Here is a 126310-nt window from a genome sequence, read left to right as displayed (position 1 = left end):
ACCTGGGGGGTTACCTAGCCTGTAGCAGGAGGTAAATAATGTTACTGTTGTAAGTATTTCCCCCGATATGACGTTTCTCCCGAGGTGACAGACTCCAAGCTGAAGGAGCAGTGATGAAATGATTAGATTTTTATCTTTCCTCAGTTTGAAGCCATTAATGAGGCTTATGATGTATTGTTCTGCCCAGGTTATCACAGGTCTAGCGAATTTCCCTCAGGCCTCTTAATGCAGACTGAATCAATGCTCCTTCACTTGGCTACTTCTTCAGGATTTCCCTTTTCACAGAGCAGTTGCCTGAGACTGGTTCAGTCTATTATGAAAAGGGTGACAGAATGGCTCTTTTCTCCCCATAATGATCTGAGTAGTTTCTTTATGAAATACTATAGAGGCAATAAGACAAGGATGTGAATTCTAACCCACTTCAAGGAAAGACTAGAAGGAAACTCTCTTCACACAGGTGGCATTTGGTCTCCCCAGTGTTTAAACATTTGCCTGGGTACTAATTTACGAGGAGCACCAAATATCACTGGAATAATTGGTAACAGGTCAGGACCAGTTAACGCGGGTTTTCACATGCCATTCATTAGGTTACCAGCCTAAGGAATGCAGATTGGTCCTACTTCCATTCAGCACAGTGAATAAGTCTGTTATTTGGAATTTGAAAATTGTGACAGGAAACCACCTTGAAGGAAGGGAGAATCTTGATAACTGAAAGACGTTTATTTTTTCAAATACATTCTGACTTTATTCAACATGTTATATGCAATGGTGCAAATCGATTATTCCTCTTCTGATAAAGTTACCACAACCTGAGGTAGCTGAGAAACCATCCTTTCCCTACTATAATCCCATTTGCCTCAGGTTCCTAAGGTTGCAAGCTCGCCTCGCCAGCTGACAACCACATTCCCCTGGACGTTGTGATTTGAAAGACATTTTTTTTTTTTTTTAAAGATTTTTTTGATGTGGACCATTTTTTAAAAGTCTTTATTGAATTTGTTACAGTATTGCTTCTGTTTTATGTTTTGGTTTTTTGGCCACGAGGCGTGTGGGATCTTAGCTCCCCGACCAGGGATCGAACCCGTACCCCCTGCATTGGAAGCACCCCCTGCATTGGAAGGCGAAGTCTTAACCACTGGACTGCCAGGGCAATCCCCTTGAAAGACATCTATGTCGATGGGTACAAACTAAAACATCTCCCTTGATGTGATGGGTATTTAATACTCTCAAAGTTGGGATTTAGTAAAGGGTGATTTGTGTAAGCTTGGAATATGTGGTTAGGACAATGCTAAACAGCCCAGTCAGAGAGAGAGAGCGAGAGAGAGACTGGAGGGTGTAGGGCCTGAGATCTGGGAAGGGCCAGAAGAGTAGGATGCTCTGAGGGGGAAAAAGAGAGGGGAGACCCAGCAGCTGAGAGGCCTGCTCATGAGGCCTGGGAAAAGAGACTGTCTACTGGGAGTGTTTGACAGAAATGCTATGAGGACCCCTACCTCCACCTGTCTCTCTGCTCAATCATCTTTAAGCTCTACCTTACTCTTGTGAGAGTTTTGCTTTTGGAGAAGGAAATAGACAGCTGACATAAAGGTTCATGATTTTTACTAATAGAAAACCAGTTTCCCCCATCTCTACCAAGTACATATTGAATGAATATTCAAAGCATGTTTAAAGGGGTGACAAATTGTTACCTGCCCAGGGCACCTGCATGTCTGGTCTGGTCCTGGTGCCGGGCACTGCATGGGGTTTTCTCAGTGCATCTCATTTGAGATGGAGTCACTGAGATTCAGTGAGGGCCACTGAATCCTCAAGATCTTACCTTAGGTGGGGGGCGGGGCTGCATTTTATAAAGGCAGGGCAAGGAGAAACTGAATAAAAGGGGAGGAAATAGGAAACCAGGCGAACTTCTATTTGATTTCTTCTCATCTCAGCGGCAGAGGGAGGCAGAGAGTAAAAAACGATGTGCCTGAGCCCTAAATGAATAAACAACAGGCCTGTGTAAAAAGGCACACAAAATTTAAGGTATTTGTTATAAGAAATAATTTGCAAAGCTTCTCAGCAGCACACAGGCAGTTCTATAGAGTCATTGGTATTTAGGAGGCAAGACTTAGAACTCTTGTCTAGAGCATGATGAGACAACACAGGGTGAAGAGAGACTCGTATTTTCCAAGTCGAAAAAATGACTGCATTTTTCGCATGTTGAAAAATGACTTTTTTCTGATCCTTCGTTGGCATATTAGATACATATTCCTCTGTAAATATGGGGCTGAGTTCAAGGTCTGGCTTTGTGCTTTTGGATAAACTGCTTTCCTCTGGACCTCGGAGATGAGAGGGACAGAGTAAACAAGCTAGGACCCTGGATTTCAGAGAATCCAGACTCATGTCAGAAACCCAAACATGAGCTGCAACTCCAGGGCATCAAACGGTGGCCTCAACGGCACCGACACAGCCTCTGTCTGCACAGCCAGGCCCCCTTCACAGCATGTTTGAAAAGTGATTTTGGAAAGTGGAGGCGAGTGCTGAACAACGTGGGCCACCCATGCTCATGGGGGCAGGTGACTGCCCCGTGGCCTGTCAGCACAGGACCCAGTGCCCAAAGCACCTTGCAGTGACGCCTTAGGTCAGGCACTGGCTTCGTTCCCTCAACATCTTCCCATTCCTGAGGCATTTAGGGTGAGGGAAAGCCTTGCCTGAAGTATGCATTTCCTGGGAAAAATAGGACCATCTGGTTTCCTTCATCATCTGGTTCAGTCTATAACGAGTTCTGTCCTCCAGCAGAGAAAAAGTTCTTACTATCTGCTTTCTAATGTGTTCCTGAAACTGTGTAGGTGGTTGAGAGAGAGAGTCTTCTATCCAAAAGTTCAAACTATTAAGTGCCTAGTTTACTTGATAATTCGTGTGTTTTCTCCCTTTACTAAACCTTCACAACATCTCTTGTCTTGTAGTTTTGTACCTTTTATTTACCTGGTCCACTATTCAATGCTAGCGCGAAACCAACAGTAGATGGAGAAACAGGAGCCAAGAAGAGAGGGAGAGAGATGGGTTGGTTGGTGAACATCAGTCCCCAAGGATGAACACTATTGGACAGATGGACTTATTAGGAGTGACAGATTCCACACCGTCAACACTCCCCCCCAGTGTATTCTAGGATCAATTCAACAGTTTTCAGGGACTTGATAATTTGTGGCCATTGTAGCATACTTTGAAAACTCATACTACTGTTATGAGATTCATATGTAAATCTAAAATCCATCATTTGGTGAACAATATAACAGTACAACTGCACAGGAAACCCTGGGAAGAGGAGGGAATCACTTCTGGAACTTGGGCACTGATACGTGTATACAGGTACAATTAGTCCAGTCAACTTCTCCCAATACTGAATCTGTTTTTATTTGCCATTTATTATAAAAATTGAATCTCTATTTTACACAAAAGTTATTTTAAAAACAGTAAAGTTTACCAAAACCTACTGAATCTCAGGCAGAGGGATTTACCACCAAAATGCAGATTTACATGGTAAACCTGAGGGCCATAATCATTCAACTCAAGACAATCTCACATTTTCTAGTAATCCATTATCAGAAGTGAAAACCAATTATGTACATGTTTCAGAATATGTGACAAAGACAAAAAAACAAATGCTAGCCTTCACTGTGAAGCTAACCAAAGAAAATGTCTCTACTCAGGATTGGCCCATTATTTTGCTGAGAGTGAAACATTTGAAGAGTTTTTAAAATATTTAAGCATAAATATTTAGGTTTATATACAACACATATATACACAAACACATCCATTCTAATTCTATGCCCCTTTGTATTTTTTAAATTGCACCATCTCTGTTAGAGATAATATATAACATGCAGCAGGCATTCCTAATTGTTTTCCTCAGCAGTAGTGTACTATACAAGTCAAATGCAAAATTTAAATATGAATTAATTTCAACCAGAAGCCAGCTCAACTCAGTACTTTGGTTCATATGTTCTATGTTAATGCTTTAGGGTTGATGAAATTGTTCATATAAAAAAAAAAAGTTGGAGAGAATGTAATCCATTACCAAAGGTACTTAGTAGATAGTTCCCAGTGGATGTAGAAGTGATGGACCAGAAACAGGAAGAAACCAATTAAATAGGACTGCAGTTTTTTCACCGCTTCAGCTTTCATATCCAGCGGAAGATAAGAAATAATTATATCCAGGGCATTTTGCAACAGTTACTAGTTTAGGCCATTTCATGTATATAATGTCTTCATAATTCAAACCAGGATGCAAAATAACTCCTCCCCCCTCCCACCAGCCTTCCTCTTGTTTCCAGAAAGAAATAAACACAGAGTCTGATGCAATATATGGTTCCTGAAAACAAAGTGGATTTACAGTTATGTTCTCATGCTGTTGGTACAGATGAGGGATCATTGGATCAGCTCTAAACACTGCAGGGATGGGTCAAGTAGAACTACTCAATTAGGCATAATTATAGGCTCTGGCTTCCCCCCAAATAAATACATGCTCAAGTATTATCGCAAGTTCTCTAGCACACATATATTTTGTTACTATATAAATTTAAGGAGATGGGTGAGTGGAGAGGGAAAACAAAATACCTTATGTGGATGGGACAATGCTAAGAGAAAGTGACGATGGAAAGAGCATTTGATTGAAAATACAAGGAAATAAAGCTATAAATCCACAGAATAATTGTTTGATTATTTTAATGGTTTCTGAACCCATCAATATTATGCAATACTTTAGTTCAACATACAAAATTTGAATCATGAGACACCTGAAGAACAGAAACAAATATTTTCACTATCAAACAATAATGTTACACAGATAACTCACTGCAGCTCACCGCAGCACACACAGTGGAGCTATGCCACAACAATGAGACCTTGAGGATCTCTATTTACCCTGTTTAACACAAACATTTGCTAAGTGACAGTGAAACATGGTGATATCAGAGGAAAAATGAAGACTGAGGATGAAGAATGAAAACACCGTATCTATGTGCCACACAGATATACCCTGATGTATGTTAGTGAAGGAACACTACACCTTACAAGGAATGCTCAAAACCACTTAGGTCGCTGACCAAGTTTGAGCATTTAGTTTTCTTTTAACATTACAACTAAGAGAATAGAATACTCCATGATTACAAGTAAGGAATAAAAAATAATTAATATCCTAGCGTTAACCTACAACCTCTTACAACTTTGGAAAAATATTAAACATATCCAAAACTAATAAATTACATTTTGTATACATGGGGCGTGTGTGTGTGCAAGCTCATCATTGTGTATCTGTGTGTGTGAAGGTAAATAAAATGAACCAATGCTAGCATAAGCCTTCAACTTTGTTCTGAATAACATCCATATTTACTTTTTGGAAAATGCACTACACATTCTTGGAAATCAAGCATCAACTAAAGTCTTAAAATTATAATTGAATAAACTTCATTTTCTTCATTTAAAATCCTCTTCCAAATTGAAGATCTGCTCCAACATTGCAGTAAAGGTGGCATCAAACACCATAGTTTTGTGTGTTAAGTGGTGGTTTCAGAGTTCATGGCATCAGTGCTACGTCATTTCAAAAGTTACCTAAACACTGGAGTGTAGGATTGAAATAAAAAAGTAAACCTAAAAACTATGGCATCAAGAACAACAGAGTTTGCATTAGTAACCAAACCCTAGTGTTTGGAAAGAAGCTTACAAAACTCATTTATTGATCCTGATAGAAATTTAGAAGGGTGATAAGGAAGGTTTGGCTAGTGACTTCTGCAGGTGAACAGAACTGGTGACTAGCCGGGAGGAGTTGTAGTTTGTCAGGGGAATAGTAGCAAATCTGAAATTTGTTTTAACAGCTCTTCCTTATAGAAGGGGGTAAGATTTTTCATACACATTATGGCTAATTATATGGCCCAAAACATTTAAACGTATTTCCATGTATCATATTCATGTTCCAAACATAAGATAATCCTATCCAACACCGGAATCGGTACACATGACAATTCTATTGTGCAACAGAGATGTGAAACATTAAAATGACAACGAACTCAACATTGAAAAGATTGAAAACAACAAAAAACCCTAGATATAGTCAGAATCCGTTTTCTGAAATCCTACAAGAAAGTTTCATCAGTTATGCCTGGCTCCCTGAGAACTTGAATGTTCTGACTAAAGGCAAGTTTTGGTAAGAATTGCATTTTTACACTGTTCTTTCTCATTCAGAATAAACAATAATGTTTTAGGCAGCTTTTGGTGTTTTATATTTTTTACAGCTATTACTCAAATTTCATCTGATGTGAACAATTCTTTTCTCTGAATGTTAGTCCAGGGGTGTGTGGCAGGTGAGGGAAGCTACATTTTGCCATAACTTAGACTCACTTTCATCTTTCTGGAAGGGACAAAGCAAGAAAAAACATACCATACAACACAATTCCATGTTTACAGTACTCTTTACCCATAGTGTTTTCCAGTTTTGTCTAGGTGCAGTTAATAGATTACTTCATAGTTACATCCAAAATGAGACGGCATCACAATGCCTAGACCCATTAGAGAAAAACACATTGAAAATGTACATTTCCCCAAAATGAGTCAGTCGATTTTATTCATTTTATAATATGCATGATAATAAAAAGCCAAACACAAAGCTCTTTATAAAAAAGAGCAAAATGTATTCCAGAAAAGTTAGGCAAAGGCATGAGATGGATTTGTTAACCAGACCTATTTCTTTGTGAGCTTTGAGAACTCATTTTAAGCACTGAATTTTAAGCTGAGTGTTTTACATTATAATCCTATCTAGAGATCATGCAGATGGAGAAGAAAGTATTTTGCTTAACTCTTACTTAATTTCCGCAGAACGCTTTAAAATCAGTTTTAAAGATCCAAATCTGCACCTCTCCCCTCCATCACAGTTTTTGAAGTAATTAAGAATTGTACCCGTACAATAGCACAGCACTAGGGAAGAGAGAGGTAGATGATGTGGCCATCCTCTTACAAGGAAACCCCCCAAATATTTTAGGGCATGAAACACAAGGCTTTCGTTATCCAAAAGTAATTAGTTGCAGAGTACAAAAACATTTTGGAACAGAATGTGCACAATTATGAGAATCATAAGCAGCCAAAACCAAGTATATTAATAGTAAATTCTTAAAGAAAAGGATGTGTTCTCTGTACCTTACAAAAATTATTCTCACAGATTTTGAATCCAAGATTATACAATAAAAAATATTTGTATGTTTTACATTTAATATAAAAATCATTAGCAAATAAAAAAGGCTTTGATGATATACAAGAAAAAATTTGAGCATACATTAATTTTTAGGATGCCCCGAGGGTGACATGTCCTAAGAACTCTGCTCCTGTTCTATGCAAAGGCCAAAGGCAGGCACTTTCTCAGGGTTCATCATTGTTGTCAAGAGAAAATCAGATGGAGGAAGACTCAAAACAAGCTGGGACAGGAAGTAAAAATTAAGCCAGAAGGAATTCTGCCTAGCACAATGTACCCTGCCTAAAAATATTTAAGACCATAAATCAAAGACAGTGCTCAGTGTACATCAAGGGAATTTATGTTGATGAGTTTATGGTCTAGGTGATAAATATCAAAACAGGAAGTCAGTTAAAACAAGTATGCAAATAAGTAATACCTAATCTTCAAAAAGATACAAACTGCAATCTAGAGATTCAATAATTTCATGTCCCCATTCCACCCTCCAAGCGTACTTCTTTTATTTCCATAAGTTAAAGATCAATTATTCACAAAACTTTAGTTCAGTGTTAATACTTTTTACCTGTTTAATTTAGGGATAGACACTGAGTTGCTTTAATAAGACATTTGGTTATAGTTAGTCATAATTATCCATTGTTCATCTTTATAACTTAGGAAAACTGAGTTCTCAGATAAAGCCCTGGAGTGTACTTTTAAAAATTATTTTCCTCTTTAGGTCAACATTTATCTAAGCATGTCTGCAAACGTTCTGTTACAGGGGGAGGAAGAGTATTGAGCAAATTCTCCTCGACAATCAGACAGCTCCGTTTGAGGGACTGACATCCTTCCAGCTCAGGAGGAAGTGTTTCCAGGTAATTACCAATGAGCTCCAGGTGAGTAAGGTTCGCCAGCTCACCCACGTGAGGGGACAAGCTCATCAGGCTATTTTTCCCCAAAAGTAAACACTGCAGCTTTTTGCACTGAAACAGCCCATCTGGTAGCATCTCAATCTGGAAAGGGAAAAAAAGAAGCCAGTAAAACTGGTTTTTGATGGCCTACCATAATACATCTATTTATTTATACCCCTACCTTTTCCCCAGAACATTTTACAGAGGTACATATAACAATGATGATACACTTGAAGTAGATGGGAAAGATAAAGGAGAAATATGGACATCCTGACATGGAGTCAGGATTGAGGCGACCATGAACTTCTATAAACCCCTGGCTGTATATGGCTGGGCAACAGATTTGGCTCTGAACATTCAAACAAGCAACTCTCAATTCTCAAAGGAAACCTTATCGGTTACATACTCATTGTCCCGGAGATAAAAAACAAACCAGTGACTGAGGAGAAGCCTAATTACTCTTGAGTCCTAGTCAGAAATCAGGGATCTCAAGAGTCCTCATAACAAGTTTACTGTGTGGGATAATGAGCTATAACCTCAAAAACATCCCGAGAACCCACACAAGGCTATTTTTTAGGGTTTCACAGTAGAGACTGAAAACTTTATTCTGTTAAAAAAAAAAAAAGCTGACAGGAGTAGAGACAAGAAGATATGACAATCTATACAATCTATACAGGATATGACAATCTATAGATATAGATATACAATCTACAGATATACAATAGATATAGATACACAATCTATAGATATACAATCTATGCAAGATATGACAATCTATACATGCACATTTCATTCCCCTCTACATACACACTCACGAGTATTTACTCTTCTTCCTGCTCTCTGAGAGTTTCAATTAAGTCATACGACACAGAGAAATCATTTAAAATATGATAAATAGCCTGCAATTAGGTCAACTCCTACAGCTGCTCAACTGAACTGCTCCCCTATTTGGTGGGAAGGTTGCATTTGAGTTTCTAAGGGAGCCACAGTGTGTATATGAAATAGGGTTTATTGGGGAAAGACACCCAGAGAAGGGCTGAGCACACTCAATGTCCTCAGCTCTCATCCTGCCACTGATGGGCAAGTGCGCTCCAGGAAGAGCTGGATTGCATGCACCCCATCCTGTAACATTCCCCATATTTATATAGGCCTGGACCAGGCATCTTTGCAACTATGAAACAATGTAGGCTCCTTTGTTCCGGAAGTGGCTTTGTTAGAAACAGGGATGAAAGAGGCGCTCCAGATTTCAATCTGCTCCTCTGATGGGCTAGTGTAGCCCCACTGAGCCAGTTCTCTGCTGGAACTTCCGGGGCCTTCCACAACTGTCTCTTCAAAAGGATAAACATTCCCTATACAGCATAAAAAAATTGGTCAAATTGCATTCAAAAATGCTCACTATGTTGGAAATTGCCTTCTCCATCACCCACATATACACTCAGTACTGGCTATCCTTGAAAATAAATCTAATGATCACTGTTGCTAAGTCAGCCATGCATTATAGCTCATCATTCTACACCAAAATACTAGGTATAAGCAAAGGAAAATATCTACCCTTTTATTTCATTCCTTCTTAAGAATGCAGATGCAAAACCATAGATATGTCAATTTCAGTATAGAGATACGACAGAGAGATGAGAGACAGAAGAAATGTAACCTCCTTCTGATTAGAGATTATCTGCAGCTCAAAAGTAGTGTCAGTGACGTACAAGTGGAGGGAATGATCAGTCCTGTGCAATGTGCTCAGGGTTGAGAGTGCCTGCTGGTGCAAAAGGAGTGACTTAGGCAAAGAGGCTGGGAAGAGGGAAGACTTGGCTCACCTGTATTCAGTGAATGCCTGCTGGGAGTCTCGTTTTGTGCCAGGTTCCCAGCTAGGCGTTGGGGATAAAGGGCTGAGCAAGACAGATGGGTCTTTAAGATCCACGCAGGGTCTCTCAACCTTGGCACTGTTGACATTTGGGGTGGGATAATTCTTTTTGTGGGGCTGTCCTGTGCATTGTGGAATGTTTAGCAGCATCTCTGGCCTCTACCCACTACATGCCAGTGCCACTCCCCTCTCTAGCTGTGACGACTAAAGATGTCTCTAGACTAATGTCTTCCGCAGGGTAAAGTTGCTCCCATTTGAGAAGCACTGGTCTAACGGGGGAGAGAAGTATGAAACAATTATAGAAATCATTAGTCTACAATGGCTGTTAGGAAGAAGGGTGCCTTAACCAGGGCTGCAACAAGGAATCCCAATCTCCCTTCCTCATTCAGCTTCCAGGCCCCAGCAGGTGCCTTGCTTGATTGCACTGATTTCCTATTGAGTGGAGACCCTAAAGCCGTTGTCCTCATTCTCCTTCTGTCTGGCTGTCAACACTACCATGTCTCACCCATCTTCTTTCATCTCTCTGAATTTGTGATTTTAGCTTCTTCTCAGCCCCCAGAGTACAGGCGAGGGATTTCCCCAGGCAATGAGAGTGAGCCTCTGGGGTCGGCCCCTCAGTTGTGTCGTAAAAGTGAGTTAAGGACCGTGGTTAACGGCACACTTCCGGAGCGGTAAGTATCCGTCTCAGGGGCTTTCTCCCAGCATCGTCACCCAGCTCAAGCACAGGGCCTTAACTCACGTACTGGAATTCAATTTTGCTAAAGGAGGCTGGGCAGCTGTGTTAGAGACTCAAGACTTTCTTTCAAGTCGGCAGTTTTATCTTGAAAAATCGACTTACAAATTTTGCCTGAGCCAATAAATTTTTAAAAAATGTTTAGATAGCATTTATTTATACTGAATTCATTTAGCATGCTCTTTCTTAAACCATATAATACATGAGCCAGAAAGGAAAAAATTTCCCCAGTGGACCACTGATTTCTTCTCAAAAAATCAAAAGAAATGTTTACAGACTATCAGATGATAAACTATATAAACAGAATGGTTTTATAGAATAAACTGTATTACATATATTTAATAAACTATGAAATAAACTGAAAAAAAAACCTCACTATGGTTACATTATCACTCTATATCCTAGAATTTTCTGGCAACCAAATACTTTCAACAAAATGTACTGAAGCCCCCAGAACATCCAAGGAAGGATGGTTCTCATCCTATATTCATGGCTGACATTGATAATTAAATATTCCACTGTTTCTCAGAGGCTGGGACCTCATTTCAGAATTCTTTTCGGTGTCAGATTTCCTATTTTTCTGGCCATTGACACATGCTATCTCGGAACATGTCAACCTGAATCTATAAAATCCAATCATTTCAAGAAGCAAAGCTGAATATTTCCATATCTAAGTGGTAATACCAAAACCAACAAGGAGCATTGCCACATAAATGATCTGCAGAAGGAATTTCTACATTATTCACCTTCTGGGCTAAAAGTCTTTGAGTTGCATTAAATGCAGAAATGGAGAAACTGGAAGACCTAGGTGTAAACTGGAGTGGTTTTTAAGATTTGAGGGAGGTTATTAAATCCTCCCCCTTTCCTGTGCTTCTCTGTCACATTCAACACCATCATCATCCCATTACACTTCGGCACTGGATAGAGGTGGACGCTGCCTCTTGCTCTCCCATCATCTACACACACCGCTGCTTCCCGTGGAACATCATTTGGACTGATGCATCTGAGCTGTAGGAGAAAGAGCACTAGAGCAGGAGCCGGAACATGGGTTCCATCCCAGATCCATCACTGGGAAGCGTCGGACCTCAGGCAAATTGCTCTGAGCTTCAGTTTCAGTATCAGTAAAGTGAAGGCAGTGGACTAGAACAGAGATTGGCAAAGTTCTTCTCTAAAGGAGCGGAACAGTAAATATTTTAGGTTTTGCAGGGCAAGTGGCAAAACTGAAAATATTATGTAGGTACTTATAATAACAAGAGAGAAAAAATTTCATACATTTAAGTGATGTAATTAAAAATACAATAACACAATTCAGTACAATTTCTTCGTAATACAGGCCCACTAAGGAGAACGATGCAACTTATTCATGGACACTGAAATTTGAATTTCATATAATTTTCATATGTGATGAAATATTATTATTATTCTTTTGATTTTTTCCCCCAACCACTTAAAAATGTAAAAGCCATTCTTAGGTCAGGCTGTGGGAGGATCTGGCTCCCAGGCTGTAGTTTGCTGACCTCAGGACCAATGACCCAGAGTGTTCCTTTCAGATATAAGAGTCTCCTAATCTATATTCCTACTTCTAAATCATAATGATTAAACCTTTCCACAGGGTTTTGTTTCTTGATTGTCCTCTCCCAACCCTTGTGTATGCTACAACCAGAGCCTCCTTTGAAGGTACTGATTCAGGCTAACTAGCACCTTCAGGCTCAAGCCTCACCTCAGCTACTATCCAATGACTCAAACTTGAACTAGACTGGTAGAATTCAAGGCACTCTCCACCCTGACCCACCTTCTAAAGGCTCTCATCTCTTATTACATCTGCCGATGCCTGTTGCAATCCTCTGGGCATGACCTCTATCCTTTCACATTTCCCCAGTCAATGTTCTCAGGAACACTCTTCCCAAGAATTACCATGGAAAAGAACGCCTTGCTCAACTATGTGTGGCAAACGTTGCACACCATATCTCCCTCTTGGAGAAGCACAATGCATGTTCATATGTTAAAGTCTCTGAGGAATCCTGCAGCAAAAATATGCTAAAAAATGTTTAATTTTTTTGGTGATAAAACTTATTACTATTCAGTGGAGTAAACTCTGGAGTGCCCTCTCAGTGAATGTCTGTCATTTGGGGGGGCTGCCCCACATCTTCTATGTCCTGAGAATTCCCTACCTTATCTTGGTGGGACTCTTGGTGGGAAGCAGAGCCCACTTCAAACTAGAGGAACTGAAAACACAAGATCCTTGTGTTCCCAGATAACTTACAGCTCGAGTGTGAGCATTCTGAAGCTCTATCAGGTGCTCAGATGTGGGCCTTGTGTCACAAAGAAGCAGAAACCATGAAGAACCGATTTTGTGGGAGGGCAAGGGCCACAGTAGCAGCAGCAGCATTTTCGGGGTAGCATTGGTGCCCAGTGCTGGTATGGTCAGTGTCAAGGTATCTTCTTCATTTTACTTTTCTACTATGATTTTGGCTGCATTTCTTTTGCTATCTAACTTTGTGCTTGATTGTTTTCCAAGCTTCATTCTTCAGCCTTTTCAGTGATAATATGAGATACATGACAGCCTTTCAATAAATGTCTTTTCTGCTTAACCCCAGAGTTAGTATTTGTTGCCTCCATCTATAAGCCTGACACACTGCCCAAGTCTTTAAAAAAGAAGAGTCTTATATATACACTACCAAATGTAAAATAGATAGCTAGTGGGAAGCAGCCGCATAGCACAGAGAGATCAGCTCCATGCTTTGTGTCCACCTAGACAGGTGGGATAGGGAGGGTGGGAGGGAGACGCAAGAGGGAGGAGATATGGGGATATATGTATATGTATAGCTGATTCACTTCGTTATAAAGCAGAAACTAACACACCATTGTAAAGCAATTATACTCCAATAAAGATGTTTAAAAAAAAAAAAAGAAGTCTTTAAAAACTGTTCTTTCAGGAATCTTTACCAACCTCCATTCCAAATGGAGGAATCAACTCACGTTTCTGAGTATATGCACATCTAAGTATTTATGCAGCAGGTCTGATGTTTTATTTTCTAATTTTTATAAATATTTTGGTCTACTTCATAGACTCATGAGAACCTTAAGGTTTCAAGAAGGAACCTTGAAATTAGTTAAATCCCTATATGAAACATGAATCCTTAATTCCCTTTAACAATATTCCTACCAAGTGGTTAACAATTTATATCTGGACAGTTTTATTAATAAGAAAATCACTTCTCCCTTCTCAAATGTTCATTCAGTCTTTGGACAGCTTTCTGAGGAAAGATGAGAAATCTTCTCCTGCTTGTCCGAGCTCTAACACTTGCAGCTACTCCCAGTAAGCCTTCTTTCCTATGTAATGTCTTCCAAATATTCAAAGACCAATATTGTGGACTATTCTCTCTCCCTTCCCTCCCCAATACTTCCTATAATTAGGATACACTATCCCATCAGAGGGGAACTTTTCATCTCTCTGGTCACTGTCTTCTGAGTTCCAGTTTCTCCACATCCTTAGCAGGTAAGTCTCTTCATAGTTCTGATGAAAGTGGTCCTTACCCATTCAAAGGTGTCACGGTCATCATTATGGTCCGGAGGATGCTCCACAACTGCTGGCTATCACAATTCTGAGACAACACAGCCAAAGACACCATTGTACTTTGGCCATAAACTATCTTCAGCATAAGATTTTTCATATGCTACCAAGTACCCTTCAAGACAAAATATGTCTGATACTAATACCTAGTCTCCCTTTTAGACACAATCAAGAAGTCAGTAAACTTGGTGTCAAAGGTACCAATGATCTTAAAGTTAACACTGAACTACAGAAAGCTGTTAACCTGCTTATACATTTAGATAATTCATGGCCCGCTGACAATTTAATCAGCCACGACTTTCAAAAATGTATGGAGTGGTCAGGAGGAGCTTCAAGATGGCGGAAGAGTAAGACATGGAGATCACCTTCCTCCCCACGAATACATCGTAAATACATCTACATGTGGAACAACTCCTACAGAACACCTACTGAATGCTGGCAGAAGACCTCAGTCCGCCCAAAAGGCAAGAAACTCCCCACGTACCTGGGTAGGGCAAAAGAAAAAAGGAAAAACAGAGACAAAAGAATAGGGACGGGACCCGCACCAGTGGGAGGGAGCTATGAAGGAGGAAAGGTTTCCACACACTAGGAAGCCCCTTCGCGGGCGGAGACTGCGGGTGGCAGAGGGGGGAGCTTCAGAGCCATGGAGGAGAGCGCAGCCACAGGGATGCGGAGGGCGGAGAGATTCCCGCATGGAGGATCAGTGCTGAGCAGCACTCACCAGCCCGAGAGGCTTGTCTGCTCACCCGCCGGGGTGGGCGGGGGCTGGGAGCTGAGGCTCGGGCTTCGGTCGGATCCCAGGGAGAGGACTGGGTTGGCTGCGTGAACAGAGCCTGAAGGGGGCTAGTGCGCCACAGCTAGCCAGGATGGAGTCCAGGAAAAGGTCTGGACCTGCCGAAGAGGCAAGAGACTTTTTCTTGCCTCTTTGTTTCCTGGTGCGCGAGGAGAGGGGATTAAGAGTGCCGGTTAAAGGAGCTCCAGAGACGGGCACAAGCCACGGCTATCAGCGCAGACCCCAGAGATGGGCATGGGATGCTAAGGCTGCTGCTGCCACCACCAAGAAGCCTGTGTGCAAGCACAGGTCACTCTCCACACCTCCCCTCCCGGGAGCCTGTGCAGCCCGCCACTGCCAGGGTCCCGTGATCCAGGGACAACTTCCCCGGGGGAACACACAGTGCGCCTCAGGCTGCTGCAACATCATGCCGGCCTCTGCCGCAGGCTCGCCCCGCATCCGTACCCCTCCCTCCCCCCGGCCTGAGTGAGCCAGAGCCCCCAAATCAGCTGCTCCTTTAACCCCGTTCTGTCTGAGTGAAGAACAGACGTCCTCAGACGACCTACACGCAGAGGCAGGGCCAAATCCAAAGCTGAACCCCGGGAGCTGTACAAACAAAGAAGAGAAAGGGAAATCTCTCCCAGCAGCCTCAGGAGCAGTGGACTAAATCTCCACAATCAACTTGATGTACCCTGCATCTGTGGAATACCTGATTAGACAAAAAATCATCCCAAATTGAGGAGGTAGACTTTGGGAGCAATATATATATATTTTTTCCCTTTTTCTCTTTTTGTGAGTGTGTATGTATATGCTTCTGTGTGTGATTTTGTCTGTATAGCTTTGCTTTTACCATTTGTCCTAGGGTTCTGTCTGTCTGCTTTTTTTGGTTTTTTTGTTTTTTTAGTATAGTTTTTAGCGCTTGTTATCATTGGTGGATTTGTTTTTTGGTTTGGTTGCTCTCGTCTTTCTTTCTTTCTTTCTTTCTTTTTTTGATTACTTAAAAATTTTTTTATTAATAATTATTTTTTATTTTAATAACATTTTATTTTAGTTTATTTTTTTTATTTATTTTGTTTTATTTTATTATTTTTTTTCTGTTTTTTTATTTTTTATTTTATTTTATTTATTTTATCTTATTTTATCTTATTTTATCTTATTTTATCTTCTTTCTTTCCTTCTTTTTTTTCTCCCTTTTACTCTGAGCCGTGTGGATGACAGGCTCTTGGTGGTCCAGCCAGGCGTCAGGGCTGTGCCACTGAGGTGGGAGAGCCAAGTTCAGGACATTGGTGCACAAGAGACCTCCCAGCTCCATGTAATATCAAACAGCGAAAATCTCCCAGAGATCTTCATCTCAACGCTAAGACCCAGCTCCACTCAACGACCAGCAAGTTCCAGTGCTGGACACCTTATGCCAAACAACTAGCAAGACAGGAACACAACCCCACCCATTAGCAGAGAGGCTGCCTAAAATCATAATAAGGTCACAGACACCCCAAAACACACCACTGGATGCGGACCTCCCCACCAGAAAAACAAGATCCAGCCTCATCCACTAGAACACAGGCACTAACCCCCTCCACTAGGAAGCCTACACAACCCACTGAACCAACCTTAGTCACTGGGGGCAGACAGCAAAAACAACGGGAACTATGAACCTGCAGCCTGCGAAAAGGAGACCCCAAACACAGTAAGTTAAGCAAAATGAGAAGACAGAGAAATACACAGCAGATAAAGGAGCAAAAAAACCCACCAGACTTAACAAATGAAGAGGAAATAGGTAGTCTACCTGAAAAAGAATTCAGAATAATGATAGTAAAGATGATCCAAAATCTTGGAAATAGAATGGAGAAAATACAAGAAATGTTTAACAAGGACCTAGAAGAACTAAAGAGCCAACAAACAATGATGCACAACACAATAAATAAAATTAAAAATTCTCTAGAAGGGATCAATAGCAGAATAACTGAGGCAGAAAAACAGGTAAGTGACCTGGAAGATAAAATAGTGGAAATAACTACTGCAGAGCAGAATAAAGAAAGAAGAATGAAAAGAATTGAGGACAGTCTCAGAGACCTCTGGGACAATATTAAACACACCAACATTCGAATTATATGGGTCCCAGAAGAAGAAGAGAAAAAGAAAGGGACTGAGAAAATATTTGAAGAGATTATAGTTGAAAACTTCCCTAATATGCGAAAGGAAATAGTTAATCAAGTCCAGGAAACACAGAGAGTCCCATACAGGATAAATCCAAGGAGAAACACGCCAAGACACATACTAATCAAATTATCAAAAACTAAATACAAAGAAAAAATATTAAAAGCAGCAAGAGAAAAACAACAAATAACATACAAGGGAATCGCCATAAGGTTAACAGCTGATCTTTCAGCAGAAACTCTGCAAGCCAGAAGGGAGTGGCAGGACATATTTAAAGTGATGAAGGGGAAAAACCTACAACCGAGATTACTCTACCCAGCAAGGATCTCATTCAGATTTGATGGAGAAATTAAAACCTTTACAGACCAGCAAAAGGTAAGAGAATTCAGCACCACCAAACCAGCTTTACAACAAATGCTAAAGGAACTTCTCTAGGCAGGAAACACAAGAGAAGGAAAAGACCTACAATAACAAACCCAAAACAATTAAGAAAATGGTAATAGGAACATACATATCGATAATTACCTTAAATGTAAATGGATTCAACGCTCCAACCAAAAGACAGACTGGCTGAATGGATACAAAAACAAGACCCGTATATATGCTGTCTACAAGAGACACGCTTCAGACCTAGAGACACATACAGACTGAAAGTGAGGGGATGGAAAAAGATATTCCATGCACATGGAAATCAAAAGAAAGCTGGAGTAGCAATTCTCATATCAGACAAAATAGACTTTAAAACAAAGACTATTACAAGAGAAAAAAAAGGACACTACATAATGATCAAGGGATCAATCCAAGAAGATATAACAATTGTAAATATTTATGCACCCAACATAGGCGCACCTCAATACATAAGGCAAATACTAACAGCCATAAAAGGGGAGATCGACAGTAACACAATCAGAGTAGGGGATCTTAACAGCCCACTTTCAACAATGGACAGATCATCCAAAATGAAAATAAATAAGGAAACACAAGCTTTAAATGATACATTAAACAAGAGGGACTTAATTGATATTTATAGGACATTCCATCCAAAACAACAGAATACACTTTCTTCTCAAGTGCTCATGGAACATTCTCCAGGATAGATCATATCTTGGGTCACAAATCAAGCCTTGGTAAAGTTAAGAAAATTGAAATTGTATCAAGTATCTTTTCTGACCACAATGCTATGAGACAAGATATGAATTACAGGAAAAAATCTGTAAAAAATACAAACACATGGAGGATAAACAATACACTACTTAATAACCAAGAGATCACTGAAGAGTTCAAAGAGGAAATCAAAAAATACCTAGAAACAAATGAAAATGAAAACACGATGACCCAAAACTTATGGGATGCAGCAAAAGCAGTTCTAACAGGGAAGTTTATAGCAATACAATCCTACCTTAAAAAACAAAAAAAATCTCAAATAAACAAAGTAACCTTACACCTAAAGCAATTAGAGAAAGAAGAAAAAAATAACCCTGAAGTTAGCAGAAGGAAATAAATCATAAAGATAAGATCAGAAATAAATGAAAAAGAAATGAAGGAATCTATAGCAAAGATAAATAAAACTAAAAGCTGGTCCTTTGAGAAGATAAACAAAATTGATAAACCATTAGCCAGACTCATCAAGAAAAAAAGGGAGAAGCCTCAAATCAATAGAATTAGAAATGAAAAAGGAGAAGTAACAACTGACACTGCAGAAATACAAAGGATCATGAGAGATTACTACAAGCAACTATATGCCAATAAAATGGAAACCTGGAAGAAGTGGACAAATCCTTAGAAATGCACAACCTTCCGAGACTGAACCAGGAAGAAATAGAAAAAATGAACAGACCAATTACAAGCACTGAAATTGAAACTGTGATTAAAAATCTTCCAACAAACAAAAGCCCAGGACCAGATGGCTTCACAGGCGAATTCTATCAAACATTTAGAGAAGAGCTAACATGTTTCCTTCTCAAACTCTTGCAAAATATAGCAGAGGGAGGAACACTCCCAAACTCATTCTACGAGGCCACCATCACCCTGATACCAAAACCAGACAAAGATGTCACAAAGAAAAAAAACTACAGGCCAATATCACAGATGAACATAGATGCAAAAATCCCCAACAAAATACTAGCAAAAAGAATCCAACAGCACATTAAAAGGATCATACACCATGATCAAGTGGGGTTTATCCCAGGAATGCAAGGATTCTTCAATATATGCAAATCAATCAATGTGATACACCATATTAACAAAGTGAAGGAGAAAAACCATATGATCATCTCAATAGATGCAGAGAAAGCTTTCGACAAAATTCAATACCCATTTGTGATAAAAAGCCTCCAGAAAGTAGACACAGAGGGAACTTACCTCAACATAATAAAGGCCATATATGACAAAGCCACAGCCAACATCGTCCTCAATGGTGAAAAACTGAAACCATTTCCACTAAGATCAGGAACAAGACAAGGTTGCCCACTCTCAGCACTATTATTCAACGTAGTTTTAGAAGTTTTAGCCACAGCAATCAGAGAAGAAAAAGAAATAAAAGGAATCCAAATCAGAAAAGAAGAAGTAAAGCTGTCACTGTTTGCAGATGACATGATACTATACATAGAGAATCCTAAAGATGCTACCAGAAAACTACTAGAGCTAATCAACGAATTTGGTAAAGTAGCAGGATACAAAATTAATGCACAGAAATCTCTTGCATTCCTATACATTAATGATGAAGAATCTGAAAGAGAAATTAAGGAAACACTCCCATTTACCACTGCAACAAAAAGAATAAAATACCTAGGAATAAACCTACCTAAGGAGACAAACTACCTGTATACAGAAAACTATAAGACACTGATGAAAGAAATTAAAGACGACACAAACAGATGGAGAGATATACCATGTTCTTGGATTGGAAGAATCAACATTGTGAAAATGACTATACTACCCAAAGCAATCTACAGATTCCATGCAATCCCTAGCAAACTACCAATGGCATTTTCCATAGAACTAGAACAAAAAATTTCAAAATTCGTATGGAAACACAAAAAATCCCGAATAGCCTAAGCAATCTTGAGAAAGAAAAACCGAGCTGGAGGAATCAGGCTCCTGGACTTCAGACTATACTAGAAAGCTACAGTAATCAAGAGAGTATGGTACTGGCACAAAAACAGAAATATAGATCAATGGAACAGGATAGAAAGCCCAGAGATTAACCCACGCACATAAGGTCACCTTATTTTTGATAAAGGAGGCAAGAATATGCAGTGGGGAAAAGACAGCCTCTTCAATAAGTGGTGCTGGGAAAACTGGACAGCTACATGTAAAAGAATGAAATTAGAACACTCCCTAACACCATACACAAAAATAAACTCAAACTGGATTAAAGACCTAAATGTAAGGCCAGACACTATCAAACTCTTAGAGGAAAACAGGCAGAACACTCTATGACATACATCACAGCGAGATCCTTTTTGACTCACCTCTTAGAGAAATGGAAATAAAAACAAAAATAAACAAATGTGACCTAATGAAACTTAAAAGTTTGCACAGCAAAGGAAACCATAACCAAGACGAAAAGACAACCCTCAGAATGGGAGAAAATATTTGCAAATGAAGCAACTGACAAAGGATTAACCTCCAAAATTTACAAGCAGCTCATGCAACTCAATATCAAAAAAACAAACAACCCAATCCAAAAATGGGCAGAAGACCTTAATAGACATTTCTCCAAAGAAGATATACAGATTGCCAAAAAACACATGAAAGGATGCTCAACATCACTAATCATTAGAGAAACGCAAATCAAAACTACGAGGTATCACCTCACACCAGTCAGAATGGCTATCATCAAAAAATCTACAAACAATAAATGCTGGACAGGGTGTGGAGAAAAGGGAACCCTCTTGCACTGTTGGTGGGAATGTAAACTGATACAGCCACTATGGAGAACAGTATGGAGATGCCTTAGAAAACTAAAAATAGAACTACCATATGACCCAGCAATCCCACTACTGGGCATATATCCTGAGAAAACCATAATTCAAGAAGAGTCATGTACCAGAATGTTCATTGCAGCTCTATTTACAATAGCCAGGATATGGAAGCAACCTAAGTGTCCATCGACAGATGAACGGATAAAGAAGATGTGGCACATATATACAATGGAATATCACTGAGCCATAAAAAGAAACGAAATAGAGTTATTTGTAGTGAGGTGGATGGACCTAGAGTCTGTCATACACAGTGAAGTGAGTCAGAAAGAGAAAAACAAATACCGTATGCTAACACAAATATATGGAGTCTAAAAAAAAAAAAGGTTCTGAAGAACCTAGGGGCAAGACAGGAATAAAGACGCAGACATAGAGAATGGACTTGAGGACACGGGGAGGGGGAAGGGTAAGCTGGGACAAAGTGAGAGAGTGGCATGGACATATATACACTACCAAATGTAAAATAGATAGCTAGTGGGAAGCAGCCGCATAGCACAGGGAGATCAGCTGGGTGCTTTGTGTCCACCTAGAAGGGTGGGATAGGGAGGGTGGGAGGGAGGGAGATGCAAGAAGGAGGAGATATGGGGATATATGTATATGTATAACTGATTCACTTTGTTATAAAGCAGAAACTAACACACCATTGTAAAGCAATTATACTCAAAAAAAAAAAAAAAAATGGCTTGTTCCCTCATGGAGTAACCCTAAGCAGCAGAACTGAAGAGTATTGGGGTATTATCTTCCTACATATATTCAGAGATTGCTTAATAAAAGCGTGTTAATCTGTTCACACTGGAAGAAAAGAAAAATTTATGGAGTGATTTAACTGTACAACAACTTGGTGAAACCAATGCCTTTCAAAAGAATTATTTATATTTTTTATTATAGGTTTAACAACAGAAAAAGTGTAACCAAAATACTAGTATTAATCAACTGCATAATTAAACGACACTAATGATAAATCTCTAGACCTGTAGTTTTCAAAGTATGGTCACCAGACCAGCAGCACCAGCTTCACCTGAGATTTTTAGAACTGCAAACTGCAGACCTACTTACTGAATCAGAACCCTGGACTGGGGCTCAGCAATCTGTGTTTTAACAGGCCCTTCAGGTAATTGTGATGTAAACTGCTAATCTAGATCAATCTTAAAGGAGTTTTAAAACCTCATAATCCTTTACGACATGAAGATGTTTTGTTTACTGTATAATGGGTTCTATCCTTTTACATATGAATATAGTCATAGAATTCTAAAAGTCAGTATGAATTTTGCCTCATTCCCCAACTCTCTGGTATTTTTCCAACAGTCCATGGTTTCTGAAAATACTGTCTGGTGATTAATATGTTTACTAGCCAACACCATGCTTGTAGCTATATTTAACATGAAATATGAATTATAAAAAGTCCAGGAGATAGTACCTTTTTGGGTAGAGCAGAAGAAAATAGTTCCCATTTTTAACTAGAGGACGATCACTTTCATCTTTTGGCAGACCTGATTTCTGACAGGTTTTTTTTTCTTCTTCGCATATGGATGTTACCATCATTCTCTTGCCCTTTCAGCCAGCCTGAATTTTTGTCTTTTTCCTCGTCCTTCACATTTTAACCTAGGAAACTACTCATTTATTTTGTTTTTTCTTGTTTCAGCAAAGTTAAGTTTTCCTTAACTTGGCTTTACTGTTGCAAATTATGGTTCATTTTTAAAGCACAGATGCTGGAAAAAGCTTCTAAGGAGGCCTAGTGTTGCATTATAGAACCAGGCCTTTCATTTTGAATTGTCTTTCTAGACATGCATGGAGATTTCAAGTCGTTCTTACTGTATCACAAAAAAAGACTTATGAATAATTCATGATCACAGTATTTTTAACAAAAAGTTCTCCTATGACAGATTTGGAAGCTGAAAAGTTTTATGAAACTTTCTAAATACTTAAGACTTTTCCAAAATGAAAGCAAGCACTGCCATACTAAGTATTAGTTTCAAAACACTTCAATTGTAATGTTTATGTAAAAAACAGAGAAAGAGGATAAAGAGGACACTTGTTGAGTACCTACTATGTGCCATGAACTGTGCCAAATGCTTATATATTTTTTCATAAAATCTCATGACAACTTGTAAATTAGATGAAAAAACCGATGCTCAGTGTTTGATAATTTCTCCACGGTCACATGTCTAGAAGTGGTAGTCACAGGCCGAGCTCAGGAGGCTTAGTATGACTTAAAGTCCATTATCTTTAACTACATCACACACTGCAAACAGCAGATGCTCAAATGACTGGCCGAAATAAAGGGCAGAATGGATTTACTTACGTTGTTGTTGGTCACAGCAAGTACTGCAAATTACTCAGATACTGGATTTCTTCTGGAATGAAGGTCAGGTGGTTACAGCTTAGATCCAAATAATGTAGTTGGTGCATAGGAAAAGCTGCAGGGGCAGATTCTCAATGTTATTATGGTCCAAAGAGAGCTGCTCTAGATTAGATAATGCCCCAATCTGGGCCGGAATATAAGCGATGTTATTGTGCCACAACTTTAAGCAGGAAAGATTCTGGAGATGCTGAAAGCTAATGATCTCTTCCACAGTTTTAAGGTTATTTTCCTTTGAGGTTTAACTCATGCAAATTGGTTCAGACTGAAAATGGAGTGCGGAATGCGTTCCAGGTCGCAGCTGATCAGCTCCAGGCTTTTCAGATTGACCATCTTTTTCAAGTTGTTCAATACAACCAGCTTGCTCCCCTCATTATCGAGGGACAACTTCTGCAGCGAAGGCAGGAGGTCTGTAATGACTTGTGGGATCCGGGAGATGCTGCTCTTCAAGTAGAGGGTCCTCAGGTTTTTCAAGTCCTGAAAGCCCTCCAACTGCATGGTACTCACCTGCTCAGGTAGAACACAGCCTGACAGGTAAAGTTCCTTGAGATTCTTCAGATGAAATACCCAGCGTGGAATTTTCCCCATTTCAGTAAATTTCAGGCGGAGGATTTTTAAATTCTCCTCTAGAAAGGCCAGGGCAGGATGGTCGACCACCAGGGACGAATGGTACACGTGGAGCTCCTTGAGGTTGACCAGCTGCGAGATTGCAGACGGCAGCTTGACCTCAGGGATCAGCTCCAGGCTTAGCACTTCAATTTCTGTCAGCTCAAAGACATTGTCTGGAAGACCGTTTAGCATGAAAAGATGCAGTTCTATCTTGTCCTGGGAATTTTTCACAAGCTTACTTTTCAGTTTCTCGACCGTCCATTCGTTGTTGAGGTTGATCTGTTTCAGTTTGTTCTCACTGACCTCCGACAGGAATATGGAGAAGCGTTTGGAGTAAAGGGGATCATACTGATCCGCCAGATGGAGAATGAAGGCGAAGTCATTCTTGACATCCGGGATGTCGCTGTAGTTGCTTTTTTCTCTCAGCGCCTCAAAAGAATATTGCTTCAGAGAATTCCGCAGCATCCACCACAAGCTGTAGGAGGAGGTAAGACCATAGAGTATAACCAAGATGACATAAAATGAAGCCAGGACCTTAAATATTTCTGCCAAGGAGTAGACGCACTGGTAGCGCTTATATCCAGTGAAAGCCTGCACATCCACTGAACAGTCAATTTCAAGAGTAATGTAGGTTAAAAAATACGGAACGTAAGTTATGATGAGGACAAACAAAATGACTTTGACTATTATCTGCTTCAGATACACTCTATAAATGATATCCTTCTGTTCCACGTGCATGCGGAACCTCTTCACTTTTTCAAAGATGGCTTTGGCCTGTTCGCCCTCCTTCTTGTCCAGGACGCTAGAAGTTGGGCTTTCTATGCCAGCTGACTCTAAGCCAGGCTGCGGGTAGGGCAATGACTGCTTGTTGCAATCAACATCAGCTGAGCACCCTGAGGGAGAAAGCAAAACCTTGGACTTGGAGAGCGTCAGGGGCCTCACTGACTGCTCAGCTACCGTCTCTGACAGGGCACGGGTGGTCCACGGAGAATCGAAGCACTTGTGAAGGATGGCCACAAAATGCTCGAGCCTGGAACTGGTACTGGGGTAGTTCAGCCAAAAGTTGCTGCAGGCTGCAAAGATGAGCGTGTGCAAGAGCACCAGGTAGGGAAAGAACTTTGCGAACCAGTGGAGCTGCTTCTCATAACACACGGCGTCGATGTAGGAGTACTGCTGTCGGTGGAGGTCGTTCTGGATTCTGAGGGGGGGCGGAAGTGGCGTCCCGGGATTGGAGGACGTGTTCACGCTGGCTTTCAGGACGTCCCAAGGCACGGCGCAGTGATTGTCGAATTCCACCTTACACGGAAGACAGCACAGAACCCTGCTCTGTGTGAGCTGGAGGGCTCCAGCCAGCACGGCCACCAGCAGCATGATCAGGGTGATGTAATACCAAAAGACGTCCCACCACGGTTTTAGGATGTGATAAGACGACTGGGCGTCTGCTAAACATTTTAGCTCTGTTAGTGTAATCATGACTTTCCCTTGTAGGAGGACAGAAACTGGAAGAGGAAAATAAAAGAAAAACCACTGAAGCAAGTACCCCAAATAAGCTTAAACTCTTAGGCTTGTACATAACCAAGTAGGATTTAGCTCAGGGGCAAAACCTGGGAAGCAGGGCTGATGATCAAAAGGTATCAAAGTTTCCTGGTTTCATTCGAAACCTTAGGCTATGCCAGCTGAGCACTGTGAAGTCCCTTAGATGAGAGACCACTTGGTGACAGCCAGATTGGATCTGTAAAGGTATTTATTTGGTGCAGGACGTGAAGCAACTATCTAGTTTCCTCCTGCATCTTCATTTCATGCTAAGCTACTAAAAACCAGAAGCCGAATTTTCTTCAATCAACATTAGGAAAACTTGTTCTATGCTACTAATTTCTAACGGCCACATTTTGTTACCTTCCAAATGGTCTGAATAAGCTCTCTTTCACATTCCACTCCCAAGTCTGGAGCATCGGTTACAGCCTAAGAGTTGTGTTTCAACCATGACAAGGAACTTCCTTGAGCAAGCACTGCTTTATAAATTATCCCTTAGGATTAGAGGGATGTACCAATTCTATGTTCAGAACAAACTGTGATTTAATACATTATCCCCTTCCCCCCAAGCTCTTGCTTTGTAACTTACGTTCACATCCACTTAGAATATTTAAAAGCTGGCACAAAACGGTAATGGCTTAAAAAATGGATGGGGAAGAAAGCCCCAGTTACAACACTGTGGAAGGGACTCTCTCTCATGTTTATGTTTTGATGGCAAAGGTACTAATAGTATAAATGATTAAGGGGCCCATGCTATTACTGATTTTTGCCTTCAGAAAAACAAAGGTGGATTTTGCATTTTCATATTTAAAGTATTCAGACAATGCTCTTTACAGAAATGATTTATGTAGTATTCAGCCTTACCTAAATCGTTTAAAAAATTGTTAACTAGTAAAATCCAGACCACCTATAAGATGGCACAGAGTAAGACAGATAAAAGGAAATATTTGGATTTATAACAATTCTGGTTAAAAAAAATCACAGTAGCATGGTCATCTTTGCTGGTGGTTCAGGCTGCAACCTTCATCCATGGACTTTCTTGCACTTTTTTGAGTCTTAAGTCTTATCATCTTTCCTGGTCTGAGTTTCTCTCTCTAGATAGCCCTAGTACTGGTAGCACCCCCAAGAAAAACTGTTTTGCTCTCATTAGTCTTTCCTTCAAGGGACTGGGTATCCTGCCTTGAACCCCTAGAATCCCATTACAGAGGCTCTGATACCTATGAATAAGTGTCTTTCTTTTGCTGGTCAGCCCTAACATATTCCTGACCATTCTGACCCTGAACCCTATACCTTCATGCTTCTCCCCCTTGCTAGGGCATCCCAGGATCCTTGATTTAACTACTAGCCTGGAGCACCACTTTCCACCTGCATCCTATAGTATGATGATGGCCATCATCATACTATATGGATTCAACTTCCTCTTAGGACCTATGGCTTGATTAAATAATTTTCCGGGCTTCCTTCCCTTACTCTAGTTTAGTGGGTCTATTTCTAACTCTCAACTCCTCCCCTTCTGCTTCACTCCACTGCAGTTAATCATAACTGGTGTCAAGACAAGACAAAAACCAAAAACAAGAGGATTATATGCGACAGATAGAAAGTCTGGGCTAGACCCAAAATACCATCAACATGACGGAGGAAAGGAGGGCAGAAAAACATTGCTGGATGAACATGTGAAAAATACCTAAGGATTTTAGTTGACATGAATGCATGCATTAAGCTAACTGTGTCATAGCTATTACGCAAAATATAGCTATATGCTATCTTTACGCCAAATATAGCCATAATATGACTATAATCTGTGGCCATATTAAATCATGAACCCAGATAAAGGGGCAACAGTCCTTCTGTGTCTGCCTGGTAAGATCACACCTGGAACCCAACATTCAGTCACAGGTTAAAGACTAATCGGGCAACAAAATAATCAGGAGCTACTTGTCTACGAACCATTTCCTATGGAGGAACACAGGTAATTGATGATATTCAGCTGAGATAAAAGATGACTAGGGGAACCTGAGAATTTATCTTTACATTTTTGCAGGACTACCTCTTGGATTAAAGAATAAGTGGATTTGTTCCAGAGGCAGAACTAGGTGGGTGCACATTTTAGAAAGTGACATTGTGATTTAATTTGTAGTGGAACATCCATAGAAATAGTTCTGTGAAATAGTTCAGGCCCTTCTCCTGCCAGGGCTGAGCTGAATAAGATGACCATCCGTCAAGGATGTTGCAAAGGAATTTCTTGTAATGGATAAAGAAAGTGAATGAGATCATCTCTAAGGGCTCTGCCAGCTCAAATTCTATGGCTTTATTTGTCCCCTCAAAGATGTTGGGAGTTATATTCATTTCAGATACACAACTGAAATTGTAGAAGAATGTAAACACAAACAGCTCTAACAATAAGGGTATTTGACAGACAGCAAATATTTATTCAACAAAGAGCACAGGTCAACATTGGCCAAAACAATATACTTTAAATATTTATACTTACTATAATGAAAAAAAATGAATCCAATAAGTTGACTGTGCTTCAGTCAGGAGGCCTACACCTTTTGAAATTTCTTAGACACACCATCTCTGTGATTGTCTTCATTCTGTGAGAAAGTATAGATATCTTGAAATAGCTGTGGTCATCCAAACAAACAAAATTGGAGATACTGTCGTTAGAGACCCTCTCCATCATAAGACATTACATGGCAAGTGGATTTTCATAGACCAGTTGACTTTTCACACTGGGAGACATTCTGGCAAAGCTATTTATATAAGACCCCATCCACATACCAGATTGCGCTCAGCCTCTGAACTTCCTTAGCTTACAGAGAAGTTTCTACAGAAATTTAGATGTTAACATATTTTAAAATGCTGTATCTACAACACTTAGCTTTTTCCAAGCAGTCTCCATATGCTAATTTCACTCATTCAATCCTCATACACAGTTGGTCTTATTTGCATTTATCAGATGGCCTGTCAAACCATATAATTTCTGTACTTTATCATACATCTAACCAAATGAGACTCAGTGCTCTTAAAATTTAGCCTACTGATTCATTAAATATAGTTACAAGTTAATAACTTTTTAAGACACAGCTCAGAAATATGACTGAAATTCTCTGAAATTATGACATTATTAAATGTAGCTACCCTTTATATTAAAACCTATTGGTTTTTGTTCCTTACCTTATAGGTTAATAAAGTCATTTTAGCATCTACTTCAATCATTTGCAATAGCTTAAATTACATATATACTGATTAGTTTGAAATGTGAGAACATTCTAAAACACACAAAATTTTTAGTTGGGTGTGAAAATTGCATTTTTTAGTGCCTATGTATCCTCTGAAAACTTGTTGAGAAGGTTTATATATTTGCCTGGAAGATACAATCCTTTTCTGGTTTATAAAGTACTCAAAATCCAGCTCAGAGTACTGACCCCAAATTGTATTTACGGTATTTTTAGCAATACTCTTGTAACCTTGTCATTTTCAAAGATCAAAGAGTTAGCATGTCTGAAATTTACTTTGGATTTACCAATCCATGTGTAAAGCCTTCTTTATAATTACTACTGAAGATCAAATTATTTTGCAGGCCAGAAAGCACAGTTAGTGTGTGACAATTCAGCTGTGTATTAATTCATACTTAGCACCACTGGAATATGAGTTTCTTATTCACAATTCATTTTTAAAAGACTGACAACATATGATACACAACTGCATTTATGTGTAGTTAAGCACAATAAAGACATTTGATCTGTGAAACATTTTACATATTCTTCCACTGCATTGCATCTGTAATGTGCCAGGAAAGAATTTATTGCATAACTCCAGAATGCTACCCAGCCATCATGATACTTCCTGCACAATACAGTTTCCTTTAGATATTGCAGATATATTTTCTACTTTAAACACAAAAAGAAAGAAGAGTCACAAACCTCCAACTACAGTAGTATTTTAAAATAATCAGAATGAGAAACTACTATAACTAACCTGTTAGTGAACCACAACTGACTACAAGTTCGCCATATTTATTCTTTCTTATTTTTATTTTATTTATTTTATTATTATTACTTTTTATTTGGCTGCATTGGGTCTTTGTTGCTGCGTGTGGGCTTTCCTCTGGTTGCGGCGAGCAGGGCCTACTCTTCATTGCAGTGCGTGGGCTCCTCATTGCGGGGGCTTCTCCTGTTGTGGACCATGGGCTCTAGGCATGCAGGCTTCAGTAGCTGTGGCACGTGGGCTCAATAGTTGTGGCTCGCGGGCTCTAGAGCACTGGCTCAGTAGTTGTGGCGCATGGGCTTAGTTGCTCCATGGCATGTGGGATCTTCCTGGACCAGGGCTCGAACCCGTGGTCCCCTGCATTGGCAGGTGGATTCTTAACCACTGCACCACCAGGGAAGCCCTGCCATATTTATTCTAACTGAGAATTATTTGTAAAGAATTTTTCCTGTTCATCTTTTTAAGAACTATAAACTTTTCCTCTAATCATCTAATTCAGATTTCCTTTGATGAGTTCCTTGTCAATAAGAGAATAAAAATCTGTTATTAATAATCTAATATCTGTTTTCCTACTTTCAAAATACTTTCATTTACATTAATTTGTTTCATACCTACAACAAACCATTAAGATAAATATTATTCTTCACATTTTAAAAAAATATTTACTTATTTATTTATTTATTTTTGGCTGTGTTGGGTCTTCGTTTCTGTGCGAGGGCTTTCTCTAGTTGTGGCAAGCGGGGGCCACTCTTCATTGCGGTGTGCGGGCCTCTCACTACTGCAGCCTGTCTTGTTGTGGAGCACAGGCTCCAGACGCGCAGGCTCAGTAGTTGTGGCTCACGGGCCTAGTTGCTCTGCGGCATGTGAGATCTTCCCAGACCAGGGCTCCAACCCGTGTCCCCTGCATTAGCAGGCAGATTCTCAACCACTGCGTCACCAGGGAAGCCCCTTCACATTTTAGAAACATGGAAAATAAGGCAGGCCCAAAGGAGTTATCTTGTCCAAGGTGACGAAACTGGCAAGAAAGAGCAACAACTAGAACCCAGGTCCTCAGGCTAAAATCTCAGGCCTTGTCCACACCAGACCACACTGTCCAGACCATTCAATCCAATTAAGCCAGTCTGAGTTCTTTCAAAAGCTAAGAAAAAGTTGAATATTTAACTCCCTCCCCTAACTGCAATGGACTGAATGTTTGTGTCCCTGAAAAATACATATTTTGAAATCCTAATCCCTCAATGTGATAGTATGAGGAGGTGGGGCCTTGGGAGGTGATTAGGTCATGAGGGTGGAGGCCTCATGAATGAGATTAGTGACCTTATAAAGGGGACCCCAGAGAGCTCTCCTGCCCCTTCCACTATGTGAGGAAACAGCAAGAACGTGGCCATCTATGAACTAGGAAGTGAGTTCTCATCAGACACTGAATGTGCTGGTGCCATGATCTTAGACTTCCCAGCCTCCAGAAACTGTGAGAAATAAATGTTTGTTGTTAAAGTCATCCACATCCAGTCTGTGGTAGTTTGCTATAGCAGCCTGAAGGGACTAAGACATCAACTTACCCCAACATCTGCATTATAACTGGGTTCCATTTTAATCTTTGAAAGATAAGGATACAAAGGATATAGCTTTCCGCAATGTCTCCATTTACATACTATATAATCTGCTTTCTCAGCTAGACTTTTTCTACAGAACATTTTCCACTGAACAATTTAAGATTTTATATAAATATATAGCATCTGGATTTAATGATGTATGAAAAGTCTCAAGCATTCCTATATGTTAAATGATGTTAATTTTTCTAATTGAAGTGCTTAACTGGAGAGTTAGAGCATAGCTGTCCTTTGTCATTACAACATTTAATACTGTTTGTGTGTCCAGGAAATTTTTTCCAGACCATATTTTTGCAAACAATGAGGATCCAATCCAAATCAGATCTCTATTTCTAATATACAAATGCACTAAATCAGTTCAAAGAAACAAAGTTAAAAGTAAAGGATTTTATGGTCCTAATCCCATTCCTTTAGCTTTTAAACATTGTTAAAAAATCATAAAAGCTTTTCAAAGCAGATGAATTCATCTGACAATCTCACCCCAAAGTCTCTAAGACTGGAACAACAACACTCAAGTTAGCCAGTCTTTACTTCCCACTAGTCCTTGTTTTACTTTGAAAGCATTTCCAAAACAACCAGTGAAAAAATAAACAAATGATGATCAGATGGTATTTAGAGTCATTGTATGATGAGAACTGGATGCTACTTCAAAGCTCTCTGTCTCTGGCCCCAGGCAGGGACACAGCCAAACAATACAGAATGGGGTTTCTCTATACTACTCTCACTGAAAATTGATTTTAAAATCGCCTTACATCCTTTCAAAATGCTTAGTCCTACTTCTCATCAAGATGTTTCCTGGGTCTGGGCTTCCCTGGTGGTGTAGTGGTTAAGAATCCACCTGCCAATGCAGAGGACACAGGTTCGAGCCCTGGTCCGGGAAGATCCCACATGCCGCAGAGCAACTAAGCCAGTGTACCACAACTACTGAGCCTGTGCTCTAGAGCCCACAAGCCACAACTACTGAGCCCGCCTGCCACAACTACTGAAGCCCGTGTGTCTAGAGCCCGTGCTCTGCAACAAGAGAAGCCACTGCAATGAGAAGCCCGCGCACCACAACAAAGAGTAGCCCCCGCTCGCCGCAACTAGAGAAAGCCGGCATGCAGCAACGAAGACCTAACGCAGCCAAAAATAAAAATATAAAAATGAATAAATTTATTAAAAAAAAAGATGTTTCTTGGGTCTAACATATATCTAACTGCAATTTTATTTTGTCTTTTTTTTTGTTGTTTAATATCTTTACTGGAGTATAATTGCTTTACAATGGTGTCTTAGTTTCTGCTTTATAACAAAGTGAATCAGCTATACATATACATATATCTCCATATCTCCTCCCTCTTGCGGCTCCTTCCCTCCCACCCTCCCCATCCCACCCCTCTAGGTGGTCACAAAGCACCGAGCTCTTTGAGTTCTCTCTCTGAGAAACGATGCATTAGTATCCAGGATTAATTTGCTCCTTTGCTTTATACTATTATAAATAACCCCCTGAACCACTCACTCTTCAGAAAACTGATGACAATTACTTAGCATTTCTCAAGCACTTAAATGATCACTGGCCAGACACTAGCTTTGAGATCTAGAAGGGAACTAGGATTCATCTAGTAAAGTGTTTCTCTAACCTCAACGTTCATCAATCACTGGAGAGCTTATGAAATCACAATGTGATAGGTCCCACCCTTGGAGTTTCTGATTCATTAGGTCTGCATTAGGCCTCAAGAATGTGTATTTCTAACAAATTCCTAGTTAATGTTGATGTTGCTGGTGCAGAGACCACTTCTTGAGAATCACAAATCTAAGACAGTGGTTCTCAACTTCGGCTTCACATTAGAATCCCCTGGGGCACTTTTATAAGAAACTTAAACCCAGGGCCACTCTTAAAGAACACTTTAGTTGGTCTAGGTGAGGTCAGCAATTTTTTTTTTTTCCAAATCTCCCAGGAGGAGAAAGCTCACAAGATAGATTGGCAATGAAATATCTGGGGAAAGTGCCGACCTTTTAAGTCTTCCTGAAGTTTCAGATGTCTAGAGTGCTCCTCCTCCCCACAAACTACAAAGTAACAGCTACCATCAACTAGAGGAACCTTCAGAGACTCAGGTGTACGGTAGGGGAACACTGAGTCACTGAGCTAGAGAGATTTGCAGGATGGATTTGAGGAGAAGGATTAGAAACAAGGGGGTGGCTGAAAGGCTATTTCAATCACGTGGGCCAGAAATAATACGGAGAACTTTTGTAATATATTTGAAAAGAAAGCAGTGAATGAAATAGTCACTGTAAATGAAAATTCAATGCCACTTAGCAACATCAAATGTCCTAAGAGAGGTCCATGGAGAAACAGGGTCAAAAGGATTCCGATTCTGATCCTATGGTATTATAGGATCTTCCACAGTTTATAGCACATGGTGTACAGTAAGTATTTGCACAATAAATAACTGAACGTACAAAAATGCAGAAGGCAGAAGAATATTTCGTTCACATGTTAGGCAGGGTGTATCTAAGATGATTAAGCCTTTCCACAGAGAGGCTAGAACTTGGAAGCATATAGATGGGAAGGATTTTGGCTAACTATTCTGCATATTCCAAACCTCAACAGCTTAAAAATAGTTTTATTTCTTGTGATTCTGTGGGTGGTTCTTTTATTTCCTGGTGTTGGCTGGCACAAAGATGGCTGGAAGGTCCAAAATGTCCTCATTCATCAGGTTGGTAGTTGGTGCTGACTGCTGGCTGGTACTTTGTGTGAGACTTCTTGTGGCTGTTCGAGTGTCCTCACATAGCTTGGTGGTTGGGTTCTAAAATAGTGCATTTCAAGCAAAGAGGCAAAACCTGCAGTTCTTTCATGGGATAGCTCTCAAAGCTACACGGTGTCATGTCCACTATATTCTATTGGTCAAAGGAGTCAGGTACCAGCCCAGATTCAAGGAGGCAAATGCCTCCTCTCAGTGGGAAAAGAGGCAAAGAATGTGCAGCCGTGTTTAATCCACTGCAGTCTACTCTCTGCCCACAAATGATTTACATTCCTCTCACATGAAAGCCTCACCCTCTGCCAAGCCCCCCAAACGTTTCATTCTGCTATGGCATCAAGTTCAGGCTTGAAGTCTAGGATCTTGTCATCTAAATCATATCCAGGATGCTATGGGACAACACCCTTAAGATTCTTAGAAGCCCTTCTATCTAGCTGAGAAGAGGCACTGCCTTAAATCTTTTTGAAGTCTTAATACAGGGTCCTATACCTGTTGCCTGGCTTTTATTTGTACCTTAAGACCAAATTTTACTGCACTAGTGCTGCTCTGGATCTGATCTTTCAACCTGAGGCCGTTTCTTACTTCGAAAGAAACAGTTTTATTCACGACCCCAGAAAATTCTGGATTGGAAATATGTCCTCTAAAGTCTACTTAAAATCTGAACCGTTTCTTCTATAATTAATCTCTCTCTTACAATACTTTGGTCATAAGTGGTTTTAAAAAGTCAATTGGTACTTCCAAAATTCTGCTGGGAAATCTAAGCTAGATCCACAAATCGGTTAGGTTCATTTTCTATCTTCCATGTTACTGTAAGTGTCAATCTTAATTTTTTTGTCAATACATAACAAGGGTACCATTTTATATCCTCCAATAGCAATTTCCTCACTGCTCTTCGAGCCACCATTAAGAATCTTCTGGGACTTCCCTGGTGGCGCAGTGGTCAAGAATCTGCATGCCAATGCAGGGGACACAGGTTTGAGCCCTGGTCCGGGAAGATCTCACATGCCATGGAGCAACTAAGCCTGTGAGCCACAAGTACTGAGCCCGCACGCCTAGAGCCGGTGCTCCACAACAGGAGAAGCCACTGCAATGAGAAGCCCACACACAGCAATGCAACTAGAGAAAGCCCGCGCACAGCAACGAAGACCCAACGCAGCCAAAAATAAATAAATAAATAAATTTATTTTTTAAAAAAAGAATCTTCTTTTTAAAAAACTTATTTATTTATTTATTTATGGCTGTGTTGGGTCTTCGTTGCTGCGTGCGGGCTTTCTCTAGTTGCAGTGAGCGGGGCCTACTCTTCGTTGCAGTGCACAGGCTTCTCTTTGCGGTGGCTTCTCTTGTTTTGGAGCACAGGCTCTAGGCACGCGGGCTTCAGTAGTTGTGGCACGCGGGCTCAGTAGTTGTGGCTCGCGGGCTCTAGAGTGCAGGCTCAGTAGTTGTGGTGCATGGGCTTAGTTGCTCCACGGCATGTGGGATCTTCCCGGACCAGGGCTCGAACCCGTGTTCCCTGCATTGGCAGGTGGATTCTTAACCATTGCGTCACCAGGGAAGTCCAATAATCTTCTTACTTCCCCTTCAGGTTCACTGCTACCTGGTCTCAAAGCCAATGCCAGATGTTTTCTTGTGGCAACACCTCACTTCTAGGCACCAATTTTTGTTTTGGTTCTTTATTGCTATGTAACAAGCCATCCCGAAACGTAGCAGCTGAAATAACCATTCATCATTTCTGATGAATCTGTGGGATGATGAGGCAGTTCTGTTTCATGTGGTGTTGGCTGAAGGTCCAAAATGCCTCAGTCACAGGGCTGGCATTTTGGCTGGCTGCTGGCCTGGAGCTCAGCTTCAGCTAATGACCAGGGGCTTTGTCACTCCTCCACACATGGCTGTTTAGGCTGCCTCAGAGCAAGGTGACTAAGTTCTAAGTAGGAACATTACAAGCACACAAAAGCAGAAGCTACAAATCTCCTTAAGGTCTAGCCTTAGAAATTACTCCACACCATTTCTTCCTTTTGATGGGGCAAAAAGGAAACAGATCCAGCCCAGATTCAAAAGGAAGGGAAATAGACTCCATCTCTTGATGGGGAAAATCACAAAGTATTTGCAGCCATCTTTAATCCACTATAGGAAGTCAAGAGCATTTAAGTAGTAGATAGTGCCACAGAAATGAATTAATTCTTTGAAAGAATTTAGTGAGTGAAGAATAGAATCTCTCTCCCCTTTATAACATATCAGATGAGGAAGGACTATCAGACAAGGAAGAGTAAAGGGGGATAGAATAGCAGGGTCAGTGAGGTAAAAAAGCAGCACAGTGTTTCTGGAGCACAGAAATCAAAGGGTCTGACATCATAGTCAAAACAGAGAAACCAAAGGAGAATAGTGATGTGTAACTATCATTCTGCAGCTTCTTACACAAAGCTGTAGAGTGGAAATGGATCTGTGAAACAATCAGATAATATGCTAAATATTAGAAAAATTACCCGTTATCATCTAAAGTCCCAGGAGAAAGTTACTGAATACGACAATTAAGAGCACGTGAACAACTCTAGAAATCCTAATTAAATCGGAGTTGTTGAACTTTAAGGAACATTGTTTCACTATTCCTTGTTTCTGATGGTTATGAAATACATCGTGCATTTAATTTAGATGGTAATTGTGTTTTTAGGAAAAGACCTCTCAATTCTTTGATGCTTTAAGTAAGCTACCAGATTATCTAGACTACATTTAAAATGAAGAGAAGCTGCAGTCCTATTACTGTAATATTAACACTAGAGCATAAGCCACCAGTGGCTACATAATTCCGAGAATCTGTAAACAGACAGCAACTTCAAACCCTTCTCCGCCATCTTCATTGTTCATAAAACTGTTCTCCTGACCCCCTCCCATCACCCCAGAGTCAGCAAGCCATAAAGTCGAGCCAAACCCAGTCCCTGTGCAGTCCCTGGGGAATCACACACGCTCTCCTTTCAAATGACTGGCCGATAGCAGTGATCATCAGTCCATTTGCTTCTACAGTAATTCTTCCATAGGTGACCTACCTTTCACAGCAGCAGAATCACATGGACTGTTTAACCCAAGAAGAAACCACAGAGATCAGAGTCTAACTCTTCACACATAAGGAAACTAAATTTCAAAGATGTTCAAGCAGCTTCTCTAGGGTCACAGGGTAGTAGAACATGGGCTTAAGGCCACCTTGCCTAATTTGAAAAGAACTGGGAGGTTGAGAGCATTGCTTCTGGTCACCTAGCCTAAGTAATAATAGGGCTTATTAATAAAATAAAACAGGGGTTTGGAACATGAAGTTGCAAAACTAGTCCAGAACATTTCTGTGTTATAATTTTTTAAAACTATAAATCAAAATGAGATTTTTTTTTTTTTTTTTTAGCTCTGGGACACACAAACCAGTGTATTCTAGAAATACTTAAACATATGATTAAGCCACTAGTCTTAACCCTTTCTCTAAAGTTAACATTTATATACATTCAATTATGGAGGTTAGGACTACAAAGGCATACCAAGGAAATATGAGGCCTTGTTTCTGCTTTCATGGGATTTACAATCCTATTGTGGAGAGAAGACATGCATAGTTGAGAGTTAGCAGCACCATCTTATACTGTCATTTCAGTGCCAAAATGAGTGGGATGATGGCCAAAAGTAAGCACTGCATTCGGTTCTACACAAACAAAATATCCAAAGAGAATGGGTGAAACGCTACTGAGAATGGTAAAGCAGTACTTGTCAAACAAAGGTCAGGATTTAGTCTGTTCATGCAACAAATATTTAGAATGTCTACTATGTGCCAGGCAGAGTTCTAAGTGTTAGGGAAATATAGATGTGCAAGACAGACAAGATCCCTGCTCTCAGGGACCTTACTGTGTAGTAAGGAAAGAGAGAAAACCAAATACACACACATGATAAAATCAGAAATGTTATGAAGAATACATAGCTACTTTAGACTGGGGAGTGAGGAAAGGCCTCTTTAGAAGGACTACCATTAGAACAGGGATCTAAATGGAGCCTACCAGATGATGATACTGGGTAAGATCATTCCAGGGAGAAGGAGCAAGAAGCTTAGGATGTGTGCAGATCAGAAAGGAGGACACCTGGCTGGAATGTCAGAAGCCTGGGGAAAGTAGAGTAACAGAGGGCCTGCAGTCAAGATAAAGAGTTAGGATAGTAAGTAGTATAGGAGTGGTGGAAAAGCCACTGAAGAGTCATAAGGAGAGAAGTAGCTGATCTATTACTAGCTTTTAAGAATTCACAGTCAACTCAATGAATCAGCAGGGAAATGCGGATATACTCGAGAAGTCCAAGTATCTACCTTCATCTGTAAAAAGAAAGGTGTTCAGAATACAGCAGGGGATAGATCCACTGTCCTCACCACTGCTTTACCTGGACTCTATGTTCAGAGCTGGGTGACACAGCTTTAAGACATATGTCATATCCACACCACTGGAGAGCCATGCAATTTAATACAGTGTACAAATTAATCATTCATCATGTCAAAGTCAAAAGCTCTGCCACAGAGCTAATTTAAGATTAAACTTCCACAACTGTAAAAGATGAATGATGTTTGCAGGAAGCAACAGGATATAGAACTTGTTTATTTCTGACTTACCTACTCTAGGAAAGCATGACCATGTTTTCATTACGGAAACATGGCAAACCAATTCTATACATTAAAAATGCTACCCTAGGGACTTCCCTGGTGGCGCAGTGGTTAAGAATCCGCCTGCCAATGCAGAGGACACGGGTTCGAGCCCTGGTCTGGGAAGATCCCACATGCCACAGAGCAACTAAGCCCGTGCACCACAACTACTGAGCCTGCATGCCACAACTACTGAAGCCCACGAGCCTAGAGCCCATGCTCCACAACAAGGGATGCCACTGCAATGAGAAGCGCGCACCGCAACGAAGAGTAGCCCCCGCCCGCCGCAACTAGAGAAAGCCCATGCGCAGCAACGAAGACCCAATGCAGCCAAATTAATTAATTAATTAATTAATTTTAAAAAATGCTACCTTAAACAAAAATCAGAAAAATATAGACATGGAGTCATGGAATCTAAGTCTCTCATAGACATTTATTATATTCCTTAGATCTTTAATGTTAAAAAAATGACAAATATCAAACACATACACGTATCCTTTCCTACCTACAAAGCCAACAAAGGATAGGAAGATGACATTTTACCAAAATGTATACAGATTTAATTTTCTGTTTAATTGGTTTAAAAACATCAAACGGACTTTACTCAAAACATCTGTAAGAATAGTAATCTCTTTTTACACACTAAGTATTCAGTACTTATTTGCCCCAAGCTACCAGTGTAATAGTAATTATCTTTACCATGTGTTCACAATTCAGAATATTAATCTTACCCTATGAATGCCTGGTCAACCGGAAACTCTGCAATTAGTTTCTATTTGAAAAATTCCTAAAGAGAAATCATAAACATATTGTTATATTTTATGCATCATAGGACTTTTTATCCACTTTAAAGACAATTTTATCCACTTTAAAGACAATTTATCCACTTACGTGGTTCTAAAGTTTCAAACAGCTATAATAACTTTATGAAACATATAAAAGATAACTTTTTTAAAAAGCCACTGCTGTTAAAGAGATCACTTTCTGACCTCTTACAAAAGGTGTCAAATAAAACCCAGGGAGAGAAACAAAATCACTGTCACAAGCTACACATTTAATCCCATCAGCATGGCAATTTACAAGGCATAAAATATGAACTTTAAATTTTTAATGAAGAATGAGGTAAGCATTATGAGGCACCACTCATTTTATAAATAAAAGATAGAAAAACTCATTGAAAATATCTATGCTTCTTACAGAAAATAGGAAAACATGGGGAAAAACAACTTAATGTTTAGGATTGTTTTCCCCTTCCAGTTTTGTTTTTGTTTTTGCTGGCCTGCTAGTTTTACACAACTATGCCATTATAAAATTCAGTGTTATGATATTGAGATCTCTTTTTGCCTCATCATTTCTCAGAGGCTTTCTCGATGTTGTTGTAGTTTCTCGAAACGTCATTTTTGAAGCATAATAGTTCATACATGGCTATGTCATAGGTTACAAAATCATTTCCCTACTGAATCTTGTTTTCCCTTTTTATTACTAATAATGCTGTAAACATCTCTAACTCTGTTCATATGATTTCCTTTGCATAGACCTCCAAAAGTAAGAGTAATAGATCAAAGAGCATGAACATTTTAAGGCTTCTGATATATAACATCCAATTACTTCCCAAGAAGATTATACTAATTTTCTTTCCTGTAAACAATATGAGTAGTACCCTCACCAGATGCGGGAATCATCATTAAAAAGAAAAGTCTTCGCTAATTCCACACATGAAAAGGATCTTGTTGCTTTATTGTGCATTACTTTGAATTGGGTTGAATGCTTCCCAACATGTTTTAACGATGAGTTTCATTCCTCTTTTCTGTTTCACATTTACCTAAACCAGAGTAATATTTTGCGGAGAAGATATAAATGCAGAACTTAATGAAAGCTCTCTCACAATGACAACTTGTCATCTCAGAGTGCAGCCATTGCTGTCAAGTAAAAAAACAAAATGTAGCTCAGTTTCTTTATCCAGCCTAAAATCAAATCACTCAAACTAATTTTAGAAACAACAGCAAACATTATCACCTTTCTTCCTCCCCAGCAGCGAACCAAAGTATAAGTTGCAAGAATGAAATGTGAAAGTACTAAATGGCGACGCTTCTAAGAATAGAAATAAACAGTCCATATTAGGCAAGATCAAAACAGGACTTGGACTGTCACAGTAATTGTGACAGACCCAGCTGCCGAGGAAGCATCAGTGGGCTCCCCAGCTAGCTATGCTGGATGGGGGTTATAAAACCGGCTTTACCTACCCTCTGAAAAACATTTACTCTCCCCAGAGGCAAGACACAAGATGTGTATTTTCACTGAAAAAATCAATTCCAAGATAACCTAAAAAAATGTATCCTGGAAGATTTGGAGATGACAAGCCTAACACTGAGAGCTCCCTTTCTCAAATAAGAGCTCCTTTCAGAAGGTTCCCAGTGAGGGACACAGAAGGGAACGCTCCCAAGTGACTGTGGATTAAGGAACAATAGGGGGTAATCAGCTTTCTGATAGAAAAACAAAACGCCCCAAGGCTTTTACTTTGAAAACTGAGAAGTCTGGGTGCTCTTATTTCCTTCTGGTCAGTGGAGACAGCGGAGATTGACAAAACAAACTCCTTTGTAGTAAAAGCAAAGGCCTACTATAAAATCTTAGAATCTGAGAAAGGCTTTCCATTTGGGAGAATTTGTCTTTCAGTGATAGATTCCTTTTAAGATTTAGCAAGAAGTCAAGAATCTTTGCAGGTCAATATGGCAAGAATCCCTGCAATGTCACACTTATTCAGCCTGCCTTGTGCAATTCCATAAGATTAAGGCTTTAGGTTGCGTAAAATTAAAGTATCCTATTTTCATCAATTTGAAAGGTTCAGACTCTGAATACCAGGTTTACTGAAGAGAAGGACATTTCACTTCACCATCGGTCCCACCCTAGGATCACTCCATGAATCACCGCCATGAGCCACACTGACCTCCACAGGCTGCGTTCACTGCTCTTCCCTCTGCTTTCCTGGAATACTTTATCAATAGTTCTCTCACACTGTTTCATGACATGTAATAAGCTACTGCCTCAAGTTCCTTGAGGACTGGGGCAGAATCTCATTTACCTATATTCTCAGGATCTATCCCAGCATCTCTTTCCGAGGCTAGGTTAAGCGCCTCGATATTACGGCAGCTTCCCTGTACCAATTCATCAATGGGGTGTTGAAACATCTTTGGAAAGTTAGCTAAATTAAACTAAAATAGTATCTACCAGACTTTTCTCAGGGATTGTTCAGAATGTGGTTGGAAGGAAAGACAAAGAGTCTGCTACTTCTGGTCAGTTGAGATCCTGGCAACTGGCAGAAGTGGGAACTACAGGGGCTCTTTGGCTACCCTCTTCTCTCTCATACAGCTCCTGGCTTCTCTTAAAAATGTGAACAAATATTTAACGAATAGCAGTCTGAAGTGACATCAAATCATTAGCCTGCCCAGAGTAACAAGTTAATAGCCCACCTAGGGTGCTCCCATGTCCCAGTTCTGCCCCTGCGCTCATCATAAGTATTGAGTAAGCAATTATTGAGTGAACCAATAATACCAGATCAGGTTTCCCCACCCAGTTAGGAACCAAGGGTATGGAGGAGCAGGCCTGGCTCTCTGAAAGATCTGTGCACACATCTGGGGTACAGACACGGTGGGCCTGGAAGGGTGATAAACAAAGCAGTGGGGACAGAGCCTCAGGCGTTTCCATCTGCTCCTGACAGGCACAGAGATTCAGAGGCAGACGCTAAGCCTTAACCCTTCAGAAAGAAAGGAGAAAATTTCAAATTTGCCAGCTTACTCACCAAACATGACATCTGACAAATCTGAATGCAGAAGTGCTGTCAAATTCAGCCTGACTGGCTACATTATAATGACAGTGAGTCAATTTGAATCAGTGATGGATCAATGGATAAATGCCACAGCAGTCTTAAATGACCTTAATATCACATCAAATTATAATTTCAAAATTCTTCTTTTGTACAAATTAACAGTATAATGCAACAGGAATAATGCTGGGACCAGCGGAAGCATCAAGATACCACCCAACAAGGATACCGTGTGCCATGCTGTTCTGTGCCCATTTCTTGTCCAGTCTACCTTCCCCCAACACCACAGGCTCTGGGAAGGTAAGGACTTTCCTTGTCACCCAGGGCCTGCCACATATTAGATGCTCCCTAAGTATCGTAGTTCCACAACCCTGTGTGCTATTATCAAGCTAACAATATTTCAGGTACAGGGATGGTTTCAGTCTCATAAAAGCAGTAACTTCTGATAGTGAATCACTATAAGGAATGCTATATCTGCTCGACCATATTGTTAACCCAACAACAAAAATCAAATTGCCATGCATTGCAAATCAGACTAGTGTTTACGTCAAGCTAACTTCTAACCACAAAACACAAAAGTTTAATGTTCACCAAGTACTGAATGACCGTTAAACACAAAAGATGTTTAAAATAAACACTGCTACTCACTCAACCCCCTCCCCCGCACCCCCAACAAGTACTTGTTCCATACCTGGTGCTTCTTTGGCATCGAGCGAATGGTGAGTGTTCTACCGTTTCTATTAAACTGCATCACAAATAGCTGGTCAGATGCCTCCCTGCCTCTCACTATGAGCTCTTAGAAGAGTTCAGTGTGCAAGACAGGAGCTAACACACAAGAGATTCTCAGTAATTGTCTGTTGAATGGAGAAAGGTGGTGGGAGGTGGAAAGAGGAAAGCTACCATTTACTGGGCACTTAGTGAGGTACGTATTATGACCTCAACTCTAACGGTGGGAAAGGTGAAGATGGGAGGAACTGAGAAGCTTGCTCAGGCTCAAGCTCACAAAGGAGAAGAATTCACACCAGCTCTAAGAGCCATCTGCTACACCACCTCTCCAATAAGCTATGTTAAAAGGAGTTTTACATAGAATGTGACATCACTTAAAAAAACACCGACAATCTATCTTTTAGAGAAACTGAAAGACACAATCTAAAAATCAGATCTATATAGTTTTCCTGTTCATTACTCAGTATTCCATCTAGTGAAACAGAATCAACAACTGCTCCCTCCATCCTGCTTGCCTCTATTAAGTAATTAAGATCAACATGAACAGGAGTGCATCCTACTGGCACAACCTCTTACGGAGAAACATTCACCCACCCCTGTAACGACAAGAGGAATAACCCAAGTTTAATCTGTATTTAAATGATCTTTTACATGGGTTTTCTTCCTGGCCTTCCTATTAAAATGTGGTTAAACTAAATTTATGCCATATCACTTAAATACGACCTTCTTTCTGAATGACTTAATAAAGAAGTATCGCATGTCTTCAATCTGTTAGTTACTTTGTTAGGCTTAGTGCTTACCTGACACTTTTAGGAGGAAGGGAGTATAGCAGAATGGTTAAGATCAAGTTCTGACTGTGTCATTTACCACCTGCTTGATCTTAGATAAACTAAGTATCAATTTTCTCATCTGTAAAAGAGAGATAATAATGGAGTTGTTGTAAGAATTAAATGAGATAGCTATAAACCTAATGTTTAGCATAGCAGGAGGTACAAAGTAAATGCTCAAAAATGACAATTTATTAACTGAGTAGTAGGTTTATTTAAAGTGAATTCTTTAAAGGTTGGCTTTAAATTACCCTGTAAAGAGAAACAAGACTGGATATTAGGGGGTTTGGTTTTCCACCCAAGCCAGAGATTTCCATGCCACGTTTTGCAATGTGTCACATGACTCCAGTTACTAGAAAGTGTTGTGCAATATAAATATAAATGTAATTTACCTCTATTATTTAATATATGACACATAGGGAAGACCAAGTATCGTGAAGCCAAAACAATACAAGGTGATGCAACATTTGTAAAAAGTTAACCTGTGCAAGTACCCTCTACTTTTTGATGCAATGCCTGTCTTCCCAATCAAGATTCATGCTGCAGACAAGTCAGATATAGCCAGAATCACCCAAGGCCATGTTATAAAATCTATAATCACAGATGCACAACAATGTGAATGTGCTTCATGCCACAGAACTGTATACTTTAAAATGGTTAAAATCGTAAATTTTATATTACATATATTTTACCACAAAAAAAAATCTATCATGTAAAACAGGAAGACTGTTCTGCTTTAAAATGAACACAAATGGATTACACAAAATAAATATACAGCGGGCCCCCATGTACTAGAAAACATACCAACACATAAAAATATTATTTTACTGTGTCAAATTTGCTTTGTCCATAATTCATAGGTTATTATAATAAATACTAAATATTTCATTATCAATTTTTTGTTACCTTTAATTGGAAGGATTTGGGTGGGGGAGATATGATCTCACTAATTTGCCTAGAAAAGGTGTGGGTCTCTTTTATACTAGATAAACAGCCATATACGAAGCTAACACATTCAAATATCTTCTAGTGACTAGCTAGGCAAACACACACATGAGATCTTTTTTTTCTCCTAAAATAACCACTGAAGCACCCACATGTTTACAACAATCATTAATAACTTGAGATGAATTTGCAAAGTATTTGATCCTCTTGTTAATCTTCTTTTATTTAGAGGTCAGTTCAGCAGAAAGCATCTAGGACAGCCTTATAGGGTGCGAGTCGGGGTGAGGGAGAGGTTGGTGGTAAGGCAGAGAGATTGTGTGTGTGTGTGTGCAAGTGGTTAGAGAAGAGCCATCATAATCCTTTACCTTAGTGATAGCAGACATACTTATCAGGCACTTACACTAGTCAATCAATCAATCCCTGAGGCTTTCATAATAACGTGTATTTTTGTAGGACTGCCTTGTTACTTCCTTGGTCTCTGGATTATGTGTGGTAGAAATGTCCATTCAAGGCACGAGTGAATAAAGGTAGTGATCCATATCAAATGAGAGCCAATTTAATAAGAGCAATAGCTGCTCTGCCTCTCTATAGGGCTATACTGAAGAAGGATGAGGGGACTGTAGTAATGAAACGGGATGTTTAAATGAAGGAGAGTAACCATCACCATGGCACACAGAGGAAGACTATGAGGCATCACACCCTAACAGAAAGAACCCCTGACTGGGTGTCAGGAGACCCAATTTCTACTCTCTGCTTTACATTTAACTGACAGTATAGTGTTGGGCAAGTCATCTCACATCATCTGACCTGACTTCCCCCTCACTTGTCATGTTCGAGAGAGAGACGAATGATAGCTGGACCCTCCGCCTCCTGCATTCCACTATCCTGCGAGTTGATTAATTGCCGCTGGAGCTAAGGGAGACCTAATCTGAAGAGACTCCTACGGAGTGGTGAGAATCAAGCAGGGCTTCGAAAGAAGAAGGTGACAGCACCAGGGAAAGCATTAACTCAAAGATGCCTGCTGCATGTTTCCTTAGAAAGAGAGCACGCTGAATGATCTGCGACTGGAAACCAATAAACCGGGCTGGCCAAAAAGAGAGAAAAAGTGGGTCACAGCAAGAAAAGAAGGTCATCAGGTCGAGCATATGAGGAAAGCATTGATTTTAATTGAAGGGAAAAAGGTAAGAGGGAACCGTGGAAGGGTCCTAATACTACCATCTCTCAGGCAGCGGGGTTCGCCAGGATTCAGTCACTGACCAGTAGCTTCTCTGCTCATGCACGTGCTCTCCTGGGATGACATCCTCTATTCTTAAGAATTATCCAGGGCTTCGCTGGTGGCACAGTGGTTAAGAATCTGCCTGCCAGTGCAGGGGACATGGGTTCGAGCCCTGGTCCGGGAAGATCCCACATGCCGCGGAGCAACTAAGTCCGTGCGCCACAACTACTGAGCCTGAGCTCTAGAGCTCACGAGCCACAACTACTGAAGCCCTCACACCTAGAGCCCGTGCTCTGCAACAAGAGAAGCACTGCAATGAGAAGCCTGTGCACCCCAACGAAGAGCAGGCCCCGCTCCCTGCAACTAGAGTGAGCCCATGCGCGGCAGTGAAGACCCAATGCAGTCAAAAATAAATAAATTAAATAAATTTAAAAAAAAAGAAAAAATAAGATAAAGGAATTATCCACCACCTCCCTGTAGATGATCCCCCAAAATTATATGACAAGCTCAGCTCCCTAGTCCTAAACTGCAGAATCATCTCCCCCGCTATCTTCCCAGCTATACACTGAGATGTGTAGAAAACTTAAACTCAGCATGTCCCAAACTGAACCTGCCATTTCTTCTCACACCCACACCAAATCTGCTCTTCCTGAGTGCCTGAATATTGGAAGCAACATTAACACTGATAGCTGAATGATGCTGAAGGTTGACAGCAACATCAAGAGCTCAGGCACCTAACCCCAAACCTTCTTTTCCTCTATTCTCTGAAATCAATTGGTTCTTTTCTTAAACTACTCCCTTCTTCTGCGTCCCTGCTACCACTGCCTTGGGTGGAGCCTGCCTCATCTTTGGGGAAGACGGCTGAAATATTCTCCTCTCTTCCCTTCCTTAGTCCCATTTCCATGTTGCAGCCAGGGAGCTCTTTCTAAAACACATCACCTCCTGATTTGGTTATTTGTTATTATAAGGACAATGTCTCAGGGAGGTGGTGGGGGGCCGCAGCTGGCACTGGCACACGATGGAAACGAGTACTACCCAGCTTCTCTTGTGGTTTTATTAGCTCTTGCTATTTCCTTCCCAGGAATGCTAGTGTCTGACCGCAAAAGGCTGGGCAGACTGGACATATTCTGTGATCACCACTCACTTGAGGACAGCTGGAGTAGGAAGAATCACACGGCCACATGGCTCACCCTGGACACGCACACAACCTCACAAGTTGGATATGGCTGCCTTTAACTTCAGCTCATGCTGCCCGTGTCATGGATTCTGATACAGTTTGGACTACCGCTGTGAGGGGAAGGAATTTTTAAAGCCTCTGGCTCTGTTTTTATCTACATGTTACTGGTGTCTATGCTCCCAGATATCAGGCATTTTTACAGAAGTTTTATTCTACTTCCTGGTCAGCAGCAGTCATCGGTAGGGCAGTCAATTCTGGAAGCACAGAGTGATGATTACTCCTCCTGCTTAGATGTTTCTCTGTGAATGTTCTGGAGCTGCTTTAGGTAACTGCAAACTGCCCACTTTTTATTCATCTTCATATCTTTTGTTCCCCTAACCCTCCACTCCCCCCATAAGTGAGGGTAAGAGGTAGGGGCTGGTTTTCTCTGCTCCCGGTGTGGAAAACATGCCCTGGAACGATTCCAGGCCTGTCTCCACCGCCATCTGCATGGGCTAAAGCAAACCACTCGCCCAGTCCAGGCCGCCATGTCCTTGGCTTCAAAACGTGGCCAATCATACTGGCCCTGAGCTGACAGTAGTGGTAAAAGAAATACTGTGGAAGCATTCTGAAATCATTAAAGGTGCACATAAATGTAAAGGGGAACTCATTAGAGAAAACCATTTTTTTTTTTTTTTTGTCAGTAAAGTAATTTTAGAAGGGGATGCTTTTGACCTTGGAGCATTATCCTAAACTGAAACAAAACAACCCATGAAGTGAGCCTTATTGACACCATCTTGGTTCCAAGGAAACAAAACGGCAAGTGTTACAAGGTCACTGACACCCCCTCACACTTAAGTCCTACTACAAAGTCAAAAAGAATTTTTTAGAAAGGCACAGGGGTCCAGGTAGCAATATGTGACCAAAACACAAAACTGGCAGTAGTCTCTTCGCTGTGAGAAGACAATAACCTGAGCAGAAAGTTCTTCTCCAAATCCACCTTGCAATAATGGACTGAAAATGGACCATTCACACTATCAACTAGGGATTTAAAAAAGCAAGAAAAAAACAACACCTGCAACCTCTGGCTCACAGTGCCAATGAACTGCAGCCATACCTGTCTGCCCAACCCAGAGAGGACTTTTAAAACATTACGGTCAGCCAAGACTGCTTACCTCTTCCAGCTCCTATTTTCGCTGGAAGAAGGTGTGGGAGGTAAAGGATTGAGCAAGAGCATTAAGAGAGAAATAGGTCAGTTTCAAAAAAACCAGCTCTTATGTCATCTATGTTTCAGGTAAAAAGTCCACTTTCACCTTGGTGTTAAATCAGTGCTTCATGTTTGCAACTTGGTTAATGGCTGCTGGTGGTCAAAAACACTGGTTTTCATTTGCTCCTCTGCTGGAGCAGAAAAATGTCTGGTCTCCATTTAGGGTAAACATAGTGAGTTGTCTCTTTTTCTGACATTACCTTCTCTGACACCACCTGGGTGTCCTGCGATGCAATCCTATCCTGATACTTAAGTTAGTGCAAGATTCCACAGGTCTAAGTGCTCAGTCCCACAAGACTGCCCCCACTTTAGATGCCGGTCTCAAGTCCCAGGTACTCAGATTACCCACACTTTTGTCCAGCTTAATTACAAATTCAGGGGCTCCCACAACCCCCTCCTCAAGGTTGACAATTCACTAGAACGACTCACAGAACTCAGGAAAACACTTTAGGTTTACAGGTTTATTGTAAAGGATACAACTCTGCAACAGTCAAATGGAAGAGATGCATAGGGAAAGGTATTTGGTGGTGTGTGTGGAGCTCTCATGCGCCATCTGAGTACGCCACCCTCCCAGAACCTCGATATGGTCACTAACCCGGAAGCTCCCAGACTCTGTCGTTTAGGGGTGTTTCTGGAAGTTTCATTACATAGGCATCATTGATTAAATCACCGGACATTGGAGACTGAAAATCTCTAGTCCTTCCCCTGTCCTCAGAGGTCAGGGGGTAGACTGAAAGTTCCAACCCTCTAGTCACCTGGCTGGTCCCTCTGGCAACCAGCCCTCATCCTGAAGCTCCCTAGGGGCCCACCCAGAGTCACCCCATTAGCATAAAGCCAGGTAAGGCTGAAAGGGGCTCACCATGAGTAATAAAAGATGCTCCTGTCAGGAAATTCCAAGGATTTTAGGAGCTCTGTGCCAGAAGCTGAGGGCAAAGACCAAATATAAATGTATTTCTTATTATACCACTCATAGCCTCCCACTGCATGAGAATAGTCTTACAGGAGGGCTAATTCTTATTCAAACTAGTTGCAATTTGAAACAGTGCCAAGCAGTCCACTTAGAAGGCCAAGCTCACCTGCAAGGGCCAAACAGAGCAGGCAGTCATTTAAGCCACCGGACATCCTGAGTTAATGACTTAGAGAAGTTATGTCTTAAGGGACCCCTTCTCTGACCAGGCCCTTCACAATGTGTTCTTTTAGTTCTCTATTCCTTGTTTTCACAGCACTTAGCACACACCTTCGTGTAATTGTTCAATTGAGGTTTACTTCTCTCCCACTAAAGTATAAGCTCTAGGAGGTCTGGTCTACATGTCTCATGCTCGTCATTGTATCCCCAGGGCTTAGTAGGCAGAAGCTGCTAGTAAATATTAAATGAACATTAAAAGAATTAAAATTAGAACCCCCTCCCCCCCTTGCTTGGAGCAAAGACCAGAACAACTTCCTATAATCACCACAGTATCTTATCTTCAAATCACCTAATTCCACATGACAGGCAAAGGTCCCTGAATCCTTTAGGAGATAAAGTCTCTATTCCAGCCCTATCAAAAAGAGAAAAGAGATTTAGCTTAGCCATGGCCTTAAGAATAATTTGAGGCAGCTCTGGGGATACTGAAGTGATAAGAGTAAGGTCAGGCTTCTAAAAGAACCCACAAAGAACTAACAGGAATCAGGTAGATTGTCCACATTCCAAAGAAGGTGAGTGGTAGGGTTTCTGCATATTGGGTTGGCCTTGGGCTTTAGAATTCAGAGGACTCTGCAGCTTCACTTGGTGTGAGCAAAGAAGAGAAGCCATGTTCTCTCTGGAACTGTGATGGCTTCCCAGGAAAAAAAAGCCACATTCCCAGTCTGGAAGTTTAACACAAGACTTCTAAACGAGGGTGGGGCGTTGTCCGGCTCAGTGACAAATCCAGCTGCACAGCACGCATCATCTCCTGTCAGTGACCTAGGTTTCTCCTTTGTGCACAGCAAATGAATCTACCGTTATTTCTTAGCAACAAACTTGAAGGTAGAAGGATTGCAGCAAGAAAGCTAATGGTGTCTTTTCTTCCTGTCTCCATTTTTTTCCCCCTAACCCATACACAAGAAATAACATTTTTCTATTTACATTTGACAACATCGTGTGTTTCCATTGTGGGAAGTCTTATTCACTGAAGGAAGGCAACAACTTAGTCACTGTTAGTTGAACAGAGATAGAAATGAAGAGGGCCCTATGTGCCACCAACTGTGTCATGGTCAGAGATGGGGTACCAAGAGAGTATAGGATTGTCACATCTTGCGTCCACTAAGTGTCCTCAACAATCATGACCTAGCTTCTGCTGGGTGCAAAGCATCATCTTCCCAGATTCTGAAGGGGACAGAAAGGTGTCAAACTTAAACATGAACTTCAAAAAGACCTTATGCTGGGCCTCCCTGGTGGCGCAGTGGTTGAGGGTCTGCCTGCCAATGCGGGGGACACGGGTTCGAGCCCTGGTCTGGGAGGATCCCACATGCCGTGGAGCGACTGGGCCCGTGAGCCACAATTGCTGAGCCTGCACGCCTGGAGCCTGTGCTCCGCAACAAGAGAGGCCGCGATAGTGAGAGGCCCGTGCACCGCGATGAAGAGTGGCCCCCACTTGCCACAACTAGAGAAAGCCCTCGTACAGAAACGAAGACCCAACACAGCCGTAAATAAATAAATAAACAAACTATTAAAAAAAAAAAAAAAAAAGACCTTATGCTTTGGTAAATAAAGCATGAATACAAGAAAGGTCAAACAAATGGATTACACAGTTATGTTTTAAGGCAATATATGCCAAAGAAATTATAGTCATTGCACAGGTGTTATGAGTTGGACCAAGAAAAGTGCATAGGATTTATATAAATGGGAGGTGAAGGGATGAGTGGTAGAAGGGAGGATTAGTATTTTATGTGAAGGAATGAGGAACAAACAAACAATAAAGGAACAAATAGGAGGAAGCCAAGGTGAATTTAAGGAGTTAGTGAAGAGACATGTGTGGATTGAGTGGAAGTTTTGAGACAGTAATAATGGAGATAAGAGTGGAAAGTAGATTTGGGTCAAATAAAGTCTAGAATGTCAGGCTAAGAATTTTTCAAGACACAGCTCAGCCCTTAGCACATAACAGGCACCTGAGAAATAACTGTTTTCAGATAAAAATATCACTTGTAGAATTAATAGTCATATATTTTTATGAGAGCAGAAAGGAATTTAGATTTGATCATACAAGCAGTAGGGAATCACTGATGGTATCTGAGCAGAGGAATGATGGAAAAAAATACATTTAAGGACATATTAGTGTATATTAGGGAAATTAATTTGAAAGCATCAGGAAGAATTCATTGGAAGGGATCTGAGAATGAGAGCAGGAAGCCTAATTCTGTATTAGGGTATATATCAGATCACCTTGTAAAATAAAACATAAAGGACTTCATAATTAAAATATCAAGTAGAAAAGTAGTTATGCTTAAAAAAATTACGCTTTCAGATTAGCCAGTAAAATGATGCAACTGGACAAAACAATTAGATTTTGAGGGAGCAGACTTTTCCTAAAAGTCTTAATTGATGTTTTCAAAAGAGAAATGGATTTGATTAGGTTTTCTACACTAGATGGTACTTGAATACTTTGGTGGAAATTAGATGCATTGGGATAAAAATATCAGTTTTAGAATTAGTAGCCAAATATTTCATGCAATGTTATAACACATAAGAACAGTCATTTAAAACACACACACACACACACACAGTGGTGCCTGATACACTAGTGGCCATGTTAGATACACCCCGAGCAAGCCATCAGTCCAAGAGTATACTAGGCCTTTCTTTTGGAAAAATCATTAGGCATTATGTCACTCATCATGCAATCAAACCTCTGTTTAAAATCAAGTTACAATTACTCTAATTATGGGCCTACATTTCACTTGATTCACAGCTGGTGCCTAATCAAACAGTTCTGTAGGCTTCAACACAAGGTAACTTAATTAAATTCAGTGGCAAAACGTTTTTTTTTTTTTCCCCCTAAGCAACTGACTTACCAATTTAGGCAACAGAAATCTTATTTCTATAAAAATTACTACATGAACTAAATCTAAATCAAACCAAAATGCATCCATTAAAAAACAATATTCATGTCTCATAAATACTTTATTTAAATATTTCCCAGCAACAGCCTTGTGAGGACAAACCAGGAAGTGAAACCAAATATGATCACATTGTGAAAGCAGAGTAAAATGAAAGAGTACATTTGGAATTAGCTGAAGCACTATTAAGATTTCATTTAAAAACTCATTCCTTTGGAAACATCAATTTAATGAAAGCAGTAATAAGAGAAATTGCAAAAGCAGAAGTCTTCATTTTGTTGTCTGGCAATGTCCCTCAATGCAAATGCCTTTTCCTGTGGCCAGGCTGGCTCATCTGAAATGCTAGGTTTACCCGCCCACCTGGTGAACCGAGAACAGGGTTAAGCTATCATTTTCCTGCTACTAAGTCAGCCCTGCAACAAAACAATCACAGTCTTTCATGACTTACTTTGGAGAAATGTACTACCTTTTGCTTCTAAGGTAACAAGCAAATCCCATTTCTCCTAACTGTTTTGCTGGGATTACTGTCATTCCCTGTATTTTACTCTAAATTTATAAACTCCTTTAAAACAGGAACCATATTTTACTGTTGGATTAGTTTGTTTTTTAACTGAGTATGAAGACTCAGTGACCCAGACATAGCAAGAGTTATAAATATCTAACGATAATTCTTATTGTTCAAGGATAGTGTCATCAAACAAGACTTGTCACAGCTCATATTTTCCTTCTAATCAGAATCATAAATCCCTGCACTCCACCACCATATCCCTCATTCCTAGAAGGTTGCCTGTGGAAGAGGCAGCTAGAAGATACCTGTGCAAAAACAGAATGAATTCTCACTATTATTTTTTATTCTTATTTTTGATTTTAAGCAGGATTTGAGTAAGCTTAATATGAGAAATAATGCAATGTTTGTACGGGTATTTCTTAGCAATCTAAATAAGGTAGTTCCTAAACTACTTATGACTTCAGCAAGTAATCAGGTACCCCCTGTCAGACACTGCACCAACACAATGCAAATGCGAATATCAGTGATACTCTGCAGACAAAGCAGACACACTGCTGCTACACACGAGAATGAAATTTAAAGGGAAAAAAAACTATGTAAGTAGTGACATCCATTGGCATGTATATGTGCCTGTATAAACATGTGTGCATAATAGTATACATAATCATGTGGGTAGTGAATTCGATAAACATTTGCGAGCCTACTCTATGCAAGAAGTGTATTACTCCTAAGAAGATGAGGTAATTCTATTGCCATCGTGTAAATAGACTGAAGAGACTGCCTCAGAGTCTAATGAGTTCGTCTATGAACCCATAAAGTAAGTCAGTATGGAGGCAGGCCAGTTGCCTAGGCAGTCTCCTTCTCTCTGGTCACCTCATTTTCTCCCGGTTACTCTCTCACTCCCTGTACTTTCACTCTAGTGCCTGATACTTTATGCTTGTAATTACTGGATTCTCTTGACACGGGAGAATGTGTTGAATATTTGCTGTGGTGTGGGCTAAATAGGACAAGAAGGAATGACAGTCACTAAATGAGAATTCATTTTACTTCTGCATTTCACCTCATATCTACCCTTAAAATACTCAAAGTTAGGGAGATGGGAAACATACACAAAATGAATAGGGAACAGGAATACACATAATCAAGGATTAAACAGTATAGTTGAGACAACAATGAGATACATCTGCATAATGCTTTAAAGTTTATGCAGCATTTTTTCCCATAAGTCATTTAAATCACTCACTTGACTTTATGATAAGGATACCAGCTCAGAGAGAAAAAAATAAGCTGCCTAAATCAGATGTCTGGTGAACAAGAGCTTGATCCCATAACTGACACCAAATACCGTGTTGTTCTCACCATCAGAAGCTGCCTCTCAAAAAGGCCAACAATTATAGTTCAGGGAATGGAGAAAGCAGCACGGGTGACGTGCATCTGAGCCTTTCAGGATATGCAGGAGCTAGATCAGGAAGAAGACCTCCAGCTGGGGAAGGGCAAGACCAGGGAGTCTTGAGTGGGGAAGAGCAATGAGGCAGCAGGTCCCACTGGGGAGGGAATCTTCATAGCCAGAGATGACTTCACAAATAAGTGAGGCACTAAGGACAGTTAGGACTTAAGATTCCAGAATGAAGAGTATGGCTTGACTTGACTCACAAAAGAGAACCATTATAGATTCTAAAACAGAATGCAAGCAGTGTTTTAGGAAAAGTAACCTACTGGGGCAAGGGAGATACACTGGGGCAGGAGAAGGGAGGGGAGGCAGAATGGAGGCAAGGGTACCAGGTAGGATCCTACTGCAGTAATTCAATAACTGAGTAGTCAGGACCTGAACAGGGGAGTGTCAGTGAAAATGACAGGAGTGAATTTAAGTAGCAGTAACAGAAAAAATCGGACAAGTATTGGCTGATGGGAGAGATGAGGAAAGGAAATAGGAATAAAGTTGGGTGAAAGGCTTGATCATAAAGTGTGAGTTAATATTCCAACATTCATTGGAAGATCAATGAGCAATCTGGTGAATTTGCTCTTTCACTATGAATCAAGGATAATTTACTAACATAATTAAGGTTTTATACCTTTATTAGGGATTTGGTGTAGCTAAGTTTTGACCAAGTACTGCTCTTGGGAGTGAACCCTGTGGAAAAGTTGAAGAAGGTGAGGTAAAAAGGCCATTTAGGTTCAGATCATAAAGAGACTTGGGTACCATGCTACGGAACCCATAAAGGTTTTTATACAAGGAAGTGAAATGATCTGGTCAGTGTCAAATTTCAAATTTAGAAATTTAGTATTTGCTGCTTTGGTAGCAGCATGGAGGGTTCATTAGAAGGGGGAATGTACGATATAGGTTAAGAGACCAGATCAATAGTCCAAGGGATAAAAATAAGAAAGAAGGCTTGAACTAAGATGTGACTAAGCGTGAGGAGAAGGGGGGGATAAAAGCAAATACTTTTAAGCACTTTTAAGTACCAATCATTCTTTAGTACTTTCAAGCAGGTACTCTGCTAAATAGTTTATGGGCATGGATTCTAGAGTTACTCAGGTATTGATCAGGACTGGTGGTAGACTAGATATTAAGGAAAGCCAAGACTCAAGGACAAGAGACCACCCTGGTTTTGGCCACAGGGTCAATGGTGAAAACTGGTCAGTGGAGAAGGCTGATGAATGTGGTTTTTAAAACACTGAGTTTGCAGTACCTGTGGGTCATTTAGGTGGTGAGGTCTAGTAGGCAGTTGGAAATAAACTGGAGCCCTGGGGAGAGGAGAACATATGTGTTTGTTAAGACTGTTTGCTTTTGCTGCTGACCTTGGCCAATGTTGGATTTAAAGGCTTGCACTTGGTAATTTGGAATAGAGAAGTAAATGTAGACTGAGTCCATCTCCTGCATAAAGGAGTTCACTTAATACTTGCCTTTGTGAATATTTCTATTTAAAGATGAGACAATTTGATTTTTTTATGAAGGCAATCAAGTTGACTGAAACATAATGTCTGTATGTTATAAAAACACACACACACACACACACACACACACACACACACACATACACATCTCTTTGTGTGGCTTCTACTTGTCTGCCCAACTGGAGGCAAACAGGACGGGAAGATTTTAAATAACTTCCAGGCTCCCTGTTGTAGGTGCTCACTACCATCCTGATCATGAATGGCCAACTCTCTAACAAAATGTGTAAGGGCGTATTTTTCATTGTACTTCAGTGTAAAAAAGCTGCTCTCCCACGCTACTTAAACTTCATTTTGTGCTTTAAACCTACTGGTTGGTTGTAGAAACAGTGAATGTATTTAGCTCATCAACAGAGTTAACAGAAACAGGAAGGAATTTCAGATGTGGTATGTTTTGTATTTTTATAAATATTAATCTTTCCTTTGCTAGCTTTGATAGAACTGGGAAATGTATCCTTGGGGAATCCAATTCTGAAGAATACTTCCTGTTTTGTTCTTCTCTATGTAATTTATCTCTGTTTAATGTACTATGTAATTATTTTGTCTATTTTCTGTGTCTACCCACGAGGCAGTAAGCTCTAAGAGCACAGACCTTTTATCTGTAAGGTTCAATGATGTATCCCCAGCTTTTAACTCAGATAGTAGGAGCTCAATAAATAATTGCTGAGTGAATAAATCACAGTCCTGTGATTACTGTACTTCAAGAACTTGACATGTGTTTTTCCTTAGCAATCATGACTCAATCTCCATGTCCCAACTTCATCTTGAACCATGCTTTCTATTTACATACTCCAAAGAAATTCTTTTAGGACCTATATCATGGTGGGATCCTGCAGGGCATTGAAGGTTATTGGTACACAGAAATGAACATGGGGAAAACTGTAGCCAAGTGTCAAAACCTCCCAGGTTCTCCAGGTGATTCCTCTGCGTGGTTCTGTCTTATAATGAAGAGTTATGATTCTTCAACCCTCCTACTCTGACTTCTGGTTTCCGGATCTCAATTCCTGTTTTCAGCATCTGCTTCAAGCTAGACTTCCTTTTGGTATTCTGACCCCAGGTTACCTGAGTTTGACATCTGTTATTTTCATTGCTTGACATTTTGATTTTGTGTGTGTGTCGGGGGGGCGGGGGTTAAACCTAGAGAATGGTCTAAGCCTGTATTTCTTACACAGCCTAGAAACTCACATAACTTAAAATTATAAGATATTATAGACTACTTTCCCCTCAAGGTTCTTATTGCCCTTCCTTGTCCCCCTTATAAACCTAATAATTTCCGCACCACTCTGTCTGATGGGCTAATCACCGTGACCACTTGCATTCCTTATTCTACATAAATTTTTTTTCTGGTCAACTACATTTGGTAAGTAGGAATTATTATACAATCAAAGACACAAAGAAAACTACTACCATTCTCCAGATGTATATTACGAATGAAATTTAAAAGGACCTCAAACTTAGAAAAAAAGAGACGTATTCTAAGCTACAAATTTATGCTACAAATTATCCATTTGATGTCTAGATATATACTAGAAAAAATACTGTGCTTCTGCACTCTTTGTGAGATGCAGTCAGTACACAACCTAGGCTATGTGTTTTAAGTCATTGGATTGGGTCTAATTTAATTCATAGGCCAACAATTCCAAACACATCAATTTTACCAGCAAGGCAATGTTTAGAAAGGCTCTCTTCATCAGCAGAGAAGACAATTCACTTGACAGCACTCCTTTCTTGAGAAATGACTCAAATCAGTTAGACTGAAAATAAATCTAGAGGGCACACAGCTGTCATACAGCCCAAAGTAGTCCTCTGAGCAATAACTTGATTCATTTTTCCCTATCTGTACAACTGGTTCTGCAAACAGGATTGCAATCCAACAATGCATTTTTGCCCCACTGCGAAGAGAGAGCTTTTCAGTGCCCTAGGGAAGGCTGTGTTGGATTCCTTTATACTTACAGGTATGGTAAACTGCACATAGTGATTCCTTGATTTTATTTAATGAGAAACAGACATTTAAGCTCAATGATCTATGTCAACCAGTTACAAATAAGGTCTCTAAAATTAGAGAATAATATTTTATCAATGTTAGCATCAAAGTTTGAGGGACAGACAGGTACCAGACTGTCTCCTGGGTATAGGCAACTTATTTATTTATATTGTAACATTCCTTAATTATTAACTTTTTCTCATGGAAAATTTAAAACATACACAAAAGTAGAGAGAGTAGTAGTATAATGAAGCCCATGTGCCCATCACTCTGATACAACAATCATGATACCCACTTCAACTGGATTATTTGAAACAAATTCTAGATATTATATTTTATCTGGCTTATTTCAGTATGCACCTCCAAAAGGTAGAGTTTAAAAAATATAACCACAATATCATAATCATACCCAATAGCGTGCTGGTAGGTATTTTACAAGCAGTTCTCTGGCCAGGGGGGCGGGGAGGGAGGAGGGGGAAGGCCCTGATTTGTAGTCTTTGCCAATTTCCATGGGTTTGATAAGAAATGCGCAGCACACATTCAGCACCTCGACTATGCGGAGACATTAGATATAAATAACCTTAAGAGCACAGATAACAGCAAATTATAGAAAAATTAATAGGAAGTGATAAATTTGGGGTGTTACTTTTATTTTAATACTTCAAGTTTGTATAATTTTTTAATGGTTGTGTTTAACAACTGGCTTGCAAAATTCCTGAAAACGTAACAATCGTCTCTCGTCAACTCTAGCATACCACTGAATCACATCCAAATAATTAATAATTCCTTAATATTACCAACTATCCAAATTTCTCTCCTATTTTCCCTCAGCAATAGAGAAACATTTTAAGCAGGAAGGAAGAGGGAACTTTGCTTCAGAAAGCTACACCAAAGAGTTAGGCTTTCTAAACGGTTGGATGCTTCTGTGTGTAACTGTCTGCTGTTAAAGGCTGTTTCCAGGAGGTCAAATTAGGTGCCGTCATGCACATGTGCCTCTATATTACTGGGCAATCAGCAGTGTTTTTACTTAGCTTTTACTGCCCATTCTCAGGCACACGAGAGAGAGAGTTTAAAAAGGAGTAGAGAAGGAACTTGGCAGATGGGAAAATAAGTCCTTTCCAGATAAACAACCAAAAAATGATGGAGTGTTCTACAAGAAAGATTCCTAAGATGTGACACCTTCTGTCACACCACCATTGAAACTCAGTTTGTAAAAGCCCTCTTTAAATGTGCCTTCCAGAACTGAATACGGCATGTCAGGTGTGGTGGCGTCTAAGAAACCCCCTAAGTGGGTCTGCTGTCATCCTTGACGAGGATGCCAGGCTGAACTGTGACCCCACCTTCAGCTCATAGTCAAGTCAAACTTAAGTCTAGTAAATGAACCAGTGTCTACCAGCGCTCACCCAGACTCCAGAGTGTACATTCATGAACTCCCTCCCACCACCAAATCTGTTTCCAAACTATCTTTCCAACATCATTTCCCACTGTGCCTTTGAACAAACCCTTTATTCCAGATAGGCCAGCCTACCCACTGTCCAAAAATAATACATACTATTTTTATATTTTAAACTTTTTATTATGAAAAATCCCTAATATAAAAGTATAAATAACAGTATAAGGAAGCCCCATGTACCCTTCACTCAGCTTCAACAATTATCAACTCATATCACACCCGTGCCCAGGATTATTTTGAAGCAAATCCTGGACATATCATTTCACAATTATTTCGGTACTGCATACATTCTGTCCTGTACGTCTCTGCTCAGATATTTCCCTTCCACCCCCCTCACCTTTCCAAATTCTATCTCATCCTGCCAGGCTCAGCTTGGGTCTCACTTCCTACACTGTTTCCACTGAACTTGTCACTTAGTTATATGTCTCCTTGGGCATCTCTCTTATTGGTGTCCTGTTGTTCTGTACCTCCGAAGCTGTATACTCACAATGTCATTAGCCTGGAAAGCAGGAAACTGCTCTCACTACACAGACACTGCAATGATAATGCTTAGTAGGAAGAGTACTAAAGAATAACAACCTGGTTTTAGAAAGTTTATTAAAATTTGGTACACCAATTTCACACAGCATATTGACTCAATTGCTTATATGGCAAACATCTCATGGCATAGAACAGGGTGTGCCCACAAAGTATGACAGGCCAGAAAGAACACTAGACATGAAGCTAAAAGAACTAGTTCTTCTCCTAGTCCTTCTGTTTGTGCGTTATTTTTGGGTATATTGAGTGACTTCTCAAACTTCACCTATAAAATAGGAATTAACGGTAGCCATTCTCTCTCTCTCTCTCTCACTGGAGTGTCGGAGTCAAATGCGATTATGTATGTAAAGATGGCCTTGTAATTATAAAGCACGTTGTTGATACACATCATTACCTGTAAATGCAGAAACGGCTGGCCATCTGATTTGATAATAAGAAAAACTATTGCTTTGGATCCTGAATATATGAGAATAAATTTAAGCTCTCAACAGGGAAAATGGGAATGTGAAAGATAGTATAGAGATCAGATGGGATTTAGAACCAACAAAATTAACCCTAGAGGAATTCAAGAGCATACCTAGATTCTAGTTCAAAAACCACTGCCTTATAATTAAAACAGACCAATTAAAGGTCCCCTAAAAAGAGACTGCAAAGGAAGCAAGATATACTGTCAGCTATTTAAGAAAAATTCCTGTTACATTACTTAAATGAAAAGGCAAAATTCAACATCTGATGCCCTCCTTCAAATAAAACTGCAGAATTATCCCCAAAAATGGCTATAATTCTGAATTTATTTTCTCCTAGGACATTTTCAAAGTCTTTGACTTCTCAACTTTTCCCTTTGCTTTGTCAAAGAACAATCATTACTATCACTCTGTAAACATTTATCATGTTACACTAAACACTACTTAAATTACAATAGAATTGAGGTCTCTCCTTCCTCCAGCAGAAAAGAGGATAGATGGCTTTATCAAAAAAAATGCTGTTCTGCAACTGACACTGCAAGCTGTCATTGGAGTCCTATGAGAGACAGGTTCAGCCTATTTAAACCATCCATTAGAATATTAATATTATACGTTTTCTTGCAAGTAAATGAAAATTAAAAGGGGTGAGGAAAAGGCTTAAATTTTTTAAAACTCTGGATAATCTAGGCCAATGTAGAAAAAAGGGTTTTTCAACTTTGGACATTAACAGAATTTAGCAATAGTTGGTAAAAACAACAGCTGCTAAGCCTGGTAAACCCCCATGAGATTATTAGGTCAAAAATCACAGAAATACACAGAGAACATTTCAAAACTCCCAGCACACTGACAACAAAGCACCAAAATGAAATCTCATTAGGAAAGGAAATGTTTTTAGAAGGAACGTTTTTTTTAATAAGACTGCTGCACCATGTGTAACATCTCTGAGAACTTCACTAGAGAGGAAAAACACAGAATCAAGAGTGAACTACAGAATAGTTTCCTTCCTCTGTTCCCTTTCCCCTCTCATCATTCTCCAATGCACACACCAGGCAACTCTCTGCATCCTTACAACTCATTCTCCATTCACACATACACTGATACAGAGATTGAAAAAAAAATCATCATTTTTCAAAAATGAGATCATATTGTTAGAATAAACTTTCTCTCCTCTAGATCACTTTAAGATAAGGAAACGACGAGTCACTGATTCAGTCACCTTCATGCAGAACAGGAAAAGAAACAAAGGAGCTCCAAGGCTTCTCACAGATAAAAATGAGAATTTTATGCTATCTAGATTTATGTGGCTTTTGAGTATTGTTACACATGCTGATCAATTATCATGAAAGACTTTTCAAAGTTAAAGTCTACATATCTCAAAATATGCATTAAAAATGTGAAGGACCATACTTTTTTTTACTTGTTCATTTGCTGAATAATTCAAGGTTGAATTTCAGAGAATGTGAAGATTGAACAAATTTCAGGCTATAACAAAAACTTAGAGGCTTTTCCAATCTGGTCCTGGGACAGCTATAATTTCTTCTAATTTGTAGTGTTTCTGTACAATCAATAACTATATAAAAGCCTAATTTTCCAGCACTAAGTAATTTGACTCTAAAAATAACCAGGAAAAAGTCCATTTAAGCCTAGTTAACTGAAACAACAAATTATAAATCATCAAAAGACAAATCAAGTGGAACCTACCCTAATAGTTCTTCCTAGGTAGATAAGACAAAACAAGCCCAGTGTTTTGTGAGGCCCATATAAGTAGCTGATGTGAGGCTGAAGCAGTCAAGTTCGCTCAGTATATTGTAACACTCAGTTGCAGAAGCTAATGCTCACTCACCACAAGATAACCACATGTAAATACTCTACTAAACCCTTTACATCAATTAACTTATTTATGCTCCCAACAACTCCATGAGGTTATCTCCACTTTACAGATGAGGCAACTGAGACAGAGTTATGGGATTTATCTATGCCTGCACAACCAGTAAACTCATAAGACTAGCAAGAATGTGAATAATCTTCAAAGAGATCTTTGAGGGGAATAAAAAGTAGCTCAGCTCAATAAAATGAATAGCACACTAAACATACATTCATTCATTCATTCACCCCTTCCTTCAGTCATGAGTGTAGTAGGAGAAGTCAGCAAAACGACTAAGGAGAGTGAACTCTTATCCTGACTAACATCTACCTTATTTGGGAGCTAAGCTACACAGTCTCTCAGAACATCAGCTTAATCGTAAAAATAGAAATAGTTCTACCTGGCCTTTCTCCCTTCACGTAGATGATAACATCAAATGCAATGGATACTCCTTTCGCCCAGGAGGCATCAGAAAACAATTGCCCATGAAGGGGGAAACTCCTGGCAAATACAAGCCCTGCTCCCCCCATAAAACCTACCCAACGTGCCCACAGTTTTCAAGCCTTCTGGGAAACAAGGAACTGTCCTGTGTGGAGTGATTACCTGCTTTCCACAGACTTCTCCTGTGCAAAAAGAGTCATTATTCTTCCCACAGAACACACACCACTTCTCCCAAGTCTTCTCTCTTTTCTAGTAAGACACTCATGTTTAGAAGCTGTCTTATTTTTTTTTCTAAAATTAATCTTCACACATCTTTCTTTTTTTTTTTTAATTAATTAATTTATTTATTTATTATTTTTGGCTGTGTTGGGTCTTCGTTTCTGTGCGAGCGCTCTCTCTAGTTGCGGCGAGCGGGAGCCACTCTTCATCGCCGTGCGCGGGCCTCTCACTGTCGCGGCCTCTCCCGTTGCGGAGCACAGGCTCCAGACGCGCAGGCTCAGTAGCTGTGGCTCACGGGCCTAGTTGCTCCGCGGCATGTGGGATCTTCCCAGACCAGGGCTCGAACCCGTGTCCCCTGCACTGGCAGGAAGATTCTCAACCACTGCGCCACCAGGGAAGCCCTAGAAGCTGTCTTAATCCATTCGGGCTGCTATCACAAACTCCCATAGAATGGGTTGCTTAATCTACAACATTTATTTCTCACAGTTCTAGAGGCTGAGAGGTGCCAAGAAGATTCAGTGTCTGGTGAGAGCTCACTTGCTGGTTCACAGAAGGACCTCTTCTCGTGTCCACACATGGTTGGAAGGGCAAGGGAGCTCTCGGAGTCTGTTTCATAAGGGCACTAATCCTATTCTTGAAGGCTCTACCCCCATGACTTAACTACCTCCCAAAGACACCCCCCCCCAATACCGTCACCTTAAGGGTTAGGTTTTAACATATGAATTTTGCGGGGGACATACTCAGCCTATAGCAAAGCTATGATTTTTAAAGTTGTGCTAATATAAGTCCATTCACTGGTAACCTGAAATTTGAGGATTTGGGGGACTCCATAAATAATCAGAAGGAACTTAGTCCCTTCCTTCTACAAAAAACTGAAAAGTTAGAAATTATAGTAAAACTAGTAAAACTTCAGTAAGCATAGTTGGACTTACGTAATTACCATGGGATGCTTGTGATGAAAGAAAATGAGAATATGTACTCCTATGACCTCTTCCTCAAGTTTTTTTCATATGAGCCTCCTCTGCTCCATCCCCACTGCCCTACTGGGTCTCCCAACATGATCTCTCACATTGCCAACACATCCTCCACATGACGGCCAGCATCACTTCCCAAAACAAATCTGATGTTACCTTCTGCTTCAAAACCTTCCTTGTGGCTCCTGGGCTCCTCCTGATGAAGCTGAGTGCTGCTTATGGGGTTAAAAGTGTATCTCTTAAGGCCACCCCAGGCAGAGGCTGAGCCAGAATCAGCACTGGGAGTTCCAACTCCCACTCTAGTCTCCAGTGCTCTCATTCTTCCATTCATGACACAAAGGGGAATAGCTGACTTTGGCAGGGAGGGCTACACTGGGTATATACTTAAAAAACTCAAAGTGTGAGATTGATTCCAAGCATATTTTCACATCAGTGTAAGAGACATTACAGCAGATAAAACTGGCAAAGTACTATTTCATCAGGCAAAAAGAAAGGAGCCACATGGCCAAAGAAACAAGAATTTAGAGCCAAAAAGAACTTCAGGCCCTCATGCCACAATGCAACAGACACATAGAATGTTCACCTTCTTTAGCTCCAAAAATTTGATTCACATCCCATGACTTTACATACTGAAACATTGTGCTAAAAACTATTTTCCCTCTACATAAAACACAAACATAAAACGTAAGTGATGCAAAAGTGTTTTATAAGTGATTATAAAACATAATATTCAATTTAAAAATAAGTGTCTAGAAATTGGAATTGGTTTATTAGAATATTTTATTTAATCTTTGGGTATTTCATTATGGGTGTCTAAGAACCTGATACTTGAAGATGTAACATATGAAAGAATGAACACACATGTGGGAAGGTTAAAAACTACCTGTGGCCACCTTCTCCCAGATCTTATGGAAAACACTAATTTCCATAACATAGAGAGAATATTTCATTGTAATTCTAAAACAAGCACAAAATAAGTGCACATTGGTTTAACCACTTATTTTTTAAAATTCAATGGATGGGAGCAAATACTGCAAGCTATCAGTAATCAAGACAGATTTTTAGTTAATTTTTTTAAAAAGTCTAATACTGACTAAATACTTTGAAGGGAGGAAAACCTAAGCTGGCAAATCTCCTCTACTGAAAGGTTAAGTTGAACAATACTAACTCAAGCAATAGGATTAACAACTGGTAAACCGTAAAACCAGCCCAAGATTCCTCCCATGTAATACGCTTCAGTATATTTGTCTTTTGCAGTGGGGTGACTCTGTGGCATGAATTTCTGTACTACATCCCCTCCACAGGCTCCTAATGCTCTTTGCTCACCTTCATGATTATGGGTAAAGAAGGGTCTGGTGAAGTGTAGAACAATGGGAAAAGTAGGGCCTGAATCAGCTCATAACCCCAGTGCCCCCTCCCAGTTGGGTTGGTCCAGTTCTATCACCAATAAAGAACCACCCATGCCTGAAAAAACCTAGATCCCTTTTTAGCATTGTGAACCATGTTGGAGATGCTTATTATATCTGCTTTGTTCTCTATTTCTACAGTGCCCATCACCATAGCAACAAGGCACACAGATGGAAAAGTAGGCTAGAAATACCTAGAAATGGGGGTGGGGATGGGGAATATGGAAGAAAGGGCCTTTCACTGGTTAAGAGAGAAAAGGCTAGAATTCTTCTATCAACACAACACTACGGGGCACTTCTAATGGAAAAAGTAGGTTTTCTTTGCAACAACAGAAAGCAGCCTAAAAATTCAATAAATATCAGTGCTTGTAGGAGGTAGAGTGGCTAACTTTTGGAGGCTTTAAAGCCAGGTATATTTTATTAAAAAATCTTGTGTGAACGTAAAATAGATAGCTAGTGGGAAGCAACCGCATAGCACAGGGAGATCACCTGGGTGCTTTGTGACCACCTAGAGGGGTGGGATAGAGAAGGTGGGAGGGAGGGAGATGCAAGAGAGAAGAGATATGGGAACATATGTATATGTATAACTGATTCACTTTGTTATAAAGCAGAAACTAACACACCATTGTAAAGCAATTATACTCCAATAAAGATGTTAAAAAAAAAAAAAGAAAATCTTGCGAGCAAATCAAAACCTTTACACAGCAACCAATTTTGGAAATTACACATTAGTTCCACAGTGTGGATGATTACTACTTAAAATTTTTGGTTATTTTGTTGTACTAAAAGTTGAGACATCTGTTAAGGAAGTGTGGCTGGGAAGATAAGTTGATACAATGAATATTTTCCTGAAAGTGACAAGTTTATCTTCCAAGTTTTTGTATAAAATGTCCCCAGAGGAAATCACTGGGTGGAGTGGTGAGCGTGACTGTTGTTTCACCCTAGGGAGTCCCTGTCCCCTGTCAAAACTGGGACAAGCCCTTTCCCACCTCCAGCCCCTCTGCTGTCTGTAAGAACATCTTCACACTCCAAGGTCTCCATTTTGGTTTTTGTTTGTTTTTTCCTTTTCTACTGCCAGCCTGAGTCCTCCTTGTTCATAATTTTCTAGGACATTTGGAATGCTTGGGATATTATTTATATTGTTACTGGTCAGGAAGTAGAACAAGGAGCCACACTGGCCACATAAGCTACTTGGGAAGTTTTTCTACGTAAATAAAAATGGTGTAGATATTAAAAAAACAAGAGATGCTTTATGGACCAAATTGAGAAAGCTTAACACTAGCAACTTAGAGAGTTTAGCAGAAAAAGCAATGGACAACTTTATGGGAATCTTAGGTCCTTGACTCAGCCGCTAACTAGCTGTGACACTGGATGATTTTTACTTTGCCTTTTTCAACCTTAGTGTCTTATCAGTGAAAAGAAAAACTGAGATGGAACAGGGATATGAACTTGAGGTGTTCTAAGGAGGATTTCAAGGCATGTTAAAATGTTATGCATATGTGTGTAGTATTCTGGGAAAGACCCTCAAGGATGCCTATAATATAAAAAAGGTTAAAAATCGATACTCTGTAAGATCTCTTCCACACAACTCTAGAATACCATGACTTGAATCAACTTACCCAAATAAACTCAAGGCTTTGAGCTCGGACTCAGGTGAGTGTAATACTCAGGTCTTCACAAAAGTCCTCACCCAAGGGACGCTCTCCCAGACCACGCTGTGTCACCAACCACTACCAGCCGCCAACCACTCTCTAGCCCTGTACCCTGCTTCATTGTTCATCAGAGCACTCAGTACACGATATTATATGTTGGATTTGCTTATCGTCTATCTTCCCTCCTCTAGGATGTACGCTCCATGCTGTTTTCTTCATTGTTGGATTTATTCTCAGTGCCTGGCAAATATTAAGTGCTCAAAAAATACTGAATAAATTTTTTCTTAATCCATAAAATGAATCATGGCAGACCCAAAATTCAAATACATTTTTTTTTCTTTTTAAAAAATCTGGGGGCCTGCTAAGAGCAATGTACTCTACTAAGCATTTTGTGAGCATATCTGTCTTACTTAATCTTCATATGATCACATTAAGGCAAGCTTTTCAATTTTTAGAGCCTTCTATAAAATAACACATCTGGGAAAAGGAGGCAGGCAATATACTGTAGAAAAAGTTGTTTCATCAGGTACCAGATCTATAGCTAACTTGTAGAGTCTGCTGAAACAAGCCACAATCCCCTTATAAATGCAGTATCCACGTTTGTATCCTGGGAATAACACTTGCCCCATCTCCCACAGGTCATCAGGAGAATAAATGTGCATATAAATGCTTCAGTATGTGAGAAGTGATGTACAAATGTATAATAGAGTAAGTAATGTGGTGGGGGTCCCTGTAAAGTGTTTCAGGAGAGATTTGGTACAAGCTGCTGGGAGAAGGCAAGAGCACAGGGGACATCTGTACAGTGCCCTTACATACAGGGTGTCAAGAGCATCCAGGATCCAGGAGGACCCAATAAAGACTTACTAATCAATGGGAATGACAGCCAGGCTCAACTCCTCTCCCTTCAGAATGCATTACTCTGTAAAGAAAAAAATGTCCCAAACCTAGCCTGGGACCAAACCTTTTTGCATGTAATTCACAACCTCCTCTTGGAAAGAAATTAGCATTCCTGATAAAACACTGCAGAAAACTTTTTTTCAATGGGATTAAGACTTGTCCTTAGATATCAGTCACCCACTGACCTAGGTGACTGTCAGTCAAGCACCTGGTGATCCTTACCAACATTCTATTTGTATATAGTCTAACAATGTGTACAAAAAATTATGTATTATTTCTAAATATTCTAGGAGAGTTTGAATGTACATTCCTAAAATGGATAATGGTGATTCTATCACTTTGGTATCAAATTAGCTTCCATCAAGTCTTTTTAAAAGAACCATGTTCTTTCCCTTTTGAATGTTCTTGTCCACAAAGAAGAAATCTTTAAATTGGCCTATTGGGGCCTTTTTCCTTAGAGTTGATAGCGAATTTGACTGAAAAGTTTTCTTTAGCACCCAAACCAGTTGATCTTCAAAGTGGGGTAAGGGGTTTGGGGGCTTTTTGTTTTTGGAAGGAGGAGTACTCTGGTAGAATCTACTTCCAGATCACCAATTAACCCTCGTCTAAAAGTATGTGCTTCAGAACACCTGATGTCCAGCTGGTTCCTTCTGGCCATCTCCCTTTCTTCCCTTTTCACAGTCATCCTCTCCCCACGTTCCACAAGAAAGGTAAAAACATCTCACTTCTCAGGAGTCAGCTTATGGTGCATTGTCTTGGGGAGTAAAAATCTCCAGGGCTCCAAGCTGAGGGTCATTTGAAACACCTGTAGGGTTATAGATGTTAAGAAAGTGATTGACTTTCAAGACTGAGAAATCTTTTTGGAGCTGGGGAAAGTATCCATTTCTTTGCTTCAAACAACACTGGAGGGAGACCCAATCAAGCTGTTAGACAACAGAACATGGAAAATCATTTTTGTGATCAATCACTAGGTAACTTTTGTCATACACCTCAGGAGTTTAAAAAATAGAGTGGAATTATACTGCCTTCATTCCCATACACTTATTTATGTGGTAAGGTGTCTTAAACATTTACATTTAAAAAGAAGCCTTGATTATGAAGCCTATCTTATTTTAGCAATAAGTTTTACTTATGCATAAATAAACTCTTTTTAAGCCCCAGGCATCTCACTGAGAAGTTATTTTCCATAAAATTTTACCTATGCTTAATAATTATTTATCAAAATTCTAATATACTTGTTCTGGTCAATGGTATATTAGTCAAAATCATAAAAACTCAATCCAAATGAAATTCTGTTTAACATTTAGAGGCTTATTGTCACAAGAACTTAAAAAAATATAGTGTGTATATATGTGCGTCACAAGAGTATGATAAGGTAATCAATGAAAGATTTTCAAACATAAGACTGTTAAATGGGGATGAGGTTATATAGAAGAAGAATGAAATGAGTTCCACAAGGGAAACAACTATGTAAAAATTCCCAGCTTTTCTAGACCAGCTTGTTTGTGTGTTTTTTAAATGGATGACATGGTAGATATGAAATCACTGTGGTATTTAATTTAGCTTCCAATGGGTACATTAAAAAGAGTGTTTTTTAAAATCAATATTTATAATATCAGAAGTGCCATTTTTTACAACTATAAAAAAATTTAGATATTAACTTTTAAAATGTATGAGGAGAGGACATAGTGTTTCAAAATCCTTTTAGGGGGTACTGGACAAAAAACATTACCAGAAACTTTATTCTAAATTGCCTGTAAGGACTTCCCTGGTGGTCCAGCAGTTAAGACTCCACGCTCCCAATGCAGGGGGCCCGGGTTCAATCCCTGGTAAGGGAACTAGAGCCCGCATGTCACAACTAAGACCCCACGCAGCCAGATTAAAAAAAAAAAAAGTTGCTTCTATCTTGCTGTACTCTGTGCCCAAGTTTAGTCTCCAAAGCCTGGAATTGAAAGCACCCTTGGAGATCCTAAACTGCCTGTAAGCCAAGAACCTGTGCTGACCATCTAAAATTTTGACTTCTTATAGAAAGAGCCAGAATTATTTCAGTAAAGTCCAAAAGCTGAGTCAAGCATCCCCTGCAAATGGCCAAATCCAAAACTCTAAACACAGTAAATGTTCAGTAAACACTAGCTCATTAACAAAATATTTTGATCATTCAACTGATATCTATTAACAGCATATATATAATAACTCTTCTTCCTACTTCTAACCTTCAAGGAAATCTTTCAAATTTCCAAATACCAGTCAAAAGTACATTATTAATACAGTATGCTAACACATATATACGGAATCTAAGAAAAAAAAAAAAAAAAAAGGCCATGAAGAACCTAGTGGCAAGACGGGAATAAAGACACAGACCTACTAGAGAATGGACTTGAGGATATGGGGAGGGGGTGGGGTGAGATGTGACAGGGTGAGAGAGTGTCATGGACATATATACACTACCAAATGTAAAATAGATAGCTAGTGGGAAGCAGCCGCATAGCACAGGGAGATCAGCTCGGTGCTTTGTGACCACCTAGAGGGGTGGGATGGGGAGGGTGGGAGGGAGGGAGATGCAAGAGGGAAGAGATATGGGAACATATTGTATATGTATAACTGATTAACTTTGTTATAAAGCAGAAGCTAACACACCATTGTAAGGCAATTATACTTCAATAAAGATGTTTAAAAATAAAAAAAATGAAAAAAAAAAGTACATTATTGAAACAAAGCCCTGGACTAGATAATAAGTATACTGAATTTTACTGTCTAATTCTTTCCCACATATCAGTTTACATGCCAAGTATAATGCCTGGCTCAGGAAGCTCACTCGGGAGATGAACAAAATAATCTTTATCATGAAGGAGCACCTAAGAGGAGGCAGAGGCATTCTCTGGCAGAGGGAATATAACAGATGCACAAGCATCAGAGGCAACACAGGGAAGGGATTCAGGAGCTCTTACGAGTGGCAGGCAGAGGAAAGGGTCTGGAATGGTCTTTCACAATAGGTATGCTTGAACTGACTCTTGAAAAGATGGGCAGGTGTTTGACAAGGGGATATGAACACAGATAGAGAAAAGGAAAAAAAAAAGCCATGGAGTGAAGGCATCTGGCTACCTTGTACCTTCCTCCCTGCACTGCAGACAGTTTAGGATGGCTGGTGCATGGGGGTGTGACTGTGCGCGCTGTGTCCACGGTGCACGCGTTGGTGATTTAGAAATGATGGGGGAGGAGGGAGCGGGGGGCAGTGAGAGGTGAAGCTGGAGAGTTGTAGAAGCAGACGGAGGAAGACTGTATGATATGGCTCTCCAAGGCATTTGGAATTGATCCTTTGGCAAAGCAAGTCATTAAGGGATTATTAAACCAGGTAGTCGTGGTATGAAATTTGCCTTTCACAATGATTATTTTCCTGTTGTGTGGACAACCAATTTGGTGGGGGGAAGATAGGAAAGACTACAAACTGAACTACCATTTGGAGGCAATTAGCAGCAGTCCTGGAAAAGACTCGAGGCAGTCAAGAGACTGTAAAGGAAGGGCACTGATGGGAGGTACCTTAAGGATGTGGCCTCTGGACAAACTGGTCACCATCATTTAAGGAGCAGTTAAGGGGGGAACAAAGCAAAGAGAAGCCCAGAATGAGTCCTACGCATTTTAGGGTTATGTGATTGGGTAAATGGTATTGCTATTTGCAAAAATATGGACTCTAAAGATGATTAGCAAGTTTTGGTGGGGGAAATAGTATCTTTGGGACACTAACTCCAGGCCCTTACTGTTCCATCAGGCAGGCAGCACCGGTGATATCATCCCCATTTTAAGTTCAAAGGGGTAATTTTTTTTTTTTTGCCCAAAATCACATGTAGCAGTTTGGGGAACCCACTACATACCAGGCTTAAGGGCAGATATACAAGGGAGACAAGATCCATGCTTTCACATAACTTATATTCTGGTGTGGGCGGGGAGGGAAACAGAAGATAAACAAGCCAGCAAACAATAAACCAAAGCCTGAAAGACTATGACTGGAGAAAGGCAAGGGTACTTTATCTGAGGTGATCAGGGAAACTATATCTGAGGTCGCTGGAGCTGACCTTCCATTGAGAAGGAAGCAGCTATGCAGATTCATAAGAGAAGAGCGGTCCAGGCAGAGAGCAGCAGCTGAGAAGCCCCAGAGGTAGGAATTCCAAATACCGGGTAAGTGGTGAGCCAGAGGAAGTCCCAGCTCCAAAGGCATTCCTGCGAGGGTGGTGGTGAAAGCCTTGCGCCCCCTCAGGGCAGTGCTAGCAGAGCATAAATACTCTGGGAACCTGCCCACCAAGCACAGCATTGTGCATCTAGAAACTGCACCATGACTCACACTTTTCGAAGACAAGTCATGGCTCAGTTGCCTATTTCGGCATTGAAATAGGGCCAGGAACAAACTCACTTAGTTTTGCCTGGAGAGATGAACTTTTAAATCTTCAGATGAACAGAATTCATCTTAAATTCATCTGCTCAGAGCAAGAAACAACCTGCGGTCCAATGGCAGGCGGCTCTGTCCCCAAGGCTCCGTCATGTCCTCACATGTTACACGGGAGCTGAGCCTCCCAGCCACCCTCCAAGGCCCTCAAAGGGACTAGAGAGGCAACATTTTCCCCAAAGGATGCCTCATTAGCTCAGCTGGACAGCATAAGGAGAAATGGTACCCCACTGCCAAGGTGCTAAGCTGGGTCCTGTTAATGAGAGCCCGAAAGCCTTGGAGAGATTGGATGTTGGGCTGCCTGCTGGCTCCGAGATGCGCCATCCCAAGCACGGCAGTCCAGCCAGCTCTCTGGAACACACTGCCTACGCCTCCCCTCCTGTGGTCATCTTCCACTGCTGCTTTGTGGTCTACCTATTCTGCCAACATTCCTTCATGTGCCCCCATTCAGCCAAATGGCTTCAAATTCCCCTCGCTAAGGGTGATGCAGATCAACCCTCTGACCCTCTCTGAAAAGATCCTACTTTACAGCCAATTTTCTCAGATGCATCTGCTTGGTGTATCCAAAAGAAAAACGCAGCTGAATTTAAAGTCTGTCAATATAGCATGAATAAATTATAAAAGAATTAAATGGTTCCTGAATTAGGTGACCCCTTTCAGAGCATCACATGGAGAAGTTATATATTATGAACACTTACAGATGACTCCAAACATTACGGCTTCTTTGGAATGGTGCTGGAAACCTGTGGCACACTCTGATCCCTGCTTAAGGCAGGCTCATCTCGTGTCCAAGCTCATTTCAAGCCACACTTCCACGACATCTCTTTGCTCCCACTCCCTGGCCAATTTTTTGTTCCTAAAGTCACCATACAACCTCCAACCATAAGACGCTTGCACATACTTTCACAGCACCTGTACGTCTCCTTCCTAATAACATTGGTAGTAGCAATTTTTCATGTATTTGCAGTGATTGATTCTCCTGTCTCCCCCAGTAACCTGTAACCTCCATGGTGGTATGGACCACGTGCATTTTTGCTTACTGTTGTGCCCCTAGAACCCGGCACAGTGTCTGGCACACAGTAGGTGCTTAACAAATAGCTGCTGAAAAAAAATACTATGAAATATACTCATTGGTGGAATGTTTCTGCTTCTGAGAGTGGATGTGGGAAAAAATCATTCAAATCAAGGCTGGAAAAGGTTAAGGTTGAGCTATTCTGGTTTTTATAAAATATATATATACACATACAGGAAAGACTTTGCTAGGTTTAAACTGATCTTGGGGACAATTCTCAAAAAGTCTGACTAACAATTTAACAACACTCATTTGGATATGTATGGAGGTGACCAATTTTAAAACTTTTTTTTAATGGAATAAGAGTTCATTTTCAAAAAGGTTCATCTAGATTAGGCCAAATTAAAAAAGAAAAGCTACCACTTACTTCATCAGGCACAGCTTATTAGGTACTCTACATACATTTTTTTCATTTACTCCTCATATCTGAATCTTACCCCCAGGTTACAGATTAGGAAATTGAGGATGCAAGAGGCATACTGAGTAAGTGGGAGAGCCAGGATTCATATCTAGATCTATTTGATTCCAAGAGCTATATCTTAAATCTAAGCCACACTATAAGCTAAGAAATAGGTGTGACATTGAGTAATAATGCGTTGCTCCCTCCCATGATAAGGTACAAGACTACAGTCTAGTACCATCAATTGGGGCCAGTATTTAAAATAGGATTTGGATGCCAACGATGTGGTAGCAGAGAAATGAGACAATTCGTGAAAAAGGAATAAGGAGGAATATGAACTAACATTTACTGAAAGCTTGTTTTATGCCAGATACTGGATACTGGATTAGATGCTTTCATGTTAAGATTTCTTTTAATCCTAAGAATCCTGTGAGATGGATAACAATAGTCAAGAAAAAAATGGTGTAGAATAACAGTGGTGTTCGACTACTCCAATGTTCCTTTCCCCCATCTTACTAAGGATGCGAAAATCCCACGTTTTAGCTGGGCATAAGGTTGTCTACAGTAAGGACAATATTCCCCAGTCTCTATTCCAGCTAGATAAGGCCATATTGCTAAAGTCTTGTCAATGAGATGTAACAAGAAATGTAAGACAGCCTCCAGGAAATTTCCTTAAGAGACCCTGGGCTCTTGCTTTTTCCCATCTTCTTCCGTTCCGTTCGTCCTCCCTTCTACACTTGGAACCTGGATGTGATGGCTGAAGTTCCACTTAGGACCATGAGATTGAGGGCCTAATTTGATGTTTGGTAGTTCTAAAAGGTGGAACCAGCCTAGGTCTCAGAGGATTTGTAAAATCATAATACCAGCTCTGGATTGTCTCTCTATAAGCTTTTTTTTTTAATGTGAAAGAGAAACAAACATCACTTTGTTTAAGCAATTTTTCTTTGAGGTCTCTGTAACTGACAGCTAATCTTAACTAATCCAGCAACTCATCCAAAGTGATAGTGTAGGGTTCAAACCCAGGCTCATCAGTCTGCACAGTTCACGCTCTTAGGCAGAAGCCTGAAGAACTCCTGATTATAATCTGCAATACATTTGAGGGGGAAGTGTAAAAATGCTGAAAAATATTTGAAAGAAGAACAGAAGGAAGGTTTGAATATGCTTTCAAATCTGCATACCTGAGACAATCAAAGGGAATGTGCTACTCGACAGTAAAAAATTTAGTCTCCATCAGAGATGGGCAGAGGAAGATCTCAGTCACCTGCATGGAGCTGGAAAGAGAAGAGAAATAGAAGCTGTGTAGCTGATAATGTCTCTGAAAGATGCTGTTGACCGAGGAGTGGGCATTGTAGGATAGAGCCCTGAAAATGGCCACAGGATGAAACAAACAATAAAGAATTACAAGGAATCCTGAAATTGAAGAAGCAGGAGATGAAGTTCAAAGATACACAGTCTGGAAAGAAACAAGCAGAATCATATGACCCATATCAAGCAGAATCACATGACCCGTATCAAGACCAAAAAGGCAAAAGTAAAGGTCAAGGTTGAAGCTCTGACAACTCATTTTTATTCATTTCCTTTACATGGATTCACAACAGCATTGCAGAAGTGAATTTAAATTGTGTTGCAATTGAGTAGAATCCTAAATAAGAGGAAGTCATAGAACAGGGAGTTTATTATTACCCTTTGTTCAATTTCTAAATGAACAGCACTGAAAAGAACTTAGCAGAGAGATACAGTGATTGGAGTTAGGCCTAATTTTATTTAAGATCAATCTTAATGATCCAGAAAAGGAAAAATAAGTTGTTGTGTCTGCCAAAGACATTATTTTAAACACGAGAAAAAAACCTAAGTCATAATAAAGGTGTGTAGGAAGTTTAGAAAATATAGATAGGAAATAAAATGCAAGTAGGCAATAGCAATAAAAGAAAAGGCAGCAATATGAAAACAGACATGACAGAAATTAGAATGTATTTTACAATTGGTTAAAGAAATTCTATACTATAATTGGGCCTCCCAAATTCCTATGAGTGGTCGCAGGTCTGTACTGTTTGCAGAGTAAGCAATACTCCCTGCGTCAGGAAAGCAGCGAGGGACATGCTATATAGGAGGCAATGAAAACCATGCCACCGAGTCTGGAGCAACACGACAGATTCAGCATACATTTGTTTCTGATAATATCAGTGTAAGCTAGAAGGATGCTGGAAAGAGAAGCAAAAATGAAATTTGGAAATTCAACTTGAGAAACACTAAATGAACATCAGATATTAAATAGGCTACTTTTTATGGGCAGTAAAAAATCAAAAAGGAACATAAAAATACTTGGATACCATCAAAAAGGATTTTAAAATTACAAAAACTTTTTTATAAATAAAAATTTTGGCTCAAACAAGAATCTTCTACATATTACTTCCAACCTTCAACTCCAGAAAACAAAAAAAATCACAAATTTCAAACCACTGCAGGAAAATACCCACACAGCCTAAAAAAATGTGGAGGGATAACAGAATATTATTCAGTACTAAAAAGAAAAATTATCAAGCCATGAAAAGACATGGAGGAAACTTAAATGCATAATACTAAGTGCAAGAAGCCAATCTGAAAAGGCTACAGACTGATTCCAACTATAAGACATCTTGGAAAAGGGAAAACTGTGGACACAGTGAAAATATCAGTGGTTGCCAGGGGTTGGGGGGGCAGGAGGGATGAATAGGAAGATCACAGAGGAGTTTTAGGGCAGTGATAATATGATATAGTATCATACTCTGATGATATTATAATGGTGGATACATGTTGTTATATATTTGGCCAAACCCATAGAATGTACAACACCAAGAGTGAACCCTAATCTAAACTATGGTCTTTGGGTGATAATGATGTCTTAATGTAGGTTTATCTATTGTATCAAGTGTACTGACTCTGGTGGGAGATGTTGATAATGGGGGAGGCTATGCATGAATGGGAGCATGGGGTACATGGGAACTCTCTGCAGTTACTCTCAATTTTGCTATGGACCTAAAACTGCTCTAAAAAATAAATTCTATTTAAAAAAAACAAACAAAACTTGAAAGACGTGGTACCCTTTTCCAGAGATATTGATTAGGGCCCTTTTCATTTTAATTAACGTTGGTGCTTTCATTCTGAGGATTCGGAGGAATGAAACAGCAATGGGGAGGAGAGTGGTCTTTAAAACGCAAATCTTAACTAGTCAGATGAAATCACTCCCAATGTGAGAATCTTCCTGTTAGGCTGGACATGTTGGAACACTTTTCCAATTTAAGAAAAAAAGACCGTTTCAAAGAATAGTAAATTTAATTCTAACATGTAGTAGATGGATAGTAGGTATCATGACTCAACTGTACACTCAGCAACAACACTGTCTCCCTCATTACCTGACCTAAGAGTAACATCTGACATGTTAGGGGCCCACTCACTTGTGGGATTGGCTGTCATTTTATATTCCTTCAAGGGTGAAGCTGTTGACTAGGGAAGCCAGGGGCAAAAGAAAGTCACCTTGGCACTCACAAATCAAAGAGCATTTTCGGTTCTCAGGAGGTGGAACCTCAGCACGTGGAGGGTACTGGAATTTTTAAACAATTATACTGCAGTTTGATTGCTTCTGTGTACCACAACCTGACCCTTAGGTTTTAGGAGACCTAACAGTCTGATAAAGACACATACCATTTCATTTCCTCTTAGAAAGCAGTGTACACTTTGCCTATTTTAAGTTGGTTAACTATTTGCAATTTAAAATCTTCATACCAAAAAAATAAAATAAAATAAAATAAAATAAAATCTTCATACCGATATCTTTTTACGGACTTAAAAAAAAAGTTTTTGGCAAGGCGAATTTATTCAAGGAAGTTCACGGGCAGGTTTTCGTTTTTAAATCAGGTTTATCCTTTTTTCTGGGGAGGTGGGAAAGGGGCTGCTGAGAGGGAGTCTTTCTGGCCACAAAGAAGTCTTCCACAAATGTCATCTGACTAAAGGCAACCTATGGACTTTGGGAAGTCAGGTGAGGACACAGAGTGACGAGCCAACACCCAGCCTCCCCCCTCTGACCTCTCAGCACCTGCTCAACGGTTTCCCAGTAAGGGGAAACTCTTAGCTTCTCTCTCGAAATGGGTATAGGTTGCTCCCTTCTCCCTCAAACAAACGAATGCCAACACCACCATTAAATTGCAGGCGAACAATTGTAGATTTCCCACGAGTAGAAAATGTTTGCCAACAAACAGCGCCAGGGCAAGGGGCAAAGGAGAGCGACCCAAGGGCGGACGCCCTCCGGAGAGATCTGCTCATCTAGGGAGGGCGAGAACCCGGTTCCCGCACCACCCCGAGGACTCACACTCAGGTGCGGCGCCGTGACTGCTGGGGGAGACATGCGACCGCCTCGTCGCGGCGCCCACTCCTCCTGCCCCGAATGATCCCAGCACCCAGAAGTCCCTCGGGGGTATCATTCCCCCTCTCCTAGAGACGAGGGAGTGGCAAAACCGCGCCTCATCTCTCTAGCCCAGCCACCTGCCCGCAGGCCCGGCTCGCAGGTGAGGCGCGGACAGGTAACCGCACCTGCTGCGTCCCCTCACCCGGTCCTCCGCCCCCACCAACTGGGTCGGCTCGGCTCCTCCTCGGTGACCAGGGGCGTCCCGCCCCGACCTACCTGCGTGCCTCCGGCCCCGGGATCCGGCGCTCCTCGCGGGGTGCGCCCCGCGCCGCTCCGGGCGCGCCGGCGGCGGCCCCGCGCCCGCACTTCCTTGCTGCCGGCTGCTGCGGGCTCAGCGGGAAGCCCCAGCGCTGCCAGGCTCACCGCCTCCAACCGGCTCCATTGTGACGCGGCGCGTTCCGCCGGCCAATCGGGGCGCGGCGGCGCGAACCGCTGACTAAATTCGCGGGGGGAGAAGGAGGGGACTGGGCGGAGGCAGGAGGTGGGGGCGTTGGCCGCGCGGCGGCGGTGGCGGCGGAGGAGAAGGAGGAAGGGGAGAAACGGATAGCAGCTGCTTCGGTAGTTGCTCCTGCTGTTAAATTTGCAGCAGCCTCGGCCCGAGTGTTTGCCCAGCTTAGGGACTGCGGGGGCCTGTGACTCACCCCTTGCTGATGGAAACAAAGCGCGGCTGCCATCACCGGGGAGCGCGCCATGTGGCCGCCCGGCCCGCTCGGCACAGCCTCGGGTGCGCAGGCAGCAGTGCACAGCTCACGTCTCGCTGGGGCTAGAAAAGCGGGGGGGCTCTTTTCAAGAGACGGCAGAGGGGCTTAGGGCTATCCAGGTGCACATGCAAGGGACTTTGGAAGTACAATATTTATGTGTCGGACCACTGCCTTCTCATATGTGCACCCCGAGTAACTTGTTATTTACATAACGTGTTTTGAACCTGAAGGGAAGGCTCGGGTGGAGCTTGCGGGAAATCCCTTTACCTTTCCTTATACTGCGTACTTAGGATGCAGGGCCGAGCCCCTGTGTGGCAGTTTACAGTTGTACCAAACTAAGCGGCTTAAGATTCTGGGCCTCCAATAGCATCCGTCTCTCTCATATGTCGTTATCCTCGGGATGGGGAGGGAACAACGCGGTAGAGGAGTCTCGCTTTACTCATAACTAGGCTTTCAGTGCTAAGAAACTGCCGGTCTACCCTATCTACTGACCCGCTCTTTTCCCTCTACAGTTAAGTGGGAAAAGTTACAATGTGCCTTACAGAACAAACAAAAAATCCAAACCTAGGAATTCGGGGGACAAAATTTTTTATCATCCCCATTCACCCCCTACTCTCATCCTCACCCCAGATTTAAGACAGTCTTTTTGCAGACTATCATCCTCAACACTGCGATTCAATTAGGCAACATTTATATCTTTGAGTTGCTATGGCAATCACATTACCATTAAAAAAAAAATGTGCGGGAACCTCCGAAAGGAATAAAATAAAGACTATAAAAGACTCAGCATTTGGAGCATATCTGATCGTTTTGTATAAATGGGAGTAAAGAAAATGGAACAACTGAGTTATATGAGACCAAGTGGTGTCAGACAGAGACTGCTGAGATTAGGACTACAATTTAAATTACCCCAAAAGGGAATAAGAAGGTTGTCTTTGTGACACAGCTCTATTCTCTCCTTGTCCACTCCATTCTGGGTTGGCAGCTGTCTTGGAGGAAAGGCTGAAAGGGCATTCCTTCATTTAGTCATTGATAGAGTTTTTATCGAACTTATGAGGGTGAGACACTGTATGTACAGATCTGTTAAGCTAATTTAGATTGGAATTTGGTCCTCAAACTGCTTACAACCTGGAGAGGAAGATAAAAAGTATTCAGAATTAAATATGAAACGAGGAAAAAAGTGAGTGCTATGAGAAATACTGATTGACTGTAAAGTCATGGCATTAAAATTTTTAAATGTCTAATTTTCCATATGTGTCTTTGAATGTTTGGAAAGGCATATTGTCTCCCCTTCCAAAACCGCGAACAGAGAATCCATTCTTCTATCACAGCAATATCACTACTTGTGTGACTTGGAGTAGTAACTTAACCTCCTTGGGACTCAGCCTCTTCATCTATAAAATAAGAGGTTAAAAACTAGATGATCTGTTAAGATTCCAATTCCAATGAAGGTATGAATAAAAAAGTGACTCCCATGCTTGGTAACCCAAGTCACCATTAGCAGGAAGTTAAAGTGCTCAAGTTCATTAAAACTGTATTAGCTCTGGGTTCATCTCAGATATGTGGCTTATGAATGTATTTATTCCAATTCTCATTAACAAAATCACCCTCCATGGTTACAACATTTATTACTGACATTGAAGAAATTGGGCTTCTGAATTTGTGATATATTGCTTCTGGGAATCCTCCTCTGAAACTGTAGCATCAAACAGATGTTTCTCTCGTTTCTTCTTCCTTCTGTTTCACTTCATATAAGCTCCTGCTTATATCACAGGAGAAAAATGAATGACCCCAAATGCTGTTCTCATAGAACTTTAATACTCTGCACACGATTCAAGCTCATAAAGAAGAGTATTTAGTAGTAACTAGAAATTATTGGCCCTGGGTAGGCCTTATAATGAGAAATAAAAATACTGTTTGACTTTTTATGCCTGTGCCCAGTTTTTCTACTACACTGTAATCTCTTTGAAAACAGGACGGGTGGAGTCTTGAAATATGCTCAGTCCTTAGAGGAGTATCTGCAATTCTCTAAGGGACTCTGGTCAATTATTTTGATCAGAGGAAGTCAATTATTTTGATCAAAGGAAATTCTAAAAGACTCAGTCACTATTTCCACAGCCAAATTCGTTGACGTCTAAAATAGTGTTTAAAAGTCCCATCATAGATATTAAGCACTTATTATGTCACCATCAGTATGCTAGACATCGTGGACAATACCAAAAAAGCATCAAACTTGGTCCCTGAGCTCAGCAGCTCATAAGTTAGATGAACACATAGAAAACAATCAAGTGCTACTTATGCGCCAATGAAGAGAGGGATCAGTGCACATGGTAATAGACAAAGTCTCATGAAGAAAGGGAAACTTTTAAGTATTGAAAGAGAAGCAAAATTTAGAAAGACTAAATCCTATACCTTTGTCTTATCTACCCCAAATATTGTCTTAAAATGACCAATCAGGGCTCAGTCAATCTCTTTCTGGTAAGCCGAGACTGTCTAGAAGAAGCAGAAGTAGAAATACTTTATTTTCTACAACATCCCATTGAGTAGAATAGATAGTGGTAGGTTGATCACATTCATATGAAACAGAGGATGACTATGGATAGCACATGTGGCTGGTTCCTCTGTCGAATGACACAAATAATAGAAATAAAAGGATCACTGCAATTTGGTCATCTGGTTGTTGAACTGCATGACCCACATGAAGTAATCAACTAACTCCTGGGTTTGGCAGGTCCCTTTTGAGCTGATTCCCTGAAAAAAAATAACCTGAGTGACATCAGCATTAAGCTATGCTCCATGCGGCTGCCTTGATAAGAGTTCCATTTTCTCTTTGTCTTGAGAATTTTTATGATTAATGGAAGGCAGAATATGATCCAGTATTAACAGTTCTTTCCTAATTCTAAAATTATTTCTGGTAATGAAAAATCCTCTATTTCTTTAAATTAATTAAACATTGAATGTCTGCAGTGTATAAAAGAAAGCACTGGACATCTGACAGAGGTGAGGGAGAATACCAAGATAAATATAATAATTCCTTTCCTTAAAGATATGTACTCTAGTGGAGAAGGTTTATCCAGATAGCATATAGCATCTTAGAGGGGCGGTGAGGTTGGTGGGCTATGTAGGGTTGGAGGAGAATCATATGAACTTGGGTCTGAAGAAGTTTGGCTAGCTTTAAGGTTCTAAATTGAAATACTGCTTTTAACTATTGTCTGAGCATTATGGTTCAAGTTTGTTAGTTCTACCAAGACATCAAATCAGAAGAAAAGAACAAGAGCAAGAAGGCATGGTTTTGCATTCTCAGAACGTTTTCCAGAATCCTCCTGGTTCAGCTGTGTATGACTGAGCATATTGTCACTGATAAAGAATTTTTATTTATTTTTGACCAAACACTTCACCATGTTTTCCTGACCTTTTCAATCTCCTGGTTGTAGAGGCTTAACATGAGCTTTCCTTGGGCCTGGGGAAAATTCTGAGAATGAGCTCAGTAGTGAGAATTCCAAAGATAGGATGAGTAGGACATTGCACATGTTTTTGGAATAAGGTAGCTTGACTAGAAACTAATTGCGCAGGGCCGGCTGTGCACTTCTGTGTGAGTTGATCCTTTATCATGGTCCCAGTATGGAATATTCATGACTAGTTACTCTGTGTTCTCACTACCCATTGTGCTGATTGCCCCCTCTGCCTTAAGTATACACTGCCCTTTCCTTATGAGACAGGGGCTAGGAAGATGACTTTCCAGCCTCTTCTCCAAAGGAAAAACAAGAATTCCTGCAGCAGGATGCCCAGCATTCCCAGTTGATCTGTCTTCTGGGAAGATGCCCAAATATTTCTTTGGAAGTTTCCTACACATCCCATTTAAAGACTATATACTGTCATCTGGGTCACATATTGGAATCCACCACAGAGCTGCCAGCCAATTATTGAATCTTGTCCCTTTCCCATCCATAAAAAGAAGACTTCTAAGAAAATATTTGCAAGTGAAGCCAGACTGAAAGCTTAGAATTAAAGCAGAGCTGGTGCCCCTCAGCTCCTGCAAAGTGGTCTAAAAAAAGCCCGGAGGAGTTCTGCTAGTGGCTGAGACAGTGCTTGCTGAGATCCCTGTGAGGATTCAATCTGTGTTCCCTAAACCATGTTGAAACCTGGTCAAAAAGTTTCCTGGTACTGTAAAAGCAGCTGGTATCTGAGGGTCCCCAGGTCCAACACCAGCCAGACAACGACTCTCCCCACCAACTCCCACCCTTTTTTTCTCAACAGCTGTCTGTGTATGTGCTTCTGTGTGTGTGTGCTTCTTGGCCTAATATAAGGCCATCTGTTAATTATAATACACATCGAACACTAGCCTTCAATTCTCATATAAAATGATTCTGTAAGAGTAGGAGCTAATATATATATATATCTGTGGTTTATCAAGAATTTAAAAAAATCAAAATAAATTGTAAAAGAACAAGATTCAGAGCATTTTAGAGATGGAGGAGAAAGAGATATATGCCAGAAAGAACACAGAACCTGGTGTCTTGGGTTCTACTGGTGGCTCTTCTGGCCATGAGGCCTAGGGCAAGCCACTAACAGTCTAGGCAGGAGTTTCTAATTTCCAATGTGTTTAATATATCTATCCTGGACTGTATAAGAAAAGAAGATAAGTATAGTTCATGTTTCAGATATCTCAGATTTCATTTCATTTTAATCATTTACCATCCAACAAATATTTATTCTGTGCCTACTACGTGCAAAACACTATACTGGTTTTTGGGGATACACTGGTCCATGTGATAGATGTGATCTTTGCCCTCCTGGGGTCTATAGTCTCCCAGCACGCCTCCAGGGAATATAAGACTGGACATGATAAATCAGTGAGGACTGACTAACCAAACTCTAGTGTGTCCCCACAGCACCATACTCTCTGGCTTTATCTCCTGAACTCTATGTACCCAAATGCAGACACACCTTTGAATTATCTGCTTCTTCTTCTACTAACTTCTCTCTGCAGACTTCTTTACATCCAATTCACCATCTGCATGAAATTGCTGTTTTTGGAGCATAATAGAGTAATAAGACATGTGCCCTCAAGAAGCTTAAAGTTTTTAAAACCTAAAATAATAGAGGCAAATAGGTAGCTGGTTATATGAGCAAATATGGGGCCAAGTAGGATCTCCTAATACAGGATATTATCATGGTTCAGAACCTACAACTCAAATACACTTTATAATAGCTGTATGTAACTAGATTACCTTATGAAAAAGAATAATAAACCAGGTAATAAAGATAATAAATAAACCAGGTGTCCTGTATCTCATTACAAAATTGAAGAGCAAAGGTAGTCAGGTCTTACACTGGTAGAGGAAAGAGTGGGTTAAAGTAGGGAAGACTTCGCAGAGAAATTCAGACCTAATGGGTAAATTACTTAGGGCTCAAAGGAAGCCTGTTGTTTTGGTGAGCAGAACAGCTTTTGGTGGCTGACAAAGGCCTCTGTGTAGGTGGGGGAGTTACAGACAGCTTGATTACAAGTAAAGATGAGGCAGAAGCAAACTGAAGGATGAAAACAGATATATGGGTGGGTGGAAATTTATAATTTTATCTTCTTTGAGTGAACTCTATTGTCAAATAAAATTCCTGGATTTCCTTAACTTACTTACCAATTCAATAAGCAGATATAATATTTTGTTCTCTAGGGTCCTCAAGGACAAAATATAATTATAATACAAATAATTTCTATTTATGGACTATTTTATAGTTCATGCAAATCACTCAAATAGTGTATTATAGGCGTTTCTAAACAATATGCTCTTACCTCTATAGTCTGTATAACTAAGAGTGATGGCATCTATTAGCAGTTTCTAGCCTTGCTGAGTCACTCCGTTAATCCTCCTGCAGCTCAGTCATCATTCAGAGGCCCAATAGGTTGAAAGTTGACAGCTGCTTAACTACAGATCCCTAACATCCTCTGGAGGAATGCTGCGAGACTGTGGAACTCAGGAGGGCAAAGATCACACCCATCACATGGACTAGTGCATCCTCAGAAACAGGTGCAGTGTTTTGAACGTAGTAGGCACAAAACAAGTATTTGCTGGGTGATAAACGAAAGAGTGAAATGAAATGAAGTCTGAGACTTCTGAAATGCACATCTTCTCTATCTTGTGTATTCTAAGGGTCATCTCAGGATTTAACCCCTAGCTCTGTCCACTTTAGTTCTCATATTTTAACATGTTCTTACTTGATTGAAAAATCAACAAATTTAAAAGACTGGGATTTGGAAGTGGGAAGGAGTACATGGGAGTGAGTCAAGAAGACAAGGGAATGATATACAGGTGGCAACACTTGTCAAAGTTAGCTAAAAAAATTACTTATTACAAGATTACTTATTATATTTCTCATGGCTATGTATGTCTTCATCTCTTCCTCCTGGTAACATATACATCCACATTGAATTAGGCCACTTTTTCCAACTTGAGTGTCTTGTGACTTTAAAGTGCCATAATATCTTAAGATTTCTTTGATAATTTTTGACCAAAGGATTGGCTTTAGAGATGCTGGAAACCATTTTGCTAGCATAAAGTAACAAGACAGTATAAAGACATGAGTCAGAAAGTCATGACCACCTTTAGAAACAGTTACTTGAATATAGCATAGTGTAAAAGCATGGATTCTGGAACAAGACTACTTGGATTCAAATCGTGGCTTTGCCCTGATGAGCTGCTTGATGTTTGTCATTACTTAATTTCTCTGTGCCTTAGTTTTCTATTTGGAAAATGGGTTGTGAAGATTAAATGAATAGTATGGTTAGAGTAGCTCCAAGCACATAGTAAATCCCATATTAATCTTAGCTTTTATCATGATCTTGGGGAAGTAACTTACTGGGTTTAGAGTTTCCATGTATAAAATGAGAGGCTTTGACTAGATTATCTCTAAGGCCCTCCTGTACTTACTGTTTTCAAGTGAAGACAGTCCAGGCATTTTTCTACCATATATGTATGTGGTTAGAGATGGGGAAGTGCATGAGTAGTTAGTAAATGCTTTCCTTGACTGATGGAAGACGGGGCTATTGGGAGATTGAGATAAGCTTCTTCACTAGACTCTAAATTCCTTGAGGGTAAGAAGTATATCTTTTCCTCTTCAGGATCCCAAGGACTAACATGGTACCTGGGGAGAGTGAGTGCTCTATAAACTGTTAATGAATGTGGAATAAATGCCTGTGTCTTATGTTCCCAGGTGTGTGGGAATGGAAAAGAGCATAACTGCTTCCTAAGCCTTTTCTAGCTTAAAGCTACTTACACAAAATATTCAAGAAACATTAGTGCTCTCTACTGGAGATATTCATAGTGCAGGAATTCATGATAGATTGGTTTTTTGATGGCAGATTCTGATTTGAGTTCAGAAGTCTTGGATTTTAGAAATAGAATATAGCAGGTAGACTTATTTTGCTGTGTTGCAAGTACAGATTTGGTGTTATGGCATTGAGAATGGTGTGATTTGCACTAAAACCCAAGACTCTTTTCCTTGCCTTGCATTTCTGCCCTTTCTCCAGAGCACTTGTATCTACACCTTTGTACAAATGTTGTGTTCTTTCTCATTCATTTTAAATAAAAACAGAGGGGTAGCATTAAATAAAATATTAATGTTAAGAAAGTGAAAAGACAACCCACAGAATAGTAGAAAATATTCACAAATCGTATATTTGATAAGAGGCTTGTATTCAGAGTATATAAAAACAAAACTCAACAATAAAAAGAAAACCCAATTTTAAAATGGCAAAGTATTTGAATCAACATTTCTTGGAAAAAAAAAAAGATACTGATGGACAATAAGCACATGAAAAGAGGTTCAATATCATTAGTCCTTAGGGAAATGCAAATCAAAATCACAAGGAGATACTACTTCAAACTCATTAGGATGACTAAAATAAAAAGAAAATGAGAAATCTCAGTAAGGATGTGGAGATATTGGAACCTTTATAACATTCCTGGTGGAATTGTAAATTGGTGTATCCACTTTAAAAAACAGCCTGGCAGTTTCTCAAAGTGTTGAACACAGAATTACTATATGACCCATCAATTCTACACCTAGGAATACATTCAAGAGAATTGAAAACACATGGCCACAAAAAAACCTGTACATGAATGTTCATAGTAGCATTATTCATAATAACCAAAAGGTAGAAACAGCCCAAATGTCTACCAACTGATGAGTGAATAAACAAATTGTGGTATATCCATACAATGGAATAATTTGTGACCATAAAAATAATGAAATATTGATATCTGCTACAACATAAACGAACCTTGGAAACATTATGCTAAATGAAAGAAACCAGTCATGCAATGTTACATAATATGTGATTCATTTATACGAAATGTCCAGTATAGGTAAATCCACACACACACAAAAGAAGGTTAGTGGTTGCCAGAGGTTGGGGGAGAAGGGACAGAAAGTGACTGCTAATGGGTACAGGGTTTCTTTTGGGGGTGATGAAAATGTTCTGATATTAGATAGTTATGATTGTTGCATAACTCCGTGACTATATGAAAAAAACAGTGAATTGTACACTTTAAAAAGGTGAATTTTTTGAATTGCGTCTCAGTATACCTGCTGTTAAACAAAATCAATGTCCTCTAAATATACACAATTCTAGTAACCATAGGACAAAGTTTCAGGCTTTGCTGGATCTTTTGAATCTGGACATTGCCCTATAAAGATCTCCTGTAGGGCTACGCCTGTCAAGGGATTTCTGTTTTTTTTTGTTTGCTTTTTTTTTAACCAAAGAAATAATCTGAGATTGTGTCTTTTTTTTTTCTTTAATATATATATATTTTTAAATTATTTACTTATTTATTTATTTATGGCTGTGTTGGGTCTTCGTTTCTGTGCGAGGGCTTTCTCTAGTTGCAGCAAGCGGGGGTCACTCTTCATCGCGGTGCGCAGGCCTCTCACCATCGCGGAGTCTCTTGTTGCGGAGCTCAGGCTCCAGACGCGCAGGCTCAGTAATTGTGGCTCACGGGCCTAGTTGCTCCGTGGCATGTGGGATCTTCCCAGACCAGGGCTCGAACCCGTGTCCCCTGCATTGGCAGGCAGATTCTCAACCACTGAGCCACCAGGGAAGCCCTGTGTCTTTTTAATACCAAAAGAACTGATTAAGAAGTGACAAAAGCAATCTAGCAGCTTATTTTGGTTTTATCAAATTTAAACTTTTTGCCTTTTATTAAGCAAACTATTAGTTATATTAATTTTTAAAAATAAAAACTATAAAAGAATGAATCCTCTCTCAAGTATTCCCCAAACTGTGCATTTGGGGTCTTATAATAAATGCTGTCCAGGACTTAAGGATGATGTGATAGGGGGAACTTTATGTAAACACAGTCACCCCTCTGTATCCACAGGTTCTGCATCTGTGGATTGAATTTTAATTGGCTGTTGATTGAATTCACAAATGCAGAACCTGCAGGTATGGAGGACCGACTGTACTATACTATAGGGATTTGAGCATCCATAGATTTTGATATCCGTGGCAAGTCCTGGAACTAATACCCTGTGGATACTGAAGGAGGACTATATATTTCTCTTTTCATTTCTGTCAGTTTTTGTTTCATATCTTTGGGGCTCTATTGTTAGATGCACATATGTTTATAGTTGTTATATCTTCCTGATGGATTGATAGTTTTAGCATAATAAAAAGTCCCTCCAGCTTTATTTTTGTTGTTTGCATGATGCACCTTTTTTCATTATTTTACTTTCAATCTATTTGTAATTTTGACAATAACCTGTGTCTCTTGTAGACAGCATATATTTGGATCTTTTTTTTAACCCAGTCTGACAATCTCTGCTTTTAGATTGGATTGTTTTGTCCATTCACATTTGTTATTAATATAATTGAATTTACACTTCCCATTTAAGTTGTTGTTTTTCTATGCCTCACCTTTATTTATTTTTTTGCATTAATGCCTTCTTTTTCATTAATTGAATATTTTCTAATATTGCATTTTAATATCTTTAATGATTTTATTGCTTTATATGTTTAGTTGTTTCCTTTAGTGCTTACCATATACATCTTAACTTATCAAAAAAAGTTTCAGAATTATACCAGCAATTCCAGGGCAATGTAGAAACATCATTCCCATATAGCTCTATTCTCTTTTCTCTCTTATTGTGGTATTACTGTTATAGGTATTACCTCTATACATGTTATAAACCCAACAATACATTGTTATAATTATTATTACTTTACATAATTTTATGTCTTTTAAAGAAGCTGAGAGAAGAAAGGAGAGCAAGTATATATGTATAGCTTTTGTTATATCAGCCTTCTTATTTATCATTTTAGGTTCTCTGCATTTGTTCCTATGGATTCAAGTTAAGTATCTGATGTCAATTCTTAACCCAGTATGGCTTTATTCTCACCAACCTCCTTGTGCTGTTATTGGCGAATACATTAAATTTCTGTATGTTATAGGCCCATCAATACAATTAAATATACATTGCTTTACGCTTTTTAAATGATTAAGAGAAGAAATGATAAGAAACAGGCATTTATACTCTTTTATAATAACATCATTACCTTTATCAGTGCTCTTTGTTGTGTGTGTGTGTATGCGTGTGTGTGTGTGTGTGTGCGTGCGTTGTGTGTATTCAAATAAGTGTCTGAGGTCCCTTCCTTTCAGCCTGAAGGACTTACTTTAGTATTTCTTGTAAGGCAGGTCTGCTAGCAACAGATTCTTTCAGTTTTTCTTTATCCTAATATCTTTATTTCACTTTCATTTTTTTTGAATGATAAATTTGCTGGATATAGGATTCTTGATTAATAGTTTTTTAAATCTGAGGACTTAGAATATGTAATCCCATTGCCTCCAGCCCTCTATTGTTTCTGATAAGTCAACTGTTAATCTTATTGGAGTTCCCTTATAAGTGAGGAGTCATTTTTCTGTTGCTGTTTTCAACATTTTCTTTGGAAATTTTACTATGATGTGTCTATTCATGGATCTTTTTTAGTTTATCCTATTTGTAGTTTTTTGAACTTCCTGGATACGTAGGTTTATAATTTTTCAGTAAATTTGGGAAGTTTTCAGCCATTAATTTTTCAAATATTTTTTCTGCTCCTTTCTCTCTCTTGTTCTTTTTCTGGTACTACCATTACATGTCTGTTGGTACACTTAATAGTGACCCACGTTTCTCTGAGGCTTTGTTCATTTTCTTTATTTTTTTCCTCTCTGTTCTTTGAATTACATAACTTCTATTGATCTATTTTCAAGTCCTTTAATTTCATCTTCCGCCAGTTTAAATTTACTACTGAGCCCATCTAGTGAATTTTAAAATTTCAGTTATTTTACTTTTCAACTCCAAAATTTCCATTAGGTTCTTTTAAATAATTGCTATCACTTTATTAATGTTCTCTATGTGATGTGACATTGTCATCATGCTTTCCTTTCTTCTAAAATCATTGTTTCCTTTAGTTCTTTGAACATATTTATAATGGCTTCTTTGAAGTCTTTTTCTGATAAATCTGACATCTGGTCACTCTTACAGGCAGTTTTATTGCTTGCTTTTCTTCTGGTATACAGGTCATATTTTCCTGCTTATTTTTCATGTCTCATAATACGTTTCTGAAAATGAACATTGTAGATAACATATTGCAGCAACTTTGGATACTTGGCTCCACCTCTCCCCTCTTCTGGGGCTTGTTGTTGTTATTAGCTTGTTTACTTGTTTAGGGACTGACTTGGTTATTTTAGTGAAGTCTAGTCCCTGACCCTCCTCCTCTGCGCCCTAAACACACATAAAGTCTCTGATGTTTTTCCTCAGCGGTTCATCCTTGGATGTGCCCAGTCATTCTGGGATAGCAGGGTTTTAGCGGGACTGTTTGTCTATTACCTGACCACACCCACCTGTGAAACTCCACTAATGGCTGTTTAATTGCTCTATTGTTTGTAACAATGCCCTGGGGAATAAATTGCTTTACACATTAATCCAATCAAAGTCAGGCTCCTTTGAAGTGATAGTTCCTGATAGTCAGTGTTTGAGGTTTATTCAGATTCTAGGAGGGTTCTTGCAGCTGTTTTCTTATTTTTCTCCAGCAACTGTTTGTCTTATCATTTAGCCTATATATCCTCAAGTAATTTATCAATCTCCTTCCAATTGCCTCTAACCAACAATTCTACTGTTTTTTTGAAAGTACCCTTAGGCTTGAACTTCACATGCTGTTTCAGATAAAGTTGATTCCTTTGGGGAGAGAATTTGAGCTCTTCATTCTATGGCCGGCCTTTTCTCCCAGGCAAAATCTCTGAGCCACAACTCTGGTGCTGGAGTAAGGAACTATAGCTCAATTCTCTCTAAGTGACACCCCAGCTCAAAGAACTAAGTGCTCAGTGTATGTGGGGGCACAGCCCCAGACGTCCTTGGCTTGTTTCCCTTGGCATAAACCCCCTGTCCTTTGGGCTGAGGCAAGAGCAATTGGGACCTTGATGTCCTACCATGCCCAAGGTAGAACCTTTGTCTCATGAGTGGGAGAAGGGAGACCCCACCTCTTGGCTGCACTTATCCAGAACTTCACCTCAGCAACAAGTAGCTGGGGGCAGCATGAGAAATGCTGATGTCTTGTCCCTCCCAGGAAGATAGGCTTCCAACTGGGAGCTGGGGGGAGTCAGAACCTTGTGTTCTCGGCTGTACCAGTCTGGGTGGAGTTCCCACCTCATTGAGCTGGGAGTGGTGAGGGATAGTATGGGTCTTGGTTCAAATACCACAGACTCTTGTAACTACAAGAGTTATGGAGTTTTAGTAAATATTCTTGAGTAAATGTTTCCTCACTTGCTGTATGCCTATAGGGCCATTTCTGTTTTTGTATGCCCAAACGGCCAACTACTTTTAAATGGCTGTTTAAAAAATACTTTTCATCAGTTTTGCTGAGGAGTGAGTCTGAGTTGCACACTGTCATGCCAGAAGTGGAACCAGGAAGGAGAAACTGAGCCAGTATAGATTAGCATTGTCTTTAGCTGAGTGCTTGAAGTATTTGTGGTTGCTAGTGGAAGGCCTAAGATATATTTGTAATACTACTACTACTACTACTACTAATTTTCTTAGGTTAGTATCCCAGAGGCAAAGCCTAAGATAGTAGTTCCTGTAGATGATTGGTTGATTGAGTCCTCTTAGAAGAAATCTTTAGAGAAGTGGTGATGTGGGAGAATACAAGTTCCCAGGCATCTCTCAAGGGAGGTGGTGTGGTCCTCTCTAGCAGCCAACACTCATAGCATCTAAGGATGGATACTCTGTAGTAAAGAGACTCAGAGTAGAGTTCAACAGCAGCTGCTGTACGAATCTAAATCAACCTCATGAAAGTAATTGTAGTAATAGTAATAAAAATAATATAACAGATACTTTTACTGGCCACTTTCTGTCTTTCAAGAAAGCTTACACTTACTATCTCTGATTCTCATGACTACACAGTAAATTAGATATTACTCTGTCATTTCTACAGATGAAGAGATCAGACCTGACCTGTTCTAGGTCACTCAGCTTGGTTGTAGGTATTAGTCTCAGATGCAACCTGTCTGACTCCAAGTCCTGTCCTCTGTCCATTATCTACACAAAACTGTCCAAGAAGAGGTAAAGAAACAAGGAATGAAAGAAAAATAAAGGGAAAAAGCAGAGAAATAGTAAGCAAAAAAGCAGAGGCATGCCTGGGAGTGCATACCAACAGCCCCAGTAGCTATTCATTAGCACAAATACCCTTGGTTTTGGCCTAAGCCTTCTGGGGTCAGCCTTGTCAGGGCCCAACAATGCTGAAATCTCTTGGTTAATATCATCCAAGGAGTGAGAATTTTGGGGAAAATGTACATGGGCCCATTACCCACTCAACATGCTTAAATTATTTGGTTTAGCAAGGAGCAGAGCTATTTCTCTAAAACAAGAATCCCACATGGCAATATTTTCCTTCAAATTAATTGGCAGTGGAGAGACTTCAAGTGGTGCTACATACGCGCTAAGCCCCATTGTGGTTCAAGTGCTAAATGTTTAGGTGCTCTGTGAACATCAATTTAAACAGCATCCTGCAGCGATTTATACCAAAGGAGCCAGATTTTTGTAAATAAAAGATACATGCACCTGGTCTCTTTTCAATAAGTGACAATGTGATATTTCTTAATAAGACTGACGTAAAAGAAGTCTTACAGGTCGAGCCATACTCATTGTTAGGTGCAATAAATGCTTTCTTTTTACATTGAAGACGTTTCGTGAAGTAGATTGTAGAGATCATTTCAAAACCTTTCCTTTTTTAGATTAGGTTAAAGAGAAATTGCCATTCGGTAAGAATACAATTCTACTTGAATGATAAGTTAGGCATCTAACTAAACTGATCTATGCCAGTGAACAGTGTAGTTGAAGTTAGAAATCACTTTCTCACTTTGTCTTGCTAATTTAAAACATATTAGCATATAAGTAACTTTCTCAATAGCACCTGTGACTCCAAATGGTATGCCATTTGAATATCACAGAAATATTGGAAAGTGGTGATTTTTATCTCAAAACAGGAACACTCCTAATCTCCTAAAACAGAAGTTATGCTTTCAGACCTAGAAACACCAATGCAATATGACAAGTTAATAACTCCAACAACAAAATTACAAAGACTTCATTGGCATATGAATAGTGTGGAAGTTATAACAAACACATTTGAGAAAAATTTAGATTTATTATATTCAAACAAAATCCTTTCAAAGTTTAGTCTCACATCTGCTTTTTCAATGCCAGCCATGATTAGTAACATGATTGAACCATATTTCTAATCTCTTGGGTTTCACATTGTTTTAATTTGTCATGCAAGAATATTTTTTAGCATATGGCATTTCAATATTTTTTAAGGTTTCTTACAGCAGTTTCTAGGAGAGTTTAAAACTAAATTTTCCTTAGAAAATGATTCCTTGTCTGTACTAGTAGAAATAAATTCAGAAATCACAGCTGGATTAGACAGAACACATGAAGCAATGATACTAATGACTGATATCTGTTGCTAGAGGACCACTTCTGATGTTTAATTCCTTACAAAATCAGACTGATCTATGATTCACTATTATTTTTTATTATTATTTTGATTTTATGATACAACTAGAACAATGGACAGTACTTTAAGACATAATCCAAGAGGAAAATAACCTGTACTCTGCATACACCAATTTTTAATATTTCTATGTGTTTTCTCTCGGATGTATTCCATTTGCAGTGAATTTTTATCTTCAGTGGCCCTATATTCGCCTTCAATGCCCCACAAGTCCAGACTCTCGGTGGAGGGGATAAGGCCTTCTCCATGCTTTCAATCTTATTTCTCCTCTTGCTAACCCTTAAAAGTCTGACCCAGTTAAATCAATTCAAGAAGTGTCAGTGTCTGACAATAGCTTAATATTTGTTAAAATCAACAGTCACAAAAAGTCATTAAGCATCTACTATGTACTAGGTGAAGTATATGCTTATATTCCATGTTATAACTACACACAAACATGCACACGCACACACAAACGCAGCCATCAGGCAGGCCCTTTCCATGGAAGACTAAAATGTAACAATGGCCCTATTACTCCAAAAAAAATCAAATATTATTCCTGACAAGAGTATGTTTTTAAATACAAAATATAATAAACATTATGCAATAATTGCAACATTATGCAATCTTTTTCAAAGTCTATTGACATTGATGAGTAAATATATAATTATAGGCTTACAAAGAACTAAGAAGAGACCTATCCCATTTTAGGCAAGATCTTCATATAGGATCCAGAAACCCAGAATGACAAAACAGATTAATTAGGGGTGATTATTTTTTCCAAGCAAGGGTGCCACCTCACATGATTCTTTTAAAGTATGAACTCTGATTTTAAATATTTAATACTTTGTTTTTAAAAATTCATATTTGTGCACTAGCTTTACCCGTAATCATTTCAGAGGCATAGATTTACCTCTCTGAGCTACTTTCTGAAAAATATATCCATCTGGACAGAGAGCTAAATTTAGGTCAAATTACTTTTTAAAATTTAAAAACATTGTATTTGATTGTCTTGAAACATTGAGGGTAGAGAAGAAAGAAGCAGAGGTAACTAATATTTATTTAATATTTAATTTTTCCAGACTCTTTGCAAGGTGCTCTGTGTCCTGCTCAGCATTAACAATTTTTGAGGTTAGTGTTCCTATTCTTACTTTGTAAATCAGAAACAGAGGCCCACAAATAACCACAGTAATACAGCTAGTAAGGACTGAAAAGAAGTTTATAATCCAGAGCCATAGGACTCCGTAATGCATGCCTTAAAAACAAAAACAACCCAGTTTATCAACCATAAAAAAAAGCAACTTAAAAAAGATCGTTGATTTTGGAAGAAAATAGTATGAATATTTTTTGAGTACAAAGGCCCACATTGTTATACTCCAACAACATGTACATTAACTTTTCTTTTCTAGTTAGCTTGCTTTAAGGTAAAACAATTTAGGCCCTTGCAAATTGTGGATTTAGCCTCTTGAAAAATACTGAAAATTTACCATGCATGAAGAAAACAATTCATAGCACACTGGCATATTAAATGCTCAGTTTTTATGAGCAAGCCATGCCAAATATAAGGTAATTTTAGCCATTGAAGTCTGTCTTTATGTAAATAGATGTCTGCTCTCACTGGTGCCATCCCGGCAATACAGATGGGCTATTTGTTGCCTGGTGCCAGACTGTAGAAAGATCTTAGAGTACCACAGATTGGTCTGCTGTTTGAGTTGGAACTGAACCAACGACCATATGATAACTGCAGTCATCTATTTTGATAGTCAGTTCTCTTCATTAGTATTCATTTTTGCTCTGGGGATTCAGCTCTCACACTAAGGGTGGGTCCCTAAAAGCATCTGGTTTCCCCCTTCCATATCACTGGCTTTGGATATTCTATTAATTGCAGTGTGAGTTGGCATCATTTACTAGTTTCAGATACTCTTCAAATGCCATCAGTATAAATAATCCTTTGTTCCTTCTTTGTGAAAAAAAAATCACAGGGTTCCGAATCTCTGGCCCATTATGATGCTGTATTTTATTTCATTTTTGATATAGAGTGAGCATAGCCAATCTCTCAGAATGTGGTGAAAGATTTTTGCCACGTGACTACAACATTTTTCTTGTATGATTCCATTCCATACTGACTTTCCTTTAATCCATCCTGTCTATTCTGGGAACTCCTTCTACTGCTTCTCTCCAACTTTCAACTCTTTTTCAAAGTGATAGATGTCACATCTATGCTACTTCAGAACTTTCATGTATCCATATTCAAGTAATGCCTTTCAACACCTTTACACTACTATATGAATATGGACCAAGAGGACTCAGGCAACTGAGGAATCTAGGTTATGAAATGCCTGGTTTATCGTTTTCTTGACCCACCCTACCTCCAGAGTAAGAGTAAAGCCTGGAAAAATACTCAAATTAGATTCATGAAAATTCTGAAGTGGCATAGACGTGACATCTATTATTCTGAATGAATCCTATATATTAAAAGCATCAGAATATCCTATAGCATGCCAGTGTGGCAGCAATACCGAACCCTGCCTCAGAGTCTGCAAGACCTAGAAGCCCCATGAGATACAGAGAATGACAGAACTTCAGATGACACATCAGATGTCAGCACATATGCTGCCCTATCTTATGCAAGCAACTACATTCTGGGTCTTGAGATGGAAACACTAAGATTCATTTATTCCTTGTCTTACTCCTTTATTCACACAAATGTTTATTGATTGCCTACTATGTGCCAAGAACTCTGCTAGGAATACAGCTCACAGTCCTTTTCTTGGCATCATGGTGGTCTTTTCCCTCCTCTCCCCACAAATCACAATGGTACCACAGTTAAATATTTGCCAAGCATCTGTGCTGTGCTAGGCACTGTGGTGGTTATTTACATAGTACCTCTCATTGTCATCATAATCTTGCATGGGAGATAGTAATATTCCCACTGTATAGCTAAGGAAACTGAGACTCAGAAAGACCAGTTATCTTCTCAAAGTAAGTGGTGGAGCCTAGAATCCAAGAACCCTAGTTTGGCTGGACTCCAAACAGCTGTACTACAGCTCTTTTTCCCAACAGGCTGTAGAAAACCCTCCTGCACTGAGAGTTAAGGTGCTCAGCGCGCCAGACCAGACAGCTCCCGCAGTACTTTGGAGCAGTTCCAGCTCTTGGACAAGAAGCCTGAACAACCAGGGCTAAGTTCAGGCTTCCTTCCCTCTCTAGGGTTTTGGCAACCGAAGGTTCTTCTCCTGAAACCAGTCTTTTTCTCTTGTGTCTCTCGCCAACGGTTGTCTAGTTGCCTAGTTAGCAGATTCAACTCTTATTTTCCTCTTTATAGCCCTTCTCACCTGTGTATCAACAAATTTAAAGTCATTTGTTCTCACTTGTCTTTCCTTTTTCTAAAATGCACTTAGTCTTTTCCTACATGTGGTTAAAGTTTTTCTGTCATTTCCTAGACCTATTTAATGCTTTATTTTCTGGTGAATGTATGCATCCAATTATCAATTCTTCCCCCTCCTATCCTATGCTGCTTCCTTGCAATCTTACTTATCAAGCCTGGTCTCTGCTGCTTCTGAGCAAGAAATATTAGGCAAGTTGTCTCACCAGTATGTGCCTCAGTTTCCTCATTTGTACAAGGTAATAGTACCTATTTCATAGAGTTGTTGTAAGAAATAAATAAAATAATACAGTACTTCACGATGACTAGAACTTAGTAAGATATAAATGTTAACTGTTATTATTGTTGAGGTTTAGTAGCGCATGTCAATTCTTTTCATCAGAATAGGCTCATAGGAGGGACTAAGACCTGGCAATAAACCCACCTACAGGGGAGCTGGCACCTGATGCATGTGCTGGGCTGGAGGTTTAAGCTGTCGTGTAAGCATGCTTTCTGACTTTCTGAGGGCTAGGTCAGATTCAGTCAGGCAAATAGTTGGTAACAGAGTTGACAATGATGTAGCAGGGAGTTCTGGCATTTGAGAAGATGCAGCAATGAAGACTTGAAGATTTGTCAAGTGATATGAAGGCTAGGTTCTCTAGGCTGATTTCCAGGACAGGCCCCCAATCCTTTGGAAAGGACCTTTGAAAGAAGTTCTGGTAAGGAACTGGAATATAGGAGGGTAATCAAGAACTTGGAGATGGTCAGAAACCAACTGTAAGCCACGGAGGTAGATGTCAAAACTTGGGAATGCAGTGAAGGTCCAGATATCAGACGTGGGGCCTCACACCAGAGTCAGATTCAGAATAGAATAGAATAGAATAGAACAGAATGAAATAGAACGGAGCAACATGGGGCTCTGGGATGTGAGGCTGGGGCAGTCCCAGGCCAGGACTAGGGACCCAGCCAGCTGGTGAGGACTTGGATCCAGACCCAGCGATTCTGGGTAGGGACAGATATAGAGATGAGAAACCAGGCTGAGCTGGATCCTTTATAAATCTAATATTTTATTAGTCTATATTAGATTTATACACCCTGAGAGTTTAGATAAGTATGTATATGTAGGTATCTTGATGTAGTGTTAATTAACTTCTTATTCTGCTACTACTGTGAAGTATCGTAGAGATAATGAAAAATAGATGTGAAGGTGATTTTTAAGTTTTTTTTTTTTTAAAGCTTTTTAAATGTAAGGAATTGTGGCTGTTATTTATAATCATACCTTTTCACAACAGCAATGAAATTTTCCATTTAAATTCTTGTTTTTCTTCATAATCTAGCCTGAATAATATTGCCATTAATATAAAAACAACTGGTATATTGAATAAGCATGGTTTGAGGGATACAATAAGAAAATCAATTTTTTTTTTGTCTCCCACTGATACTTTAAAGTGTATTCAGTAAGATAAATGTTTTTCCTGCGGCTGGATAAAAGCTCGAGGGGACTTAATGACAGAAAGTCCCATGGTTGCTTTATCTTGCAAAGCAGAGCTTGATTCAAAAATTAGAATGTCTAGGCTAAATTTTAGTTTCATTTATAGGTAAGAATTCCTTCCCCTTTCCTTCCCCCTCCCATCCCTAGCTGCCTCCTCGCAACCTTGTCAGGGAGGGACTATGGGTTGCTTGTCCCACCTAAGCAGCCTCAGGGACAGACAAGAAGAGGACCAGAAAGTTCTTGCTTAACTGGTACTTTCATTCTGTCTCTTTGCTCTCTGGGCCTGGGTGATGTTTAAAGCTGACGTTCTCTCTCTGGGGCCATTCTGGATTATCTGACAGCTCACCTGCTGGGCGTCTCTGACCTCCACTCCACAATGTGGGCCGTGCCCCTCGTTTGCTGACTACTGGCTCCTTCTTAGCTTGTAGGTTTTCAGCAGTCCACCCAAGCCCAGATTCTGTTGGGATCTCTTGCCATCAGGCCAAAGCCCTGTTTGAACAGATGGGAGCACTTTTAAAATGATTCCAGGATGAGAGTCGACCTGTAATCAGTCTCTGTTGATGAGCTAACAGCAGCCAGTCTCTTGGATGTCTCTCTCCTGATATCCCAGGCCAGCAGCCATAGCATCTAGCCACAGTCCTCAGACTTGTCGCACCCCAGTCCAGCTTGCTTCCACAACTGCGGGGAACACAGATTGTCTCCCAGAGTCTCCTTCGGGATTTCCTCGCCTCATTTGAAGAAGAACAAAGCTCTTTTCAATAGGTAAAACTCCTTTATAATTCCACCCTCTCAGTCTGCCCTCAACCTTTTATATCATCAAAGTGGGTCAGAGATTTTAAAGATACCAAAATTGGTTCTCATAATTTTCTTTGAAAATATATACGTGGTCTGGCATCTCACTTTGGAATTCAATATCTATTGTATTGTGATGCATGAGACAAAATTTCCCGTTTGATATCCTACCATATAAACAAAAATGTATCAGTCAAAGAAGCTTCTCAACTATTTATGTTTAGGATACAGGGAAATTAAGAGTTCATTAGGCTATAGAATCACTGGGAAAAATAAGAATCCTTACTTATTCTTAGAGTTCCAAGTCCAAGTATCTCCTGATCATAAGAGAACAAGGAAAGTACGCTTGCCCTTTGCTTCCACTGTACTTGGTATATCACCACTATCATTGCTCTCACCACTTAACTTTTACATTTACTAGATTTTAAGATCCTGGAGAATAAGGACATGTACCTAATTTTCCTTGTATTTTTTGGTACCTAGCATAGTATTTGGGATACTGAGGAAACTTAATAAAAGTTTATTAAGCTAACTTAAAGAGATATGGATTTCTACTTGGGCTCTGATGGTAACTGGGTGAGTGGCATAGGAATGCAGTATCCCTGTTTCCTAGGCTCCTTATCAGTAAAATGGGGAAACTGCTGTTATGCTAATTAATAACGATGAAAACTATTAAAAATGACCTAAAAACCATTCTGAAAACAAAGTGATTTATAAATGCTAGTAATTACTTCTATTATGCCCTATCTCTTGCTGCACCATTTCTACAGATGTGCTATCAAAATGACCTAGAATCTCAGATTTTGCCAGGCTTGTTGGTCGAGGGGGTGACCTCTGTGTTCCTCTACAGGATTTCTTTCTTTCTTTCTTTTTTTTTTTTTTTTAATTTTTTGACCAAGGCACATGCAGCATGCGGGATCTTAGTTCCCCCACCAGAGATCAACCCATGCCCCCTGCAGTGGAAACATGGAATCTTAACCACTGGACTGCCAGGGAAGTCCCAATATAGGATTTCTTGATTTCACGGTCCTTGATAAGTCTTTATTTATTATGGATAAAAGGAAAGAAGCTAAGGCAGCTTTTGAACTGAATTATACTTTTTGTTTTGTTAACCATGAAAGGTCATAGAGTGACATCAGAAGTGGCAGGAATAGCACATAGTCAATTTTTGAAACATCTTTTTTAGAAAAGAAAAAAACCTGGAAAACCAAGAGAGTCCCAGTCTGCTGTTCATATAGGCCCATCCAATTCAGCATATGTCAATGTATCTCTCATCTAGTGTTATATAAAAAACTACCTCAAACCTTACCAGTTTAAAACAACAAACATATTTGTTGTTTCACAGTTTCTGTGGGTCAGAAATCTGTGAAAGGCTTAAGTGGGTGGTGTTTCTCAAAGTTTCTCATGTGGCTTTAATCAAGGTGTCTGCCAGGGCTGGAGTCATCTGAATCTTACCTGGGTCTAGAGAATGTGCTTGGCTGACAGCTACAGCTGTTGGCAAGAGGCCTTAGTTCCTCTCCTTATGGGTCCTCCATAGGATTGTTCATGACATGGCTCCCCACACAGTGAGTGGTCTAAGAGAGAGAGAGAAAGAGAGGCAGGAAGTGTGGGTGGTGGGTGAGGAGACAGAGGAGAGAAAACAATTCCCCAAACAGAAGCTTTAATTCTTTATAATCTAGTTTGGGAAGGAACATACCATCACTTCTGCCATATGCTCTTGGTCACACAGACCAACCCTGGTGCAGAATGGGAGGGCACTACACAAAGGTCTGATACCAGGAGGTGGGGACCACTGGGATTCGAGGAAGCTGGTTATGGCAATGTGTCCTCTGGCCCCCACTGATTCACTTCCTCTCCTACTCTCACCTCCTCCCATGGCCCCCATTGCAGCATCTGGAATCTCATCATTTAATCAGGTCCAGGTGTGGATGAGGCTCCTTGGGTGTATTTTCTTAGGTATAGTAACCTAGATCTATATATTTGTGAATTAAAGAAACAAGGATCTGTTCCTCTCAATATTACTCAGTCATAAAAAAGAATGAAATAATGCCATTTGCAGTGACATGGATGGACCTAGAGATTGTCATACTGAGTGAAGTAAGTCAGACAGAGAACAACTATTGTATGATATCACTTATATGTGGAATCTGAAAAAAATGGTACAAATGAACTTATTTACAAAACAGAAACAGAATTACAGATGTAGAAAATATTCTTATGGTTACCAGGGGAGAAAAGGGGGGTGGAGGGATACATTGGAGATTGGGATTGACATATATGCACTACTGTATATAAAATAGGTAACTAGTAAGGACCTGCTGTATAGCACAGGGAACTCTACTCAATACTCTGTAATGACCTATATGGGAAAAGAATCTAAAAAAGAGTGGATATATGTATATGTGTAACTGATTCACTTTGCTGTACAGCAGAAAGTAGCACAACATTGTAAATCAACTATACTCCAATAAAAAAAAAAAAAAAGAATCTGTGCCTCTCAAAACACCCAGTGATCACTGGTGTGAAAGGCACAGGATAACTGCTATAGACATTTCTGTACAAAAAGGGGGAACTGGGAGTCACTGATCAGAGCAGTTATAAAATCCAGTCAGACATGGTAGAAGTTCTTGATTAGGTCTCCAGGCCTGGAAATACTTCATCATGGCTCTCTATGCCTTTCTCTGGCCTTCTGGCATTGCCCTCTGAGCAATCCTTCCTTTGTCATGAAAGATAGGGTGTGTTTACAGCTGAGCAGTTTTCTCAGCTTGCTTCCTTCCAGTGAAATTTTTGTAGTCCAAAGGTCACTTTTCATATTGTACTGATTCTGTCCCTCTCAGGCCAAGCTGATGATGTTTCAGAATGTGTAATTCTTTTAAAAACATTGTGGATTTTCTGTGAATCTTATTAAGTTGAACCATTAGACAAAAGCCATACCTACAAATCCTTTCAGTGGAGCCCTGGCTCTTCCTTGGGTTTTTTCTGAGAAGGCTGGGGAACAATACCCTTAAGCTTTCCAGAGGCCCTATTCTTTGAGAGCATCCGTGATACACACTGTAATTCTCCTCAGAGCGTCTTTTTCTGATTAGATCACACTCTGAGGAACCACCTTTGATGATCCTGAGGTCTAAACAAAAGACTTTTCAGTCTTTGGTTTCATATTTGACCCATTTCCACCCCTGCCCCCAGCAGTGCCCTGGATTTGTTCTTTGCGTAGAAGCCGTTTCTTAATCTTAGGATCATTTGTCATCGTGAAAAGCTAAGAACTTTCAAAATCATTGATTCCTGGCTCCTTTGTGTTTATTAATTCTTCCTTTAGTTTATATCTCTCCTCCTGCCTTCTACTTTAAGCAGCAAAAAGAAGGCAGGTAGCACTTTTAACACCGCTGTTGGAAATCTCTATGTCACCCAGTTCATTAGTTACATTTTTCTCTTACATTTAACACTTTTCATATAACTATGTGCAACACTGTTTCTGAGCTTTCTGCTATTAAAATGCAAAGCTCTTCTTGATTCTGTGTTCCAATAACAGTTGCTTCACTTTCCTGTAAGCCCTCACTCACTGCCTTATCAAACACTACAAGGCATCTATTAACAGCTACTTCAAAGCACTTTAGGCTTTCATTAATGCTCTCTTCAATGCCCATTGCCCAGTTCCTAAGCCATTCCCACATTTTAGATTTTTGTTATTGCAGCATCCCATTTCCAGATACCAAAATCTATACTAGTTATCTATTGTGTACTAAACTACTCTCAAACATAACAACTTTAAATAACAAATATTTATTATCCCACTGTTTGCAAAGGAAGCTTGGAGCAGCTTAGCTGGATGGTTCTGACTCAGGATCTCTCACGTGGTTGTAGCTGAGCTGTTGGCTGGGCTGCAGTCTTTGGAGGCTTGGGCGGGGTTGGGGTTCATTTTCTAAGCTCATTCAAATGGCTTTTGGCAAGAGGCTTCTGTTCCTCCTTACATGGGCCTCTCCACAGGGCTCCTCATGACATGGCTTCTCCCAGAGTAAGTGATCCAGGAGAGAAAAAGCACATTTGCAAGCAAGAGGCTGCAGGTTTCTTATACTCTAATCTCAGAAGTGAATACCATCATATCTTCTGTATCCAAGTCATTAGAAGTTAGTCATTAAAACTAACCTACACTTAAGTTTTACCTCCTGAAGGGAGAAGGTTCAAAGAATTTGTGGGCATACTTTTAAAACCGCCACAGGCAACATGCTGACTGCAGAAGACAGTTTTAGATGGTTTTAATTTCTTTGATTCCCAGTAGTCTGATTTTAATATATGAAATATCTTAAAGTAACCCAATCCCCTAAAAAAGAAGACTTAAGTAATATTAGCTATACATTAAAGGTTGGTCATTAAATTTCACAATCTAGTTGAGGCAAAAAAGAAAAGGAAAAAGAAATCTTGCATGTGTGGCTAATTTGTAAAGCATTGACATCAATGAATTGAGCATATTCTTGTATTAGCAGTGAAAATGGGCAACCCCTACTGATGACTTTATCTTGTGGTTCAGATTTGTGGTTAAATAATATGTGGTCAGAGGTTTTTCATCACCTACCTTGTCATTATATACACTTCCTCTTTGTTGACTTATAGTTAACTTTGAACAATCAATTAATTCCAATCTAAATAAGTCTTCTTGGGCTTCCCTGGTGGCGCAGTGATTGAGAATCTGCCTGCCAATGCAGGGGACGTGGGTTCGAGCCCTGGTCTGGGAAGATCCCACATGCCGCAGAGCGACTAGGCCCGTGAGCCACAACTACTGAGCCTGCACGTCTGGAGCCTGTGCTCCGCAACAAGAGAGGCCGCGATAGTGAGAGGCCCACGCACCGTGATGAAGAGTGGCCCCCACTTGCCACAACTAGAGAAAGCCCTCGCACAGAAACGAAGACCCAACACAGCCATAAATAAGTAAATTAAAAAAAAAAAATTAAAAAAAAAGTCATTTTTAGAGAAAAGTCATGAATCTGAAAAAATATATAATAAATGATATAAAAGCCACAATTAAATATTATTGCAGATATGGAATAGATATAGTATAATTGTACCACTTAGAGAGGTACAGAATTGTTATAGAACCTTGCTAATTGCAATTTTCTTTCAACTTTTACATTTTCTTACATAGATGTAGAGCAGGGTAGTGTCAGTTCAATAAATACAGGCAACATTCAATGATTATAAAAGGTTGGAATGGTTCTAGAACAGTTATATTTTCATACATTGTTCTGGTAGGAACTGGAGTTCACTAGGAGAATTGAGGATAAGAGAAAGAAGCTTATTCCACTCTTCCTTAATATATCCACATGAGCTGTCTGAGTTAAGTATTCAACATCGGGTCCTGAAAATGGAAAAGAGGCCTATACATTAAGTAGAGTTGGCAAACAGGAAAAATACTGCCATTCATTACCTCTTTTTTCTTAATTTACCCTTCTTGGCCCTGGACAGAAAATTGTACCGGATTTGGAGTGGCTGAAACTAGTGATGAAGATGATGTTAGTGATTTGTCTCTTAGCCCTGAATGGCCATTGATCGCAAAGACTTGGAATCATCTCATTCTGCACCTCACAACTCCCTTTTGGGGCCAAAACTTAATCTTCTGGCATAATTTCTCCCCTGTTTCTCACAGACCCCTCTTCTAGAGTTACATCGAAAACAAAGGATTATTTCTCACTCTTTACTTACTCCTACAACCAACTCATTAGAAGGGGGAAAATCTAATTATTATGAATTCACCTGCTTTATGTGTTCAACAGTTGTAGAAATCAAGACAACCTTGTCAACACTGACTGGTTTGATTTTTACGGTTGCCCTCTTGTACCTAGAGTCCATACAAGACTTTAAGGCTTGTTCTATTGTTGTTTCCTCAATGCATGATAATTATAAGTAGAAATTTATGGAATCCCTGTATATGTACGTTGACAAAGTCATACTCTTATAGGAGATAATAAAATGAATAACATCTCGGGACTTCCCTGATGGTCCAACGGTTAAGACTCTGCGCTCCCAGTGCAGGAGGCACGGGTTCTATCCCTGGTCGGGGAACTAAGATCCCACATGCCATGTGGTGTGGCCAAAAAGAAAAAAAAAAGAATAAAATTAATAATTTCCATGATTATGATATTTGTGTATATGGAACAAACTACAGCTACCAGAAGTAGATAATGTCATGAGAAAAGTAAATTAGAATAGTATTAGAAAAGACATCTGATGGTGATTTGTAATGGTAATAAAAGAGGAACTTCCTAAACATCAAACTTAAAAGGCTCTAGTGTGCTCATTTTCTAATAGATTTCTATGATTATCATAGCAGATGCTATGTATCATCATTAATATTTTGCCAGATAATTTTTTAAATGAACTCACTTTCCACTGTAGAACTATAATAAACAAAACTAAAGGAATGCTTTTTCCATATTTCCATTTTTAAATTAAAACATAGAATTAAATATGACAATTCAGAAAAATGAACAAATTATAAGTGTTCAGCTCAATAACCTATCACAAAATAAACTTACTGGGTAATCACCACCCAGGCCAAGAGACAGAGTATTGTCTTCATTCCTCTCTCAATCAATGCCTCCTTCCTTCTTTCCCAGGAGCATACATTATCCTGACTTCTAGCATCATTTTGGCTGTTTTAAAAGTTTACATGAAAGTAATAACAAAACATGTATTCTTCAGTGTTTGGCTAATTTTGCTCAACATTATATTTGTGAGTCATCAATGTTGTGGTGAGCTAGAGTTCTTTAATTTTAATTGTTATATACTATTCCATTTTATGGATATTACTATGCAATTATTCATTTAATGTTGGTAGACATGTGAATTATTTCCAGTTTAGGGATACTAGAAATAATGATATTAGGAATGTTCTTGAACATGTCTTTTGGTGCACGCATGCATGCATTTCTGTTGGCTATAAATCGAGGAGTGGATCTGCTGGGCAGGGTGGGCTTCATCGGCATGCAACTTGTACAGCTGCACAGTGCCCTGTGCTCACAAAAGCTCGGTACTTGGTTTAGTGGTCTGTTATTTCTGTTCTAAAATTCCTTTTCTTTATGGAAGTATATTTGATTTACAATATTGTGTTAGTTTCACGTGTACAGCAAAGTAATTTGGTTATACATATATGTATCTATATTCTTTTTTTTCAATTCTTTTTCATTGTAGGTTATTACAAGATATTGAATATAGTTCCCTGTGCTATACACTAGGTCCTTGCTGTTTATCTATTTTTATATATGGTAGTGTATATCTGTTAATTCCATAATCCTAATTTAGCCCTCCCCCACTTCCCCTTTGGTAACCATAAGTTTGTTTTCTATGTCTCTGAGTCTGTTTATGTTTTATAAATAAGTTCATTTGTACTGTTTCTAAGATTCCACATGTAAGTGATATCATATAATATTTGTCTTTCTCTGTCTGACTTGCTTCACTTAGTATGATATTCTCTAGGTCCATCCATGTTGCTGCAAATGTCATTATTTCATTCTTTTTTATGGCTGAGTAATATTCCATTGTATATATATATATACTACGTCTTCTTTATCCATTCATCTGTCGATGGACATTTAGGTTGCTTCCATGTCTTAGCTATTGTAAATTGTGCCACTATAAACACTGGGGTGCATGTATATTTTCGAATTAGATCTCTCATCTTTTTCAGTCTCGAAATTCTTAATAATTTTATGTTGAAGCTTGTCTTTTGTAATTGAAGCCTGATGGAATAATGAGCATGTGCATAGCAGAGGAGAAAGGCACAATGTCCATGTTCGCAGTTCCTGGTGGCTTCATTTGCCTGTGACTGAATGCCTGCAAGCATAGAATTCCGGTGGAGCTACTATTCATTGAAATTCAACAAGATTCAAAACAAATTTAAGATAAGTGTATTACATCTACAGACTGGACTGAGTAAGCAGGGCACTGACAGCCTCAAGAGGCCACGCTTTCACTCAAATCAGTATTTGCATCAAGTGCAGGGAGAAGGTAATGCATTCTAAGAAAAACAACTTCCCTTTATTAGCCAACCACTTAACTCTGAAAATGATGACAGAGAAGGAAAGGGAAAGATGGGACAAACCCTTCCTCTTAGTCCTTTCTTAGTAAGGGCTAAAGTAAGCCAAAGGTAGAGAATGTAGATAGAATATGAACACATCAAGAGGTGAAAAAAAAATAGCAGAGTTAGTTTTGTGCAGTGTTTCCACTGTTTTGGTAGAATAAAGTACATCTCCATGTATGGGCTATAAAATACAAATTGTGTAATACTGGCGATTCCACATATGAGCAAATGCCTTTATATGTACACTTAAAACTGGCATTGCACAATACAGAGATTAATTGTAAAATTCAAGATAATAATTTAAAATTTTAATTTTTCTTTGCTTAGAATGGCATTAAAGAGCAAATAAACAACATCATGACATGCCAGAGATACTGTGCAAGAAAGGAAAAATTTTTATGTTTTAGTACCTTTTGAAGTAGTTTCCCCCTGCTATTTGAACAGGTCCTGTATTTTTATTTTGTATTGGATCCACAAATTATGCAGCCAGACCCGCTACATAGGGCCGTAGGATGTGCGTGACCATTTTAGAAAATACTTTTCCGAAGTGGTTGTACTAATTTACACTCCACCTAAAGGGGACAAAATTTCCTGTTGTGTCATAAGTTTGTCAGCACTTGATATTTAGATTTAGATATTCTGATGGGTGTGTTGTATTTCCCTAATTATCAGTGAGATTGTGAGCCTTTTCATATGTTTAGTGGCCAGTTGGTCATCATCTTTTGTGAAGAATCTTTTTAAGAGAACCATTTTCTAATTGATTTATTTGTCCCTTTTTTATCAATTAGTAGGGTTCTTCCTATATTCTGGATGTGCACTCTTAGATTGTCTGGGTTGAAAATTTCTTCTCCCACTTGTTATTACTTTAATAGAGTCTTTTTATGAACTTGAGTTCATGATTTCAATTTAGTCTAATTACTTAATCTTCTTCTTTATGATTTTTGCTTTTTGAGTCCTGTTTTAGATCTCTTTCCCTATCCCCAGATCCTGATGTTGTCCATGATATCTTCTGGAAGCTTTATTGTTTTACTGTTCACATTTAAGTCTACAATCCACCTGGACCTGATTTTTGTTTATAGTGTGAGGCAGAGGTAATTAAAAATGTTTAATTTTTTTCTCACATAATCCTTTGGGCCTGGAGATTTCTTTATGGAAAATGTTTAAATTACACACTTGATTCTTTTGTTATAGCACTATTTAGATTTTCTCTTTCTTTTTCTGTCAGTTCTAGAAAGTTAATGTTTTCCTAAAGAAATTTATTGATTTGCACCTAAATTTTCAAATGTATTTGAATACTATTTTTCATGATATCCTCTTAGGATATTTCCAGTGTCTTTATGATTCATACTGATGTCACTTTGTAAATTCCCAATATTTTTTATTTTGTACCTTGTCTCTCTCTTTTCTTGATTGTCTCTCTCTTTTCTTGATCAATCAATATTTTTATACATTTCAAATAATAAGTTTTAGGCATTGCTGATCTTCTTTATTCTACATTTATTTTTCTATTTTTTTAGTTGCTCTTACCTTTCTTTCCTCTGTTCTTTCTTTGGGTTTAATTTGCTGTTCTTTTTCTCAGTTTTGTAATTGAGCCTAACTCGTTGATTTTTGACCTTTTTCTTTCTCTAACATATGTATTTTAAGGTTACAAAAGTTTGGCTTTAGCCACATCCTAAAAGTTTTAGTATTGACTGTTTTCATTATCATTTAGTTCAAAATATTTTATGATTTTCATTGCAATTTCCTTATTGGCTAATGAGTTATTTATAAAGTGTATTTTTAAAATTCTAAATGTGTGAAGATTTTTATTTTATCTTTGCATTATTGATTTCTAGCTTAATTCCATTGCTGTAAGATAATATGCTCTGTATGACAGCAATTTTTGAAATTTGTGATGACTTGTTTTATGACCCAGAAAATGTTCAAAAAAAGGATAACTGTAGTTGTTTGGTGCAGTGTTTCATATATCAATTAAGTCATTATCATGTTGTTAAAACTTTTCTAGACTTATTAGTATTTTTATCTCATTGCTCTAGTTAGTGAGAGAGACATGGTAAAATTTCCAACTATGCATATGGATTTATGAATTTTTCCTTGAAGTTTGATCAATTTTTGCTCTATATCATTTGAGACTCTATTATTATTATCAGATGCATACAGATTTAGAATTATTATAATTTCTTGGTGAATTGAAATTTTTATCATTAAATAGCTCTCTATCTATAGAAATGCTATAAAAGACAAATAAATTAATGGATTGGAGGGGTTCCACATTTATTACTATGTAAAATTCTTTACTTGTTTAACTAAATGCCTTATAACATGCTTATTACACTTTTTAAATACATGTATTTTAATTGTACTGATAAATTTGAGTTATTTCTATTCTACTGTAGTTCAAGGTTTGACATAAATGCCATTTCTACCATGAAACCATTTTTGATATCTCAAGGTAAAATAGTTGCTTCCTCTTTAGGACCTCATATTAATTTGTACGGTTGTAAAATTACACTGCAACATTCTATCTTATCTAAATGGAGTTTATTTCCACTGTACAATTAAAGTTATTGGGAAGAAGAAATTGTGTCTCACCCAAATATATACAAGTCAAAACATCTAAGATGATATTTTGAATGTAATGGGAGCTCAATATATATATTTGCAAAATAAATGGAGGGATGAATGAATAAACAAGAATGCTGGATTGCAGTGAAAGGAATGTTGATTGAAATAAGAAAACCTAGGTTTATGTGCCATCTCTACCTTGGGCAAGAGTTTCAAGTGTTTTTTGTGTCCTCATTTGTAAAATTGGAAAAAATGCCTACCTCAAGGAGTTTTGAGGCTTAACATAATTTATCTTAATGTATATTGAAGAACAATATACAAATATAAGGTGGCCATTTGTATTCTAAAAGCATGGGAAGGGGAAAATATCTGCCTCTAAAGTCATAAAATATCTTTAGACGAATACGCAGGAAACTCTAGGCAGGAGAACTGGGTGGTGAGGACACAGGATAGGAATTTGACTTTTAACATTACATACACATTTGAATTTTGGACCATATGAATATGTTTTACATATATACATTCTTTTTAATATTCCATATGAATATTTTAACTATTTAGAATAAAACAAATAGAATTTAAGAAAAACATAATGTATTGTTATTTCATTTTGTGTCAGAGAACTTGGTTCAGTAAAAAACACTTTTTGTGCTGATAGTAATAATCAAGATTGAGGTCATTATGTAAGCAAATTAACCTTATGGATAGAAGTTTAAAGAATTTGTGAATTAACTACTTTGCTTTTATTTTTTATTAGAAAGTTCTTGCTTTGATATTTGTACTCTAGCTCAGAGGATGGAGCATATATTGATTATTTCTTAAATTCATTATGTAGTTTAGGTTTGTTAGATTAGCACATAACTAAATTTGGAAAGGTAAAATAACTAGAGATTTCTGGAATGTGAGGTTCCTTGTCATTTAATATAATTTAGAAATGTTTCCTGAATACCCTGCCACAAATAGAGAAAATTATTTAGGGCATCAAGCAGGGAAGTACACCTACTCATGTATCTTTGGTGATGAATATTGTCCTCCTGGGCTGACCTGGCAGCATGTGTAGGGATACACATGACTTAATGAGAGGGGATAGGGCCCTCAATCACCTCAATCAATTATCAACCTTGGTGATAAATGGAGTGACACATGTGGGAGACTCCAGAATTACCCCCAGAATTTCTGTAGAGGTTTTCTGAGTCAACTTTTCAGTCATTTAAAATATTTTTTGATATCCAGGAACACTTCCTAACACTTGGCTTTGTCTATGTTCCAGCCATTTTCAATTGCACTAGATGACCAGGGATCTGAAATCCAAACTAAGGAAATACTGTTCTCCTTAAACAGTTCTTGTTGAACTTTAGTGGAGGAGGGGATTGAAACTAATGCCTAGTCTGAGGATGAAGGTTGGCTCTGGAGCTCATTCATCTCTGTCTCCCAGGTTGGCAGGAATAAAGAAAAAATTGACTTCACTCTGTCTGCAGCTATTGTAAAATGATTTCTGATTTATTAAAAACTTTTCTTATCCTCCTTTTCAAACTCTCTAGCTTCACTAAATTCAGTTTATGATGTTTTAAAACTAAATAAAGTGAAAAAGACTTTGGGAGGAATATTTTCTATTTATAATTTGTTTAGGTATCCCAGTTTCTTAATCATATCTCTCAAAAGACTCAGGTGTTTTTTTTTTTTATCTTTCAAAAAGACTCAGGTTTCTTATCTTTCAAAAGCTGTTACATTTCCCTTGAGAGGTAAATGAGATGTTTGCCAAGAGCCCTGTAATTTCCAAATTTGAACATTAAAAATAAGTCACTATTGGCATTATATTAACACTTTTTTTATAGTCACCACTAACCTGCAAGTAATAAGAACTTGTTGTTTAGCTTCGGCTTGATGAAAAAACTGAGGAAGTCATTATGCAGTCATAATTCTTGGTTCTGTTGCTCAGTGCAAAATGTAGTATGAACCAATTTGCTAGGTGTTTCATTTATGTATTGCTTATGATTTAGGGTGGTTTGCTATGGAGCAATAGGTAACTAAAATAACAGGCAATAACAACTATTCATTTTCTCCTTTTTCTGCGATTTGAGGAGGGCTCGGTGGGGATGTATTGTCTTTGGGCCACGTGGTGTTGGCTGGGGTAGTTCAAGCTTCATGTACATGTCTGGTGCCTCACCTGGAGTGGCCGGATCAGATGGGGGCTGGCTGGTCTTCTCCCTTTTCTTTCAAACTCTCTTATTATCCAGGGCTTCTCTCTCTATACATGATTATCTATCTATCTATCTATCTATCTATCTATCTATCTATCTATCTATCTATCTATCTATCCAGCATCTATCCAACTATCAATCATTATCTATCTACCTATCTATTCATCTACCCACCCACCCATTCATGCATGCACCCGTCCATCCATCCAAGAGGCTTATCTCTCTAACATAGTAGTTGAACTTCTTTATATGGCTGCTACATTCCAAGAGAATTAAAACAGGACCGACCATATTTCTTAAGGCCTAGGTCTGGAACTGTCAAAACATCACTTCTGCTATATACTTTTTGACAAAACGAGTCACAAGGACAACCCAGATTCAAAGAGAGGAAAAATAGACTCCACCTCCTCAGGATGAAGTGTCATGGATATACAGAGATGAGAGGAAGGTGGCCATCTTTGGAAACAATTTACCATGTCAAGACAGCAAGATCAGTCTATTAAAATATCTCTTTGATGAGTCCCTTTACTCCTAAAAAAGAATTAGTTCATTCCCCTAAAATGTGTCCTTTGATGGAATCTGGTCTTTTAATCTTTATCTGATTATCATCAATATGCACAGAAGGTTTTTGTACTTTGCACATTACAGATTAGATGCTTAAGTTTGCCTTCCTTATTCCTTTTTTTGTAACAACTACACAGACTTTTATGAAATATACACACTCATACACATACACAAAAAACACATGCAAAAAAATGATTTCTACAATAAGACAGATATAGGTTTTAATCCCAGATTTTATCACACATTAACTGTATGGCCTTGGACAAGTTACTTATACTCTATGATTCTCAGTTTCCTCACCTGCAAATTGGATTGACAGAAATATCTATTTTATAGCATAGTTCTGAGATTTGAATGAGATGGGAAATTTCTCATGTATAAGCCTTCAATCATTATTAACTATTATCATATCTTCTCTTATGACTTCAAAATCATTTATAAAATTATGTTTATTTTCACTCTTATTTTTCAAGGCTCCTGTAGCTTGAGCAACCAGGGGAATGGCAGTGCCATATACTGAGGTGAGAAAGACTGAGACGAGAGTATGTTTTGGGATAAGTAATTTTCCTGATAAGAAATTATCCCAGAGGCTATTAGATGATATATGAGCATATACTGAATTGTGCATATATATTCATATATACATGTAAATGTATACAGATACATAGCAAGACATGCAGACCCAGAGAGGGGGTGGGGGAAGAAGAGAAGGAGGAAGAGAGAGAGAGAGAGAGAGAAAATAATAAATTTTGGAAACAATGATCCCAACTGATGATGAATGACTAAGGACTATTCATTACTCTCTGCTCTCAAAGGCAGAGATTTTACCTTATTCATCTTTCTAGTTTCCATAGCACACACCACTGTCTATCACCTCCATGTGGTAGGGTATTCATATAATTTTTCTCTGCATTGTATTAACACATTCTTTATAGAGTTAGCTTGAGAAATGATCTGGCAACAATGTTTAGAGCTCTTCAGTATTCCACAGATTCAGTTATACCCAGTTATGACTTTCATTTGCTGGGTCTTTGAAATACCTTTCTTTGCTTTCTCAATATTGTAATAGAACAAGGAAGAACTTAAAATGTGAGTATTCTCTTTGTCTTCTAAGGCCAACAACTTCTATTATAATTTGAACAAAATATACGTCTTGTAATTTATTAACGTTCAATACTAATTAACATTTATAATTCATATAACATTTTCATAGCCATTACAGAATTTGATAAAATAAACCCTTGGAGTATCATCATTATGCCTATATGACAGATAAGGAAATGCTCAGAGAGTTTAAGCCTGAGCCGGTGCGTGGCAGAGCTACGACTCAAGTGCATGTCTTTCAACTCCAGGATCGATGCAATAATAAAAGTTTTGGTAGAAGAATCATCTTTGGGGATGTATGTGAATTTAAATTATTCCTGACTCCTATTACTATGACTAATTTGAAATGACTCTACATATTTCAAAATTTCTAGTTAAATTTTGATAACATCTTTTTAAAATGTACCATCTGTGATTCTTCAGCAACTTTTCATGGTGGATCTGTGGTTTATTCTAAATAGATAGGTTATTAATTCATAATGAAAGTGACACAATGCTAGTAGAAGAAATTCACCAGAAATGATGATAAATCTATCATTAAAAAAGGATTTTAAAAAGTTATTCTTTTGGCTAGTTATCAATAAGATTTTTGAAATTAAAATTATTCCAATTATAGCAAACTTGTACTCGTTCTAGGTTTTTCCATCCCACCACAGGTTCAGTATTATACTGAACTTCATTCATGGCAAATGGATTCTGTCCTAGCACCAAAATTCAGTGATGTGGAATTGTGGTTTCAATACCAGTTAATGGACTGGCTACTGCCCTAGATGCTGTTATTGATCATCTGAGCATTTGCTAAGATTGCCTTTCTGAACAGCTACTGATTAAGGCTCTTCTCTTACTAACAATAGCAAACACATAAGCCCTCAGCCTGTGCCAGGCATTACAGAATTGTTTCATAGAGGTATTTAGTTCCTGACATGTTATGATAGTTTTGTCTAAACTTTCAAGAAAAGATCTAAATTAGATGACACAAATAGTCATTGCTCAAGGGAAGCTGAAACACTCTTGTCGTTTGTATATTCTTAAAAGCTTGCAAAACACTTTCTTAGAATGATCTAATCCTCAAGATGGCTTCAGGGGCGGGTATTATAATTGAAATCTTACAGTAGAAGGAATTGAAGTTTACAGAGGTTAAGTGACTTACCCAAGACCTCTTTGGTGGTGGCAGAGTAGGGACCTGGGGCATCGTGGAAAGAGCAAGGAGTCAGAGAGACTCGAATGCAAGTTCCACCATCTTTGCCATTTCCCAGCTCTTGACCTTGGGCAGGTTCCTTAAAAGTATCTGAGCTAGTTTCCTCATCTGCCTTGGCTTTGTCAGAGGGTTGCTGGTAGGACTGAGTGAACTGATGAGTGTGAAGTGTCTGACACCTGAAAAGTGTGTGTGTGTGTTAGTTACATTATTTAACCTTTGAGGAGGAGATGGGAGATGGCACAGCACTGTAGACCACAGCACTTCAAGGCAGAACTGGCTCTAACTAACATGTGCTGCATGATCTTGAGTGTGTTACTTGAGCTCTCTGGGTCTCTGCTTTCCTCTGTTGTGAAATATGTATCACAATATGACCCTGTGGAGCTGTGAGCATCAACCATTGTGGCACAGGTGGAGCTCGGAGCACAGCACCAGGCTGTCAGGAGGCACTCAGTGAACGTCAGGGCTCCTCTCTCTGGCTTCCAGCCCAGTGCTGGTGTTAGGACAGCACTGGTTCCATAGACAGTGCTGAATGATTTGGTCTAGCATGGAAGAGCTGTGGTGGGCTATGCAGGTCATTCCCTGGGTGAGGAATCTGAGACCCGGAAGGGCGAACTGACTTACCCAGATCACAGAGCTAATGGCAGAGTCGGAAGTTGAACCCAATTCTGATTTCAACTCCAGTAGTCTTTTTTTTTCTTTTTTACAATATTACAGTAACTTCATAAATAGCATTATTTATACCTCTTTCGCCTTTTGAAAATGATTTTTAATAAAAACTAATTAATATGTGTAGATAGCATTGCTGGAGCAGTTGAATCAAACCTGAGTTGTTCTACTTCACTGATAGCCAGGTGTAGGACTTCAAGCGTAGAAACATTTCCTTTTGTATACTGAGCTATTCTCTGTAACAGGACCACAGGGATTATTTGGTTTCTTTGCCTGGTGTCTAAACCTGTGCCCCCTTGGAAACAAGTCACACACTTTCAATGTCTACTTATTTGATTTCAAATTCCCTGTTGCTATTACTCCAGAGACTTTTGTGTATCCAATGAAAGATGTAGTGGAAAGAACCCAGTACTGAGGCATAAAGAAATCCAGATTCTAGTTCCACATTTTTTATTAACTGGCAGTTAAACCTTGTTGGTAACACATCTATTACCCCTCTGATGGCTCTAAATATCTGAAGTCAGTCTGGAATATTTCTATTGCTGCTACAACAAATTACCACAAACAATGGCTTTAAACGACATAGATTTATATTCTTATAGTTATGGAGGTCAGAAGTCAGAAATGGGTCTTATGGGGCTAAAATCAAGATGTTGGCTCTTTCTGAAGGTTCACAGGAGAATCCATTTCTTTGCTGTTTTCACCTTGTAGAGGCTGCCTATATTCCCTGGCTCATGGCCCGTTCCTGGCATCACTCCCATCTCCTGCTTCCACGATCACATCTCCTCCTCTCTCTGACACTCCACCAATGTACCCCTGGGATTACACTGAACTCACCTGAATACTACGGTATACTCTTCCCATTTCCAAATCCTTGACTAGGTCATATCTGCAAAGTCCCTTTTGCCACATAAGGAAACATTCAGAGGTTTTAGATATTAGGATGTGGGCATATCAGCCTACCACAGTAACCAAAGTGGTCAATGATAGAGGACTGGGGATTGGAGTAGGAAAGAATGAACTTGGTTTTGGTAACTTCATTTATTTCTTAAAATTGTGAACAATGGCAGGAAATATAGTACATGAACTTCAGAGTTATGTAGACCTAGATTCAAATTCCAGCTATGCCACTTACTAGCTGTGTGACCTTAGGCAGATAACATAACCTCTCTGAGTCTCTGCTTCCTCATCTGTAAAATGGAAATAATAATGTGGATTTTTTTTTTTAAATTAATTAATTAATTTATTTATGGCTGTGTTGGGTCCCCGCCTCTGCGCGAGGGCTCTCCCCAGCTGCGGCGAGCGGGGGCCGCTCTTCATCGTGGTGCCCGGGCCTCTCACTATCGCGGCCTCTCCTGTTGCGGAGCACAGGCCAGACGCGCAGGCTCAGTAGGTGTGGCTCACGGGCCCAGTCGCCCCGCGGCATGTGGGATCTTCCCAGCCCAGGGCTCGAACCCGTGTCCCCTGCACTGGCAGGCAGATTCCCAACCACTGTGCCACCAGGGAAGCCTCGTGGATTTTTTTTTAACGTGAGGTTTGAATAAGATAATGCATAGAATGTCAAGTTATTAGATACTGACTAGTACAGGTCAAGGTCTCAGTAAATGAGGCTATCAATACTACCAAAGCCCAGGTCTTGCTTCAAATTCAGCGTGTGACCTCAGGAAAGCTCTCTCACTTTTTTTTTCTTTTTAAAATTTGGAACTTGGGTGCAGAGTTGAGATCATTGTACTCCTCAGTGCTCATCTGGGCAAGGTATCACTTTTGTTTAATTTTCATTTAGTCAAGTTTCAATATTCTTATCTCTTCCTCTGGTTCTTATTCCCATTTCCTCCACTGCCTTCTCAACAAACCCTCTCTAATGTGCTTGCTATGTGTCTTTGGATTCATATATATTCTTCTAAAATATACCTTATGGTATAATACATGTACATGTTTTAAATTAAATGTTATGTATTGTACTCTACGGTGTGTCTATTTCTTACTTTTTTTTCACTCACGGTTGCATTGTTCAGGATTTGTCTGTCCCAGCCCATATTACTTATCTACTCCGTGGTGATGGGCATCTCTCCCCTCTACAGACGAGTATCCATTTATATACATCTTTATAGACTTGTGCAAAAGTTTCTCTGGGACATACACACAGTAGTTAGAAGAAGGGCAATGGGATAAGTATTGACAGATTGCCCTATAGAAAGGCTACACCATTTCTTCTTCCACCACTTGAACAAGTGTTCCTGTTCACTTGGTGTTTTTTGACTTTAATTTTTGCCATCTGAGGGGTACAAAAAGCTATTATTTATTTTTCAATTCCTTTAAGCACTATTGGACTTAAGCATAGTTTTATATACTTGCTGGTTTACAAGTTTCTCTGTTCTATGGATACAAATAATATGCATAATTTATATAGATATTAATTCTTTGCTCATTTCTTTCTTGGCTTAACTAACTTTTTGTCATTGTTATTTGTTAATTTATTGGTGTCACTTGAATGTTTTAGATGCTACTTCTTTGTTGGGTTTAGACATTTCAAATTTCTTGTCCAAATCTTCATTCTTCTGTTAACTCTATCCATAATATATATTCTAGATATACTCAGATATAGATATTGTGTCAGTTATGCTGTCACTAACTTTGCCCAATCACATGTATTTTAAGACTGGGAGGGTTGCTTTGATGAAAAGAAACTCAACTATTTCCCCCCTTATGATGTATGATTTGGGGTCTTATTAAAAATTTCCTCCCCACCCCAAGATAACAAAGATGCTCTTCTGCATTTTCTTCTACTAGCTTTATATATTCCTTCATCCTTTTAGTTCCTTAAACCTTCAAGGCTCACTTTTATGTATGGTATGAGGTAGAGATCCAACTTAATTGTCTCCCAGGCGATGACCAGTTTTTTAATACCATCTCACACACAACACATCCTTTCTCCCCTTGTCTTTTGTACTGTATCCATCATATGGCAAGTTTCCAGATGCACATGGACCTATTTCTGAACTCAATATTTAACTCCATGGTCCATTTGTCCCTATATGAATACCATGCGTTTTTAAAAATTGCTATGGATATATAGTGTGTCTTAATTTCTGGGGTAGAGTCCCTTCCCTTTTCTATACTTAAAGAACAATTTTTGGTATTCATGAATTTTTATTCTTCCACATCCTAAATGTGCTGAGGTCCCCTAAAATTTCTACTGTAATTTTGATGGGGATTTAATTAAAATGAGAAGTATAATCTTTGATTTTTGGCACTGGATGAGACATGAAGAGTAATGTCTATATATACTACAGAGCTATTTCTAACATTTACTACAAATTTTTGAGGGATAAAAACTGCATTTATGCATATGGACTGGGGAGTATCTTTGAAATACAAACTGTGACTTTTTGTTTAACTTGCAATTACAGCAAAAGGTGCAGTGTTGTGAGAATGTTTCTATAGTCATAAAATTATAGCATTTGAATAACATTTTATGAAGTCCTTACATGTACAGACACAATTGCCAACAGAAGCTCCCAACTTAAGAGATTCTGTGGCCATGGATCACTTCTACATAACGTGAACCCTGTGAGCTATCAAGTTCCTTCTGATGTGTTTTTAGTCCAAAGTCTTAATTCTGGAGCAAGAGATTAAAGGTACACTTTTTGGGTGGTGTATCTACAGTTATCTAAACATTTATTTTACTCTGGAAGCACAGTTATTTAAATATTACCATGGTACATAAGCTCTCTGACTATATTACAAAAGCAGATCTCTGTCCCCAGAAACAAATATTCTGAAAAATGTGACCATTGGAGAGGTGCCGGCCAGAAAATATTTTGCTCTATTCTAAATAGAGTTAGATGGGCCTGACAGTAGCCCCATTGGCTTCAGTACCCATCTTATGAATAGATGGGTGTCCATTTCCCATTTAGCTGCTCATTCTCCCACTCCTCATAGTCTCGGTCTTTCTTGCCCTTGTCAGTTGGCTCTCAGGAAGTAATCTGAAGCTCATCCAGATCAAGGCATAAATGGTCCAGAAGACATAAAGTCCTGCACTCCCAGTGATATTTGCATTAGAACAGATATCTCAGTCTCAAACTAAAGATATGGATCTGCAAGGTAGGCAGTAATCCCTTCTGAAGCCCCTGAAATTATAATTCACATTCCATTTATGCACAATCTCAGCTTCAGAACTAAGGCAAGGATGCCAGCAAAAACAAAAAACCTAGACTTGTCATTAATTTTTTTAAAATGTACTGTTACCAGGTTACCTGTAGTGACTATAAAATTCCGTGTAATTGCTGTCCTGTTCTTCCAGCCCCAAAGGGCTAGATTTGTTGTGAGCCTCTTGGGGAAGGGTGTGAAGATTGTCACTTGTCTCCCCTCTCCTCTCCTCTGGGCCTTCTGCAGGAGAGTGAGGGGGCGTCTGAGCACAGAGGAGAGTTCCAGGAAGGCTGCATGACCCACCCAAACACAGCCTGGCCTTATTGGCTCAAAGCCCATCTAAGATATGGGACTCCAAGGGTCATGTCCTTGCATTTGTCCTAGACAATTACAATTGCCTACAAAAATACTTCATCTGGAAGGTATTTAGCATTCTTGATGGAAAATATGGTCTTAGGCAGCCTTCCTGAGAAGTAACCAGTCACAGAAGAGGCTCCTTCCAGCTAAGTCAGTAACTTTCAGAAGAGATATCACTTGACTACTATAGCAGTTCATCTGTAAGGAATATGATGGTTGTTTTGGTTGAATTTTACTCAAAAGGATTCAACTTAACCTTTAAAAAAAGCTTAGGTCAACAATTAGTCAGCACCTAGTTTCTGCCAAATGTGGACTGAGTTTTCCAAAGGTGTGTTGGGGTCGGAAAGAGCCAATGGGAAAAAGGAAGCAAAGGTCATGCTGAGTTCAGCTCAGGATTTGGGGTGTGCTTTCCCAAACTCTGCCTTACCAGGCTACCCACCGATTAAGTGGGGCAAAATGATTAACAAAACTGTTCGTGTACTGGGGACACAGTCAACCATTTCAAAAATGCCCTGATTGGCAAGAATGCATTTCACAACCATGGGTCAAGAGGAGAATGACCACACTTCACAGCAGATTCTGGACATGCACTGCTTGCTTATGGTGAAAGTCTCAGAAAGTTAATTGTGGAGCTGAATAACTTCCACTCTGTCCCTTCCTAGTTACCTGGAACTCCTTAAAGAGAGAGACAATGGCTTACTTGTCTTGACTCAGTAATGTGCAGCACAATGCCCAGAACATAGTAAATGCTTAATTAATATTTGCTAAGTGATGGGATCACATCAGCAGACTAATGCCAAGGAGCAACTTCATAATGTGGCTGTGCTATGAGACCTCTCAGTGTGAAAGGATGTGAAGATGTAAGTTCATTGGGGGTGGGGTGGAGAAGCCTTCTCTAACTTATAGCCAATCACCTTTGTGCTTAGAAACTAAAGAATGCAAAACACATAAAGCCAATGATTAGTTTATCAGACAAGGTATCTATCACCTTGCACTGGATCCAAAGGAATGCCATTATTTAGGAAGGGGTGGAAATTGTGGGGAGAAGGGATGTCTGGGGCTTAAGGGCAGAGAAAAGAGAAGGAGGTACTTTAAAGGAAAAAGGAATTAGAAGAGGTCAGAAGAGACACTTCTACCCCAGTGGATATTCAGACTTCTGGGACTGTGAAACTATGAGAACAGGCAGACTTCCTGGATTTATGGCAGCCCAGGAGGCAGTAAGCACGTGACCTTGTTTTTAATGAAACATTCAGTAAGATGCAGGCAGCTCACTGGTTCCTCACTGGCATTAAGCAATAAGAATAGTATGGGAAGGGGCTTCCCTGGTGGCACAGTGGTTGAGAGTCTGCCTGCCAATGCAGGGGACACGGGTTCGAGCCCTGGTCTGGGAGGATCCCACATGCCGCGGAGCAACTAGGCCCGTGAGCCACAGCTACTGAGCCTGCGCCTCTGGAGCCTGTGCTCCGCAACAAGAGAGGCCGCGATAGTGAGAGGCCTGCACACCCTGATGAAGAGTGGCCCCCGCTTGCTGCAACTAGAGAAAAGCCCTCGCATAGAAACGAAGACCCAACACAGCCAAAAATAAATAAAAAAAAAAAAAAAAAAAAGAATAGTATAGGAAAAAATGAAACCCATAGATCACACCCACATTTACTTTCACCATGGTACTACATCACCACCCTTTTCCTGTTAGACTCTGACAAGGAAGCTCTTGTCCTGAGTGATCCTACCCTTCTTTTCTACCACTTCTTCTCTGTTATCAGAGAAATGGGTTGAAGGAGTTTGAAGTGGAAAGCAAAGGGCGAGGTGTCTCATACCTGGATGAGAAACCTCTGGGGAAAATTCAGAATCAGACATGATTGGGGAAGGATGGGATTCTGTGTCTCCTTCACCCCTTTGTTCCTCTCATCCCCCAGCTGGTGTGGGTCTTTGAGAATGACCACTCTGTAATTACGCAGTGTGAGGTGGTCACTGCTGGGGGAATTGGGTGGTGAATCAGCCCTACTCAAACCCTCAAAAGAGCACACCTTTACCTTTGCACTTTTCCACCAGGATTGGTTGTCTGGGCCTCACCTGGGCCCATGCGGGTCTTTTCGGGCTCTGTCCCAAGGCTTTTTGCAGTAACTCTGGCCTTGCTCTCATTTGTCTAAAATGGGACAGTCACTTCTTTCTGGGGTCTTGCCTCCTCCCTGGCCCCCAGCCTTCAGGGACCCACATCTTTTCTTGTTTATTTCCCCCTCTCCCAGAGGAAGTCTTTTCTCTGGGCTGAGGAAAGTCCCTCCATCCTGCTTGCTTCTTCCAAGACTCTCTGCTTTTAAATTCCCTTTTCCTTTTTATCTCCTCCACAAACCTTCTAAATTCTCCCGTGGGTTTAGTTTAGGCTTTGTGAAATAAAACCTGGAAATTGTTGCTTTTGGCTCCGCTACAGACCTCTCTGAAAGCAATGAAACACAGAGCCAGCTACTTGTTTGAAAGAGGAAGAAGAAGGGAGAAAATATAGGGGGGGGGGGGAAAGTAACTCATAAAGACTTAAAATATAGTTTTTCAACCTTATTTCAAGAATATTCAAGTATTTGTAGGTGCTCTGATCCCAAATAATCATAATAACATAAAGAAACAAACGTTTCCATACTTGAAGGGGAGATATTTATAGACAGATAGAACCTATGGGGCCCTACAAATGGCACTATATATGCAGTTTTCCCCAAGTGAATATAAAACTCCCCTGGGTACAATATCCTGAAATACTTGGTTTGCTGACTAATATTTCCTGCCATCTCCCGAAAAGTTGATCTCTCTTTTTTCTGGACTTCCTCCCTTTTTTGTTTTACTGTTAGGTTCTGGTGGATCAGATTTCCTTACATCTTCCTTCCACCAAATTTGTCTTATTTGCCCTGAATCGCTTCTAACAAACTTTTACAGACTTTACTAAAAGTTCGTAAATTTCTTGTAAACTTGATTCTTTATAAAAGTTACTTAAAATCTCCCCATCTTTCTCCCTCTTCCTCGCCTTCTCTCTCTGTCCTATGTCTCAAGTCCGAGAGCGTGCCAGCTCTTTTAGAAAAACCCCTCTGCTGCCTTCTTGTGGACGTCTGCGGAGAAGCAGGCATGCTCCCCAAAGCTGCTGAAACTGGCGGGCTAACTGGCTATGGAAATGGGTGGGACGATCACTTGGCTCCCATCAATGAGCTCCTTGACGTTGCTTCCTTCCTGGCAGCATCCAGGACACTGACCCACAGCCACAGCTACACTCGTTTTTTTAATTTAATTGGATGGACTCAGCTAGTTTTTTGTTATTGGCAGCTTATGAGTAGTTTCCCCTATTTTTCTGTCTCAGTCCCAAGGTTTGGAGTCAAGGAAGAAAGCAAAGTATTTCATAAATGTCTGAAGCTGCTGCCTGTGGAGAGTGGACACCTCCTTTGGAGGGGCAGCCTGAAACTCCCTGGATTGTTACTAAGAGTGATCAAAATGGGGCTTCTCAAGTGTCCAGACTGACCTTCATTCTGGGCACCAGGGTATTACTGTGGGCTACTTATGTTGCTGCTTTTCTTTACCTCCAGAGTGGGATGTGTCTTCTTCTTCTTTTTTTTTTTTTTAATGAAAGTAATATGTTCATTTGTACATTAGAAAAATCAGATAGTGAAAGAAAGACAGTAGAAGTCACCTGTAATGTCAACACACTGAAAAACTGTTGGCAATTTGCATTGCCTCATCCTACTTGTGTATATCTCTGAAGAGTTGTATCCTATTATAGAAGTGGTTCGACATCCCTCTTCTCACACACACCATGTTGCAGTCATTTTTCTAAGCTGTGCTGCGTAATTTACATCATTCTTTTCATGCTGCGTAGCTGTCCTCATGCTTGCATTAGTGCCTTTTCACTCGGCTTTCCCTTGTGAGGACGGGAAGATTTACAAGCTGTCCCCCTTGTCGGCTCCTTGCTGTCACTGAAGCCTCAGCTCAAATACTGCCACCCCCATGTGGCCTTCCCTAACCTTCAATATAGGGAGACTTCTCTGTCATTTGTCATTTGCTTCATGCCACATGCCGTGTCAGTCCTGTCGGTGATGAATTTCTTCATTTATTTGTTTTCTTATCTTTGGCTTTTCCCAAGAGCTGAGGGCTTCTCTGTCTTCTTTATCACTCTGTCCTCAGAGCTTAGGGTAGTATTTGATGCAAAGAATTTCCTTGGTCAATAATTCTTGACTGACTGACTGAATTCATTCTATGGCTGGACCAACTGTACCAAATGTGTTTAAGTGATTTCTTTTTGCAGAGCCTTTAGATGGTACCCTGTATTTTAATATTTTTAGCAACACTGCAAGAATGTCTTTGTGCACTTGGACACTTCTTTCCTCCCTCCCAACATTAAATTGAAACATTTTAAACATACAGAAAAGTAGAAAGAATGATGCAACAAACACCCATATACCTTTCCTCAAGATTAAAAATTTGTTAATATTTTGCCACATTTATTTTCTCTCTCTGCATAGTTTTTTTGGTAAACATTTTAAAAGTTACAGATTTCACAATACTTCAACTTAAACACTTCACCCCTAAGCATGCATCTCCCAAGAATAAGTAAATTCTCCCAAATAAACACACCTAGGAAGGTTAATAATAATTTTAAAAAAATTTTTACTGGAGTATAGTTGCTTTACAATATTGTGTTAGTTTCTACTGTACAGCAAAGTGAATCAACAATATGTGTACATACATCCCCTCTTTTTTGGATTTCCTTCCCATTTAGGTCGCCACAGAGCATTGAGTAGAGTACCCTGTGCTATACAGTAGGTTCTCATTAGTTATATATTTTATACATAGTATCAATAGTGTATATATATCAATCCCAATCTCCCAATTCATCCCACCCCACCATTTCCCCCTTGGTACCCATACGTTTGTTCCCTATGACTGTGTCTCTATTTCTGCTTTGTAAATAAGATTGTCTATACCAATTTTTTCAGATTCCACATATATGCGTTAATATAATATTTGATTTTCTTTTTCTTACTTACGTCACTCTGTATGGCAGTCTCTAGGTCCATCCACGTTTCTACAAATGACCCAATTTCGTTCCTTTTTATGGCTGAGTAATATTCCATTGTGTATATGTACCACATCTTTTTTATCCATTCCTCTGTTGATGGACATTTAGGTTGCTTCCATGTCCTGGCTATTGTAAATAGTGCTGCAATGAACATTGGGGTGCATGTGTCTTTTTGAATTATGGTTTTCTCTGGGTATATGCCCAGGAGTGGGATTGCTGTGTCATATGGTAGTTCTGTTTTTAGTTTGTAAAGGAACCTCCATACTGTTCTCCATAGTGGCTGTATCAATTTACATTCCCATCAACAATGCATGATGGTTCCCTTTTCTCCACACCCTCTTCAGCATTTATTGGGTGTGGATTTTTAAAAAAATTTATTTATTTTATTTATTTATTATTTTTGGCTGTGTTGGGTCTTCGCTGCTGCGTGCAGGCTTTCTCTAGTTGAGGCAAGTGGGAGCCACACTTCGTCGCACTGCGTGGGCCTCCCATTGCGGTGGCTTCTCTTGTGGCAGAGCATGGGCTCTAGGTGCTTGGGCTTCAGTAGTTGTGGTGCATGGACATCAGTAGTTGTGGCTCGCAGGCTCTAGAGTACAGGCTCAGTAGTTGCGGCACACGGGCTTAGTTGC

At 39.6% G+C, this 126310-nt stretch overlaps 1 protein-coding gene across 1 annotated transcript; it reads right to left on the bottom strand.

Moving 5' to 3' along the window:
• Positions 1 to 4678: 4678 nt before the first annotated feature.
• LRRC8B (leucine rich repeat containing 8 VRAC subunit B) lies at positions 4679 to 75344 on the bottom strand. The gene is given in 9 exon segments (XM_036853086.1): positions 4679 to 8199; positions 23483 to 23502; positions 23505 to 23582; positions 23585 to 23774; positions 23776 to 23796; positions 23798 to 25647; positions 28173 to 28275; positions 39393 to 39448; positions 75132 to 75344. Coding segments are annotated over 6 exon segments (2406 nt in total). The 5' UTR covers positions 25622 to 25647; positions 28173 to 28275; positions 39393 to 39448; positions 75132 to 75344; the 3' UTR covers positions 4679 to 7926.
• Between the last annotated feature and the right edge of the window lie 50966 nt (positions 75345 to 126310).

Source organism: Balaenoptera musculus, chromosome 1 (assembly GCF_009873245.2).
Source record: "Balaenoptera musculus isolate JJ_BM4_2016_0621 chromosome 1, mBalMus1.pri.v3, whole genome shotgun sequence".
Taxonomy (NCBI): Eukaryota; Metazoa; Chordata; class Mammalia; order Artiodactyla; family Balaenopteridae; genus Balaenoptera; species Balaenoptera musculus.
Note: the sequence above shows the minus strand (reverse complement) of the source record. Positions and strands in the feature narration are given on the sequence as shown.